Source organism: Ambystoma mexicanum, assembly GCF_040938575.1.
Source record: "Ambystoma mexicanum isolate Mex_15411 chromosome 12 unlocalized genomic scaffold, UKY_AmexF1_1 Mex_chr12_unloc.1, whole genome shotgun sequence".
In the NCBI taxonomy this organism is placed as follows: Eukaryota; Metazoa; Chordata; class Amphibia; order Caudata; family Ambystomatidae; genus Ambystoma; species Ambystoma mexicanum.
This window is the reverse complement of record NW_027182322.1, coordinates 6,111,207-6,255,385: the sequence shown is the minus strand read 5'-3', so window position 1 is coordinate 6,255,385 and position 144,179 is coordinate 6,111,207. Positions and strand designations below refer to the sequence as shown.

The following is a 144,179-nucleotide window of genomic DNA, read 5'->3' as shown; positions in this document are numbered from 1 at the left end:
GACTGTAAAGGCGGGACCTCGCGCTCTCTGTAACACGCTCCATTGGCAACATCAGTTAAATGTCGTTGGTTCAATCCCTCGCGGATGTTGTTTTTATTCCCATTTGTAACTGGGAAATACTGTCGCTGCAATACATATGTCTTAATCAAGCTAGTGGTTATTGACGTAAATGGCAGTGTTATAATGTTTCATGTACTGCAAATGTCACCACATAATGCGCTCTTAATTAGATTTGGTTGAAATACATTACAGTCACCCATGAAAAAGTGTGCAAAGAGCATTAAAGAAACAAAAGGTTCATAACAGTAACAGGACATATCGAATTGTTTCAGTCCTCCACAGAGATTGCCAATGTATTTATGGAAATTCTAAAATATCTGCCCAACTGCCGTGACATTGCCTCACCGCAATGCGGTGACTCGGATTCAAACCGAGGTTGCTGCGGCCACAACACAGAGTACTAACCACTATACGATCACGGCGAGCTACTTGGGCTGCTACAATGTGACGTTCCACCTCTATCATAAGCTGTACTCCATCTGTGATGTCATGACTCATGTTTGAATTAAAGGTTGGTTGTGATGTTATCCATGAGAATAAGTGGACACCTGATCCCCAGTCACTTATTTAAGATCTCAATAATCAAGTCAGAATCCAAATGAAAGTCATCAAAGTGGAGCCAATTAGAAATAATATAGTTACACAAACCTGGCAATGGTGCGGCAGCCAGGGCCGATAATGGCCCGCCAGCCTGAGAGCAGGAAAGTGTGAGAGCAGTGATGGTCTTGTGAGAGTTTACAGCTGTTATTGACCCTGTCCCCTTCCATTGCAGAGTTTTCTCCCTATAAGAAGTGCAGAGGCTCCCTCCGGGGTGCTAATAGTACATTTATTTTTTTGCGCAGGAGAAGTGCTCTTCACCAATTGCACGTGCCAAATCACCCGAAGGCCACCACCATAAAATTCAGGCCTTCATGTTCATGCGTCCTCCATGTTATGTCCTTATAAAGGGATGCATGTTCATGATGACTCCATGTCACACCTGCATACAAGGATGCATGTTCATGCCGCCTCGTTCTCTTGGCTTCATAGAGGGATTTTATCTCCTCCCTGTCTCACCCTCATGCAGGGATGCATGACCAATGCTCCTTCCCTTCTCGCCCGCATACATGGATGCACGTTCATGTCTCCTCGTTCTCTTGGCTTCATACAGGGATTTTATCTCCTCCCTGTCTCACCCTCATGCAGGGATGCATGACCAACGCTCCTTCCCTTCTCGCCCGCATACAATGATGCACGTTCATGTCTTCTCGTTCTCTCGGCTTCATACGGGGATTTTATCTCCTCCCTGTCTCACCCTCAGGAAGGGATGCATGACCAATGCTCCTTCCTGTCTCGCCCGCATACATGGATGCACGTTCACGCCTCCTCCTTCTCTCGGCTTCATACGGGATCATATCTCCTCCCTGTCTCACCCTCATGCAGGGATGCATGACCAATGCTCCTTCCCTTCTCGCCTGCATACATGGATGCACATTCACGCCTCCTCCTTCTCTCGGCTTCATACGGGGATCATATCTCCTCCCTGTCTCACCCTCATGCAGGGATGCATGACCAACGCTCCTTCCTGTCTCGCCCGCATACATGGATGCACGCTCACGCCTCCTCCTTCTCTCGGCTTCATACGGGGATCATATCTCCTCCCTGTCTCACCCTCATGCAGGGATGCATGACCAATGCTCCTTCCCTTCTCGCCTGCAAACATGGATGCACGTTCACGCCTCCTCCTTCTCTCGGCTTCATACGGGGATCATATCTCCTCAATGTCTCACCCTCACTTCCAACATGTGTAACTTCTTGTTCTCTTTGACGTCTGGGGCATGGGTGGCTACTGCACAGCTCTAGATGTCGCCCACCTGCAAGGTGCTATGGAAAGCACTTTTCCACATTGGACGTGCTATATTAACCCCCTCTCCCCAAATACAATAAAAATAAAGAAATATATGTGCTTCCATAATGTCTACCTTCTAATGTTTCATATGTGTAAGCACATTGTCCTCCTCCTGACCACATTCTAAAACTATGTGCAAATTGTTCCTTCCATAAACTGTCACTTCCTTGGCCCTTTATTTATAATGATTGTTATACTCTCTCTCTTTCCGCCAAAGTATAAAAGAGCCTAGCACACCTCATGATTGGACTAAGAAATTCCTGTCATTTAGTTGGAAATGATTTTCCCATTATCCCCAAAAACTCCTCACTGTGTCTAAGAACGCTTTTTTTCACAGGACAATACAGATCAGATTGACTTGAAAGGTCCTTTCACGCGACTACAGAATGCCTCTCATTCCACTAAAAGATACGCCTTTGCCTACAATAGCCTAGGACTAGACTATGAGTCCCAATGTAGAAAGACCACAAGTCCACAGATATGCCTGTTTATTTAAACATCTGTATTATCATCAGCGTGTGACTGTAAAGGCGGGACCTCGCGCTCTCTGTAACGCGCTCCATTGGCAACATCAGTTAAATGTCGTTGGTTCAATCCCTCGCGGATGTTGTTTTTATTCCCATTTGTAACTGGGAAATACTGTCGCTGCAATACATATGTCTTAATCAAGCTAGTGGTTATTGACGTAAATGGCAGTGTTATAATGTTTCATGTACTGCAAATGTCACCACATAATGCGCTCTTAATTAGATTTGGTTGAAATACATTACAGTCACCCGATGAAAAAGTGTGCAAAGAGCATTAAAGAAACAAAAGGTTCATAACAGTAACAGGACATATCGAATTGTTTCAGTCCTCCACAGAGATTGCCAATGTCTTAATGGAAATTCTAAAATATCTGCCCAACTGCCGTGACATTGCCTCACCGCAATGCCGTGACTCGGATTCGAACCGAGGTTGCTGCAGCCACAACGCAGAGTACTAACCACTATATGATGACGGCGAGCTACTTGGGCTGCTACAATGTGACGTTCCACCTCTATCATAAGCTGTACTCCATCTGTGATGTCATGACTCATGTTTGAATTAAAGGTTGGTTGTGATGTTATCCATGAGAATAAGTGGACACCTGATCCCCAGTCACTTATTTAAGATCTCAATAATCAAGTCAGAATCCAAATGAAAGTCATCAAAGTGGAGCCAATTAGAAATAATATAGTTACACAAACCTGGCAATGGTGCGGCAGCCAGGGCCGATAATGACCCGCCAGCCTGAGAGCAGGAAAGTGTGAGAGCAGTGATGGTCTTGTGAGAGTTTACAGCTGTTATTGACCCTGTCCCCTTCCATTGCAGAGTTTTCTCCCTATAAGAAGTGCAGAGGCTCCCTCCGGGGTGCTAATAGTACATTTATTTTTTTGCGCAGGGGAAGTGCTCTTCACCAATTGCACGTGCCAAATCACCCGAAGGCCACCACCATAAAATTCAGGCATTCATGTTCATGCGTCCTCCATGTTATGTCCTTATAAAGGGATGCATGTTCATGATGACTCCATGTCACACCTGCATACAAGGATGCATGTTCATGCCGCCTCGTTCTCTTGGCTTCATACAGGGATTTTATCTCCTCCCTGTCTCACCCTCATGCAGGGATGCATGACCAATGCTCCTTCCCTTCTCGCCCGCATACATGGATGCACGTTCATGTCTCCTCGTTCTCTCGGCTTCATACAGGGATTTTATCTCCTCCCTGTCTCACCCTCAGGAAGGGATGCATGACCAATGCTCCTTCCCGTCTCGCCCGCATACATGGATGCACATTCACGCCTCCTCCTTCTCTCGGCTTCATACGGGGATCATATCTCCTCCCTATCTCACCCTCATGCAGGGATGCATGACCAATGCTCCTTCCTGTCTCGCCCGCATACATGGATGCACGTTCACGCCTCCTCCTTCTCTCGGCTTCATACGGGGATCATATCTCCTCCCTGTCTCACCCTCATGCAGGGATGCATGACCAATGCTCCTTCCCTTCTCGCCTGCATACATGGATGCACGTTCACGCCTCCTCCTTCTCTCGGCTTCATACGGGGATCATATCTCCTCCCTGTCTCACCCTCATGCAGGGATGCATGACCAACGCTCCTTCCTGTCTCGCCCGCATACATGGATGCACGTTCACGCCTCCTCCTTCTCTCGGCTTCATACGGGGATCATATCTCCTCCCTGTCTCACCCTCATGCAGGGATGCATGACCAATGCTCCTTCCCTTCTCACCTGCATACATGGATGCACGTTCACGCCTCCTCCTTTTCTCGGCTTCATACGGGGATCATATCTCCTCAATGTCTCACCCTCACTTCCAACATGTGTAACTTCTTGTTCTCTTTGACGTCTGGGGCATGGGTGGCTACTGCACAGCTCTAGATGTCGCCCACCTGCAAGGTGCTATGGAAAGCACTTTTCCACATTGGACATGCTATATTAACCCCCTCTCCCCAAATACAATAAAAATAAAGAAATATATGTGCTTCCATAATGTCTACCTTCTAATGTTTCATATGTGTAAGCACATTGTCCTTCCTGACCACATTCTAAAACTATGTGCAAATTGTTCCTTCCATAAACTGTCACTTCCTTGGCCCTTTATTTATAATGACTGTTATACTCTCTCTCTTTCCGCCACAGTATAAAAAAGCCTAGCACACCTCATGATTGGACTAAGAAATTCCTGTCATTTAGTTAGAAATGATTTTCCCATTATCCCCAAAAACTCCTCACTGTGTCTAAGAACGCTTTTTTTCACAGGACAATACAGATCAGATTGACTTGAAAGGTCCTTTCACGCGACTACAGAATGCCTCTCATTCCACTAAAAGATACGCCAGTGCCTACAATAGCCTAGGACTAGACTATGAGTCCCAATGTAGAAAGACCACAAGTCCACAGATATGCCTGTTTATTTAAACATCTGTATTATCATCAGCGTGTGACTGTAAAGGCAGGACCTCGCGCTCTCTGTAACGCGCTCCATTGGCAACATCAGTTAAATGTCGTTGGTTCAATCCCTCGCGGATGTTGTTTTTATTCCCATTTGTAACTGGGAAATACTGTCGCTGCAATACATATGTCTTAATCAAGCTAGTGGTTATTGACGTAAATGGCAGTGTTATAATGTTTCATGTACTGCAAATGTCACCACATAATGCGCTCTTAATTAGATTTGGTTGAAATACATTACAGTCACCCGATGAAAAAGTGTGCAAAGAGCATTAAAGAAACAAAAGGTTCAGAACAGTAACAGGACATATCGAATTGTTTCAGTCCTCCACAGAGATTGACAATGTATTAATGGAAATTCTAAAATATCTGCCCAACTGCCGTGACATTGCCTCACCGCAATGCCGTGAATCGGATTCGAACCGAGGTTGCTGCGGCCACAACGCAGAGTACTAACCACTATATGATCACGGCGAGCTACTTGGGCTGCTACAATGTGATGTTCCACCTCTATCATAAGCTGTACTCCATCTGTGATGTCATGACTCATGTTTGAATTAAAGGTTGGTTGTGATGTTATCCATGAGAATAAGTGGACACCTGATCCCCAGTCACTTATTTAAGATCTCAATAATCAAGTCAGAATCCAAATGAAAGTCATCAAAGTGGAGCCAATTAGAAATAATATAGTTACACAAACTTGGCAATGGTGCGGCAGCCAGGGCCGATAATGGCCCGCCAGCCTGAGAGCAGGAAAGTGTGAGAGCAGTGATGGTCTTGTGAGAGTTTACAGCTGTTATTGACCCTTTCCCCTTCCATTGCAGAGTTTTCTCCCTATAAGAAGTGCAGAGGCTCCCTCCGGGGTGCTAATAGTAAATTTATTTTTTTGCACAGGAGAAGTGCTCTTCGCCAATTGCACGTGACAAATCACCCGAAGGCCACCACCATAAAATTCAGGCATTCATGTTCATGCGTCCTCCATGTTATGTCCTTATAAAGGGATGCATGTTCATGATGACTCCATGTCACACCTGCATACAAGGATGCATGTTCATGCCGCCTCGTTCTCTTGGCTTCATACAGGGATTTTATCTCCTCCCTGTCTCACCCTCATGCAGGGATGCATGTCCAATGCTCCTTCCCTTCTCGCCCGCATACATGGATGCACGTACATGTCTTCTCGTTCTCTCGGCTTCATACGGGGATTTTATCTCCTCCCTGTCTCACCCTCAGGAAGGGATGCATGACCAATGCTCCTTCCCGTCTCGCCCGCATACATGGATGCACGTTCACGCCTCCTCCTTCTCTCGGCTTCATACGGGGATCATATCTCCTCCCTGTCTCACCCTCATGCAGGGATGCATGACCAATGCTCCTTCCTGTCTCGCCCGCATACATGGATGCACGTTCACGCCTCCTCCTTCTCTCGGCTTCATACGGGGATCATATCTCCTCCCTGTCTCACCCTCATGCAGGGATGCATGACCAATGCTCCTTCCCTTCTCGCCTGCATACATGGATGCACGTTCACGCCTCCTCCTTCTCTCGGCTTCATACGGGGATCATATCTCCTCCCTGTCTCACCCTCATGCAAGGATGCATGACCAACGCTCCTTCCTGTCTCGCCCGCATACATGGATGCACGTTCACGCCTCCTCCTTCTCTCGGCTTCATACGGGGATCATATCTCCTCCCTGTCTCACCCTCATGCAGGGATGCATGACCAATGCTCCTTCCTTTCTCGCCTGCATACATGGATGCACGTTCACGCCTCCTCCTTCTCTCGGCTTCATACGGGGATCATATCTCCTCAATGTCTCACCCTCACTTCCAACATGTGTAACTTCTTGTTCTCTTTGACGTCTGGGGCATCGGTGGCTACTGCACAGCTCTAGATGTCGCCCACATGCAAGGTGCTATGGAAAGCACTTTTCCACATTGGACGTGCTATATTAACCCCCTCTCCCCAAATACAATAAAAATAAAGAAATATATGTGCTTCCATAATGTCTACCTTCTAATGTTTCATATGTGTAAGCACATTGTCCTCCTCCTGACCACATTCTAAAACTATGTGCAAATTGTTCCTTCCATAAACTGTCACTTCCTTGGCCCTTTATTTATAATGACTGTTATACTCTCTCTCTTTCCGCCACAGTATAAAAAGCCTAGCACACCTCATGATTGGACTAAGAAATTCCTGTCATTTAGTTGGAAATGATTTTCCCATTATCCCCAAAAACTCCTCACTGTGTCTAAGAACGCTTTTTTTCACAGGACAATACAGATCAGATTGACTTGAAAGGTCCTTTCACGCGACTACAGAATGCCTCTCATTCCACTAAAAGATACGCCAGTGCCTACAATAGCCTAGGACTAGACTATGAGTCCCAATGTAGAAAGACCAAAAGTCCACAGATATGCCTGTTTATTTAAACATCTGTATTATCATCAGCGTGTGACTGTAAAGGCGGGACCTCGCGCTCTCTGTAACGCGCTCCATTGGCAACATCAGTTAAATGTCGTTGGTTCAATCCCTCGCGTATGTTGTTTTTATTCCCATTTGTAACTGGGAAATACTGTCGCTGCAATACATATGTCTTAATCAAGCTAGTGGTTATTGACGTAAATGGCAGTGTTACAATGTTTCATGTACTGCAAATGTCACCACATAATGCGCTCTTAATTAGATTTGGTTGAAATACATTACAGTCACCCGATGAAAAAGTGTGCAAAGAGCATTAAAGAAACAAAAGGTTCATAACAGTAACAGGACATATCGAATTGTTTCAGTCCTCCACAGAGATTGCCAATGTATTAATGGAAATTCTAAAATATTTGCCCAACTGCCGTGACATTGCCTCACCACAATGCCGTGCGAACCGAGGTTGCTGCGGCCACAACGCAGAGTACTAACCACTATACGATCACGGCGAGCTACTTGGGCTGCTACAATGTGACGTTCCACCTCTATCATAAGCTGTACTCCATCTGTGATGTCATGACTCATGTTTGAATTAAAGGTTGGTTGTGATGTTATCCATGAGAATAAGTGGACACCTGATCCCCAGTCACTTATTTAAGATCTCAATAATCAAGTCAGAATCCAAATGAAAGTCATCAAAGTGGAGCCAATTAGAAATAATATAGTTACACAAACCTGGCAATGGTGCGGCAGCCATGGCCGATAATGGCCCGCCAGCCTGAGAGCAGGAAAGTGTGAGAGCAGTGATGGTCTTGTGAGAGTTTACAGCTGTTATTGACCCTGTCCCCTTCCATTGCAGAGTTTTCTCCCTATAAGAAGTGCAGAGGCTCCCTCCGGGGTGCTAATAGTACATTTATTTTTTTGCGCAGGAGAAGTGCTCTTCACCAATTGCACGTGCCAAATCACCCGAAGGCCACCACCATAAAATTCAGGCATTCATGTTCATGCGTCCTCCATGTTATGTCCTTATAAAGGGATGCATGTTCATGATGACTCCATGTCACACCTGCATACAAGGATGCATGTTCATGCCGCCTCGTTCTCTTGGCTTCATACAGGGATTTTATCTCCTCCCTGTCTCACCCTCATGCAGGGATGCATGACCAATGCTCCTTCCCTTCTCGCCCGCATACATGGATGCACGTTCATGTCTCCTCGTTCTCTCGGCTTCATACAGGGATTTTATCTCCTCCCTGTCTCACCCTCAGGAAGGGATGCATGACCAATGCTCCTTCCCGTCTCGCCGCATACATGGATGCACATTCACGCCTCCTCCTTCTCTCGGCTTCATACGGGGATCATATCTCCTCCCTGTCTCACCCTCATACAGGGATGCATGACCAATGCTCCTTCCTGTCTCGCCCGCATACATGGATGCACGTTCACGCCTCCTCCTTCTCTCGGCTTCATACGGGGATCATATCTCCTCCCTGTCTCACCCTCATGCAGGGATGCATGACCAATGCTCCTTCCCTTCTCGCCTGCATACATGGATGCACGTTCACCCCTCCTCCTTCTCTCGGCTTCAAACGGGGATCATATCTCCTCCCTGTCTCACCCTCATGCAGGGATGCATGACCAACGCTCCTTCCTGTCTCGCCCGCATACATGGCTGCACGTTCACGCCTCCTCCTTCTCTCGGCTTCATACGGGGATCATATCTCCTCCCTGTCTCACCCTCATGCAGGGATGCATGACCAATGCTCCTTCCCTTCTCGCCTGCATACATGGATGCACGTTCACGCCTCCTCCTTCTCTCGGCTTCATACGGGGATCATATCTCCTCAATGTCTCACCCTCACTTCCAACATGTGTAACTTCTTGTTCTCTTTGACGTCTGGGGCATGGGTGGCTACTGCACAGCTCTAGATGTCGCCCACCTGCAAGGTGCTATTGAAAGCACTTTTCCACATTGGACGTGCTATATTAACCCCCTCTCCCCAAATACAATAAAAATAAAGAAATATATGTGCTTCCATAATGTCTACCTTCTAATGTTTCATATGTGTAAGCACATTGTCCTCCTCCTGACCACATTCTAAAACTATGTGCAAATTGTTCCTTCCATAAACTGTCACTTCCTTGGCCCTTTATTTATAATGACTGTTATACTCTCTCTCTTTCCGCCACAGTATAAAAAAGCCTAGCACACCTCATGATTGGACTAAGAAATTCCTGTCATTTAGTTGGAAATGATTTTCCCATTATCCCCAAAAACTCCTCACTGTGTCTAAGAACGCTTTTTTTCACAGGGCAATACAGATCAGATTGACTTGAAAGGTCCTTTCACGCGACTACAGAATGTCTCTCATTCCACTAAAAGATACGCCAGTGCCTACAATAGCCTAGGACTAGACTATGAGTCCCAATGTAGAAAGACCACAAGTCCACAGATATGCCTGTTTATTTAAACATCTGTATTATCATCATCGTGTGACTGTAAAGGCGGGACCTCGCGCTCTCTGCAACACGCTCCATTGGCAACATCAGTTAAATGTCGTTGGTTCAATCCCTCGCGGATGTTGTTTTTATTCCCATTTGTAACTGGGAAATACTGTCGCTGCAATACATATGTCTTAATCAAGCTAGTGGTTATTGACGTAAATGGCAGTGTTATAATGTTTCATGTACTGCAAATGTCACCACATAATGCGCTCTTAATTAGATTTGGTTGAAATACATTACAGTCACCCATGAAAAAGTGTGCAAAGAGCATTAAAGAAACAAAAGGTTCATAACAGTAACAGGACATATCGAATTGTTTCAGTCCTCCACAGAGATTGCCAATGTATTAATGGAAATTCTAAAATATCTGCCCAACTGCCGTGACATTGCCTCACCGCAATGCGGTGACTCGGATTCGAACCGAGGTTGCTGCGGCCACAACACAGAGTACTAACCACTATACGATCACGGCGAGCTACTTGGGCTGCTACAATGTGACGTTCCACCTCTATCATAAGCTGTACTCCATCTGTGATGTCATGACTCATGTTTGAATTAAAGGTTGGTTGTGATGTTATCCATGAGAATAAGTGGACACCTGATCCCCAGTCACTTATTTAAGATCTCAATAATCAAGTCAGAATCCAAATGAAAGTCATCAAAGTGGAGCCAATTAGAAATAATATAGTTACACAAACCTGGCAATGGTGCGGCAGCCAGGGCCGATAATGGCCCGCCAGCCTGAGAGCAGGAAAGTGTGAGAGCAGTGATGGTCTTGTGAGAGTTTACAGCTGTTATTGACCCTGTCCCCTTCCATTGCAGAGTTTTCTCCCTATAAGAAGTGCAGAGGCTCCCTCCGGGGTGCTAATAGTACATTTATTTTTTTGCGCAGGAGAAGTGCTCTTCACCAATTGCACGTGCCAAATCACCCGAAGGCCACCACCATAAAATTCAGGCATTCATGTTCATGCGTCCTCCATGTTATGTCCTTATAAAGGGATGCATGTTCATGATGACTCCATGTCACACCTGCATACAAGGATGCATGTTCATGCCGCCTCGTTCTCTTGGCTTCATAGAGGGATTTTATCTCCTCCCTGTCTCACCCTCATGCAGGGATGCATGACCAATGCTCCTTCCCTTCTCGCCAGCATACATGGATGCACGTTCATGTCTCCTCGTTCTCTCGGCTTCATACGGGGATTTTATCTCCTCCTTGTCTCACCCTCAGGAAGGGATGCATGACCAATGCTCCTTCCCGTCTCGCCCGCATACATGGATGCACGTTCACGCCTCCTCCTTCTCTCGGCTTCATACGGGGTTCATATCTCCTCCCAGTCTCACCCTCATGCAGGGATGCATGACCAATGCTCCTTCCTGTCTCGCCCGCATACATGGATGCACGTTCACGCCTCCTCCTTCTCTCGGCTTCATACGGGGATCATATCTCCTCAATGTCTCACCCTCACTTCCAACATGTGTAACTTCTTGTTCTCTTTGACGTCTGGGGCATGGGTGGCTACTGCACAGCTCTAGATGTCGCCCAACTGCAAGGTGCTATGGAAAACACTTTTCCACATTGGACGTGCTATATTAACCCCCTCTCCCCAAATACAATAAAAATAAAGAAATATATGTGCTTCCATAATGTCTACCTTCTAATGTTTCATATGTGTAAGCACATTGTCCTCCTCCTGACCACATTCTAAAACTATGTGCAAATTGTTCCTTCCATAAACTGTCACTTCCTTGGCCCTTTATTTATAATGACTGTTATACTCCCTCTCTTTCCGCCACAGTATAAAAAAGCCTAGCACACTTCATGATTGGACTAAGAAATTCCTGTCATTTAGTTGGAAATTATTTTCCCATTATCCCCAAAAACTCCTCACTGTGTCTAAGAACGCTTTTTTTCACAGGACAAAACAGATCAGATTGACTTGAAAGGTCCTTTCACGCGACTACAGAACGCCTCTCATTCCACTCAAAGATACGCCAGTGCCTACAATAGCCTAGGACTAGACTATGAGTCCCAATGTAGAAAGACCACAAGTCCACAGATATGCCTGTTTATTTAAACATCTGTATTATCATCAGCGTGTGACTGTAAAGGCGGGACCTTGCGCTCTCTGTAACGCGCTCCATTGGCAACATCAGTTAAATGTCGTTGGTTCAATCCCTCGCGGATGTTGTTTTTATTCCCATTTGTAACTGGGAAATACTGTAGCTGCAATACATATGTCTTAATCAAGCTAGTGGTTATTGACGTAAATGGCAGTGTTATAATGTTTCATGTACTGCAAATGTCACCACATAATGCGCTCTTAATTAGATTTGGTTGAAATACATTACAGTCACCCATGAAAAAGTGTGCAAAGAGCATTAAAGAAACAAAAGGTTCATAACTGTAACAGGACATATCGAATTGTTTCAGTCCTCCACAGAGATTGCCAATGTATTAATGGAAATTTTAAAATATCTGCCCAACTGCCGTGACATTGCCTCACCGCAGTCCCGTGACTCGGATTCGAATCGAGGTTGCTGTGGCCACAACGCAGAGTACTAACTACTATATGATCACGGCGAGCTACTTGGGCTGCTACAATGTGACGTTCCACCTCTATCATAAGCTGTACTCCATCTGTGATGTCATGACTCATGTTTGAATTAAAGGTTGGTTGTGATGTTATCCATGAGAATAAGTGGACACCTGATCCCCAGTCACTTATTTAAGATCTCAATAATCAAGTCAGAATCCAAATGGAAGTCATCAAAGTGGAGCCAATTAGAAATAATATAGTTACACAAACCTGGCAATGGTGTGGCAGCCAGGGCCGATAATGGCCCGCCAGCCTGAGAGCAGGAAAGTGTGAGAGCAGTGATGGTCTTGTGAGAGTTTACAGCTGTTATTGACCCTGTCCCCTTCCATTGCAGAGTTTTCTCCCTATAAGAAGTGCAGAGGCTCCCTCCGGGGTGCTAATAGTACATTTATTTTTTTGCACAGGAGAAGTGCTCTTCGCCAATTGCACGTGCCAAATCACCCGAAGGCCACCACCATAAAATTCAGGCATTCATGTTCATGCGTCCTCCATGTTATGTCCTCATAAAGGGATGCATGTTCATGATGACTCCGTGTCACACCTGCATACAAGGATGCATGTTCATGCCGCCTCGTTCTCTTGGCTTCATACAGGGATTTTATCTCCTCCCTGTCTCACCCTCATGCAGGGATGCATGACCAATGCTCCTTCCCTTCTCGCCCGCATACAATGATGCACGTTCATGTCTTCTCGTTCTCTCGGCTTCATACGGGGATTTTATCTCCTCCCTGTCTCACCCTCAGGAAGGGATGCATGACCAATGCTCCTTCCCGTCTCGCCCGCATACATGGATGCACGTTCACGCCTCCTCCTTCTCTCGGCTTCATACGGGGATCATATCTCCTCCCTGTCTCACCCTCATGCAGGGATGCATGACCAATGCTCCTTCCTGTCTCGCCCGCATACATGGATGCACGTTCACGCCTCCTCCTTCTCTCGGCTTCATACGGGATCATATCTCCTCCCTGTCTCACCCTCATGCAGGGATGCATGACCAATGCTCCTTCCCTTCTCGCCTGCATACATGGATGCACATTCACGCCTCCTCCTTCTCTCGGCTTCATACGGGGATCATATCTCCTCCCTGTCTCACCCTCATGCAGGGATGCATGACCAACGCTCCTTCCTGTCTCGCCCGCATACATGGATGCACGCTCACGCCTCCTCCTTCTCTCGGCTTCATACGGGGATCATATCTCCTCCCTGTCTCACCCTCATGCAGGGATGCATGACCAATGCTCCTTCCCTTCTCGCCTGCATACATGGATGCACGTTCACGCCTCCTCCTTCTCTCGGCTTCATACGGGGATCATATCTCCTCAATGTCTCACCCTCACTTCCAACATGTGTAACTTCTTGTTCTCTTTGACGTCTGGGGCATGGGTGGCTACTGCACAGCTCTAGATGTCGCCCACCTGCAAGGTGCTATGGAAAGCACTTTTCCACATTGGACGTGCTATATTAACCCCCTCTCCCCAAATACAATAAAAATAAAGAAATATATGTGCTTCCATAATGTCTACCTTCTAATGTTTCATATGTGTAAGCACATTGTCCTCCTCCTGACCACATTCTAAAACTATGTGCAAATTGTTCCTTCCATAAACTGTCACTTCCTTGGCCCTTTATTTATAATGACTGTTATACTCTCTCTCTTTCCGCCAAAGTATAAAAAAGCCTAGCACACCTCATGATTGGACTAAGAAATTCCTGTCATTTAGTTGGAAATGATTTTCCCATTATCCCCAAAAACTCCTCACTGTGTCTAAGAACGCTTTTTTTCACAGGACAATACAGATCAGATTGACTTGAAAGGTCCTTTCACGCGACTACAGAACGCCTCTCATTCCACTCAAAGATACGCCAGTGCCTACAATAGCCTAGGACTAGACTATGAGTCCCAATGTAGAAAGACCACAAGTCCACAGATATGCCTGTTTATTTAAACATCTGTATTATCATCAGCGTGTGACTGTAAAGGAGGGACCTTGCGCTCTCTGTAACGCGCACCATTGGCAACATCAGTTAAATGTCGTTGGTTCAATCCCTCGCGGATGTTGTTTTTATTCCCATTTGTAACTGGGAAATACTGTCGCTGCAATACATATGTCTTAATCAAGCTAGTGGTTATTGACGTAAATGGCAGTGTTATAATGTTTCATGTACTGCAAATGTCACCACATAATGCGCTCTTAATTAGATTTGGTTGAAATACATTACAGTCACCCATGAAAAAGTGTGCAGAGAGCATTAAAGAAACAAAAGGTTCATAACAGTAACAGGACATATCGAATTGTTTCAGTCCTCCACAGAGATTGCCAATGTATTAATGGAAATTCTAAAATATCTGCCCAACTGCCGTGACATTGCCTCACCGCAATGCCGTGACTCGGATTCGAACCGAGGTTGCTGTGGCCACAACGCGCACGGCGAGCTACTTGGGCTGCTACAATGTGACGTTCCACCTCTATCATAAGCTGTACTCCATCTGTGATGTCATGACTCATGTTTGAATTAAAGGTTGGTTGTGATGTTATCCATGAGAATAAGTGGACACCTGATCCCCAGTCACTTATTTAAGATCTCAATAATCAAGTCAGAATCCAAATGAAAGTCATCAAAGTGGAGCCAATTAGAAATAATATAGTTACACAAACCTGGCAATGGTGCGGCAGCCAGGGCCGATAATGGCCCGCCAGCCTGAGAGCAGGAAAGTGTGAGAGCAGTGATGGTCTTGTGAGAGTTTACAGCTGTTATTGACCCTGTCCCCTTCCATTGCAGAGTTTTCTCCCTATAAGAAGTGCAGAGGCTCCCTCCGGGGTGCTAATAGTACATTTATTTTTTTGCGCAGGAGAAGTGCTCTTCACCAATTGCATGTGCCAAATCACCCGAAGGCCACCACCATAAAATTCAGGCATTCATGTTCATGCGTCCTCCATGTTATGTCCTTATAAAGGGATGCATGTTCATGATGACTCCATGTCACACCTGCATAGAAGGATGCATGTTCATGCCGCCTCGTTCTCTTGGCTTCATACAGGGATTTTATCTCCTCCCTGTCTCACCCTCACGCAGGGATGCATGACCAATGCTCCTTCCCTTCTCGCCCGCATACAATGATGCACGTTCATGTCTTCTCGTTCTCTCGGCTTCATACAGGGATTTTATCTCCTCCCTGTCTCACCCTCAGGAAGGGATGCATGACCAATGCTCCTTCCCGTCTCGCCCGCATACATGGATGCACGTTCACGCCTCCTCCTTCTCTCGGCTTCATACGGGGATCATATCTCCTCCCTGTCTCACCCTCATGCAGGGATGCATGACCAATGCTCCTTCCTGTCTCGCCCGCATACATGGATGCACGTTCACGCCTCCTCCTTCTCTCGGCTTCATACGGGGATCATATCTCCTCCCTGTCTCACCCTCATGCAGGGATGCATGACCAATGCTCCTTCCCTTCTCACCTGCATACATGGATGCACATTCACGCCTCCTCCTTCTCTCGGCTTCATACGCGATCATATCTCCTCCCTGTCTCACCCTCATGCAGGGATGCATGACCAACGCTCCTTCCTGTCTCGCCCGCATACATGGATGCACGTTCACGCCTCCTCCTTCTCTCGGCTTCATACGGGGATCATATCTCCTCCCTGTCTCACCCTCATGCAGGGATGCATGACCAATGCTCCTTCCCTTCTCGCCTGCATACATGGATGCACATTCACGCCTCCTCCTTCTCTCGGCTTCATACGGGGATCATATCTCCTCAATGTCTCACCCTCACTTCCAACATGTGTAACTTCTTGTTCTCTTTGATGTCTGGGGCATGGGTGGCTACTGCACAGCTCTAGATGTCGCCCACCTGCAAGGTGCTATGGAAAGCACTTTTCCACATTGGACGTGCTATATTAACCCCCTCTCCCCAAATACAATAAAAATAAAGAAATATATGTGCTTCCATAATGTCTACCTTCTAATGTTTCATATGTGTAAGCACATTGTCCTCCTCCTGACCACATTCTAAAACTATGTGCAAATTGTTCCTTCCATAAACTGTCACTTCCTTGGCCCTTTATTTATAATGACTGTTATACTCTCTCTCTTTCCGCCAAAGTATAAAAAAGCCTAGCACACCTCATGATTGGACTAAGAAATTCCTGTCATTTAGTTGGAAATGATTTTCCCATTATCCCCAAAAACTCCTCACTGTGTCTAAGAACGCTTTTTTTCACAGGACAATACAGATCAGATTGACTTGAAAGGTCCTTTCACGCGACTACAGAATGCCTCTCATTCCACTCAAAGATACGGCGGTGCCTACAATAGCCTAGGACTAGACTATGAGTCCCAATGTAGAAAGACCACAAGTCCACAGATATGCCTGTTTATTTAAACATCTGTATTATCATCAGCGTGTGACTGTAAAGGCGGGACCTTGCGCTCTCTGTAACGCGCTCCATTGGCAACATCAGTTAAATGTCGTTGGTTCAATCCCTCGCGGATGTTGTTTTTATTCCCATTTGTAACTGGGAAATACTGTCGCTGCAATACATATGTTTTAATCAAGCTAGTGGTTATTGACGTAAATGGAAGTGTTATAATGTTTCATGTACTGCAAATGTCACCACATAATGCGCTCTTAATTAGATTTGGTTGAAATACATTACAGTCACCCCATGAAAAAGTGTGCAAAGAGCATTAAAGAAACAAAAGGTTCATAACAGTAACAGGACATATCGAATTGTTTCAGTCCTCCACAGAGATTGCCAATGTATTAATGGAAATTCTAAAATATCTGCCCAACTGCCGTGACATTGCCTCACCGCAATGCCGTGACTCGGATTCCAACCGAGGTTGCTGCAGCCACAACGCAGAGTACTAACCACTATACGATCACGGCGAGCTACTTGGGCTGCTACAATGTGACGTTCCACCTCTATCATAAGCTGTACTCCATCTGTGATGTCATGACTCATGTTTGAATTAAAGGTTGGTTGTGATGTTATCCATGAGAATAAGTGGACACCTGATCCCCAGTCACTTATTTAAGATCTCAATAATCAAGTCAGAATCCAAATGAAAGTCATCAAAGTGGAGCCAATTAGAAATAATATAGTTACACAAACCTGGCAATGGTGCGGCAGCCAGGGCCGATAATGGCCCGCCAGCCTGAGAGCAGGAAAGTGTGAGAGCAGTGATGGTCTTGTGAGAGTTTACAGCTGTTATTGACCCTGTCCCCTTCCATTGCAGAGTTTTCTCCCTATAAGAAGTGCAGAGGCTCCCTCCGGGGTGCTAATAGTACATTTATTTTTTTGCACAGGAGAAGTGCTCTTCGCCAATTGCACGTGCCAAATCACCCGAAGGCCACCACCATAAAATTCAGGCATTCATGTTCATGCGTCCTCCATGTTATGTCCTTATAAAGGGATGCATGTTCATGAGGACTCCATGTCACACCTGCATACAAGGATGCATGTTCATGCCGCCTCGTTCTCTTGGCTTCATACAGGGATTTTATCTCCTCCCTGTCTCACCCTCATACAGGGATGCAAGACCAATGCTCCTTCCCTTCTCGCCCGCATACAATGATGCACGTTCATGTCTTCTCGTTCTCTCGGCTTCATACGGGGATTTTATCTCCTCCCTGTCTCACCCTCAGGAAGGGATGCATGACCAATGCTCCTTCCCGTCTCGCCCGCATACATGGATGCACGTTCACGCCTCCTCCTTCTCTCGGCTTCACACGGGGATCATATCTCCTCCCTGTCTCACCCTCATGCAGGGATGCATGACCAATAATCCTTCCTGTCTCGCCCGCATACATGGATGCACGTTCACGCCTCCTCCTTCTCTCGGCTTCATACGGGGATCATATCTCCTCCCTGTCTCACCCTCATGCAGGGATGCATGACCAATGCTCCTTCCCTTCTCGCCTGCATACATGGATGCACGTTCACGCCTCCTCCTTCTCTCGGCTTCATACGGGGATCATATCTCCTCCCTGTCTCACCCTCATGCAGGGATGCATGACCAACGCTCCTTCCTGTCTCGCCCGCATACATGGATGCACGTTCACGCCTCCTCCTTCTCTCGGCTTCATACAGGGATCATATCTCCTCCCTGTCTCACCCTCATGCAGGGATGCATGACCAATGCTCCTTCCCTTCTCGCCTGCATACATGGATGCACGTTCACGCCTCCTCCTTCTCTCGGCTTCATACGGGGATCATATCTCCTCAATGTCTCACCCTCACTTCCAACATGTGTAACTTCTTGTTCTCTTTGACGTCTGGGGCATGGGTGGCTACTGCACAGCTCTAGATGTCGCCCACCTGCAAGGTGCTATGGAAAGCACTTTTCCACATTGGACGTGCTATATTAACCCCCTCTCCCCAAATACAATAAAAATAAAGAAATATATGTGCTTCCATAATGTCTACCTTCTAATGTTTCATATGTGTAAGCACATTGTCCTCCTCCTGACCACATTCTAAAACTATGTGCAAATTGTTCCTTCCATAAACTGTCACTTCCTTGGCCCTTTATTTATAATGACTGTTATACTCTCTCTCTTTCCGCCAAAGTATAAAAAAGCCTAGCACACCTCATGATTGGACTAAGAAATTCCTGTCATTTAGTTGGAAATGATTTTCCCATTATCCCCAAAAACTCCTCACTGTGTCTAAGAACGCTTTTTTTCACAGGACAATACAGATCAGATTGACTTGAAAGGTCCTTTCACGCGACTACAGAATGCCTCTCATTCCACTCAAAGATACGGCGGTGCCTACAATAGCCTAGGACTAGACTATGAGTCCCAATGTAGAAAGACCACAAGTCCACAGATATGCCTGTTTATTTAAACATCTGTATTATCATCAGCGTGTGACTGTAAAGGCGGGACCTTGCGCTCTCTGTAACGCGCTCCATTGGCAACATCAGTTAAATGTCGTTGGTTCAATCCCTCGCGGATGTTGTTTTTATTCCCATTTGTAACTGGGAAATACTGTCGCTGCAATACATATGTTTTAATCAAGCTAGTGGTTATTGACGTAAATTGAAGTGTTATAATGTTTCATGTACTGCAAATGTCACCACATAATGCGCTCTTAATTAGATTTGGTTGAAATACATTACAGTCACCCATGAAAAAGTGTGCAGAGAGCATTAAAGAAACAAAAGGTTCATAACTGTAACAGGACATATCGAATTGTTTCAGTCCTCCACAGAGATTGCCAATGTATTAATGGAAATTCTAAAATATCTGCCCAACTGCCGTGACATTGCCTCACCGCAATCCTGTGACTCGGATTCGAACCGAGGTTGCTGTGGCCACAACGCAGAGTACTAACCACTATACGATCACGGCGAGCTACTTGGGCTGCTACAATGTGACGTTCCACCTCTATCATAAGCTGTACTCCATCTGTGATGTCATGACTCATGTTTGAATTAAAGGTTGGTTGTGATGTTATCCATGAGAATAAGTGGACACCTGATCCCCAGTCACTTATTTAAGATCTCAATAATCAAGTCAGAATCCAAATGAAAGTCATCAAAGTGGAGCCAATTAGAAATAATATAGTTACACAAACCTGGCAATGGTGCGGCAGCCAGGGCCGATAATGGCCCGCCAGCCTGAGAGCAGGAAAGTGTGAGAGCAGTGATGGTCTTGTGAGAGTTTACAGCTGTTATTGACCCTGTCCCCTTCCATTGCAGAGTTTTCTCCCTATAAGAAGTGCAGAGGCTCCCTCCGGGGTGCTAATAGTACATTTATTTTTTTGCGCAGGAGAAGTGCTCTTCACCAATTGCATGTGCCAAATCACCCGAAGGCCACCACCATAAAATTCAGGCATTCATGTTCATGCGTCCTCCATGTTATGTCCTTATAAAGGGATGCATGTTCATGATGACTCCATGTCACACCTGCATAGAAGGATGCATGTTCATGCCGCCTCGTTCTCTTGGCTTCATACAGGGATTTTATCTCCTCCCTGTCTCACCCTCACGCAGGGATGCATGACCAATGCTCCTTCCCTTCTCGCCCGCATACAATGATGCACGTTCATGTCTTCTCGTTCTCTCGGCTTCATACAGGGATTTTATCTCCTCCCTGTCTCACCCTCAGGAAGGGATGCATGACCAATGCTCCTTCCCGTCTCGCCCGCATACATGGATGCACGTTCACGCCTCCTCCTTCTCTCGGCTTCATACGGGGATCATATCTCCTCCCTGTCTCACCCTCATGCAGGGATGCATGACCAATGCTCCTTCCTGTCTCGCCCGCATACATGGATGCACGTTCACGCCTCCTCCTTCTCTCGGCTTCATACGGGGATCATATCTCCTCCCTGTCTCACCCTCATGCAGGGATGCATGACCAATGCTCCTTCCCTTCTCACCTGCGTACATGGATGCACATTCACGCCTCCTCCTTCTCTCGGCTTCATACGCGATCATATCTCCTCCCTGTCTCACCTTCATGCAGGGATGCATGACCAACGCTCCTTCCTGTCTCGCCCGCATACATGGATGCACGTTCACGCCTCCTCCTTCTCTCGGCTTCATACGGGGATCATATCTCCTCCCTGTCTCACCCTCATGCAGGGATGCATGACCAATGCTCCTTCCCTTCTCGCCTGCATACATGGATGCACATTCACGCCTCCTCCTTCTCTCGGCTTCATACGGGGATCATATCTCCGCAATGTCTCACCCTCACTTCCAACATGTGTAACTTCTTGTTCTCTTTGACGTCTGGGGCATGGGTGGCTACTGCACAGCTCTAGATGTCGCCCACCTGCAAGGTGCTATGGAAAGCACTTTTCCACATTGGACGTGCTATATTAACCCCCTCTCCCCAAATACAATAAAAATAAAGAAATATATGTGCTTCCATAATGTCTACCTTCTAATGTTTCATATGTGTAAGCACATTGTCCTCCTCCTGACCACATTCTAAAACTATGTGCAAATTGTTCCTTCCATAAACTGTCACTTCCTTGGCCCTTTATTTATAATGACTGTTATACTCTCTCTCTTTCCGCCAAAGTATAAAAAAGCCTAGCACACCTCATGATTGGACTAAGAAATTCCTGTCATTTAGTTGGAAATGATTTTCCCATTATCCCCAAAAACTCCTCACTGTGTCTAAGAACGCTTTTTTTCACAGGACAATACAGATCAGATTGACTTGAAAGGTCCTTTCACGCGACTACAGAATGCCTCTCATTCCACTCAAAGATACGGCGGTGCCTACAATAGCCTAGGACTAGACTATGAGTCCCAATGTAGAAAGACCACAAGTCCACAGATATGCCTGTTTATTTAAACATCTGTATTATCATCAGCGTGTGACTGTAAAGGCGGGACCTTGCGCTCTCTGTAACGCGCTCCATTGGCAACATCAGTTAAATGTCGTTGGTTCAATCCCTCGCGGATGTTGTTTTTATTCCCATTTGTAACTGGGAAATACTGTCGCTGCAATACATATGTTTTAATCAAGCTAGTGGTTATTGACGTAAATGGAAGTGTTATAATGTTTCATGTACTGCAAATGTCACCACATAATGCGCTCTTAATTAGATTTGTTTGAAATACATTACAGTCACCCCATGAAAAAGTGTGCAAAGAGCATTAAAGAAACAAAAGGTTCATAACAGTAACAGGACATATCGAATTGTTTCAGTCCTCCACAGAGATTGCCAATGTATTAATGGAAATTCTAAAATATCTGCCCAACTGCCGTGACATTGCCTCACCGCAATCCTGTGACTCGGATTCGAACCGAGGTTGCTGTGGCCACAACGCAGAGTACTAACCACTATACGATCACGGCGAGCTACTTGGGCTGCTACAATGTGACGTTCCACCTCTATCATAAGCTGTACTCCATCTGTGATGTCATGACTCATGTTTGAATTAAAGGTTGGTTGTGATGTTATCCATGAGAATAAGTGGACACCTGATCCCCAGTCACTTATTTAAGATCTCAATAATCAAGTCAGAATCCAAATGAAAGTCATCAAAGTGGAGCCAATTAGAAATAATATAGTTACACAAACCTGGCAATGGTGCGGCAGCCAGGGCCGATAATGGCCCGCCAGCCTGAGAGCAGGAAAGTGTGAGAGCAGTGATGGTCTTGTGAGAGTTTACAGCTGTTATTGACCCTGTCCCCTTCCATTGCAGAGTTTTCTCCCTATAAGAAGTGCAGAGGCTCCCTCCGGGGTGCTAATAGTACATTTATTTTTTTGCACAGGAGAAGTGCTCTTCGCCAATTGCACGTGCCAAATCACCCGAAGGCCACCACCATAAAATTCAGGCATTCATGTTCATGCGTCCTCCATGTTATGTCCTTATAAAGGGATGCATGTTCATGATGACTCCATGTCACACCTGCATACAAGGATGCATGTTCATGCCGCCTCGTTCTCTTGGCTTCATACAGGGATTTTATCTCCTCCCTGTCTCACCCTCATGCAGGGATGCAAGACCAATGCTCCTTCCCTTCTCGCCCGCATACAATGATGCACGTTCATGTCTTCTCGTTCTCTCGGCTTCATACGGGGATTTTATCTCCTCCCTGTCTCACCCTCAGGAAGGGATGCATGACCAATGCTCCTTCCCGTCTCGCCCGCATACATGGATGCACGTTCACGCCTCCTCCTTCTCTCGGCTTCACACGGGGATCATATCTCCTCCCTGTCTCACCCTCATGCAGGGATGCATGACCAATAATCCTTCCTGTCTCGCCCGCATACATGGATGCACGTTCACGCCTCCTCCTTCTCTCGGCTTCATACGGGGATCATATCTCCTCCCTGTCTCACCCTCATGCAGGGATGCATGACCAATGCTCCTTCCCTTCTCGCCTGCATACATGGATGCACGTTCACGCCTCCTCCTTCTCTCGGCTTCATACGGGGATCATATCTCCTCCCTGTCTCACCCTCATGCAGGGATGCATGACCAACGCTCCTTCCTGTCTCGCCCGCATACATGGATGCACGTTCACGCCTCCTCCTTCTCTCGGCTTCATACAGGGATCATATCTCCTCCCTGTCTCACCCTCATGCAGGGATGCATGACCAATGCTCCTTCCCTTCTCGCCTGCATACATGGATGCACGTTCACGCCTCCTCCTTCTCTCGGCTTCATACGGGGATCATATCTCCTCAATGTCTCACCCTCACTTCCAACATGTGTAACTTCTTGTTCTCTTTGACGTCTGGGGCATGGGTGGCTACTGCACAGCTCTAGATGTCGCCCACCTGCAAGGTGCTATGGAAAGCACTTTTCCACATTGGACGTGCTATATTAACCCCCTCTCCCCAAATACAATAAAAATAAAGAAATATATGTGCTTCCATAATGTCTACCTTCTAATGTTTCATATGTGTAAGCACATTGTCCTCCTCCTGACCACATTCTAAAACTATGTGCAAATTGTTCCTTCCATAAACTGTCACTTCCTTGGCCCTTTATTTATAATGACTGTTATACTCTCTCTCTTTCCGCCAAAGTATAAAAAAGCCTAGCACACCTCATGATTGGACTAAGAAATTCCTGTCATTTAGTTGGAAATGATTTTCCCATTATCCCCAAAAACTCCTCACTGTGTCTAAGAACGCTTTTTTTCACAGGACAATACAGATCAGATTGACTTGAAAGGTCCTTTCACGCGACTACAGAATGCCTCTCATTCCACTCAAAGATACGGCGGTGCCTACAATAGCCTAGGACTAGACTATGAGTCCCAATGTAGAAAGACCACAAGTCCACAGATATGCCTGTTTATTTAAACATCTGTATTATCATCAGCGTGTGACTGTAAAGGCGGGACCTTGCGCTCTCTGTAACGCGCTCCATTGGCAACATCAGTTAAATGTCGTTGGTTCAATCCCTCGCGGATGTTGTTTTTATTCCCATTTGTAACTGGGAAATACTGTCGCTGCAATACATATGTTTTAATCAAGCTAGTGGTTATTGACGTAAATGGAAGTGTTATAATGTTTCATGTACTGCAAATGTCACCACATAATGCGCTCTTAATTAGATTTGGTTGAAATACATTACAGTCACCCATGAAAAAGTGTGCAGAGAGCATTAAAGAAACAAAAGGTTCATAACTGTAACAGGACATATCGAATTGTTTCAGTCCTCCACAGAGATTGCCAATGTATTAATGGAAATTCTAAAATATCTGCCCAACTGCCGTGACATTGCCTCACCGCAATCCTGTGACTCGGATTCGAACCGAGGTTGCTGTGGCCACAACGCAGAGTACTAACCACTATACGATCACGGCGAGCTACTTGGGCTGCTACAATGTGACGTTCCACCTCTATCATAAGCTGTACTCCATCTGTGATGTCATGACTCATGTTTGAATTAAAGGTTGGTTGTGATGTTATCCATGAGAATAAGTGGACACCTGATCCCCAGTCACTTATTTAAGATCTCAATAATCAAGTCAGAATCCAAATGAAAGTCATCAAAGTGGAGCCAATTAGAAATAATATAGTTACACAAACCTGGCAATGGTGCGGCAGCCAGGGCCGATAATGGCCCGCCAGCCTGAGAGCAGGAAAGTGTGAGAGCAGTGATGGTCTGGTGAGAGTTTACAGCTGTTATTGACCCTGTCCCCTTCCATTGCAGAGTTTTCTCCCTATAAGAAGTGCAGAGGCTCCCTCCGGGGTGCTAATAGTACATTTATTTTTTTGCACAGGAGAAGTGCTCTTCGCCAATTGCACGTGCCAAATCACCCGAAGGCCACCACCATAAAATTCAGGCATTCATGTTCATGCGTCCTCCATGTTATGTCCTTATAAAGGGATGCATGTTCATGATGACTCCATGTCACACCTGCATACAAGGATGCATGTTCATGCCGCCTCGTTCTCTTGGCTTCATACAGGGATTTTATCTCCTCCCTGTCTCACCCTCATGCAGGGATGCAAGACCAATGCTCCTTCCCTTCTCGCCCGCATACAATGATGCACGTTCATGTCTTCTCGTTCTCTCGGCTTCATACGGGGATTTTATCTCCTCCCTGTCTCACCCTCAGGAAGGGATGCATGACCAATGCTCCTTCCCGTCTCGCCCGCATACATGGATGCACGTTCACGCCTCCTCCTTCTCTCGGCTTCACACGGGGATCATATCTCCTCCCTGTCTCACCCTCATGCAGGGATGCATGACCAATAATCCTTCCTGTCTCGCCCGCATACATGGATGCACGTTCACGCCTCCTCCTTCTCTCGGCTTCATACGGGGATCATATCTCCTCCCTGTCTCACCCTCATGCAGGGATGCATGACCAATGCTCCTTCCCTTCTTGCCTGCATACATGGATGCACGTTCACGCCTCCTCCTTCTCTCGGCTTCATACGGGGATCATATCTCCTCCCTGTCTCACCCTCATGCAGGGATGCATGACCAACGCTCCTTCCTGTCTCGCCCGCATACATGGATGCACGTTCACGCCTCCTCCTTCTCTCGGCTTCATACAGGGATCATATCTCCTCCCTGTCTCACCCTCATGCAGGGATGCATGACCAATGCTCCTTCCCTTCTCGCCTGCATACATGGATGCACGTTCACGCCTCCTCCTTCTCTCGGCTTCATACGGGGATCATATCTCCTCAATGTCTCACCCTCACTTCCAACATGTGTAACTTCTTGTTCTCTTTGACGTCTGGGGCATGGGTGGCTACTGCACAGCTCTAGATGTCGCCCACCTGCAAGGTGCTATGGAAAGCACTTTTCCACATTGGACGTGCTATATTAACCCCCTCTCCCCAAATACAATAAAAATAAAGAAATATATGTGCTTCCATAATGCCTACCTTCTAACGTTTCATATGTGTAAGCACATTGTCCTCCTCCTGACCACATTCTAAAACTATGTGCAAATTGTTCCTTTCATAAACTGTCACTTCCTTGGCCCTTTATTTATAATGACTGTTATACTCTCTCTCTTTCCGCCACAGTATAAAAAAGCCTAGCACACCTCATGATTGGACTAAGAAATTCCTGTCATTTAGTTGGAAATGATTTTCCCATTATCCCCAAAAACTCCTCACTGTGTCTAAGAACGCTTTTTTTCACAGGACAATACAGATCAGATTGACTTGAAAGGTCCTTTCACGCGACTACAGAATGCCTCTCATTCCACTAAAAGATACACCAGTGCCTACAATAGCCTAGGACTAGACTATGAGTCCCAATGTAGAAAGACCACAAGTCCACAGATATGCCTGTTTATTTAAACATCTGTATTATCATCAGCGTGTGACTGTAAAGGCGGGACCTTGCGCTCTCTGTAACGCGCTCCATTGGCAACATCAGTTAAATGTCGTTGGTTCAATCCCTCGCGGATGTTGTTTTTATTCCCATTTGTAACTGGGAAATACTGTCGCTGCAATACATATGTCTTAATCAAACTAGTGGTTATTGACGTAAATGGCAGTGTTATAATGTTTCATGTACTGCAAATGTCACCACATAATGCGCTCTTAATTAGATTTGGTTGAAATACATTACAGTCACCCATGAAAAAGTGTGCAGAGAGCATTAAAGAAACAAAAGGTTCATAACTGTAACAGGACATATCGAATTGTTTCAGTCCTCCACAGAGATTGCCAATGTATTAATGGAAATTCTAAAATATCTGCCCAACTGCCGTGACATTGCCTCACCGCAATGCCGTGTCTCGGATTCAAACCGAGATTGCTGTGGCCACAACGCAGAGTACTAACCACTATACGATCACGGCGAGCTACTTGGGCTGCTACAATGTGACGTTCCACCTCTATCATAAGCTGTACTCCATCTGTGATGTCATGACTCATGTTTGAATTAAAGGTTGGTTGTGATGTTATCCATGAGAATAAGTGGACACCTGATCCCCAGTCACTTATTTAAGATCTCAATAATCAAGTCAGAATCCAAATGCAAGTCATCAAAGTGGAGCCAATTACAAATAATATAGTTACACAAACCTGGCAATGGTGCGGCAGCCAGGGCCGATAATGGCCCGCCAGCCTGAGAGCAGGAAAGTGTGAGAGCAGTGATGGTCTTGTGAGAGTTTACAGCTGTTATTGACCCTGTCCCCTTCCATTGCAGAGTTTTCTCCCTATAAGAAGTGCAGAGGCTCCCTCCGGGGTGCTAATAGTAAATTTATTTTTTTGCACAGGAGAAGTGCTCTTCGCCAATTGCACGTGCCAAATCATCCGAAGGCCACCACCATAAAATTCAGGCATTCATGTTCATGCGTCCTCCATGTTATGTCCTTATAAAGGGATGCATGTTCATGATGACTCCATGTCACACCTGCATACAAGGATGCATGTTCATGCCGCCTCGTTCTCTTGGCTTCATACAGGGATTTTATCTCCTCCCTGTCTCACCCTCATGCAGGGATGCAAGACCAATGCTCCTTCCCTTCTCGCCCGCATACAATGATGCACGTTCATGTCTTCTCGTTCTCTCGGCTTCATACGGGGATTTTATCTCCTCCCTGTCTCACCCTCAGGAAGGGATGCATGACCAATGCTCCTTCCCGTATCGCCCGCATACATGGATGCACGTTCACGCCTCCTCCTTCTCTCGGCTTCATACGGGGATCATATCTCCTCCCTGTCTCACCCTCATGCAGGGATGCATGACCAATAATCCTTCCTGTCTCGCCCGCATACATGGATGCACGTTTACGCCTCCTCCTTCTCTCGGCTTCATACGGGGATCATATCTCCTCCCTGTCTCACCCTCATGCAGGGATGCATGACCAATGCTCCTTCCCTTCTCGCCTGCATACATGGATGCACGTTCACGCCTCCTCCTTCTCTCGGCTTCATACGGGGATCATATCTCCTCCCTGTCTCACCCTCACTTGCAACATGTGTAACTTCTTGTTCTCTTTGACGTCTGGGGCATGGGTGGCTACTGCACAGCTCTAGATGTCGCCCACCTGCAAGGTGCTATGGAAAGCACTTTTCCACATTGAACGTGCTATATTAACCCCCTCTCCCCAAATACAATAAAAATAAAGAAATATATGTGCTTCCATAATGTCTACCTTCTAATGTTTCATATGTGTAAGCACATTGTCCTCCTCCTGACCACATTCTAAAACTATGTGCAAATTGTTCCTTTCATAAACTGTCACTTCCTTGGCCCTTTATTTATAATGACTGTTATACTCTCTCTCTTTCCGCCACAGTATAAAAAAGCCTAGCACACCTCATGATTGGACTAAGAAATTCCTGTCATTTAGTTGGAAATGATTTTCCCATTATCCCCAAAAACTCCTCACTGTGTCTAAGAACGCTTTTTTTCACAGGACAATACAGATCAGATTTACTTGAAAGGTCCTTTTACGCGACTACAGAATGCCTCTCATTCCACTAAAAGATACACCAGTGCCTACAATAGCCTAGGACTAGACTATGAGTCCCAATGTAGAAAGACCACAAGTCCACAGATATGCCTGTTTATTTAAACATCTGTATTATCATCTGCGTGTGACTGTAAAGGCGGGACCTCGCGCTCTCTGTAAAGCGCTCCATTGGCAACATCAGTTAAATGTCGTTGGTTCAATCCCTCGCGGATGTTGTTTTTATTCCCATTTGTAACTGGGAAATACTGTCGCTGCAATACATATGTCTTAATCAAGCTAGTGGTTATTGACGTAAATGGCAGTGTTATAATGTTTCATGTACGGCAAATGGCACCACATAATGCCCTCTTAATTAGATTTGGTTGAAATACATTACAGTCACCCGATGAAAAAGTGTGCAAAGAGCATTAAAGAAACAAAAGATTCATAACAGTAACAGGACATATCGAATTGTTTCAGTCCTCCACAGAGATTGCCAATGTATTAATGGAAATTCTAAAATATCTGCCCAACTGCCGTGACATTGCTTCACCGCAATGCCGAGACTCGGATTCGAACCGAGGTTGCTGCGGCCACAATGCAGAGTACTAACCACTATACGATCACAGCGAGCTACTTGGACTGCTACAATGTGACGTTCCACCTCTATCATAAGCTGTACTCCATCTGTGATGTCATGACTCATGTTTGAATTAAAGGTTGGTTGTGATGTTATCCATGAGAATAAGTGGACACCTGATCCCCAGTCACTTATTTAAGATCTCAATAATCAAGTCAGAATCCAAATGAAAGTCATCAAAGTGGAGCCAATTAGAAATAATATAGTTACACAAACCTGGCAATGGTGCGGCAGCCAGGGCCGATAATGGCCCGCCAGCCTGAGAGCAGGAAAGTGTGAGAGCAGTGATGGTCTTGTGAGAGTTTACAGCTGTTATTGACCCTGTCCCCTTCCATTGCAGAGTTTTCTCCCTATAAGAAGTGCAGAGGCTCCCTCCGGGGTGCTAATAGTAAATTTATTTTTTTGCGCAGGAGAAGTGCTCTTCACCAATTGCACGTGCCAAATCACCCGAAGGCCACCACCATAAAATTCAGGCATTCATGTTCATGCGTCCTCCATGTTATGTCCTTATAAAGGGATGCATGTTCATGATGACTCCATGTCACAACTGCATACAAGGATGCATGTTCATGCCGCCTCGTTCTCTCGGCTTCATACGGGGATCATATCTCCTCCCTGTCTCACCCTCATGCAGGGATGCATGACCAATGCTCCTTGCCTTCTCGCCTGCATACATGGATGCACGTTCACGCCTCCTCCTTCTCTCGGCTTCATACGGGGATCATATCTCCTCAATGTCTCACCCTCACTTCCAACATGTGTAACTTCTTGTTCTCTTTGACGTCTGGGGCATGGGTGGCTACTGCACGCTCTAGATGTCGCCCACCTGCAAGGTGCTATGGAAAGCACTTTTCCACATTGGACGTGCTATATTAACCCCCTCTCCCCAAATACAATAAAAATAAAGAAATATATGTGCTTCCATAATGTCTACCTTCTAATGTTTCATATGTGTAAGCAAATTGTCCTCCTCCTGACCACATTCTAAAACTATGTGCAAATTGTTCCTTCCATAAACTGTCACTTCCTTGGCCCTTTATTTATAATGACTGTTATACTCTCTCTCTTTCCGCCACAGTATAAAAAAGCCTAGCACACCTCATGATTGGACTAAGAAATTCCTGTCATTTAGTTGGAAATGATTTTCCCATTATCCCCAAAAACTCCTCACTGTGTCTAAGAACGCTTTTTTTCACAGGACAATACAGATCAGATTGACTTGAAAGGTCCTTTCACGCGACTACAGAATGCCTCTCATTCCACTAAAAGATACGCCAGTGCCTACAATAGCCTAGGACTAGACTATGAGTCCCAATGTAGAAAGACCACAAGTCCACAGATATGCCTGTTTATTTAAACATCTGTATTATCATCAGCGTGTGACTGTAAAGGCGGGACCTCACGCTCTCTGTAACGCGCTCCATTGGCAACATCAGTTAAATGTCATTGGTTCAATCCCTCGCGGATGTTGTTTTTATTCCCATTTGTAACTGGGAAATACTGTCGCTGCAATACATATGTCTTAATCAAGCTAGTGGTTATTGACGTAAATGGCAGTGTTATAATGTTTCATGTACTGCAAATGTCACCACATAATGCGCTCTTAGTTAGATTTGGTTGAAATACATTACAGTCACCCGATGAAAAAGTGTGCAAAGAGCATTAAAGAAACAAAAGGTTCATAATAGTAACAGGACATATCGAATTGTTTCAGTCCTCCACAGAGATTGCCAATGTATTAATGGAAATTCTAAAATATCTGCCCAACTGCCGTGGCATTGCCTCACCACAATGCCGTGACTCGAACCAAGGTTGCTGCGGCCACAACGCAGAGTACTAACCACTATACGATCACGGCGAGCTACTTGGGCTGCTACAATGTGACGTTCCACCTCTATCATAAGCTGTACTCCATCTGTGATGTCATGACTCATGTTTGAATTAAAGGTTGGTTGTGATGTTATCCATGAGAATAAGTGGACACCTGATCCCCAGTCACTTATTTAAGATCTCAATAATCAAGTCAGAATCCAAATGAAACTCATCAAAGTGGAGCCAATTAGAAATAATATAGTTACACAAACCTGGCAATGGTGCGGCAGCCAGGGCCGATAATGGCCCGCCAGCCTGAGAGCAGGAAAGTGTGAGAGCAGTGATGGTCTTGTGTGAGTTTACAGCTGTTATTGACCCTGTCCCCTTCCATTGCAGAGTTTTCTCCCTATAAGAAGTGCAGAGGCTCCCTCCGGGGTGCTAATAGTACATTTATTTTTTTGCGCAGGAGAAGTGCTCTTCACCAATTGCACGTGCCAAATCACCCGAAGGCCACCACCATAAAATTCAGGCATTCATGTTCATGCGTCCTCCATGTTATGTCCTTATAAAGGGATGCATGTTCATGATGACTCCATGTCACACCTGCATACAAGGATGCATGTTCATGTCGCCTCGTTCTCTTGGCTTCATACAGGGATTTTATCTCCTCCCTGTCTCACCCTCATGCAGGGATGCATGACCAATGCTCCTTCCCTTCTCGCCCGCATACATGGATGCACGTTCATGTCTCCTCGTTCTCTCGGCTTCATACAGGGTTTTATCTCCTCCCTGTCTCACCCTCAGGAAGGGATGCATGACCAATGCTCCTTCCCGTCTCGCCCGCATACATGGATGCACGTTCACGCCTCCTCCTTCTGTCGGCTTCATACGGGGATCATATCTCCTCCCTGTCTCACCCTCATGCAGGGATGCATGACCAATGCTCCTTCCTGTCTCGCCCGCATACATGGATGCACGTTCACGCCTCCTCCTTCTCTCGGCTTCATACGGGGATCATATCTCCTCCCTGTCTCACCCTCATGCAGGGATGCATGACCAATGCTCCTTCCCTTCTCGCCTGCATACATGGATGCACGTTCACGCCGCCTCCTTCTCTCGGCTTCATACGGGGATCATATCTCCTCCCTGTCTCACCCTCATGCAGGGATGCATGACCAATGCTCCTTCCTGTCTCGCCCGCATACATGGATGCACGTTCACGCCTCCTCCTTCTCTCGGCTTCATACGGGGATCATATCTCCTCCATGTCTCACCCTCATGCAGGGATGCATGACCAATGCTCCTTCCCTTCTCGCCTGCATACATGGATGCACGTTCACGCCTCCTCCTTCTCTCGGCTTCATACGGGGATCATATCTCCTCAATGTCTCACCCTCACTTCCAACATGTGTAACTTCTTGTTCTCTTTGACGTCTGGGGCATGGGTGGCTACTGCACAGCTCTAGATGTCGCCCACCTGCAAGGTGCTATGGAAAGCACTTTTCCACATTGGACGTGCTATATTAACCCCCTCTCCCCAAATACAATAAAAATAAAGAAATATATGTGCTTCCATAATGTCTACCTTCTAATGTTTCATATGTGTAAGCACATTGTCCTCCTCCTGACCACATTCTAAAACTATGTGCAAATTGTTCCTTCCATAAACTTTCACTTCCTTGGCCCTTTATTTATAATGACTGTTATACTCTCTCTCTTTCCGCCACAGTATAAAAAAGCCTAGCACACCTCATGATTGGACTAAGAAATTCCTGTCATTTAGTTGGAAATGATTTTCCCATTATCCCCAAAAACTCCTCACTGTGTCTAAGAACGTTTTTTTTCACAGGACAATACAGATCAGATTGACTTGAAAGGTCCTTTAACGCGACTACAGAATGCCTCTCATTCCACTAAAAGATACGCCAGTGCCTACAATAGCCTAGGACTAGACTATGAGTCCCAATGTAGAAAGACCACAAGTCCACAGATATGCCTGTTTATTTAAACATCTGTATTATCATCAGCGTGTGACTGTAAAGGCGGGACCTCGCGCTCTCTGTAACGCGCTCCATTGGCAACATCAGTTAAATGTTGTTGGTTCAATCCCTCGCAGATGTTGTTTTTATTCCCATTTGTAACTGGGAAATACTGTCACTGCAATACATATGTCTTAATCAAGCTAGTGGTTATTGACGTAAATGGCAGTGTTATAATGTTTCATGTACTGCAAATGTCACCACATAATGCGCTCTTAATTAGATTTGGTTGAAATACATTACAGTCACCCATGAAAAAGTGTGCAGAGAGCATTAAAGAAACAAAAGGTTCATAACTGTAACAGGACATATCGAATTGTTTCAGTCCTCCACAGAGATTGCCAATGTATTAATGGAAATTCTAAAATATCTGCCCAACTGCCGTGACATTGCCTCACCGCAATGCCATGACTCGGATTCGAACCGAGGTTGCTGCGGCCACAACGCAGAGTACTAACCACTATACGATCACAGCGAGCTACTTGGGCTGCTACAATGTGACGTTCCACCTCTATCATAAGCTGTACTCCATCTGTGATGTCATGGCTCATGTTTGAATTAAAGGTTGGTTGTGATGTTATCCATGAGAATAAGTGGACACCTGATCCCCAGTCACTTATTTAAGATCTCAATAATCAAGTCAGAATCCAAATGAAAGTCATCAAAGTGGAGCCAATTAGAAATAATATAGTTACACAAACCTGGCAATGGTGCGGCAGCCAGGGCCGATAATGGCCCGCCAGCCTGAGAGCAGGAAAGTGTGAGAGCAGTGATGGTCTTGTGAGAGTTTACAGCTGTTATTGACCCTGTCCCCTTCCATTGCAGAGTTTTCTCCCTATAAGAAGTGCAGAGGCTCCCTCCGGGGTGCTAATAGTAAATTTATTTTTTTGCACAGGAGAAGTGCTCTTCGCCAATTGCACGTGCCAAATCATCCGAAGGCTACCACCATAAAATTCAGGCATTCATGTTCATGCGTCCTCCATGTTATGTCCTTATAAAGGGATGCATGTTCATGATGACTCCATGTCACACCTGCATACAAGGATGCATGTTCATGCCGCCTCGTTCTCTTGGCTTCATACAGGGATTTTATCTCCTCCCTGTCTCACCCTCATGCAGGGATGCAAGACCAATGCTCCTTCCCTTCTCGCCCGCATACAATGATGCACGTTCATGTCTTCTCGTTCTCTCGGCTTCATACGGGGATTTTATCTCCTCCCTGTCTCACCCTCAGGAAGGGATGCATGACCAATGCTCCTTCCCGTCCCGCCCGCATACATGGATGCACGTTCACGCCTCCTCCTTCTCTCGGCTTCATACGGGGATCATATCTCCTCCCTGTCTCACCCTCATGCAGGGATGCATGACCAATAATCCTTCCTGTCTCGCCCGCATACATGGATGCACGTTCACGCCTCCTCCTTCTCTCGGCTTCATACGGGGATCATATCTCCTCCCTGTCTCACCCTCATGCAGGGATGCATGACCAATGCTCCTTCCCTTCTCGCCTGCATACATGGATGCACGTTCACGCCTCCTCCTTCTCTCGGCTTCATACGGGGATCATATCTCCTCCCTGTCTCACCCTCACTTCCAACATGTGTAACTTCTTGTTCTCTTTGACGTCTGGGGCATGGGTGGCTACTGCACAGCTCTAGATGTCGCCCACCTGCAAGGTGCTATGGAAAGCACTTTTCCACATTGAACGTGCTATATTAACCCCCTCTCCCCAAATACAATAAAAATAAAGAAATATATGTGCTTCCATAATGTCTACCTTCTAATGTTTCATATGTGTAAGCACATTGTCCTCCTCCTGACCACATTCTAAAACTATGTGCAAATTGTTCCTTTCATAAACTGTCACTTCCTTGGCCCTTTATTTATAATGACTGTTATACTCTCTCTCTTTCCGCCACAGTATAAAAAAGCCTAGCACACCTCATGATTGGACTAAGAAATTCCTGTCATTTAGTTGGAAATGATTTTCCCATTATCCCCAAAAACTCCTCACTGTGTCTAAGAACGCTTTTTTTCACTGGACAATACAGATCAGATTTACTTGAAAGGTCCTTTCACGCGACTACAGAATGCCTCTCATTCCACTAAAAGATACACCAGTGCCTACAATAGCCTAGAACTAGACTATGAGTCCCAATGTAGAAAGACCACAAGTCCACAGATATGCCTGTTTATTTAAACATCTGTATTATCATCAGCGTGTGACTGTAAAGGCGGGACCTCGCGCTCTCTGTAAAGCGCTCCATTGGCAACATCAGTTAAATGTCGTTGATTCAATCCCTCGCGGATGTTGTTTTTATTCCCATTTGTAACTGGGAAATACTGTCGCTGCAATACATATGTCTTAATCAAGCTAGTGGTTATTGACGTAAATGGCAGTGTTATAATGTTTCATGTACGGCAAATGGCACCACATAATGCCCTCTTAATTAGATTTGGTTGAAATACATTACAGTCACCTGATGAAAAAGTGTGCAAAGAGCATTAAAGAAACAAAAGATTCATAACAGTAACAGGACATATCGAATTGTTTCAGTCCTCCACAGAGATTGCCAATGTATTAATGGAAATTCTAAAATATCTGCCCAATGCCGTGACTCGGATTCGAACCGAGGTTGCTGCGGCCACAACGCAGAGTACTAACCACTATACGATCACAGCGAGCTACTTGGACTGCTACAATGTGACGTTCCACCTCTATCATAAGCTGTACTCCATCTGTGATGTCATGACTCATGTTTGAATTAAAGGTTGGTTGTGATGTTATCCATGAGAATAAGTGGACACCTGATCCCCAGTCACTTATTTAAGATCTCAATAATCAAGTCAGAATCCAAATGAAAGTCATCAAAGTGGAGCCAATTAGAAATAATATAGTTACACAAACCTGGCAATGTTGCGGCAGCCAGGGCCGATAATGGCCCGCCAGCCTGAGAGCAGGAAAGTGTGAGAGCAGTGATGGTCTTGTGAGAGTTTACAGCTGTTATTGACCCTGTCCCCTTCCATTGCAGAGTTTTCTCCCTATAAGAAGTGCAGAGGCTCCCTCCGGGGTGCTAATAGTAAATTTATTTTTTTGCGCAGGAGAAGTGCTCTTCACCAATTGCACGTGCCAAATCACCCGAAGGCCACCACCATAAAATTCAGGCATTCATGTTCATGCGTCCTCCATGTTATGTCCTTATAAAGGGATGCATGTTCATGATGACTCCATGTCACAACTGCATACAAGGATGCATGTTCATGCCGCCTCGTTCTCTCGGCTTCATACGGGGATCATATCTCCTCCCTGTCTCACCCTCATGCAGGGATGCATGACCAATGCTCCTTGCCTTCTCGCCTGCATACATGGATGCACGTTCACGCCTCCTCCTTCTCTCGGCTTCATACGGGGATCATATCTCCTCAATGTCTCACCCTCACTTCCAACATGTGTAACTTCTTGTTCTCTTTGACGTCTGGGGCATGGGTGGCTACTGCACGCTCTAGATGTCGCCCACCTGCAAGGTGCTATGGAAAGCACTTTTCCACATTGGACGTGCTATATTAACCCCCTCTCCCCAAATACAATAAAAATAAAGAAATATATGTGCTTCCATAATGTCTACCTTCTAATGTTTCATATGTGTAAGCACATTGTCCTCCTCCTGACCACATTCTAAAACTATGTGCAAATTGTTCCTTCCATAAACTGTCACTTCCTTGGCCCTTTATTTATAATGACTGTTATACTCTCTCTCTTTCCGCCACAGTATAAAAAAGCCTAGCACACCTCATGATTGGACTAAGAAATTCCTGTCATTTAGTTGGAAATGATTTTCCCATTATCCCCAAAAACTCCTCACTGTGTCTAAGAACGCTTTTTTTCACAGGACAATACAGATCAGATTGACTTGAAAGGTCCTTTCACGCGACTACAGAATGCCTCTCATTCCACTAAAAGATACGCCAGTGCCTACAATAGCCTAGGACTAGACTATGAGTCCCAATGTAGAAAGACCACAAGTCCACAGATATGCCTGTTTATTTAAACATCTGTATTATCATCAGCGTGTGACTGTAAAGGCGGGACCTCACGCTCTCTGTAACGCGCTCCATTGGCAACATCAGTTAAATGTCATTGGTTCAATCCCTCGCGGATGTTGTTTTTATTCCCATTTGTAACTGGGAAATACTGTCGCTGCAATACATATGTCTTAATCAAGCTAGTGGTTATTGACGTAAATGGCAGTGTTATAATGTTTCATGTACTGCAAATGTCACCACATAATGCGCTCTTAGTTAGATTTGGTTGAAATACATTACAGTCACCCGATGAAAAAGTGTGCAAAGAACATTAAAGAAACAAAAGGTTCATAATAGTAACAGGACATATCGAATTGTTTCAGTCCTCCACAGAGATTGCCAATGTATTAATGGAAATTCTAAAAAATCTGCCCAACTGCCGTGGCATTGCCTCACCACAATGCCGTGACTCGAACCAAGGTTGCTGCGGCCACAACGCAGAGTACTAACCACTATACGATCACGGCGAGCTACTTGGGCTGCTACAATGTGACGTTCCACCTCTATCATAAGCTGTACTCCATCTGTGATGTCATGACTCATGTTTGAATTAAAGGTTGGTTGTGATGTTATCCATGAGAATAAGTGGACACCTGATCCCCAGTCACTTATTTAAGATCTCAATAATCAAGTCAGAATCCAAATGAAACTCATCAAAGTGGAGCCAATTAGAAATAATATAGTTACACAAACCTGGCAATGGTGCGGCAGCCAGGGCCGATAATGGCCCGCCAGCCTGAGAGCAGGAAAGTGTGAGAGCAGTGATGGTCTTGTGAGAGTTTACAGCTGTTATTGACCCTGTCCCCTTCCATTGCAGAGTTTTCTCCCTATAAGAAGTGCAGAGGCTCCCTCCGGGGTGCTAATAGTAAATTTATTTTTTTGCGCAGGAGAAGTGCTCTTCACCAATTGCACGTGCCAAATCACCCGAAGGCCACCACCATAAAATTCAGGCATTCATGTTCATGCGTCCTCCATGTTATGTCCTTATAAAGGGATGCATGTTCATGATGACTCCATGTCACACCTGCATACAAGGATGCATGTTCATGTCGCCTCGTTCTCTTGGCTTCATACAGGGATTTTATCTCCTCCCTGTCTCACCCTCATGCAGGGATGCATGACCAATGCTCCTTCCCTTCTCGCCCGCATACATGGATGCACGTTCATGTCTCCTCGTTCTCTCGGCTTCATACAGGGATTTTATCTCCTCCCTGTCTCACCCTCAGGAAGGGATGCATGACCAATGCTCCTTCCCGTCTCGCCCGCATACATGGATGCACGTTCACGCCTCCTCCTTCTGTCGGCTTCATACGGGGATCATATCTCCTCCCTGTCTCACCCTCATGCAGGGATGCATGACCAATGCTCCTTCCTGTCTCGCCCGCATACATGGATGCACGTTCACGCCTCCTCCTTCTCTCGGCTTCATACGGGGATCATATCTCCTCCCTGTCTCACCCTCATGCAGGGATGCATGACCAATGCTCCTTCCCTTCTCGCCTGCATACATGGATGCACGTTCACGCCTCCTCCTTCTCTCGGCTTCATACGGGGATCATATCTCCTCCCTGTCTCACCCTCATGCAGGGATGCATGACCAATGCTCCTTCCTGTCTCGCCCGCATACATGGATGCACGTTCACGCCTCCTCCTTCTCTCGGCTTCATACGGGGATCATATCTCCTCCATGTCTCACCCTCATGCAGGGATGCATGACCAATGCTCCTTCCCTTCTCGCCTGCATACATGGATGCACGTTCACGCCTCCTCCTTCTCTCGGCTTCATACGGGGATCATATCTCCTCAATGTCTCACCCTCACTTCCAACATGTGTAACTTCTTGTTCTCTTTGACGTCTGGGGCATGGGTGGCTACTGCACAGCTCTAGATGTCGCCCACCTGCAAGGTGCTATGGAAAGCACTTTTCCACATTGGACGTGCTATATTAACCCCCTCTCCCCAAATACAATAAAAATAAAGAAATATATGTGCTTCCATAATGTCTACCTTCTAATGTTTCATATGTGTAAGCACATTGTCCTCCTCCTGACCACATTCTAAAACTATGTGCAAATTGTTCCTTCCATAAACTTTCACTTCCTTGGCCCTTTATTTATAATGACTGTTATACTCTCTCTCTTTCCGCCACAGTATAAAAAAGCCTAGCACACCTCATGATTGGACTAAGAAATTCCTGTCATTTAGTTGGAAATGATTTTCCCATTATCCCCAAAAACTCCTCACTGTGTCTAAGAACGCTTTTTTTCACAGGACAATACAGATCAGATTGACTTGAAAGGTCCTTTTACGCGACTACAGAATGCCTCTCATTCCACTAAAAGATACGCCAGTGCCTACAATAGCCTAGGACTAGACTATGAGTCCCAATGTAGAAAGACCACAAGTCCACAGATATGCCTGTTTATTTAAACATCTGTATTATCATCAGCGTGTGACTGTAAAGGCGGGACCTCGCGCTCTCTGTAACGCGCTCCATTGGCAACATCAGTTAAATGTTGTTGGTTCAATCCCTCGCAGATGTTGTTTTTATTCCCATTTGTAACTGGGAAATACTGTCACTGCAATACATATGTCTTAATCAAGCTAGTGGTTATTGACGTAAATGGCAGTGTTATAATGTTTCATGTACTGCAAATGTCACCACATAATGCGCTCTTAATTAGATTTGGTTGAAATACATTACAGTCACCCGATGAAAAAGTGTGCAAAGAGCATTAAAGAAACAAAAGGTTCATAACAGTAACAGGACATATCGAATTGTTTCAGTCCTCCACAGAGATTGCCAATGTATTAATGGAAATTCTAAAATATCTGGCCAACTGCCGTGACATTGCCTCACCGCAATGCCGTGACTCGGATTGTTGCTGCGGCCACAACGCAGAGTACTAACCACTATACAATCACGGCAAGCTACTTGGGCTGCTACAATGTGACGTTCCACCTCTATCATAAGCTGTACTCCATCTGTGATGTCATGATTCATGTTTGAATTAAAGGTTGGTTGTGATGTTATCCATGAGAATAAGTGGACACCTGATCCCCAGTCACTTATTTAAGATCTCAATAATCAAGTCAGAATCCAAATGAAAGTCATCAAAGTGGAGCCAATTAGAAATAATATAGTTACACAAACCTGGCAATGGTGCGGCAGCCTGGGCCGATAATGGCCCGCCAGCCTGAGAGCAGGAAAGTGTGAGAGCAGTGATGGTCTTGTGAGAGTTTACAGCTGTTATTGACCCTGTCCCCTTCCATTGCAGAGTTTTCTACCTATAAGAAGTGCAGAGGCTCCCTCCGGGGTGCTAATAGTACATTTATTTTTTTGCACAGGAGAAGTGCTCTTCGCCAATTGCACGTGCCAAATCACCCGAAGGCCACCACCATATAATTCAGGCATTCATGTTCATGCGTCCTCCATGTTATGTCCTTATAAAGGGATGCATGTTCATGATGACTCCATGTCATACCTGCATACAAGGATGCATGTTCATGCCGCCTCGTTCTCTTGGCTTCATACAGGGATTTTATCTCCTCCCTGTCTCACCCTCATGCAGGGATGCATGACCAATGCTCCTTCCCTTCTCGACCGCATACATGGATGCACGTTCATATCTTCTCGTTCTCTCGGCTTCATACGGGGATTTTATCTCCTCCCTGTCTCACCCTCAGGAAGGGATGCATGACCAATGCTCCTTCCCGTCTCGCCCGCATACATGGATGCACGTTCACGCCTCCTCCTTCTCTCGGCTTCATACGGGGATCATATCTCCTCCCTGTCTCACCCTCATGCAGGGATGAATGACCAATGCTCCTTCCCTTCTCGCCCGCATACATGGATGCACGTTCATGTCTCCTCGTTTTCTCGGCTTCATACGGGGATTTTATCTCCTCCCTGTCTCACCCTCAGGAAGGGATGCATGACCAATGCTCCTTCCCGTCTCGCCCGCATACATGGATGCACGTTCACGCCTCCTCCTTCTCTCGGCTTCATACGGGGATCATATCTCCTCCCTGTCTCACCCTCATGCAGGGATGCATGACCAATGCTCCTTCCTGTCTCGCCCACATACATGGATGCACGTTCACGCCTCCTCCTTCTCTCGGCTTCATACGGGGATCATATCTCCTCCCTGTCTCACCCTCATGCAGGGATGCATGACCAATGCTCCTTCCCTTCTCGCCTGCATACATGGATACACGTTCACGCCTCCTCCTTCTCTCGGCTTCATACGGGGATCATATCTCCTCCCTGTCTCACCCTCATGCAGGGATGCATGACCAATGCTCCTTCCTGTCTCGCCCGCATACATGGATGCACGTTCACGCCTCCTCCTTCTCTCGGCTTCATACGGGGATCATATCTCCTCCCTGTCACACCCTCATGCAGGGATGCATGACCAATGCTCCTTCCCTTCTCGCCTGCATACATGGATGCACGTTCACGCCTCCTCCTTCTCTCGGCTTCATACGGGGATCATATCTCCTCAATGTCTCACCCTCACTTCCAACATGTGTAACTTCTTGTTCTCTTTGACGTCTGGGGCATGGGTGGCAACTGCACAGCTCTAGATGTCTCCCACCTGCAAGGTGCTATGGAAAGCACTTTTCCACATTGGACGTGCTATATTAACCCCCTCTCCCCAAATACAATAAAAATAAAGAAATATATGTGCTTCCATAATGTCTACCTTCTAATGTTTCATATGTGTAAGCACATTGTCCTCCTCCTGACCACACTCTAAAACTATGTGAAAATTGTTCCTTCCATAAACTGTCACTTCCTTGGCCCTTTATTTATAATGACTGTTATACTCTCTCTCTTTCCGCCACAGTATAAAAAAGCCTAGCACACCTCATGATTGGACTAAGAAATTCCTGTCATTTAGTTGGAAATGATTTTCCCATTATCCCCAAAAACTCCTCACTGTGTCTAAGAACGCTTTTTTTCACAGGACAATACAGATCAGATTGACTTGAAAGGTCCTTTCACGCGACTACAGAATGCCTCTCATTCCACTAAAAGATACGCCAGTGCCTACAATAGCCTAGGACTAGACTACGAGTCCCAATGTAGAAAGACCACAAGTCCACAGATATGCCTGTTTATTTAAACATCTGTATTATCATCAGCGTGTGACTGTAAAGGCGGGACCTCGCGCTCTCTGTAACGCGCTCCATTGGTAACATCAGTTAAATGTCGTTGGTTCAATCCCTCGCGGATGTTGTTTTTATTCCCATTTGTAACTGGGAAATACTGTCGCTGCAATACATATGTCTTAATCAAGCTAGTGGTTATTGACGTAAATGGCAGTGTTATAATGTTTCATGTACTGCAAATGTCACCACATAATGCGCTCTTAATTAGATTTGGTTGAAATACATTACAGTCACCCGATGAAAAAGTGTGCAAAGAGCATTAAAGAAACAAAAGGTTCATAACAGTAACAGGACATATCGAATTGTTTCAGTCCTCCACAGAGATTGCCAATGTATTAATGGAAATTCTAAAATATCTGCCCAACTGCCGTGACATTGCCTCACCGCAATGCTGTGACTCGGATTCGAACCGAGGTTGCTGCGACTCGGATTCGAACCGAGGTTGCTGCGGCCACAACGCAGAGTACTAACCACTATACGATCACGGCGAGCTACTTGGGCTGCTACAATGTGTCGTTCCACCTCTATCATAAGCTGTACTCCATCTGTGATGTCATGACTCATGTTTGAATTAAAGGTTGGTTGTGATGTTATCCATGAGAATAAGTGGACACCTGATCCCCAGTCACTTATTTAAGATCTCAATAATCAAGTCAGAATCCAAATGAAACTCATCAAAGTGGAGCCAATTAGAAATAATATAGTTACACAAACCTGGCAATGGTGCGGCAGCCAGGGCCGATAATGGCCCGCCAGCCTGAGAGCAGGAAAGTGTGAGAGCAGTGATGGTCTTGTGTGAGTTTACAGCTGTTATTGACCCTGTCCCCTTCCATTGCAGAGTTTTCTCCCTATAAGAAGTGCAGAGGCTCCCTCCGGGGTGCTAATAGTACATTTATTTTTTTGCGCAGGAGAAGTGCTCTTCACCAATTGCACGTGCCAAATCACCCGAAGGCCACCACCATAAAATTCAGGCATTCATGTTCATGCGTCCTCCATGTTATGTCCTTATAAAGGGATGCATGTTCATGATGACTCCATGTCACACCTGCATACAAGGATGCATGTTCATGTCGCCTCGTTCTCTTGGCTTCATACAGGGATTTTATCTCCTCCCTGTCTCACCCTCATGCAGGGATGCATGACCAATGCTCCTTCCCTTCTCGCCCGCATACATGGATGCACGTTCATGTCTCCTCGTTCTCTCGGCTTCATACAGGGATTTTATCTCCTCCCTGTCTCACCCTCAGGAAGGGATGCATGACCAATGCTCCTTCCCGTCTCGCCCGCATACATGGATGCACGTTCACGCCTCCTCCTTCTGTCGGCTTCATACGGGGATCATATCTCCTCCCTGTCTCACCCTCATGCAGGGATGCATGACCAATGCTCCTTCCTGTCTCGCCCGCATACATGGATGCACGTTCACGCCTCCTCCTTCTCTCGGCTTCATACGGGGATCATATCTCCTCCCTGTCTCACCCTCATGCAGGGATGCATGACCAATGCTCCTTCCCTTCTCGCCTGCATACATGGATGCACGTTCACGCCTCCTCCTTCTCTCGGCTTCATACGGGGATCATATCTCCTCCCTGTCTCACCCTCATGCAGGGATGCATGACCAATGCTCCTTCCTGTCTCGCCCGCATACATGGATGCACGTTCACGCCTCCTCCTTCTCTCGGCTTCATACGGGGATCATATCTCCTCCATGTCTCACCCTCATGCAGGGATGCATGACCAATGCTCCTTCCCTTCTCGCCTGCATACATGGATGCACGTTCACGCCTCCTCCTTCTCTCGGCTTCATACGGGGATCATATCTCCTCAATGTCTCACCCTCACTTCCAACATGTGTAACTTCTTGTTCTCTTTGACGTCTGGGGCATGGGTGGCTACTGCACAGCTCTAGATGTCGCCCACCTGCAAGGTGCTATGGAAAGCACTTTTCCACATTGGACGTGCTATATTAACCCCCTCTCCCCAAATACAATAAAAATAAAGAAATATATGTGCTTCCATAATGTCTACCTTCTAATGTTTCATATGTGTAAGCACATTGTCCTCCTCCTGACCACATTCTAAAACTATGTGCAAATTGTTCCTTCCATAAACTTTCACTTCCTTGGCCCTTTATTTATAATGACTGTTATACTCTCTCTCTTTCCGCCACAGTATAAAAAAGCCTAGCACACCTCATGATTGGACTAAGAAATTCCTGTCATTTAGTTGGAAATGATTTTCCCATTATCCCCAAAAACTCCTCACTGTGTCTAAGAACGCTTTTTTTCACAGGACAATACAGATCAGATTGACTTGAAAGGTCCTTTCACGCGACTACAGAATGCCTCTCATTCCACTAAAAGATACCCCAGTGTCTACAATAGCCTAGGACTAGACTATGAGTCCCAATGTAGAAAGACCACAAGTCCACAGATATGCCTGTTTATTTAAACATCTGTATTATCATCAGCGTGTGACTGTAAATGCGGGACCTCGCGCTCTCTGTAACGCGCTCCATTGGCAACATCAGTTAAATGTCGTTGGTTCAATCCCTCGCGGATGTTGTTTTTATTCCCATTTGTAACTGGGAAATACTGTCGCTGCAATACATATGTCTTAATCAAGCTAGTGGTTATTGACGTAAATGGCAGTGTTATAATGTTTCATGTACTGCAAAGGTCACCACATAATGCGCTCTTAATTAGATTTGGTTGAAATACATTACAGTCACCCGATGAAAAAGTGTGCAAAGAGCATTAAAGAAACAAAAGGTTCATAACAGTAACAGGACATATCGAATTGTTTCAGTCCTCCACAGAGATTGCCAATGTATTAATGGAAATTCTAAAATATCTGCCCAACTGCCGTGACATTGCCTCACCGCAATGCCGTGACTCGGATTCGAACCGAGGTTGCTGCGGCCACAACGCAGAATACCTACCACTATACGATCACAGCGAGCTACTTGGGCTGCTACAATGTGACGTTCCACCTCTATCATAAGCTGTACTCCATCTGTGATGTCATGACTCATGTTTGAATTAAAGGTTGGTTGTGATGTTATCCATGAGAATAAGTGGACACCTGATCCCCAGTCACTTATTTAAGATCTCAATAATCAAGTCAGAATCCAAATGAAAGTCATCAAAGTGGAGCCAATTAGAAATAATATAGTTACACAAACCTGGCAATGGTGCGGCAGCCAGGGCCGATAATGGCCCGCCAGCCTGAGAGCAGGAAAGTGTGAGAGCAGTGATGGTCTTGTGAGAGTTTACAGCTGTTATTGACCCTGTCCCCTTCCATTGCAGAGTTTTCTCCCTATAAGAAGTGCAGAGGCTCCCTCCGGGGTGCTAATAGTACATTTATTTTTTTGCGCAGGAGAAATGCTCTTCACCAATTGCACGTGCCAAATCACCCGAAGGCCACCACCATAAAATTCAGGCATTCATGTTCATGCGTCCTCCATGTTATGTCCTTATAAAGGGATGCATGTTCATGATGACTCCATGTCACACCTGCATACAAGGATGCATGTTCATGCCGCCTCGTTCTCTTGGCTTCATACAGGTATTTTATCTCCTCCCTGTCTCACCCTCATGCAGGGATGCATGACCAATGCTCCTTCCCTTCTCGCCCGCATACATGGATGCACGTTCATGTCTCCTCGTTCTCTCGGCTTCATACAGGGATTTTATCTCCTCCCTGTCTCACCCTCAGGAAGGGATGCATGACCAATGCTCCTTCCCGTCTCGCCCGCATACATGGATGCACGTTCACGCCTCCTCCTTCTCTCGGCTTCATACGAGGATCATATCTCCTCCCTGTCTCACCCTCATGCAGGGATGCATGACCAATGCTCCTTCCTGTCTCGCCCGCATACATGGATGCACGTTCACGCCTCCTCCTTCTCTCGGCTTCATACGGGGATCATATCTCCTCCCTGTCTCACCCTCATGCAGGGATGCATGACCAATGCTCCTTCCCTTCTCGCCTGCATACATGGATGCACGTTCACGCCTCCTCCTTCTCTCGGCTTCATACGGGGATCATATCTCCTCCCTGTCTCACCCTCATGCAGGGATGCATGACCAATGCTCCTTCCTGTCTCGCCCGCATACATGGATGCACGTTCACGCCTCCTCCTTCTCTCGGCTTCATACGAGGATCATATCTCCTCCCTGTCTCACCCTCATGCAGGGATGCATGACCAATGCTCCTTCCTGTCTCGCCCGCATACATGGATGCACGTTCACGCCTCCTCCTTCTCTCGGCTTCATACGGGGATCATACATCCTCCCTGTCTCACCCTCATGCAGGGATGCATGACCAATGCTCCTTCCTGTCTCGCCCGCATACATGGATGCACGTTCACGCCTCCTCCTTCTCTCGGCTTCATACGGGGATCATATCTCCTCCCTGTCTCACCCATATGCAGGGATGCATGACCAATGCTCCTTCCCTTCTCGCCTGCATACATGGATGCACGTTCACGCCTCCTCCTTCTCTCGGCTTCATACGGGGATCATATCTCCTCCCTGTCTCACCCTCATGCAGGGATGCATGACCAATGCTCCTTCCTGTCTCGCCCGCATACATGGATGCACGTTCACGCCTCCTCCTTCTCTCGGCTTCATACGGGGATCATATCTCCTCCCTGTCTCACCCTCATGCAGGGATGCATGACCAATGCTCCTTCCCTTCTCGCCTGCATACATGGCTGCACGTTCACGCCTCCTCCTTCTCTCGGCTTCATACGGGGATCATATCTCCTCAATGTCTCACCCTCACTTCCAACTTGTGTAACTTCTTGTTCTCTTTGACGTCTGGGGCATGGGTGGCTACTGCACAGCTCTAGATGTCGCCCACCTGCAAGGTGCTATTGAAAGCACTTTTCCACATTGGACGAGCTATATTAACCCCCTCTCCCCAAATACAATAAAAATAAAGAAATATATGTGCTTCCATAATGTCTACCTTCTAATGTTTCATATGTGTAAGCACATTGTCCTCCTCCTGACCACATTCTAAAACTATGTGCAAATTGTTCCTTCCATAAACTGTAACTTCCTTGGCCCTTTATTTATAATGACTGTTATACTCTCTCTCTTTCCGCCACAGTATAAAAAAGCCTAGCACAACTCATGATTGGACTAAGAAATTCCTGTCATTTAGTTGGAAATGATTTTCCCATTATCCCCAAAAACTCCTCACTGTGTCTAAGAACGCTTTTTTTTACAGGACAATACAGATCAGATTGACTTGAAAGGTCCTTTCACGCGACTACAGAATGTCTCTCATTCCACTAAAAGATACACCAGTGCCTACAATAGCCTAGGACTAGACTATGAGTCCCAATGTAGAAAGACCACAAGTCCACAGATATGCCTGTTTATTTAAACATCTGTATTATCATCATCGTGTGACTGTAAAGGCGGGACCTCGCGCTCTCTGTAACGCGCTCCATTGGCAACATCAGTTAAATGTCGTTGGTTCAATCCCTCGCGGATGTTGTTTTTATTCCCATTTGTAACTGGGAAATACTGTCGCTGCAATACATATGTCTTAATCAAGCTAGTGGTTATTGACGTAAATGGCAGTGTTATAATGTTTCATGTACTGCAAATGTCACCACATAATGCGCTCTTAATTAGATTTGGTTGAAATACATTACAGTCACCCGATGAAAAAGTGTGCAAAGAGCATTAAAGAAACAAAAGGTTCATAACAGTAACAGGACATATCGAATTGTTTCAGTCCTCCACAGAGATTGCCAATGTATTAATGGAAATTCTAAAATATCTGCCCAACTGCCGTGACATTGCCTCACCGCAATGCCGTGACTCGGATTCGAACCGAGGTTGCTGCGGCCACAACGCAGAGTACTAACCACTATACGATCACGGCGAGCTACTTGGGCTACTACAATGTGACGTTCCACCTCTATCATAAGCTGTAATCCATCTGTGATGTCATGACTCATGTTTGAATTAAAGGTTGGTTGTGATGTTATCCATGAGAATAAGTGGACACCTGATCCCCAGTCACTTATTTAAGATCTCAATAATCAAGTCAGAATCCAAATGAAAGTCATCAAAGTGGAGCCAATTAGAAATAATATAGTTACACAAACCTGGCAATGGTGCGGCAGCCAGGGCCGATAATGGCCCGCCAGCCTGAGAGCAGGAAAGTGTGAGAGCAGTGATGGTCTTGTGAGAGTTTACAGCTGTTATTGACCCTGTCCCCTTCCATTGCAGAGTTTTCTCCCTATAAGAAGTGCAGAGGCTCCCTCCGGGGTGCTAATAGTACATTTCTTTTTTTGCGCAGGAGAAGTGCTCTTCACCAATTGCACGTGCCAAATCACCCGAAGGCCACCACCATAAAATTCAGGCATTCATGTTCATGCGTCCTCCATGTTATGTCCTTATAAAGGGATGCATGTTCATGATGACTCCATGTCACACCTGCATACAAGGATGCATGTTCATGCCGCCTCGTTCTCTTGGCTTCATACAGGGATTTTATCTCCTCCCTGTCTCACCCTCATGCAGGGATGCATGACCAATGCTCCTTCCCTTCTCGCCCGCATACATGGATGCACGTTCATGTCTCCTCGTTCTCTCGGCTTCATACAGGGATTTTATCTCCTCCCTGTCTCACCCTCAGGAAGGGATGCATGACCAATGCTCCTTCCCGTCTCGCCCGCATACATGGATGCACGTTCACGCCTCCTCCTTCTCTCGGCTTCATACGGGGATCATATCTCCTCCCTGTCTCACCCTCATGCAGGGATGCATGACCAATGCTCCTTCCTGTCTCGCCCGCATACATGGATGCACGTTCACGCCTCCTCCTTCTCTCGGCTTCATACAGGGATCATATCTCCTCCCTGTCTCACCCTCATGCAGGCATGCATGACCAATGCTCCTTCGCTTCTCGCCTGCATACATGGATGCACGTTCACGCCTCCTCCTTCTCTCGGCTTCATACGGGGATCATATCTCCTCCCTGTCTCACCCTCATGCAGGGATGCATGACCAATGCTCCTTCCTGTCTCGCCCGCATACATGGCTGCACGTTCACGCCTCCTCCTTCTCTCGGCTTCATACGGGGATCATATCTCCTCCCTGTCTCACCCTCATGCAGGGATGCATGACCAATGCTCCTTCCTGTCTCGCCCGCATACATGGATGCACGTTCACGCCTCCTCCTTCTCTCGGCTTCATACGGGGATCATATCTCCTCAATGTCTCACCCTCACTTCCAACATGTGTAACTTCTTGTTCTCTTTGACGTCTGGGGCATGGGTGGCTACTGCACAGCTCTAGATGTCGCCCACCTGCAAGGTGCTATGGAAAGCACTTTTCCACATTGGACGTGCTATATTAACCCCCTCTCCCCAAATACAATAAAAATAAAGAAATATATGTGCTTCCATAATGTCTACCTTCTAATGTTTCATATGTGTAAGCACATTGTCCTCCTCCTGACCACATTCTAAAACTATGTGCAAATTGTTCCTTCCATAAACTGTCACTTCCTTGGCCCTTTATTTATAATGACTGTTATACTCTCTCTCTTTCCGCCACAGTATAAAAAAGCCTAGCACACCTCATGATTGGACTAAGAAATTCCTGCCATTTAGTTGGAAATTATTTTCCCATTATCCCCAAAAACTCCTCACTGTGTCTAAGAACGCTTTTTTTCACAGGACAATACAGATCAGATTGACTTGAAAGGTCCTTTCACGCGACTACAGAACGCCTCTCATTCCACTCAAAGATACGCCAGTGCCTACAATAGCCTAGGACTAGACTATGAGTCCCAATGTAGAAAGACCACAAGTCCACAGATATGCCTGTTTATTTAAACATCTGTATTATTATCAGCGTGTGACTGTAAAGGCGGGACCTTGCGCTCTCTGTAACGCGCTCCATTGGCAACATCAGTTAAATGTCGTTGGTTCAATCCCTCGCGGATGTTGTTTTTATTCCCATTTTTTATTCCCATTTGTAACTGGGAAATACTGTCGCTGCAATACATATGTCTTAATCAAGCTAGTGGTTATTGACGTAAATGGCAGTGTTATAATGTTTCATGTACTGCAAATGTCACCACATAATGCGCTCTTAATTAGATTTGGTTGAAATACATTTCAGTCACCCATGAAAAAGTGTGCAAAGAGCATTAAAGAAACAAAAGGTTCATAACTGTAACAGGACAAATCGAATTGTTTCAGTCCTCCACAGAGATTGCCAATGTATTAATGGAAATTCTAAAATATCTGCCCAACTGCCGTGACATTGCCTCACCGCAATGCCGTGACTCGGATTCGAACCGAGATTGCTGTGGCCACAACGCAGAGTACTAACCACTATACAATCACGGCGAGCTACTTGGGCTGCTACAATGTGACGTTCCACCTCTATCATAAGCTGTACTCCATCTGTGATGTCATGACTCATGTTTGAATTAAAGGTTGGTTGTGATGTTATCCATGAGAATAAATGGACACCTGATCCCCAGTCACTTATTTAAGATCTCAATAATCAAGTCAGAATCCAAATGAAAGTCATCAAAGTGGAGCCAATTAGAAATAATATAGTTACACAAACCTGGCAATGGTGCGGCAGCCAGGGCCGATAATGGCCCGCCAGCCTGAGAGCAGGAAAGTGTGAGAGCAGTGATGGTCTTGTGAGAGTTTACAGCTGTTATTGACCCTGTCCCCTTCCATTGCAGAGTTTTCTCCCTATAAGAAGTGCAGAGGCTCCCTCCGGGGTGCTAATAGTACATTTATTTTTTTGCGCAGGAGAAGTGCTCTTCACCAATTGCACGTGCCAAATCACCCGAAGGCCACCACCATAAAATTCAGGCATTCATGTTCATGCGTCCTCCATGTTATGTCCTTATAAAGGGATGCATGTTCATGATGACTCCATGTCACACCTGCATACAAGGATGCATGTTCATGCCACCTCGTTCTCTTGGCTTCATACAGGGATTTTATCTCCTCCCTGTCTCACCCTCATGCAGGGATGCATGACCAATGCTCCTTCCCTTCTCGCCCGCATACATGGATGCACGTTCATGTCTCCTCGTTCTCTCGGCTTCATACTGGGATTTTATCTCCTCCCTGTCTCACCCTTAGGAAGGGATGCATGACCAATGCTCCTTCCCGTCTCGCCCGCATACATGGATGCACGTTCACGCCTCCTCCTTCTCTTGGCTTCATACGGGGATCATATCTCCTCCCTGTCTCACCCTCATGCAGGGATGCATGACCAATGCTCCTTCCTGTCTCGCCCGCATACATGGATGCACGTTCACGCCTCCTCCTTCTCTCGGCTTCATACGGGGATCATATCTCCTCCCTGTCTCACCCTCATGCAGGGATGCATGACCAATGCTCCTTCCCTTCTCGCCTGCATACATGGATGCACGTTCACGCCTCCTCCTTCTCTCGGCTTCATACGGGGATCATATCTCCTCCCTGTCTCACCCTCATGCAGGGATGCATGACCAATGCTCCTTCCTGTCTCGCCCGCATACATGGATGCACGTTCACGCCTCCTCCTTCTCTCGGCTTCATACGGGGATCATATCTCCTCCCTGTCTCACCCTCATGCAGGGATGCATGACCAATGCTCCTTCCCTTCTCGCCTGCATACATGGATGCACGTTCACGCCTCCTCCTTCTCTCGGCTTCATACGGGGATCATATCTCCTCAATGTCTCACCCTCACTTCCAACATGTGTAACTTCTTGTTCTCTTTGACGTCTGGGGCATGGGTGGCTACTGCACAGCTCTAGATGTCGCCCACCTGCAAGGTGCTATGGAAAGCACTTTTCCACATTGGACGTGCTATATTAACCCCCTCTCCCAAATACAATAAAAATAAAGAAATATATGTGCTTCCATAATGTCTACCTTCTAATGTTTCATATGTGTAAGCACATTGTCCTCCTCCTGACCACATTCTAAAACTATGTGCAAATTGTTCCTTCCATAAACTGTCACTTCCTTGGCCCTTTATTTATAATGACTGTTATACTCTCTCTCTTTCCGCCACAGTATAAAAAAGCCTAGCACACCTCATGATTGGACTAAGAAATTCCTGTCATTTAGTTGGAAATGATTTTCCCATTATCCCCAAAAACTCCTCACTGTGTCTAAGAACGCTTTTTTTCACAGGACAATACAGATCAGATTGACTTGAAAGGTCCTTTCACGCGACTACAGAATGCCTCTCATTCCACTAAAAGATACGCCAGTGCCTACAATAGCCTAGGACTAGACTATGAGTCCCAATGTAGAAAGACCACAAGTCCACAGATATGCCTGTTTATTTAAACATCTGTATTATCATCAGCGTGTGACTGTAAAGGCGGGACTTCGCGCTCTCTGTAACGCGCTCCATTGGCAACATCAGTTAAATGTTGTTGGCTCAATCCCTCGCGGATGTTGTTTTTATTCCCATTTGTAACTGGGAAATACTGTCGCTGCAATACATATGTCTTAATCAAGCTAGTGGTTATTGACGTAAATGGCAGTGTTATAATGTTTCATGTACTGCAAATGTCACCACATAATGCGCTCTTAATTAGATTTGGTTGAAATACATTACAGTCACCCGATGAAAAAGTGTGCAAAGAGCATTAAAGAGACAAAAGGTTCATAACAGTAACAGGACATATCGAATTGTTTCAGTCCTCCACAGAGATTGCCAATGTATTAATGGAAATTCTAAAATATCTGCCCAACTGCCGTGACATTGCCTCACCGCAATGCCGTGACTCAGATTCGAACCGAGGTTGCTGCGGCCACAATGCAAAGTACTAACCACTATACGATCACGGCGAGCTACTTGGGCTGCTACAATGTGATGTTCCACCTCTATCATAAGCTGTACTCCATCTGTGATGTCATGACTCATGTTTGAATTAAAGGTTGGTTGTGATGTTATCCATGAGAATAAGTGGACACCTGATCCCCAGTCACTTATTTAAGATCTCAATAATCAAGTCAGAATCCAAATGAAAGTCATCAAAGTGGAGCCAATTAGAAATAATATAGTTACACAAACCTGGCAATGGTGCGGCAGCCAGGGCCGATAATGGCCCGCCAGCCTGAGAGCAGGAAAGTGTGAGAGCAGTGATGGTCTTGTGAGAGTTTACAGCTGTTATTGACCCTGTCCCCTTCCATTGCAGAGTTTTCTCCCTATAAGAAGTGCAGAGGCTCCCTCCGGGGTGCTAATAGTACATTTATTTTTTTGCACAGGAGAAGTGCTCTTCGCCAATTGCACGTGCCAAATCACCCGAAGGCCACCACCATATAATTCAGGCATTCATGTTCATGCGTCCTCCATGTTATGTCCTTATAAAGGGATGCATGTTCATGATGACTCCATGTCATACCTGCATACAAGGATGCATGTTCATGCCGCCTCGTTCTCTTGGCTTCATACAGGGATTTTATCTCCTCCCTGTTTCACCCTCATGCAGGGATGCATGACCAATGCTCCTTCCCTTCTCGACCGCATACATGGATGCACGTTCATGTCTTCTCGTTCTCTCGGCTTCATACGGGGATTTTATCTCCTCCCTGTCTCACCCTCAGGAAGGGATGCATGACCAATGCTCCTTCCCGTCTCGCCCGCATACATGGATGCACGTTCACGCCTCCTCCTTCTCTCGGCTTCATACGGGGATCATATCTCCTCCCTGTCTCACCCTCATGCAGGGATGCATGACCAATGCTCCTTCCCTTCTCGCCCGCATACATGGATGCACGTTCATGTCTCCTCGTTTTCTCGGCTTCATACGGGGATTTTATCTCCTCCCTGTCTCACCCTCAGGAAGGGATGCATGACCAATGCTCCTTCCTGTCTCGCCCGCATACATGGATGCACGTTCACGCCTCCTCCTTCTCTCGGCTTCATACGGGGATCATATCTCCTCCCTGTCTCACCCTCATGCAGGGATGCATGACCAATGCTCCTTCCTGTCTCGCCCGCATACATGGATGCACGTTCACGCCTCCTCCTTCTCTCGGCTTCATACGGGGATCATATCTCCTCCCTGTCTCACCCTCATGCAGGGATGCATGACCAATGCTCCTTCCCTTCTCGCCTGCATACATGGATGCACGTTCACGCCTCCTCCTTCTCTCGGCTTCATACGGGGATCATATCTCCTCCCTGTCTCACCCTCATGCAGGGATGCATGACCAATGCTCCTTCCTGTCTCGCCCGCATACATGGATGCACGTTCACGCCTCCTCCTTCTCTCGGCTTCATACGGGGATCATATCTCCTCCCTGTCTCACCCTCATGCAGGGATGCATGACCAATGCTCCTTCCCTTCTCGCCTGCATACATGGATGCACGTTCACGCCTCCTCCTTCTCTTGGCTTCATACGGGGATCATATCTCCTCAATGTCTCACCCTCGCTTCCAACATGTGTAACTTCTTGTTCTCTTTGACGTCTGGGGCATGGGTGGCTACTGCACAGCTCTAGATGTCGCCCACCTGCAAGGTGCTATGGAAAGCACTTTTCCACATTGGACGTGCTATATTAACCCCCTCTCCCCAAATACAATAAAAATAAAGAAATATATGTGCTTCCATAATGTCTACCTTCTAATGTTTCATATGTGTAAGCACATTGTCCTCCTCCTGACCACACTCTAAAACTATGTGAAAATTGTTCCTTCCATAAACTGTCACTTCCTTGGCCCTTTATTTATAATGACTGTTATACTCTCTCTCTTTCCGCCACAGTATAAAAAAGCCTAGCACACCTCATGATTGGACTAAGAAATTCCTGTCATTTAGTTGGAAATGATTTTCCCATTATCCCCAAAAACTCCTCACTGTGTCTAAGAACGCTTTTTTTCACAGGACAATACAGATCAGATTGACTTGAAAGGTCCTTTCACGCGACTACAGAATGCCTCTCATTCCACTAAAAGATACGCCAGTGCCTACAATAGCCTAGGACTAGACTATGAGTCCCAATGTAGAAAGACCACAAGTCCACAGATATGCCTGTTTATTTAAACATCTGTATTATCATCAGCGTGTGACTGTAAATGCGGGACCTCGCGCTCTCTGTAACGCGCTCCATTGGCAACATCAGTTAAATGTCGTTGGTTCAATCCCTCGCGGATGTTGTTTTTATTCCCATTTGTAACTGGGAAATACTGTCGCTGCAATACATATGTCTTAATCAAGCTAGTGGTTATTGACGTAAATGGCAGTGTTATAATGTTTCATGTACTGCAAATGTCACCACATAATGCGCTCTTAATTAGATTTGGTTGAAATACATTACAGTCACCCGATGAAAAAGTGTGCAAAGAGCATTAAAGAAACAAAAGGTTCATAACAGTAACAGGACATATCGAATTGTTTCAGTCCTCCACAGAGATTGCCAATGTATTAATGGAAATTCTAAAATATCTGCCCAACTGCCGTGACATTGCCTCACCGCAATGCCGTGACTCGGATTCGAACCGAGGTTGCTGAGGCCACAATGCAGAGTACTAACCACTATACGATCACGGGGAGCTACTTGGGCTGCTACAATGTGACGTTCCACCTCTATCATAAGCTGTACTCCATCTGTGATGTCATGACTCATGTTTGAATTAAAGGTTGGTTGTGATGTTATCCATGAGAATAAGTGGACAACTGATCCCCAGTCACTTATTTAAGATCTCAATAATCAAGTCAGAATCCAAATGAAAGTCATCAAAGTGGAGCCAATTAGAAATAATATAGTTACACAAACCTGGCAATGGTGCGGCAGCCAGGGCCGATAATGGCCCGCCAGCCTGAGAGCAGGAAAGTGTGAGAGCAGTGATGGTCTTGTGAGAGTTTACAGCTGTTATTGACCCTGTCCCCTTCCATTGCAGAGTTTTCTCCCTATAAGAAGTGCAGAGGCTCCCTCCGGGGTGCTAATAGTACATTTATTTTTTTGCGCAGGAGAAATGCTCTTCACCAATTGCACGTGCCAAATCACCCGAAGGCCACCACCATAAAATTCAGGCATTCATGTTCATGCGTCCTCCATGTTATGTCCTTATAAAGGGATGCGTGTTCATGATGACTCCATGTCACACCTGCATACAAGGATGCATGTTCATGCCGCCTCGTTCTCTTGGCTTCATACAGGGATTTTATCTCCTCCCTGTCTCACCCTCATGCAGGGATGCATGACCAATGCTCCTTCCCTTCTCGCCCGCATACATGGATGCACGTTCATGTCTCCTCGTTCTCTCGGCTTCATACAGGGATTTTATCTCCTCCCTGTCTCACCCTCAGGAAGGGATGCATGACCAATGCTCCTTCCCGTCTCGCCCGCATACATGGATGCACGTTCACGCCTCCTCCTTCTCTCGGCTTCATACGGGGATCATATCTCCTCCCTGTCTCACCCTCATGCAGGGATGCATGATCAATGCTCCTTCCTGTCTCGCCCGCATACATGGATGCACGTTCACGCCTCCTCCTTCTCTCGGCTTCATACGGGGATCATATCTCCTCCCTGTCTCACCCTCATGCAGGGATGCATGACCAATGCTCCTTCCCTTCTCGCCTGCATACATGGATGCACGTTCACGCCTCCTCCTTTTCTCGGCTTCATACGGGGATCATATGTCCTCCCTGTCTCACCCTCATGCAGGGATGCATGACCAATGCTCCTTCCCTTCTCGCCTGCATACATGGATGCACGTTCACGCCTCCTCCTTCTCTCGGCTTCATACGGGGATCATATGTCCTCCCTGTCTCACCCTCATGCAGGGATGCATGACCAATGCTCCTTCCCTTCTCGCCTGCATACATGGATGCACGTTCACGCCTCCTCCTTCTCTCGGCTTCATACGGGGATCATATCTCCTCAATGTCTCACCCTCACTTCCAACATGTGTAACTTCTTGTTCTCTTTGACGTCTGGGGCATGGGTGGCTACTGCACAGCTCTAGATGTCGCCCACCTGCAAGGTGCTATTGAAAGCACTTTTCCACATTGGACGAGCTATATTAACCCCCTCTCCCCAAATACAATAAAAATAAAGAAATATATGTGCTTCCATAATGTCTACCTTCTAATGTTTCATATGTGTAAGCACATTGTCCTCCTCCTGACCACATTCTAAAACTATGTGCAAATTGTTCCTTCCATAAACTGTAACTTCCTTGGCCCTTTATTTATAATGACTGTTATACTCTCTCTCTTTCCGCCACAGTATAAAAAAGCCTAGCACACCTCATGATTGGACTAAGAAATTCCTGTCATTTAGTTGGAAATGATTTTCCCATTATCCCCAAAAACTCCTCACTGTGTCTAAGAACGCTTTTTTTCACAGGACAATACAGATCAGATTGACTTGAAAGGTCCTTTCACGCGACTACAGAATGTCTCTCATTCCACTAAAAGATACGCCAGTGCCTACAATAGCCTAGGACTAGACTATGAGTCCCAATGTAGAAAGACCACAAGTCCACAGATATGCCTGTTTATTTAAACATCTGTATTATCATCATCGTGTGACTGTAAAGGCGGGACCTCGCGCTCTCTGTAACGCGCTCCATTGGCAACATCAGTTAAATGTCGTTGGTTCAATCCCTCGCGGATGTTGTTTTTATTCCCATTTGTAACTGCGAAATACTGTCGCTGCAATACATATATCTTAATCAAGCTAGTGGTTATTGACGTAAATGGCAGTGTTATAATGTTTCATGTACTGCAAATGTCACCACATAATGCGCTCTTAATTAGATTTGGTTGAAATACATTACAGTCACCCGATGAAAAAGTGTGCAAAGAGCATTAAAGAAACAAAAGGTTCATAACAGTAACAGGACATATCGAATTGTTTCAGTCCTCCACAGAGATTGCCAATGTATTAATGGAAATTCTAAAATATCTGCCCAACTGCCGTGACATTGCCTCACCGCAATGCCGTGACTCGGATTCGAACCGAGGTTGCTGCGGCCACAACGCAGAGTACTAACCACTATACGATCACGGCGAGCTACTTGGGCTACTACAATGTGACGTTCCACCTCTATCATAAGCTGTAACCCATCTGTGATGTCATGACTCATGTTTGAATTAAAGGTTGGTTGTGATGTTATCCATGAGAATAAGTGGACACCTGATCCCCAGTCACTTATTTAAGATCTCAATAATCAAGTCAGAATCCAAATGAAAGTTATCAAAGTGGAGCCAATTAGAAATAATATAGTTACACAAACCTGGCAATGGTGCAGCAGCCAGGGCCGATAATGGCCCGCCAGCCTGAGAGCAGGAAAGTGTGAGAGCAGTGATGGTCTTGTGAGAGTTTACAGCTGTTATTGACCCTGTCCCCTTCCATTGCAGAGTTTTCTCCCTATAAGAAGTGCAGAGGCTCCCTCCGGGGTGCTAATAGTACATTTCTTTTTTTGCGCAGGAGAAGTGCTCTTCACCAATTGCACGTGCCAAATCACCCGAAGGCCACCACCATAAAATTCAGGCATTCATGTTCATGCGTCCTCCATGTTATGTCCTTATAAAGGGATGCATGTTCATGATGACTCCATGTCACACCTGCATACAAGGATGCATGTTCATGCCGCCTCGTTCTCTTGGCTTCATACAGGGATTTTATCTCCTCCCTGTCTCACCCTCATGCAGGGATGCATGACCAATGCTCCTTCCCTTCTCGCCCGCATACATGGATGCACGTTCATGTCTCCTCTTTCTCTCGGCTTCATACAGGGATTTTATCTCCTCCCTGTCTCACCCTCAGGAAGGGATGCATGACCAATGCTCCTTCCCGTCTCGCCCGCATACATGGATGCACGTTCACGCCTCCTCCTTCTCTCGGCTTCATACGGGGATCATATCTCCTCCCTGTCTCACCCTCATGCAGGGATGCATGACCAATGCTCCTTCCTGTCTCGCCCGCATACATGGATGCACGTTCACGCCTCCTCCTTCTCTCGGCTTCATACAGGGATCATATCTCCTCCCTGTCTCACCCTCATGCAGGCATGCATGACCAATGCTCCTTCCCTTCTCGCCTGCATACATGGATGCACGTTCACGCCTCCTCCTTCTCTCGGCTTCATACGGGGATCATATCTCCTCCCTGTCTCACCCTCATGCAGGGATGCATGACCAATGCTCCTTCCTGTCTCGCCCGCATACATGGCTGCACGTTCACGCCTCCTCCTTCTCTCGGCTTCATACGGGGATCATATCTCCTCCCTGTCTCACCCTCATGCAGGGATGCATGACCAATGCTCCTTCCTGTCTCGCCCGCATACATGGATGCACGTTCACGCCTCCTCCTTCTCTCGGCTTCATACGGGGATCATATCTCCTCAATGTCTCACCCTCACTTCCAACATGTGTAACTTCTTGTTCTCTTTGACGTCTGGGGCATGGGTGGCTACTGCACAGCTCTAGATGTCGCCCACCTGCAAGGTGCTATGGAAAGCACTTTTCCACATTGGACGTGCTATATTAACCCCCTCTCCCCAAATACAATAAAAATAAAGAAATATATGTGCTTCCATAATGTCTACCTTCTAATGTTTCATATGTGTAAGCACATTGTCCTCCTCCTGACCACATTCTAAAACTATGTGCAAATTGTTCCTTCCATAAACTGTCACTTCCTTGGCCCTTTATTTATAATGACTGTTATACTCTCTCTCTTTCCGCCACAGTATAAAAAAGCCTAGCACACTTCATGATTGGACTAAGAAATTCCTGTCATTTAGTTGGAAATTATTTTCCCATTATCCACAAAAACTCCTCACTGTGTCTAAGAACGCTTTTTTTCACAGGACAATACAGATCAGATTGACTTGAAAGGTCCTTTCACGCGACTACAGAACGCCTCTCATTCCACTCAAAGATACGCCAGTGCCTACAATAGCCTAGGACTAGACTATGAGTCCCAATGTAGAAAGACCACAAGTCCACAGATATGCCTGTTTATTTAAACATCTGTATTATCATCAGCGTGTGACTGTAAAGGCGGGACCTTGCGCTCTCTGTAACGCGCTCCATTGGCAACATCAGTTAAATGTCGTTGGTTCAATCCCTCGCGGATGTTGTTTTTATTCCCATTTGTAACTGGGAAATACTGTCGCTGCAATACATATGTCTTAATCAAGCTAGTGGTTATTGACGTAAATGGCAGTGTTATAATGTTTCATGTACTGCAAATGTCACCACATAATGCGCTCTTAATTAGATTTGCACCCGATGAAAAAGTGTGCAAAGAGCATTAAAGAAACAAAAGGTTCATAACAGTAACAGGACATATCGAATTGTTTCAGTCCTCCACAGAGATTGCCAATGTATTAATGGAAATTCTAAAATATCTGCCCAACTGCTGTGACATTGCCTCACCGCAATGCCGTGACTCGGATTCAAACCGAGGTTGCTGCGGCCACAACGCAGAGTACTAACCACTATACGATCACGGCGAGCTACTTGGGCTGCTACAATGTGACGTTCCACCTCTATCATAAGCTGTACTCCATCTGTGATGTCATGACTCATGTTTGAATTAAAGGTTGGTTGTGATGTTATCCATGAGAATAAGTGGACACCTGATCCCCAGTCACTTATTTAAGATCTCAATAATCAAGTCAGAATCCAAATGAAAGTCATCAAAGTGGAGCCAATTAGAAATAATATAGTTACACAAACCTGGCAATGGTGCGGCAGCCAGGGCCGATAATGGCCCGCCAGCCTGAGAGCAGGAAAGTGTGAGAGCAGTGATGGTCTTGTGAGAGTTTACAGCTGTTATTGACCCTGTCCCCTTCCATTGCAGAGTTTTCTCCCTATAAGAAGTGCAGAGGCTCCCTCCGGCGTGCTAATAGTACATTTATTTTTTTGCGCAGGAGAAGTGCTCTTCACCAATTGCACGTGCCAAATCACCCGAAGGCCACCACCATAAAATTCAGGCATTCATGTTCATGCGTCCTCCATGTTATGTCCTTATAAAGGGATGCATGTTCATGATGACTCCATGTCACACCTGCATACAAGGATGCATGTTCATGCCGCCTCGTTCTCTTGGCTTCATACAGGGATTTTATCTCCTCCCTGTCTCACCCTCATGCAGGGATGCATGACCAATGCTCCTTCCCTTCTCGCCCGCATACATGGATGCACGTTCATGTCTCCTCGTTCTCTCGGCTTCATACAGGGATTTTATCTCCTCCCTGTCTCACCCTCAGGAAGGGATGCATGACCAATGCTCCTTCCCGTCTCGCCCGCATACATGGATGCACGTTCACGCCTCCTCCTTCTCTCGGCTTCATACGGGGATCATATCTCCTCCCTGTCTCACCCTCATGCAGGGATGCATGACCAATGCTCCTTCCTGTCTCGCCCGCATACATGGATGCACGTTCACGCCTCCTCCTTCTCTCTGCTTCATACGGGGATCATATCTCCTCCCTGTCTCACCCTCATGCAGGGATGCATGACCAATGCTCCTTCCCTTCTCGCCTGCATACATGGATGCACGTTCACGCCTCCTCCTTCTCTCGGCTTCATACGGGGATCATATCTCCTCCCTGTCTCACCCTCATGCAGGGATGCATGACCAATGCTCCTTCCTGTCTCGCCCGCATACATGGATGCACGTTCACGCCTCCTCCTTCTCTCGGCTTCATACGGGGATCATATCTCCTCCCTGTCTCACCCTCATGCAGGGATGCATGACCAATGCTCCTTCCCTTCTCGCCTGCATACATGGATGCACGTTCACGCCTCCTCCTTCTCTCGGCTTCATACGGGGATCATATCTCCTCAATGTCTCACCCTCACTTCCAACATGTGTAACTTCTTGTTCTCTTTGACGTCTGGGGCATGGGTGGCTACTGCACAGCTCTAGATGTCGCCCACCTGCAAGGTGCTATTGAAAGCACTTTTCCACATTGGACGTGCTATATTAACCCCCTCTCCCCAAATACAATAAAAATAAAGAAATATATGTGCTTCCATAATGTCTACCTTCTAATGTTTCATATGTGTAAGCACATTGTCCTCCTCCTGACCACATTCTAAAACTATGTGCAAATTGTTCCTTCCATAAACTGTCACTTCCTTGGCCCTTTATTTATAATGACTGTTATACTCTCTCTCTTTCCGCCACAGTATAAAAAAGCCTAGCACACCTCATGATTGGACTAAGAAATTCCTGTCATTTAGTTGGAAATGATTTTCCCATTATCCCCAAAAACTCCTCACTGTGTCTAAGAACGCTTTTTTTCACAGGACAATACAGATCAGATTGACTTGAAAGGTCCTTTCACGCGACTACAGAATGCCTCTCATTCCACTAAAAGATACTCCAGTGCCTACAATAGCCTAGGACTAGACTATGAGTCCCAATGTAGAAAGACCACAAGTCCACAGATATGCCTGTTTATTTAAACATCTGTATTATCATCAGCGTGTGACTGTAAAGGCGGGACCTCGCGCTCTCTGTAACGCGCTCCATTGGCAACATCAGTTAAATGTCGTTGGTTCAATCCCTCGCGGATGTTGTTTTTATTCCCATTTGTAACTGGGAAATACTGTCGCTGCAATACATATGTCTTAATCAAGCTAGTGGTTATTGACGTAAATGGCAGTGTTATAATGTTTCATGTACTGCAAATGTCACCACATAATGCGCTCTTAATTAGATTTGGTTGAAATACATTACAGTCACCCGATGAAAAAGTGTGCAAAGAGCATTAAAGAAACAAAAGGTTCATAACAGTAACAGGACATATCGAATTGTTTCAGTCCTCCACAGAGATTGCCAATGTATTAATGGAAATTCTAAAATATCTGCCCAACTGCCGTGACATTGCCTCACCGCAATGCCGTGACTCGGAGTCGAACCGAGGTTGCTGCGGCCACAACGCAGAGTACTAACCACTATACGATCACAGCGAGCTACTTGGGCTACTACAATGTGACGTTCCACCTCTATCATAAGCTGTAATCCATCTGTGATGTCATGACTCATGTTTGAATTAAAGGTTGGTTGTGATGTTATCCATGAGAATAAGTGGACACCTGATCCCCAGTCACTTATTTAAGATCTCAATAATCAAGTCAGAATCCAAATGAAAGTCATCAAAGTGGAGCCAATTAGAAATAATATAGTTACACAAACCTGGCAATGGTGCGGCAGCCAGGGCCGATAATGGCCCGCCAGCCTGAGAGCAGGAAAGTGTGAGAGCAGTGATGGTCTTGTGAGAGTTTACAGCTGTTATTGACCCTGTCCCCTTCCATTGCAGAGTTTTCTCCCTATAAGAAGTGCAGAGGCTCCCTCCGGGGTGCTAATAGTACATTTCTTTTTTTGCGCAGGAGAAGTGCTCTTCACCAATTGCACGTGCCAAATCACCCGAAGGCCACCACCATAAAATTCAGGCATTCATGTTCATGCGTCCTCCATGTTATGTCCTTATAAAGGGATGCATGTTCATGATGACTCCATGTCACACCTGCATACAAGGATGTATGTTCATGCCGCCTCGTTCTCTTGGCTTCATACAGGGATTTTATCTCCTCCCTGTCTCACCCTCATGCAGGGATGCATGACCAATGCTCCTTCCCTTCTCGCCCGCATACATGGATGCACGTTCATGTCTCCTCGTTCTCTCGGCTTCATACAGGGATTTTATCTCCTCCCTGTCTCACCCTCAGGAAGGGATGCATGACCAATGCTCCTTCCCGTCTCGCCCGCATACAAGGATGCACGTTCACGCCTCCTCCTTCTCTCGGCTTCATACGGGGATCATATCTCCTCCCTGTCTCACCCTCATGCAGGGATGCATGACCAATGCTCCTTCCTGTCTCGCCCGCATACATGGATGCACGTTCACGCCTCCTCCTTCTCTCGGCTTCATACAGGGATCATATCTCCTCCCTGTCTCACCCTCATGCAGGCATGCATGACCAATGCTCCTTCCCTTCTTGCCTGCATACATGGATGCACGTTCACGCCTCCTCCTTCTCTCGGCTTCATACGGGGATCATATCTCCTCCCTGTCTCACCCTCATGCAGGGATGCATGACCAATGCTCCTTCCTGTCCCGCCCGCATACATGGATGCACGTTCACGCCTCCTCCTTCTCTCGGCTTCATACGGGGATCATATCTCCTCCCTGTCTCACCCTCATGCAGGGATGCATGACCAATGCTCCTTCCCTTCTCGCCTGCATACATGGATGCACGTTCACGCCTCCTCCTTCTCTCGGCTTCATACGGGGATCATATCTCCTCAATGTCTCACCCTCACTTCCAACATGTGTAACTTCTTGTTCTCTTTGACGTCTGGGGCATGGGTGGCTACTGCACAGCTCTAGATGTCGCCCACCTGCAAGGTGCTATTGAAAGCACTTTTCCACATTGGACGTGCTATATTAACCCCCTCTCCCCAAATACAATAAAAATAAAGAAATATATGTGCTTCCATAATGTCTACCTTCTAATGTTTCATATGTGTAAGCACATTGTCCTCCTCCTGACCACATTCTAAAACTATGTGCAAATTGTTCCTTCCATAAACTGTAACTTCCTTGGCCCTTTATTTATAATGACTGTTATACTCTCTCTCTTTCCGCCACAGTATAAAAAAGCCTAGCACACCTCATGATTGGACTAAGAAATTCCTGTCATTTAGTTGGAAATTATTTTCCCATTATCCCCAAAAACTCCTCACTGTGTCTAAGAACGCTTTTTTTCACAGGACAATACAGATCAGATTGACTTGAAAGGTCCTTTCACGCGACTACAGAATGCCTCTCATTCCACTAAAAGATACGCCAGTGCCTACAATAGCCTAGGACTAGACTATGAGTCCCAATGTAGAAAGACCACAAGTCCACAGATATGCCTGTTTATTTAAACATCTGTATTATCATCAGCGTGTGACTGTAAAGGCGGGACCTCGCGCTCTCTGTAACGCGCTCCATTGGCAACATCAGTTAAATGTCGTTGGTTCAATCCCTCGCGGATGTTGTTTTTATTCCCATTTGTAACTGGGAAATACTGTCGCTGCAATACATATGTCTTAATCAAGCTAGTGGTTATTGACGTAAATGGCAGTGTTATAATGTTTCATGTACTGCAAATGTCACCACATAATGCGCTCTTAATTAGATTTGGTTGAAATACATTACAGTCACCCGATGAAAAAGTGTGCAAAGAGCATTAAAGAAACAAAAGGTTCATAACAGTAACAGGACATATCGAATTGTTTCAGTCCTCCACAGAGATTGCCAATGTATTAATGGAAATTCTAAAATATCTGCCCAACTGCCGTGACATTGCCTCACCGCAATGCCGTGACTCGGATTCGAACCGAGGTTGCTGCGGCCACAACGCAGAGTACTAACCACTATACGATCACGGCGAGCTACTTGGGCTACTACAATGTGACGTTCCACCTCTATCATAAGCTGTAATCCATCTGTGATGTCATGACTCATGTTTGAATTAAAGGTTGGTTGTGATGTTATCCATGATAATAAGTGGACACCTGATCCCCAGTCACTTATTTAAGATCTCAATAATCAAGTCTGAATCCAAATGAAAGTCATCAAAGTGGAGCCAATTAGAAATAATATAGTTACACAAACCTGGCAATGGTGCGGCAGCCAGGGCCGATAATGGCCCGCCAGCCTGAGAGCAGGAAAGTGTGAGAGCAGTGATGGTCTTGTGAGAGTTTACAGCTGTTATTGACCCTGTCCCCTTCCATTGCAGAGTTTTCTCCCTATAAGAAGTGCAGAGGCTCCCTCCGGGGTGCTAATAGTACATTTCTTTTTTTGCGCAGGAGAAGTGCTCTTCACCAATTGCACGTGCCAAATCACCCGAAGGCCACCACCATAAAATTCAGGCATTCATGTTCATGCGTCCTCCATGTTATGTCCTTATAAAGGGATGCATGTTCATGATGACTCCATGTCACACCTGCATACAAGGATGTATGTTCATGCCGCCTCGTTCTCTTGGCTTCATACAGGGATTTTATCTCCTCCCTGTCTCACCCTCATGCAGGGATGCATGACCAATGCTCCTTCCCTTCTCGCCCGCATACATGGATGCACGTTCATGTCTCCTCGTTCTCTCGGCTTCATACAGGGATTTTATCTCCTCCCTGTCTCACCCTCAGGAAGGGATGCATGACCAATGCTCCTTCCCATCTCGCCCGCATACATGGATGCACGTTCACGCCTCCTCCTTCTCTCGGCTTCATACGGGGATCATATCTCCTCCCTGTCTCACCCTCATGCAGGGATGCATGACCAATGCTCCTTCCTGTCTCGCCCGCATACATGGATGCACGTTCACGCCTCCTCCTTCTCTCGGCTTCATACAGGGATCATATCTCCTCCCTGTCTCACCCTCATGCAGGCATGCATGACCAATGCTCCTTCCCTTCTCGCCTGCATACATGGATGCACGTTCACGCCTCCTCCTTCTCTCGGCTTCATACGGGGATCATATCTCCTTAATGTCTCACCCTCACTTCCAACATGTGTAACTTCTTGTTCTCTTTGACGTCTGGGGCATGGGTGGCTACTGCACAGCTCTAGATGTCGCCCACCTGCAAGGTGCTATTGAAAGCACTTTTCCACATTGGACGTGCTATATTAACCCCCTCTCCCCAAATACAATAAAAATAAAGAAATATATGTGCTTCCATAATGTCTACCTTCTAATGTTTCATATGTGTAAGCACATTGTCCTCCTCCTGACCACATTCTAAAACTATGTGCAAATTGTTCCTTCCATAAACTGTAACTTCCTTGGCCCTTTATTTATAATGACTGTTATACTCTCTCTCTTTCCGCCACAGTATAAAAAAGCCTAGCACACCTCATGATTGGACTAAGAAATTCCTGTCATTTAGTTGGAAATGATTTTCCCATTATCCCCAAAAACTCCTCACTGTGTCTAAGAACGCTTTTTTTCACAGGACAATACAGATCAGATTGACTTGAAAGGTCCTTTCACGCGACTACAGAATGCCTCTCATTCCACTAAAAGATACTCCAGTGCCTACAATAGCCTAGGACTAGACTATGAGTCCCAATGTAGAAAGACCACAAGTCCACAGATATGCCTGTTTATTTAAACATCTGTATTATCATCAGCGTGTGACTGTAAAGGCGGGACCTCGCGCTCTCTGTAACGCGCTCCATTGGCAACATCAGTTAAATGTCGTTGGTTCAATCCCTCGCGGATGTTGTTTTTATTCCCATTTGTAACTGGGAAATACTGTCGCTGCAATACATATGTCTTAATCAAGCTAGTGGTTATTGACGTAAATGGCAGTGTTATAATGTTTCATGTACTGCAAATGTCACCACATAATGCGCTCTTAATTAGATTTGGTTGAAATACATTACAGTCACCCGATGAAAAAGTGTGCAAAGAGCATTAAAGAAACAAAAGGTTCATAACAGTAACAGGACATATCGAATTGTTTCAGTCCTCCACAGAGATTGCCAATGTATTAATGGAAATTCTAAAATATCTGCCCAACTGCCGTGACATTGCCTCACCGCAATGCCGTGACTCGGATTCGAACCGAGGTTGCTGCGGCCACAACGCAGAGTACTAACCACTATACGATCACGGCGAGCTACTTGGGCTACTACAATGTGACGTTCCACCTCTATCATAAGCTGTAATCCATCTGTGATGTCATGACTCATGTTTGAATTAAAGGTTGGTTGTGATGTTATCCATGAGAATAAGTGGACACCTGATCCCCAGTCACTTATTTAAGATCTCAATAATCAAGTCAGAATCCAAATGAAAGTCATCAAAGTGGAGCCAATTAGAAATAATATAGTTACACAAACCTGGCAATGGTGCGGCAGCCAGGGCCGATAATGGCCCGCCAGCCTGAGAGCAGGAAAGTGTGAGAGCAGTGATGGTCTTGTGAGAGTTTACAGCTGTTATTGACCCTGTCCCCTTCCATTGCAGAGTTTTCTCCCTATAAGAAGTGCAGAGGCTCCCTCCGGGGTGCTAATAGTACATTTCTTTTTTTGCGCAGGAGAAGTGCTCTTCACCAATTGCACGTGCCAAATCACCCGAAGGCCACCACCATAAAATTCAGGCATTCATGTTCATGCGTCCTCCATGTTATGTCCTTATAAAGGGATGCATGTTCATGATGACTCCATGTCACACCTGCATACAAGGATGTATGTTCATGCCGCCTCGTTCTCTTGGCTTCATACAGGGATTTTATCTCCTCCCTGTCTCACCCTCATGCAGGGATGCATGACCAATGCTCCTTCCCTTCTCGCCCGCATACATGGATGCACGTTCATGTCTCCTCGTTCTCTCGGCTTCATACAGGGATTTTATCTCCTCCCTGACTCACCCTCAGGAAGGGATGCATGACCAATGCTCCTTCCCGTCTCGCCCGCATACATGGATGCACGTTCACGCCTCCTCCTTCTCTCGGCTTCATACGGGGATCATATCTCCTCCCTGTCTCACCCTCATGCAGGGATGCATGACCAATGCTCCTTCCTGTCTCGCCCGCATACATGGATGCACGTTCACGCCTCCTCCTTCTCTCGGCTTCATACAGGGATCATATCTCCTCCCTGTCTCACCCTCATGCAGGCATGCATGACCAATGCTCCTTCCCTTCTCGCCTGCATACATGGATGCACGTTCACGCCTCCTCCTTCTCTCGGCTTCATACGGGGATCATATCTCCTCCCTGTCTCACCCTCATGCAGGGATGCATGATGCATGACCAATGCTCCTTCCTGTCTCGCCCGCATACATGGCTGCACGTTCACGCCTCCTCCTTCTCTCGGCTTCATACGGGGATCATATCTCCTCCCTGTCTCACCCTCATGCAGGGATGCATGACCAATGCTCCTTCCCTTCTCGCCTGCATACATGGATGCACGTTCACGCCTCCTCCTTCTCTCGGCTTCATACGGGGATCATATCTCCTCAATGTCTCACCCTCACTTCCAACATGTGTAACTTCTTGTTCTCTTTGACGTCTGGGGCATGGGTGGCTACTGCACAGCTCTAGATGTCGCCCACCTGCAAGGTGCTATTGAAAGCACTTTTCCACATTGGACGTGCTATATTAACCCCCTCTCCCCAAATACAATAAAAATAAAGAAATATATGTACTTCCATAATGTCTACCTTCTAATGTTTCATATGTGTAAGCACATTGTCCTCCTCCTGACCACATTCTAAAACTATGTGCAAATTGTTCCTTCCATAAACTGTAACTTCCTTGGCCCTTTATTTATAATGACTGTTATACTCTCTCTCTTTCCGCCACAGTATAAAAAAGCCTAGCACACCTCATGATTGGACGAAGAAATTCCTGTCATTTAGTTGGAAATGATTTTCCCATTATCCCCAAAAACTCCTCACTGTGTCTAAGAACGCTTTTTTTCACAGGACAATACAGATCAGATTGACTTGAAAGGTCCTTTCACGCGACTACAGAATGCCTCTCATTCCACTAAAAGATACTCCAGTGCCTACAATAGCCTAGGACTAGACTATGAGTCCCAATGTAGAAAGACCACAAGTCCACAGATATGCCTGTTTATTTAAACATCTGTATTATCATCAGCGTGTGACTGTAAAGGCGGGACCTCGCGCTCTCTGTAACGCGCTCCATTGGCAACATCAGTTAAATGTCGTTGGTTCAATCCCTCGCGGATGTTGTTTTTATTCCCATTTGTAACTGGGAAATACTGTCGCTGCAATACATATGTCTTAATCAAGCTAGTGGTTATTGACGTAAATGGCAGTGTTATAATGTTTCATGTACTGCAAATGTCACCACATAATGCGCTCTTAATTAGATTTGGTTGAAATACATTACAGTCACCCGATGAAAAAGTGTGCAAAGAGCATTAAAGAAACAAAAGGTTCATAACAGTAACAGGACATATCGAATTGTTTCAGTCCTCCACAGAGATTGCCAATGTATTAATGGAAATTCTAAAATATCTGCCCAACTGCCGTGACATTGCCACACCGCAATGCCGTGACTCGGATTCGAACCGAGGTTGCTGCGGCCACAACGCAGAGTACTAACCACTATACGATCACGGCGAGCTACTTGGGCTACTACAATGTGACGTTCCACCTCTATCATAAGCTGTAATCCATCTGTGATGTCATGACTCATGTTTGAATTAAAGGTTGGTTGTGATGTTATCCATGAGAATAAGTGGACACCTGATCCCCAGTCACTTATTTAAGATCTCAATAATCAAGTCAGAATCCAAATGAAAGTCATCAAAGTGGAGCCAATTAGAAATAATATAGTTACACAAACCTGGCAATGGTGCGGCAGCCAGGGCCGATAATGGCCCGCCAGCCTGAGAGCAGGAAAGTGTGAGAGCAGTGATGGTCTTGTGAGAGTTTACAGCTGTTATTGACCCTGTCCCCTTCCATTGCAGAGTTTTCTCCCTATAAGAAGTGCAGAGGCTCCCTCCGGGGTGCTAATAGTACATTTCTTTTTTTGCGCAGGAGAAGTGCTCTTCACCAATTGCACGTGCCAAATCACCCGAAGGCCACCACCATAAAATTCAGGCATTCATGTTCATGCGTCCTCCATGTTATGTCCTTATAAAGGGATGCATGTTCATGATGACTCCATGTCACACCTGCATACAAGGATGTATGTTCATGCCGCCTCGTTCTCTTGGCTTCATACAGGGATTTTATCTCCTCCCTGTCTCACCCTCATGCAGGGATGCATGACCAATGCTCCTTCCCTTCTCGCCCGCATACATGGATGCACGTTCATGTCTCCTCGTTCTCTCGGCTTCATACAGGGATTTTATCTCCTCCCTGTCTCACCCTCAGGAAGGGATGCATGACCAATGCTCCTTCCCGTCTCGCCCGCATACATGGATGCACGTTCACGCCTCCTCCTTCTCTCGGCTTCATACGGGGATCATATCTCCTCCCTGTCTCACCCTCATGCAGGGATGCATGACCAATGCTCCTTCCTGTCTCGCCCGCATACATGGATGCACGTTCACGCCTCCTCCTTCTCTCGGCTTCATACAGGGATCATATCTCCTCCCTGTCTCACCCTCATGCAGGCATGCATGACCAATGCTCCTTCCCTTCTCGCCTGCATACATGGATGCACGTTCACGCCTCCTCCTTCTCTCGGCTTCATACGGGGATCATATCTCCTCCCTGTCTCACCCTCATGCAGGGATGCATGACCAATGCTCCTTCCTGTCTCGCCCGCATACATGGCTGCACGTTCACGCCTCCTCCTTCTCTCGGCTTCATACGGGGATCATATCTCCTCCCTGTCTCACCCTCATGCAGGGATGCATGACCAATGCTCCTTCTCTTCTCGCCTGCATACATGGATGCACGTTCACGCCTCCTCCTTCTCTCGGCTTCATACGGGGATCATATCTCCTCAATGTCTCACCCTCACTTCCAACATGTGTAACTTCTTGTTCTCTTTGACGTCTGGGGCATGGGTGGCTACTGCACAGCTCTAGATGTCGCCCACCTGCAAGGTGCTATTGAAAGCACTTTTCCACATTGGACGTGCTATATTAACCCCCTCTCCCCAAATACAATAAAAATAAAGAAATATATGTGCTTCCATAATGTCTACCTTCTAATGTTTCATATGTGTAAGCACATTGTCCTCCTCCTGACCACATTCTAAAACTATGTGCAAATTGTTCCTTCCATAAACTGTAACTTCCTTGGCCCTTTATTTATAATGACTGTTATACTTTCTCTCTTTCCGCCACAGTATAAAAAAGCCTAGCACACCTCATGATTGGACTAAGAAATTCCTGTCATTTAGTTGGAAATGATTTTCCCATTATCCCCAAAAACTCCTCACTGTGTCTAAGAACGCTTTTTTTCACAGGACAATACAGATCAGATTGACTTGAAAGGTCCTTTCACGCGACTACAGAATGCCTCTCATTCCACTAAAAGATACTCCAGTGCCTACAATAGCCTAGGACTAGACTATGAGTCCCAATGTAGAAAGACCACAAGTCCACAGATATGCCTGTTTATTTAAACATCTGTATTATCATCAGCGTGTGACTGTAAAGGCGGGACCTCGCGCTCTCTGTAACGCGCTCCATTGGCAACATCAGTTAAATGTCGTTGGTTCAATCCCTCGCGGATGTTGTTTTTATTCCCATTTGTAACTGGGAAATACTGTCGCTGCAATACATATGTCTTAATCAAGCTAGTGGTTATTGACGTAAATGGCAGTGTTATAATGTTTCATGTACTGCAAATGTCACCACATAATGCGCTCTTAATTAGATTTGGTTGAAATACATTACAGTCACCCGATGAAAAAGTGTGCAAAGAGCATTAAAGAAACAAAAGGTTCATAACAGTAACAGGACATATCGAATTGTTTCAGTCCTCCACAGAGATTGCCAATGTATTAATGGAAATTCTAAAATATCTGCCCAACTGCCGTGACATTGCCACACCGCAATGCCGTGACTCGGATTCGAACCGAGGTTGCTGCGGCCACAACGCAGAGTACTAACCACTATACGATCACGGCGAGCTACTTGGGCTACTACAATGTGACGTTCCACCTCTATCATAAGCTGTAATCCATCTGTGATGTCATGACTCATGTTTGAATTAAAGGTTGGTTGTGATGTTATCCATGAGAATAAGTGGACACCTGATCCCCAGTCACTTATTTAAGATCTCAATAATCAAGTCAGAATCCAAATGAAAGTCATCAAAGTGGAGCCAATTAGAAATAATATAGTTACACAAACCTGGCAATGGTGCGGCAGCCAGGGCCGATAATGGCCCGCCAGCCTGAGAGCAGGAAAGTGTGAGAGCAGTGATGGTCTTGTGAGAGTTTACAGCTGTTATTGACCCTGTCCCCTTCCATTGCAGAGTTTTCTCCCTATAAGAAGTGCAGAGGCTCCCTCCGGGGTGCTAATAGTACATTTCTTTTTTTGCGCAGGAGAAGTGCTCTTCACCAATTGCACGTGCCAAATCACCCGAAGGCCACCACCATAAAATTCAGGCATTCATGTTCATGCGTCCTCCATGTTATGTCCTTATAAAGGGATGCATGTTCATGATGACTCCATGTCACACCTGCATACAAGGATGTATGTTCATGCCGCCTCGTTCTCTTGGCTTCATACAGGGATTTTATCTCCTCCCTGTCTCACCCTCATGCAGGGATGCATGACCAATGCTCCTTCCCTTCTCGCCCGCATACATGGATGCACGTTCATGTCTCCTCGTTCTCTCGGCTTCATACAGGGATTTTATCTCCTCCCTGTCTCACCCTCAGGAAGGGATGCATGACCAATGCTCCTTCCCGTCTCGCCCGCATACATGGATGCACGTTCACGCCTCCTCCTTCTCTCGGCTTCATACGGGGATCATATCTCCTCCCTGTCTCACCCTCATGCAGGGATGCATGACCAATGCTCCTTCCTGTCTCGCCCGCATACATGGATGCACGTTCACGCCTCCTCCTTCTCTCGGCTTCATACAGGGATCATATCTCCTCCCTGTCTCACCCTCATGCAGGCATGCATGACCAATGCTCCTTCCCTTCTCACCTGCATACATGGATGCACGTTCACGCCTCCTCCTTCTCTCGGCTTCATACGGGGATCATATCTCCTCCCTGTCTCACCCTCATGCAGGGATGCATGACCAATGCTCCTTCCTGTCTCGCCCGCATACATGGCTGCACGTTCACGCCTCCTCCTTCTCTCGGCTTCATACGGGGATCATATCTCCTCCCTGTCTCACCCTCATGCAGGGATGCATGACCAATGCTCCTTCCCTTCTCGCCTGCATACATGGATGCACGTTCACGCCTCCTCCTTCTCTCGGCTTCATACGGGGATCATATCTCCTCAATGTCTCACCCTCACTTCCAACATGTGTAACTTCTTGTTCTCTTTGACGTCTGGGGCATGGGTGGCTACTGCACAGCTCTAGATGTCGCCCACCTGCAAGGTGCTATTGAAAGCACTTTTCCACATTGGACGTGCTATATTAACCCCCTCTCCCCAAATACAATAAAAATAAAGAAATATATGTGCTTCCATAATGTCTACCTTCTAATGTTTCATATGTGTAAGCACATTGTCCTCCTCCTGACCACATTCTAAAACTATGTGCAAATTGTTCCTTCCATAAACTGTAACTTCCTTGGCCCTTTATTTATAATGACTGTTATACTCTCTCTCTTTCCGCCACAGTATAAAAAAGCCTAGCACACCTCATGATTGGACTAAGAAATTCCTGTCATTTAGTTGGAAATGATTTTCCCATTATCCCCAAAAACTCCTCACTGTGTCTAAGAACGCTTTTTTTCACAGGACAATACAGATCAGATTGACTTGAAAGGTCCTTTCACGCGACTACAGAATGCCTCTCATTCCACTAAAAGATACTCCAGTGCCTACAATAGCCTAGGACTAGACTATGAGTCCCAATGTAGAAAGACCACAAGTCCACAGATATGCCTGTTTATTTAAACATCTGTATTATCATCAGCGTGTGACTGTAAAGGCGGGACCTCGCGCTCTCTGTAACGCGCTCCATTGGCAACATCAGTTAAATGTCGTTGGTTCAATCCCTCGCGGATGTTGTTTTTATTCCCATTTGTAACTGGGAAATACTGTCGCTGCAATACATATGTCTTAATCAAGCTAGTGGTTATTGACGTAAATGGCAGTGTTATAATGTTTCATGTACTGCAAATGTCACCACATAATGCGCTCTTAATTAGATTTGGTTGAAATACATTACAGTCACCCGATGAAAAAGTGTGCAAAGAGCATTAAAGAAACAAAAGGTTCATAACAGTAACAGGACATATCGAATTGTTTCAGTCCTCCACAGAGATTGCCAATGTATTAATGGAAATTCTAAAATATCTGCCCAACTGCCGTGACATTGCCTCACCGCAATGCCATGACTCGGATTCGAACCGAGGTTGCTGCGGCCACAACGCAGAGTACTAACCACTATACGATCACGGCGAGCTACTTGGGCTACTACAATGTGACGTTCCACCTCTATCATAAGCTGTAATCCATCTGTGATGTCATGATTCATGTTTGAATTAAAGGTTGGTTGTGATGTTATCCATGAGAATAAGTGGACACCTGATCCCCAGTCACTTATTTAAGATCTCAATAATCAAGTCAGAATCCAAATGAAAGTCATCAAAGTGGAGCCAATTAGAAATAATATAGTTACACAAACCTGGCAATGGTGCGGCAGCCAGGGCCGATAATGGCCCGCCAGCCTGAGAGCAGGAAAGTGTGAGAGCAGTGATGGTCTTGTGAGAGTTTACAGCTGTTATTGACCCTGTCCCCTTCCATTGCAGAGTTTTCTCCCTATAAGAAGTGCAGAGGCTCCCTCCGGGGTGCTAATAGTACATTTCTTTTTTTGCGCAGGAGAAGTGCTCTTCACCAATTGCACGTGCCAAATCACCCGAAGGCCACCACCATAAAATTCAGGCATTCATGTTCATGCGTCCTCCATGTTATGTCCTTATAAAGGGATGCATGTTCATGATGACTCCATGTCACACCTGCATACAAGGATGTATGTTCATGCCGCCTCGTTCTCTTGGCTTCATACAGGGATTTTATCTCCTCCCTGTCTCACCCTCATGCAGGGATGCATGACCAATGCTCCTTCCCTTCTCGCCCGCATACATGGATGCACGTTCATGTCTCCTCGTTCTCTCGGCTTCATACAGGGATTTTATCTCCTCCCTGTCTCACCCTCAGGAAGGGATGCATGACCAATGCTCCTTCCCGTCTCGCCCGCATACATGGATGCACGTTCACGCCTCCTCCTTCTCTCGGCTTCATACGGGGATCATATCTCCTCCCTGTCTCACCCTCATGCAGGGATGCATGACCAATGCTCCTTCCTGTCTCGCCCGCATACATGGATGCACGTTCACGCCTCCTCCTTCTCTCGGCTTCATACAGGGATCATATCTCCTCCCTGTCTCACCCTCATGCAGGCATGCATGACCAATGCTCCTTCCCTTCTCGCCTGCATACATGGATGCACGTTCACGCCTCCTCCTTCTCTCGGCTTCATACGGGGATCATATCTCCTCCCTGTCTCACCCTCATGCAGGGATGCATGACCAATGCTCCTTCCTGTCTCGCCCGCATACATGGCTGCACGTTCACGCCTCCTCCTTCTCTCGGCTTCATACGGGGATCATATCTCCTCCCTGTCTCACCCTCATGCAGGGATGCATGACCAATGCTCCTTCCCTTCTCGCCTGCATACATGGATGCACGTTCACGCCTCCTCCTTCTCTCGGCTTCATACGGGGATCATATCTCCTCAATGTCTCACCCTCACTTCCAACATGTGTAACTTCTTGTTCTCTTTGACGTCTGGGGCATGGGTGGCTACTGCACAGCTCTAGATGTCGCCCACCTGCAAGGTGCTATTGAAAGCACTTTTCCACATTGGACGTGCTATATTAACCCCCTCTCCCCAAATACAATAAAAATAAAGAAATATATGTGCTTCCATAATGTCTACCTTCTAATGTTTCATATGTGTAAGCACATTGTCCTCCTCCTGACCACATTCTAAAACTATGTGCAAATTGTTCCTTCCATAAACTGTAACTTCCTTGGCCCTTTATTTATAATGACTGTTATACTCTCTCTCTTTCCGCCACAGTATAAAAAAGCCTAGCACACCTCATGATTGGACTAAGAAATTCCTGTCATTTAGTTGGAAATGATTTTCCCATTATCCCCAAAAACTCCTCACTGTGTCTAAGAACGCTTTTTTTCACAGGACAATACAGATCAGATTGACTTGAAAGGTCCTTTCACGCGACTACAGAATGCCTCTCATTCCACTAAAAGATACTCCAGTGCCTACAATAGCCTAGGACTAGACTATGAGTCCCAATGTAGAAAGACCACAAGTCCACAGATATGCCTGTTTATTTAAACATCTGTATTATCATCAGCGTGTGACTGTAAAGGCGGGACCTCGCGCTCTCTGTAACGCGCTCCATTGGCAACATCAGTTAAATGTCGTTGGTTCAATCCCTCGCGGATGTTGTTTTTATTCCCATTTGTAACTGGGAAATACTGTCGCTGCAATACATATGTCTTAATCAAGCTAGTGGTTATTGACGTAAATGGCAGTGTTATAATGTTTCATGTACTGCAAATGTCACCACATAATGCGCTCTTAATTAGATTTGGTTGAAATACATTACAGTCACCCGATGAAAAAGTGTGCAAAGAGCATTAAAGAAACAAAAGGTTCATAACAGTAACAGGACATATCGAATTGTTTCAGTCCTCCACAGAGATTGCCAATGTATTAATGGAAATTCTAAAATATCTGCCCAACTCGGATTCGAACCGAGGTTGCTGCGGCCACAATGCAGAGTACTAACCACTATACGATCACGGCGAGCTACTTGGGCTACTACAATGTGACGTTCCACCTCTATCATAAGCTGTAATCCATCTGTGATGTCATGACTCATGTTTGAATTAAAGGTTGGTTGTGATGTTATCCATGATAATAAGTGGACACCTGATCCCCAGTCACTTATTTAAGATCTCAATAATCAAGTCAGAATCCAAATGAAAGTCATCAAAGTGGAGCCAATTAGAAATAATATAGTTACACAAACCTGGCAATGGTGCGGCAGCCAGGGCCGATAATGGCCCGCCAGCCTGAGAGCAGGAAAGTGTGAGAGCAGTGATGGTCTTGTGAGAGTTTACAGCTGTTATTGACCCTGTCCCCTTCCATTGCAGAGTTTTCTCCCTATAAGAAGTGCAGAGGCTCCCTCCGGGGTGCTAATAGTACATTTCTTTTTTTGCGCAGGAGAAGTGCTCTTCACCAATTGCACGTGCCAAATCACCCGAAGGCCACCACCATAAAATTCAGGCATTCATGTTCATGCGTCCTCCATGTTATGTCCTTATAAAGGGATGCATGTTCATGATGACTCCATGTCACACCTGCATACAAGGATGTATGTTCATGCCGCCTCGTTCTCTTGGCTTCATACAGGGATTTTATCTCCTCCCTGTCTCACCCTCATGCAGGGAGACATGACCAATGCTCCTTCCCTTCTCGCCCGCATACATGGATGCACGTTCATGTCTCCTCGTTCTCTCGGCTTCATACAGGGATTTTATCTCCTCCCTGTCTCACCCTCAGGAAGGGATGCATGACCAATGCTCCTTCCCGTCTCGCCCGCATACATGGATGCACGTTCACGCCTCCTCCTTCTCTCGGCTTCATACGGGGATCATATCTCCTCCCTGTCTCACCCTCATGCAGGGATGCATGACCAATGCTCCTTCCTGTCTCGCCCGCATACATGGATGCACGTTCACGCCTCCTCCTTCTCTCGGCTTCATACAGGGATCATATCTCCTCCCTGTCTCACCCTCATGCAGGCATGCATGACCAATGCTCCTTCCCTTCTCGCCTGCATACATGGATGCACGTTCACGCCTCCTCCTTCTCTCGGCTTCATACGGGGATCATATCTCCTCCCTGTCTCACCCTCATGCAGGGATGCATGACCAATGCTCCTTCCTGTCTCGCCCGCATACATGGCTGCACGTTCACGCCTCCTCCTTCTCTCGGCTTCATACGGGGATCATATCTCCTCCCTGTCTCACCCTCATGCAGGGATGCATGACCAATGCTCCTTCCCTTCTCGCCTGCATACATGGATGCACGTTCACGCCTCCTCCTTCTCTCGGCTTCATACGGGGATCATATCTCCTTAATGTCTCACCCTCACTTCCAACATGTGTAACTTCTTGTTCTCTTTGACGTCTGGGGCATGGGTGGCTACTGCACAGCTCTAGATGTCGCCCACCTGCAAGGTGCTATTGAAAGCACTTTTCCACATTGGACGTGCTATATTAACCCCCTCTCCCCAAATACAATAAAAATAAAGAAATATATGTGCTTCCATAATGTCTACCTTCTAATGTTTCATATGTGTAAGCACATTGTCCTCCTCCTGACCACATTCTAAAACTATGTGCAAATTGTTCCTTCCATAAACTGTAACTTCCTTGGCCCTTTATTTATAATGACTGTTATACTCTCTCTCTTTCCGCCACAGTATAAAAAAGCCTAGCACACCTCATGATTGGACTAAGAAATTCCTGTCATTTAGTTGGAAATGATTTTCCCATTATCCCCAAAAACTCCTCACTGTGTCTAAGAACGCTTTTTTTCACAGGACAGTACAGATCAGATTGACTTGAAAGGTCCTTTCACGCGACTACAGAATGCCTCTCATTCCACTAAAAGATACTCCAGTGCCTACAATAGCCTAGGACTAGACTATGAGTCCCAATGTAGAAAGACCACAAGTCCACAGATATGCCTGTTTATTTAAACATCTGTATTATCATCAGCGTGTGACTGTAAAGGCGGGACCTCGCGCTCTCTGTAACGCGCTCCATTGGCAACATCAGTTAAATGTCGTTGGTTCAATCCCTCGCGGATGTTGTTTTTATTCCCATTTGTAACTGGGAAATACTGTCGCTGCAATACATATGTCTTAATCAAGCTAGTGGTTATTGACGTAAATGGCAGTGTTATAATGTTTCATGTACTGCAAATGTCACCACATAATGCGCTCTTAATTAGATTTGGTTGAAATACATTACAGTCACCCGATGAAAAAGTGTGCAAAGAGCATTAAAGAAACAAAAGGTTCATAACAGTAACAGGACATATCGAATTGTTTCAGTCCTCCACAGAGATTGCCAATGTATTAATGGAAATTCTAAAATATCTGCCCAACTGCCGTGACATTGCCTCACCGCAATGCCGTGACTCGGACCGAGGTTGCTGCGGCCACAACGCAGAGTACTAACCACTATACGATCACGGCGAGCTACTTGGGCTACTACAATGTGACGTTCCACCTCTATCATAAGCTGTAATCCATCTGTGATGTCATGACTCATGTTTGAATTAAAGGTTGGTTGTGATGTTATCCATGAGAATAAGTGGACACCTGATCCCCAGTCACTTATTTAAGATCTCAATAATCAAGTCAGAATCCAAATGAAAGTCATCAAAGTGGAGCCAATTAGAAATAATATAGTTACACAAACCTGGCAATGGTGCGGCAGCCAGGGCCGATAATGGCCCGCCAGCCTGAGAGCAGGAAAGTGTGAGAGCAGTGATGGTCTTGTGAGAGTTTACAGCTGTTATTGACCCTGTCCCCTTCCATTGCAGAGTTTTCTCCCTATAAGAAGTGCAGAGGCTCCCTCCGGGGTGCTAATAGTACATTTCTTTTTTTGCGCAGGAGAAGTGCTCTTCACCAATTGCACGTGCCAAATCACCCGAAGGCCACCACCATAAAATTCAGGCATTCATGTTCATGCGTCCTCCATGTTATGTCCTTATAAAGGGATGCATGTTCATGATGACTCCATGTCACACCTGCATACAAGGATGTATGTTCATGCCGCCTCGTTCTCTTGGCTTCATACAGGGATTTTATCTCCTCCCTGTCTCACCCTCATGCAGGGATGCATGACCAATGCTCCTTCCCTTCTCGCCCGCATACATGGATGCACGTTCATGTCTCCTCGTTCTCTCGGCTTCATACAGGGATTTTATCTCCTCCCTGTCTCACCCTCAGGAAGGGATGCATGACCAATGCTCCTTCCCGTCTCGCCCGCATATATGGATGCACGTTCACGCCTCCTCCTTCTCTCGGCTTCATACGGGGATCATATCTCCTCCCTGTCTCACCCTCATGCAGGGATGCATGACCAATGCTCCTTCCTGTCTCGCCCGCATACATGGATGCACGTTCACGCCTCCTCCTTCTCTCGGCTTCATACAGGGATCATATCTCCTCCCTGTCTCACCCTCATGCAGGCATGCATGACCAATGCTCCTTCCCTTCTCGCCTGCATACATGGATGCACGTTCACGCCTCCTCCTTCTCTCGGCTTCATACGGGGATCATATCTCCTCCCTGTCTCACCCTCATGCAGGGATGCATGACCAATGCTCCTTCCTGTCTCGCCCGCATACATGGCTGCACGTTCACGCCTCCTCCTTCTCTCGGCTTCATACGGGGATCATATCTCCTCCCTGTCTCACCCTCATGCAGGGATGCATGACCAATGCTCCTTCCCTTCTCGCCTGCATACATGGATGCACGTTCACGCCTCCTCCTTCTCTCGGCTTCATACGGGGATCATATCTCCTCAATGTCTCACCCTCACTTCCAACATGTGTAACTTCTTGTTCTCTTTGACGTCTGGGGCATGGGTGGCTACTGCACAGCTCTAGATGTCGCCCACCTGCAAGGTGCTATTGAAAGCACTTTTCCACATTGGACGTGCTATATTAACCCCCTCTCCCCAAATACAATAAAAATAAAGAAATATATGTGCTTCCATAATGTCTACCTTCTAATGTTTCATATGTGTAAGCACATTGTCCTCCTCCTGACCACATTCTAAAACTATGTGCAAATTGTTCCTTCCATAAACTGTAACTTCCTTGGCCCTTTATTTATAATGACTGTTATACTCTCTCTCTTTCCGCCACAGTATAAAAAAGCCTAGCACACCTCATGATTGGACGAAGAAATTCCTGTCATTTAGTTGGAAATGATTTTCCCATTATCCCCAAAAACTCCTCACTGTGTCTAAGAACGCTTTTTTTCACAGGACAATACAGATCAGATTGACTTGAAAGGTCCTTTCACGCGACTACAGAATGCCTCTCATTCCACTAAAAGATACTCCAGTGCCTACAATAGCCTAGGACTAGACTATGAGTCCCAATGTAGAAAGACCACAAGTCCACAGATATGCCTGTTTATTTAAACATCTGTATTATCATCAGCGTGTGACTGTAAAGGCGGGACCTCGCGCTCTCTGTAACGCGCTCCATTGGCAACATCAGTTAAATGTCGTTGGTTCAATCCCTCGCGGATGTTGTTTTTATTCCCATTTGTAACTGGGAAATACTGTCGCTGCAATACATATGTCTTAATCAAGCTAGTGGTTATTGACGTAAATGGCAGTGTTATAATGTTTCATGTACTGCAAATGTCACCACATAATGCGCTCTTAATTAGATTTGGTTGAAATACATTACAGTCACCCGATGAAAAAGTGTGCAAAGAGCATTAAAGAAACAAAAGGTTCATAACAGTAACAGGACATATCGAATTGTTTCAGTCCTCCACAGAGATTGCCAATGTATTAATGGAAATTCTAAAATATCTGCCCAACTGCCGTGACATTGCCACACGGCAATGCCGTGACTCGGATTCGAACCGAGGTTGCTGCGGCCACAACGCAGAGTACTAACCACTATATGATCACGGCGAGCTACTTGGGCTACTACAATGTGACGTTCCACCTCTATCATAAGCTGTAATCCATCTGTGATGTCATGACTCATGTTTGAATTAAAGGTTGGTTGTGATGTTATCCATGAGAATAAGTGGACACCTGATCCCCAGTCACTTATTTAAGATCTCAATAATCAAGTCAGAATCCAAATGAAAGTCATCAAAGTGGAGCCAATTAGAAATAATATAGTTACACAAACCTGGCAATGGTGCGGCAGCCAGGGCCGATAATGGCCCGCCAGCCTGAGAGCAGGAAAGTGTGAGAGCAGTGATGGTCTTGTGAGAGTTTACAGCTGTTATTGACCCTGTCCCCTTCCATTGCAGAGTTTTCTCCCTATAAGAAGTGCAGAGGCTCCCTCCGGGGTGCTAATAGTACATTTCTTTTTTTGCGCAGGAGAAGTGCTCTTCACCAATTGCACGTGCCAAATCACCCGAAGGCCACCACCATAAAATTCAGGCATTCATGTTCATGCGTCCTCCATGTTATGTCCTTATAAAGGGATGCATGTTCATGATGACTCCATGTCACACCTGCATACAAGGATGTATGTTCATGCCGCCTCGTTCTCTTGGCTTCATACAGGGATTTTATCTCCTCCCTGTCTCACCCTCATGCAGGGATGCATGACCAATGCTCCTTCCCTTCTCGCCCGCATACATGGATGCACGTTCATGTCTCCTCGTTCTCTCGGCTTCATACAGGGATTTTATCTCCTCCCTGTCTCACCCTCAGGAAGGGATGCATGACCAATGCTCCTTCCCGTCTCGCCCGCATACATGGATGCACGTTCACGCCTCCTCCTTCTCTCGGCTTCATACGGGGATCATATCTCCTCCCTGTCTCACCCTCATGCAGGGATGCATGACCAATGCTCCTTCCTGTCTCGCCCGCATACATGGATGCACGTTCACGCCTCCTCCTTCTCTCGGCTTCATACAGGGATCATATCTCCTCCCTGTCTCACCCTCATGCAGGGATGCATGACCAATGCTCCTTCCTGTCTCGCCCGCATACATGGATGCACGTTCACGCCTCCTCCTTCTCTCGGCTTCATACAGGGATCATATCTCCTCCCTGTCTCACCCTCATGCAGGCATGCATGACCAATGCTCCTTCCCTTCTCGCCTGCATACATGGATGCACGTTCACGCCTCCTCCTTCTCTCGGCTTCATACGGGGATCATATCTCCTCCCTGTCTCACCCTCATGCAGGGATGCATGACCAATGCTCCTTCCTGTCTCGCCCGCATACATGGCTGCACGTTCACGCCTCCTCCTTCTCTCGGCTTCATACGGGGATCATATCTCCTCCCTGTCTCACCCTCATGCAGGGATGCATGACCAATGCTCCTTCCCTTCTCGCCTGCATACATGGATGCACGTTCACGCCTCCTCCTTCTCTCGGCTTCATACGGGGATCATATCTCCTCAATGTCTCACCCTCACTTCCAACATGTGTAACTTCTTGTTCTCTTTGACGTCTGGGGCATGGGTGGCTACTGCACAGCTCTAGATGTCGCCCACCTGCAAGGTGCTATTGAAAGCACTTTTCCACATTGGACGTGCTATATTAACCCCCTCTCCCCAAATACAATAAAAATAAAGAAATATATGTGCTTCCATAATGTCTACCTTCTAATGTTTCATATGTGTAAGCACATTGTCCTCCTCCTGACCACATTCTAAAACTATGTGCAAATTGTTCCTTCCATAAACTGTAACTTCCTTGGCCCTTTATTTATAATGACTGTTATACTCTCTCTCTTTCCGCCACAGTATAAAAAAGCCTAGCACACCTCATGATTGGACTAAGAAATTCCTGTCATTTAGTTGGAAATGATTTTCCCATTATCCCCAAAAACTCCTCACTGTGTCTAAGAACGCTTTTTTTCGCAGGACAATACAGATCAGATTGACTTGAAAGGTCCTTTCACGCGACTACAGAATGCCTCTCATTCCACTAAAAGATACTCCAGTGCCTACAATAGCCTAGGACTAGACTATGAGTCCCAATGTAGAAAGACCACAAGTCCACAGATATGCCTGTTTATTTAAACATCTGTATTATCATCAGCGTGTGACTGTAAAGGCGGGACCTCGCGCTCTCTGTAACGCGCTCCATTGGCAACATCAGTTAAATGTTGTTGGTTCAATCCCTCGCGGATGTTGTTTTTATTCCCATTTGTAACTGGGAAATACTGTCGCTGCAATACATATGTCTTAATCAAGCTAGTGGTTATTGACGTAAATGGCAGTGTTATAATGTTTCATGTACTGCAAATGTCACCACATAATGCGCTCTTAATTAGATTTGGTTGAAATACATTACAGTCACCCGATGAAAAAGTGTGCAAAGAGCATTAAAGAAACAAAAGGTTCATAACAGTAACAGGACATATCGAATTGTTTCAGTCCTCCACAGAGATTGCCAATGTATTAATGGAAATTCTAAAATATCTGCCCAACTGCCGTGACATTGCCTCACCGCAATGCCGTGACTCGGATTCGAACCGAGGTTGCTGCGGCCACAACGCAGAGTACTAATCACTATACGATCACGGCGAGCTACTTGGGCTACTACAATGTGACGTTCCACCTCTATCATAAGCTGTAATCCATCTGTGATGTCATGACTCATGTTTGAATTAAAGGTTGGTTGTGATGTTATCCATGAGAATAAGTGGACACCTGATCCCCAGTCACTTATTTAAGATCTCAATAATCAAGTCAGAATCCAAATGAAAGTCATCAAAGTGGAGCCAATTAGAAATAATATAGTTACACAAACCTGGCAATGGTGCGGCAGCCAGGGCCGATAATGGCCCGCCAGCCTGAGAGCAGGAAAGTGTGAGAGCAGTGATGGTCTTGTGAGAGTTTACAGCTGTTATTGACCCTGTCCCCTTCCATTGCAGAGTTTTCTCCCTATAAGAAGTGCAGAGGCTCCCTCCGGGGTGCTAATAGTACATTTCTTTTTTTGCGCAGGAGAAGTGCTCTTCACCAAATGCACGTGCCAAATCACCCGAAGGCCACCACCATAAAATTCAGGCATTCATGTTCATGCGTCCTCCATGTTATGTCCTTATAAAGGGATGCATGTTCATGATGACTCCATGTCACACCTGCATACAAGGATGTATGTTCATGCCGCCTCGTTCTCTTGGCTTCATACAGGGATTTTATCTCCTCCCTGTCTCACCCTCATGCAGGGATGCATGACCAATGCTCCTTCCCTTCTCGCCCGCATACATGGATGCACGTTCATGTCTCCTCGTTCTCTCGGCTTCATACAGGGATTTTATCTCCTCCCTGTCTCACCCTCAGGAAGGGATGCATGACCAATGCTCCTTCCCGTCTCGCCCGCATACATGGATGCACGTTCACGCCTCCTCCTTCTCTCGGCTTCATACGGGGATCATATCTCCTCCCTGTCTCACCCTCATGCAGGGATGCATGACCAATGCTCCTTCCTGTCTCGCCCGCATACATGGATGCACGTTCACGCCTCCTCCTTCTCTCGGCTTCATACAGGGATCATATCTCCTCCCTGTCTCACCCTCATGCAGGCATGCATGACCAATGCTCCTTCCCTTCTCGCCTGCATACATGGATGCACGTTCACGCCTCCTCCTTCTCTCGGCTTCATACGGGGATCATATCTCCTCTCTGTCTCACCCTCATGCAGGGATGCATGACCAATGCTCCTTCCTGTCTCGCCCGCATACATGGCTGCACGTTCACGCCTCCTCCTTCTCTCGGCTTCATACGGGGATCATATCTCCTCCCTGTCTCACCCTCATGCAGGGATGCATGACCAATGCTCCTTCCCTTCTCGCCTGCATACATGGATGCACGTTCACGCCTCCTCCTTCTCTCGGCTTCATACGGGGATCATATCTCCTCAATGTCTCACCCTCACTTCCAACATGTGTAACTTCTTGTTCTCTTTGACGTCTGGGGCATGGGTGGCTACTGCACAGCTCTAGATGTCGCCCACCTGCAAGGTGCTATTGAAAGCACTTTTCCACATTGGACGTGCTATATTAACCCCCTCTCCCCAAATACAATAAAAATAAAGAAATATATGTGCTTCCATAATGTCTACCTTCTAATGTTTCATATGTGTAAGCACATTGTCCTCCTCCTGACCACATTCTAAAACTATGTGCAAATTGTTCCTTCCATAAACTGTAACTTCCTTGGCCCTTTATTTATAATGACTGTTATACTCTCTCTCTTTCCGCCACAGTATAAAAAAGCCTAGCACACCTCATGATTGGACTAAGAAATTCCTGTCATTTAGTTGGAAATTATTTTCCCATTATCCCCAAAAACTCCTCACTGTGTCTCAGAACGCTTTTTTTCACAGGACAATACAGATCAGATTGACTTGAAAGGTCCTTTCACGCGACTACAGAATGCCTCTCATTCCACTAAAAGATACTCCAGTGCCTACAATAGCCTAGGACTAGACTATGAGTCCCAATGTAGAAAGACCACAAGTCCACAGATATGCCTGTTTATTTAAACATCTGTATTATCATCAGCCTGTGACTGTAAAGGCGGGACCTCGCGCTCTCTGTAACGCGCTCCATTGGCAACATCAGTTAAATGTCGTTGGTTCAATCCCTCGCGGATGTTGTTTTTATTCCCATTTGTAACTGGGAAATACTGTCGCTGCAATACATATGTCTTAATCAAGCTAGTGGTTATTGACGTAAATGGCAGTGTTATAATGTTTCATGTACTGCAAATGTCACCACATAATGCGCTCTTAATTAGATTTGGTTGAAATACATTACAGTCACCCGATGAAAAAGTGTGCAAAGAGCATTAAAGAAACAAAAGGTTCATAACAGTAACAGGACATATCGAATTGTTTCAGTCCTCCACAGAGATTGCCAATGTATTAATGGAAATTCTAAAATATCTGCCCAACTGCCGTGACATTGCCTCACCGCAATGCCGTGACTCGGATTCGAACCGAGGTTGCTGCGGCCACAACGCAGAGTACTAACCACTATACGATCACGGCGAGCTACTTGGGCTACTACAATGTGACGTTCCACCTCTATCATAAGCTGTAATCCATCTGTGATGTCATGACTCATGTTTGAATTAAAGGTTGGTTGTGATGTTATCCATGAGAATAAGTGGACACCTGATCCCCAGTCACTTATTTAAGATCTCAATAATCAAGTCAGAATCCAAATGAAAGTCATCAAAGTGGAGCCAATTAGAAATAATATAGTTACACAAACCTGGCAATGGTGCGGCAGCCAGGGCCGATAATGGCCCGCCAGCCTGAGAGCAGGAAAGTGTGAGAGCAGTGATGGTCTTGTGAGAGTTTACAGCTGTTATTGACCCTGTCCCCTTCCATTGCAGAGTTTTCTCCCTATAAGAAGTGCAGAGGCTCCCTCCGGGGTGCTAATAGTACATTTCTTTTTTTGCGCAGGAGAAGTGCTCTTCACCAATTGCACGTGCCAAATCACCCGAAGGCCACCACCATAAAATTCAGGCATTCATGTTCATGCGTCCTCCATGTTATGTCCTTATAAAGGGATGCATGTTCATGATGACTCCATGTCACACCTGCATACAAGGATGCATGTTCATGCCGCCTCGTTCTCTTGGCTTCATACAGGGATTTTATCTCCTCCCTGTCTCACCCTCATGCAGGGATGCATGACCAATGCTCCTTCCCTTCTCGCCCGCATACATGGATGCACGTTCATGTCTCCTCGTTCTCTCGGCTTCATACAGGGATTTTATCTCCTCCCTGTCTCACCCTCAGGAAGGGATGCATGACCAATGCTCCTTCCCGTCTCGCCCGCATACATGGATGCACGTTCACGCCTCCTCCTTCTCTCGGCTTCATACGGGGATCATATCTCCTCCCTGTCTCACCCTCATGCAGGGATGCATGACCAATGCTCCTTCCTGTCTCGCCCGCATACATGGATGCACGTTCACGCCTCCTCCTTCTCTCGGCTTCATACAGGGATCATATCTCCTCCCTGTCTCACCCTCATGCAGGCATGCATGACCAATGCTCCTTCCCTTCTCGCCTGCATACATGGATGCACGTTCACGCCTCCTCCTTCTCTCGGCTTCATACGGGGATCATATCTCCTCCCTGTCTCACCCTCATGCAGGGATGCATGACCAATGCTCCTTCCTGTCTCGCCCGCATACATGGCTGCACGTTCACGCCTCCTCCTTCTCTCGGCTTCATACGGGGATCATATCTCCTCCCTGTCTCACCCTCATGCAGGGATGCATGACCAATGCTCCTTCCCTTCTCGCCTGCATACATGGATGCACGTTCACGCCTCCTCCTTCTCTCGGCTTCATACGGGGATCATATCTCCTCAATGTCTCACCCTCACTTCCAACATGTGTAACTTCTTGTTCTCTTTGACGTCTGGGGCATGGGTGGCTACTGCACAGCTCTAGATGTCGCCCACCTGCAAGGTGCTATTGAAAGCACTTTTCCACATTGGACGTGCTATATTAACCCCCTCTCCCCAAATACAATAAAAATAAAGAAATATATGTGCTTCCATAATGTCTACCTTCTAATGTTTCATATGTGTAAGCACATTGTCCTCCTCCTGACCACATTCTAAAACTATGTGCAAATTGTTCCTTCCATAAACTGTAACTTCCTTGGCCCTTTATTTATAATGACTGTTATACTCTCTCTCTTTCCGCCACAGTATAAAAAAGCCTAGCACACCTCATGATTGGACTAAGAAATTCCTGTCATTTAGTTGGAAATGATTTTCCCATTATCCCCAAAAACTCCTCACTGTGTCTAAGAACGCTTTTTTTCACAGGACAATACAGATCAGATTGACTTGAAAGGTCCTTTCACGCGACTACAGAATGCCTCTCATTCCACTAAAAGATACTCCAGTGCCTACAATAGCCTAGGACTAGACTATGAGTCCCAATGTAGAAAGACCACAAGTCCACAGATATGCCTGTTTATTTAAACATCTGTATTATCATCAGCGTGTGACTGTAAAGGCGGGACCTCGCGCTCTCTGTAACGCGCTCCATTGGCAACATCAGTTAAATGTCGTTGGTTCAATCCCTCGCGGATGTTGTTTTTATTCCCATTTGTAACTGGGAAATACTGTCGCTGCAATACATATGTCTTAATCAAGCTAGTGGTTATTGACGTAAATGGCAGTGTTATAATGTTTCATGTACTGCAAATGTCACCACATAATGCGCTCTTAATTAGATTTGGTTGAAATACATTACAGTCACCCGATGAAAAAGTGTGCAAAGAGCATTAAAGAAACAAAAGGTTCATAACAGTAACAGGACATATCGAATTGTTTCAGTCCTCCACAGAGATTGCCAATGTATTAATGGAAATTCTAAAATATCTGCCCAACTGCCGTGACATTGCCTCACCGCAATGCCGTGACTCGGATTCGAACCGAGGTTGCTGCGGCCACAACGCAGAGTACTAACCACTATACGATCACGGCGAGCTACTTGGGCTACTACAATGTGACGTTCCACCTCTATCATAAGCTGTAATCCATCTGTGATGTCATGACTCATGTTTGAATTAAAGGTTGGTTGTGATGTTATCCATGAGAATAAGTGGACACCTGATCCCCAGTCACTTATTTAAGATCTCAATAATCAAGTCAGAATCCAAATGAAAGTCATCAAAGTGGAGCCAATTAGAAATAATATAGTTACACAAACCTGGCAATGGTGCGGCAGCCAGGGCCGATAATGGCCCGCCAGCCTGAGAGCAGGAAAGTGTGAGAGCAGTGATGGTCTTGTGAGAGTTTACAGCTGTTATTGACCCTGTCCCCTTCCATTGCAGAGTTTTCTCCCTATAAGAAGTGCAGAGGCTCCCTCCGGGGTGCTAATAGTACATTTCTTTTTTTGCGCAGGAGAAGTGCTCTTCACCAATTGCACGTGCCAAATCACCCGAAGGCCACCACCATAAAATTCAGGCATTCATGTTCATGCGTCCTCCATGTTATGTCCTTATAAAGGGATGCATGTTCATGATGACTCCATGTCACACCTGCATACAAGGATGTATGTTCATGCCGCCTCGTTCTCTTGGCTTCATACAGGGATTTTATCTCCTCCCTGTCTCACCCTCATGCAGGGATGCATGACCAATGCTCCTTCCCTTCTCGCCCGCATACATGGATGCACGTTCATGTCTCCTCGTTCTCTCGGCTTCATACAGGGATTTTATCTCCTCCCTGTCTCACCCTCAGGAAGGGATGCATGACCAATGCTCCTTCCCGTCTCGCCCGCATACATGGATGCACGTTCACGCCTCCTCCTTCTCTCGGCTTCATACGGGGATCATATCTCCTCCCTGTCTCACCCTCATGCAGGGATGCATGACCAATGCTCCTTCCTGTCTCACCCTCATGCAGGCATGCATGACCAATGCTCCTTCCCTTCTCGCCTGCATACATGGATGCACGTTCACGCCTCCTCCTTCTCTCGGCTTCATACGGGGATCATATCTCCTCCCTGTCTCACCCTCATGCAGGGATGCATGACCAATGCTCCTTCCTGTCTCGCCCGCATACATGGCTGCACGTTCACGCCTCCTCCTTCTCTCGGCTTCATACGGGGATCATATCTCCTCCCTGTCTCACCCTCATGCAGGGATGCATGACCAATGCTCCTTCCTGTCTCGCCCGCATACATGGATGCACGTTCACGCCTCCTCCTTCTCTCGGCTTCATACGGGGATCATATCTCCTCAATGTCTCACCCTCACTTCCAACATGTGTAACTTCTTGTTCTCTTTGACGTCTGGGGCATGGGTGGCTACTGCACAGCTCTAGATGTCGCCCACCTGCAAGGTGCTATGGAAAGCACTTTTCCACATTGGACGTGCTATATTAACCCCCTCTCCCCAAATACACTAAAAATAAAGAAATATATGTGCTTCCATAATGTCTACCTTCTAATGTTTCATATGTGTAAGCACATTGTCCTCCTCCTGACCACATTCTAAAACTATGTGCAAATTGTTCCTTCCATAAACTGTCACTTCCTTGGCCCTTTATTTATAATGACTGTTATACTCTCTCTCTTTCCGCCACAGTATAAAAAAGCCTAGCACACTTCATGATTGGACTAAGAAATTCCTGTCATTTAGTTGGAAATGATTTTCCCATTATCCCCAAAAACTCCTCACTGTGTCTAAGAACGCTTTTTTTCACAGGACAATACAGATCAGATTGACTTGAAAGGTCCTTTCACGCGACTACAGAATGCCTCTCATTCCACTAAAAGATACTCCAGTGCCTACAATAGCCTAGGACTAGACTATGAGTCCCAATGTAGAAAGACCACAAGTCCACAGATATGCCTGTTTATTTAAACATCTGTATTATCATCAGCGTGTGACTGTAAAGGCGGGACCTCGCGCTCTCTGTAACGCGCTCCATTGGCAACATCAGTTAAATGTCGCTGGTTCAATCCCTCGCGGATGTTGTTTTTATTCCCATTTGTAACTGGGAAATACTGTCGCTGCAATACATATGTCTTAATCAAGCTAGTGGTTATTGACGTAAATGGCAGTGTTATAATGTTTCATGTACTGCAAATGTCACCACATAATGCGCTCTTAATTAGATTTGGTTGAAATACATTACAGTCACCCGATGAAAAAGTGTGCAAAGAGCATTAAAGAAACAAAAGGTTCATAACAGTAACAGGACATATCGAATTGTTTCAGTCCTCCACAGAGATTGCCAATGTATTAATGGAAATTCTAAAATATCTGCCCAACTGCCGTGACATTGCCTCACCGCAATGCCGTGACTCGGATTCGAACCGAGGTTGCTGCGGCCACAACGCAGAGTACTAACCACTATACGATCACGGCGAGCTACTTGGGCTACTACAATGTGACGTTCCACCTCTATCATAAGCTGTAATCCATCTGTGATGTCATGACTCATGTTTGAATTAAAGGTTGGTTGTGATGTTATCCATGAGAATAAGTGGACACCTGATCCCCAGTCACTTATTTAAGATCTCAATAATCAAGTCAGAATCCAAATGAAAGTCATCAAAGTGGAGCCAATTAGAAATAATATAGTTACACAAACCTGGCAATGGTGCGGCAGCCAGGGCCGATAATGGCCCGCCAGCCTGAGAGCAGGAAAGTGTGAGAGCAGTGATGGTCTTGTGAGAGTTTACAGCTGTTATTGACCCTGTCCCCTTCCATTGCAGAGTTTTCTCCCTATAAGAAGTGCAGAGGCTCCCTCCGGGGTGCTAATAGTACATTTCTTTTTTTGCGCAGGAGAAGTGCTCTTCACCAATTGCACGTGCCAAATCACCCGAAGGCCACCACCATAAAATTCAGGCATTCATGTTCATGCGTCCTCCATGTTATGTCCTTATAAAGGGATGCATGTTCATGATGACTCCATGTCACACCTGCATACAAGGATGTATGTTCATGCCGCCTCGTTCTCTTGGCTTCATACAGGGATTTTATCTCCTCCCTGTCTCACCCTCATGCAGGGATGCATGACCAATGCTCCTTCCCTTCTCGCCCGCATACATGGATGCACGTTCATGTCTCCTCGTTCTCTCGGCTTCATACAGGGATTTTATCTCCTCCCTGTCTCACCCCCAGGAAGGGATGCATGACCAATGCTCCTTCCCGTCTCGCCCGCATACATGGATGCACGTTCACGCCTCCTCCTTCTCTCGGCTTCATACGGGGATCATATCTCCTCCCTGTCTCACCCTCATGCAGGGATGCATGACCAATGCTCCTTCCTGTCTCGCCCGCATACATGGCTGCACGTTCACGCCTCCTCCTTCTCTCGGCTTCATACGGGGATCATATCTCCTCCCTGTCTCACCCTCATGCAGGGATGCATGACCAATGCTCCTTCCTGTCTCGCCCGCATACATGGATGCACGTTCACGCCTCCTCCTTCTCTCGGCTTCATACGGGGATCATATCTCCTCAATGTCTCACCCTCACTTCCAACATGTGTAACTTCTTGTTCTCTTTGACGTCTGGGGCATGGGTGGCTACTGCACAGCTCTAGATGTCGCCCACCTGCAAGGTGCTATGGAAAGCACTTTTCCACATTGGACGTGCTATATTAACCCCCTCTCCCCAAATACACTAAAAATAAAGAAATATATGTGCTTCCATAATGTCTACCTTCTAATGTTTCATATGTGTAAGCACATTGTCCTCCTCCTGACCACATTCTAAAACTATGTGCAAATTGTTCCTTCCATAAACTGTCACTTCCTTGGCCCTTTATTTATAATGACTGTTATACTCTCTCTCTTTCCGCCACAGTATAAAAAAGCCTAGCACACCTCATGATTGGACTAAGAAATTCCTGTCATTTAGTTGGAAATTATTTTCCCATTATCCCCAAAAACTCCTCACTGTGTCTAAGAACGCTTTTTTTCACAGGACAATACAGATCAGATTGACTTGAAAGGTCCTTTCACGCGACTACAGAACGCCTCTCATTCCACTCAAAGATACGCCAGTGCCTACAATAGCCTAGGACTAGACTATGAGTCCCAATGTAGAAAGACCACAAGTCCACAGATATGCCTGTTTATTTAAACATCTGTATTATCATCAGCGTGTGACTGTAAAGGCGGGACCTTGCGCTCTCTGTAACGCGCTCCATTGGCAACATCAGTTAAATGTCGTTGGTTCAATCCCTCGCGGATGTTGTTTTTATTCCCATTTGTAACTGGGAAATACTGTCGCTGCAATACATATGTCTTAATCAAGCTAGTGGTTATTGACGTAAATGGCAGTGTTATAATGTTTCATGTACTGCAAATGTCGCCACATAATGCGCTCTTAATTAGATTTGGTTGAAATACATTACAGTCACCCGATGAAAAAGTGTGCAAAGAGCATTAAAGAAACAAAAGGTTCATAATAGTAACAGGACATATCGAATTGTTTCAGTCCTCCACAGAGATTGCCAATGTATTAATGGAAATTCTAAAATATCCGGCCAACTGCAGTGACATTGCCTCACCGCAGTCCCGTGACTCGGATTCCAACCAAGGTTGCTGTGGCCACAACGCAGAGTACTAACCACTATACGATCACAGCGAGCTACTTGGGCTGCTACAATGTGACGTTCCACCTCTATCATAATCTGTACTCCATCTGTGATGTCATGACTCATGTTTGAATTAAAGGTTGGTTGTGATGTTATCCATGAGAATAAGTGGACACCTGATCCCCAGTCACTTATTTAAGATCTCAATAATCAAGTCAGAATCCAAATGAAAGTCATCAAAGTGGAGCCAATTAGAAATAATATAGTTACACAAACCTGGCAATGGTGCGGCAGCCAGGGCCGATAATGGCCCGCCAGCCTGAGAGCAGGAAAGTGTGAGAGCAGTGATGGTCTTGTGAGAGTTTACAGCTGTTATTGACCCTGTCCCCTTCCATTGCAGAGTTTTCTCCCTATAAGAAGTGCAGAGGCTCCCTCCGGGGTGCTAATAGTACATTTCTTTTTTTGCTCAGGAGAAGTGCTCTTCGCCAATTGCACGTGCCAAATCACCCGAAGGCCACCACCATAAAATTCAGGCATTCATGTTCATGCGTCCTCCATGTTATGTCCTTATAAAGGGATGCATGTTCATGATGACTCCATGTCACACCTGCATACAAGGATGCATGTTCATGCCGCCTCGTTCTCTTGGCTTCATACAGGGATTTTATCTCCTCCCTGTCTCACCCTCATGCAGGGATGCATGACCAATGCTCCTTCCCTTCTCGCCCGCATACAATGATGCACGTTCATGTCTTCTCGTTCTCTTGGCTTCATAAGGGGATTTTATCTCCTCCCTGTCTCACCCTCAGGAAGGGATGCATGACCAATGCTCCTTCCCGTCTCGCCCGCATACATGGATGCACGTTCACGCCTCCTCCTTCTCTCGGCTTCATACGGGGATCATATCTCCTCCCTGTCTCACCCTCATGCAGGGATGCATGACCAATGCTCCTTCCTGTCTCGCCCGCATACATGGATGCACGTTCACGCCTCCTCCTTCTCTCGGCTTCATACGGGATCATATCTCCTCCCTGTCTCACCCTCATGCAGGGATGCATGACCAACGCTCCTTCCTGTCTCGCCCGCATACATGGATGCACGTTCACGCCTCCTCCTTCTCTCGGCTTCATACGGGGATCATATCTCTTCCCTGTCTCACCCTCATGCAGGGATGCATGACCAATGCTCCTTCCCTTCTCGCCTGCATACATGGATGCACATTCACGCCTCCTCCTTCTCTCGGCTTCATACGGGGATCATATCTCCTCCCTGTCTCACCCTCATGCAGGGATGCATGACCAACGCTCCTTCCTGTCTCGCCCGCATACATGGATGCACGTTCACGCCTCCTCCTTCTCTCGGCTTCATACGGGGATCATATCTCCTCCCTGTCTCACCCTCATGCAGGGATGCATGACCAATGCTCCTTCCCTTCTCGCCTGCATACATGGATGCACGTTCACGCCTCCTCCTTCTCTCGGCTTCATACGGGGATCATATCTCCTCCCTGTCTCACCCTCATGCAGGGATGCATGACCAATGCTCCTTCCTGTCTCGCCCGCATACATGGATGCACGTTCACGCCTCCTCCTTCTCTCGGCTTCATACAGGGATCATATCTCCTCCCTGTCTCACCCTCATGCAGGCATGCATGACCAATGCTCCTTCCCTTCTCGCCTGCATACATGGATGCACGTTCACGCCTCCTCCTTCTCTCGGCTTCATACGGGGATCATATCTCCTCCCTGTCTCACCCTCATGCAGGGATGCATGACCAATGCTCCTTCCTGTCTCGCCCGCATACATGGCTGCACGTTCACGCCTCCTCCTTCTCTCGGCTTCATACGGGGATCATATCTCCTCCCTGTCTCACCCTCATGCAGGGATGCATGACCAATGCTCCTTCCCTTCTCGCCTGCATACATGGATGCACGTTCACGCCTCCTCCTTCTCTCGGCTTCATACGGGGATCATATCTCCTCAATGTCTCACCCTCACTTCCAACATGTGTAACTTCTTGTTCTCTTTGACGTCTGGGGCATGGGTGGCTACTGCACAGCTCTAGATGTCGCCCACCTGCAAGGTGCTATTGAAAGCACTTTTCCACATTGGACGTGCTATATTAACCCCCTCTCCCCAAATACAATAAAAATAAAGAAATATATGTGCTTCCATAATGTCTACCTTCTAATGTTTCATATGTGTAAGCACATTGTCCTCCTCCTGACCACATTCTAAAACTATGTGCAAATTGTTCCTTCCATAAACTGTAACTTCCTTGGCCCTTTATTTATAATGACTGTTATACTCTCTCTCTTTCCGCCACAGTATAAAAAAGCCTAGCACACCTCATGATTGGACTAAGAAATTCCTGTCATTTAGTTGGAAATGATTTTCCCATTATCCCCAAAAACTCCTCACTGTGTCTAAGAACGCTTTTTTTCACAGGACAATACAGATCAGATTGACTTGAAAGGTCCTTTCACGCGACTACAGAATGCCTCTCATTCCACTAAAAGATACTCCAGTGCCTACAATAGCCTAGGACTAGACTATGAGTCCCAATGTAGAAAGACCACAAGTCCACAGATATGCCTGTTTATTTAAACATCTGTATTATCATCAGCGTGTGACTGTAAAGGCGGGACCTCGCGCTCTTTGTAACGCGCTCCATTGGCAACATCAGTTAAATGTCGTTGGTTCAATCCCTCGCGGATGTTGTTTTTATTCCCATTTGTAACTGGGAAATACTGTCGCTGCAATACATATGTCTTAATCAAGCTAGTGGTTATTGACGTAAATGGCAGTGTTATAATGTTTCATGTACTGCAAATGTCACCACATAATGCGCTCTTAATTAGATTTGGTTGAAATACATTACAGTCACCCGATGAAAAAGTGTGCAAAGAGCATTAAAGAAACAAAAGGTTCATAACAGTAACAGGACATATCGAATTGTTTCAGTCCTCCACAGAGATTGCCAATGTATTAATGGAAATTCTAAAATATCTGCCCAACTGCCGTGACATTGCCTCACCGCAATGCCGTGACTCGGATTCGAACCGAGGTTGCTGCGGCCACAACGCAGAGTACTAACCACTATACGATCACGGCGAGCTACTTGGGCTACTACAATGTGACGTTCCACCTCTATCATAAGCTGTAATCCATCTGTGATGTCATGACTCATGTTTAAATTAAAGGTTGGTTGTGATGTTATCCATGAGAATAAGTGGACACCTGATCCCCAGTCACTTATTTAAGATCTCAATAATCAAGTCAGAATCCAAATGAAAGTCATCAAAGTGGAGCCAATTAGAAATAATATAGTTACACAAACCTGGCAATGGTGCGGCAGCCAGGGCCGATAATGGCCCGACAGCCTGAGAGCAGGAAAGTGTGAGAGCAGTGATGGTCTTGTGAGAGTTTACAGCTGTTATTGACCCTGTCCCCTTCCATTGCAGAGTTTTCTCCCTATAAGAAGTGCAGAGGCTCCCTCCGGGGTGCTAATAGTACATTTCTTTTTTTGCGCAGGAGAAGTGCTCTTCACCAATTGCACGTGCCAAATCACCCGAAGGCCACCACCATAAAATTCAGGCATTCATGTTCATGCATCCTCCATGTTATGTCCTTATAAAGGGATGCATGTTCATGATGACTCCATGTCACACCTGCATACAAGGATGTATGTTCATGCCGCCTCGTTCTCTTGGCTTCATACAGGGATTTTATCTCCTCCCTGTCTCACCCTCATGCAGGGATGCATGACCAATGCTCCTTCCCTTCTCGCCCGCATACATGGATGCACGTTCATGTCTCCTCGTTCTCTCGGCTTCATACAGGGATTTTATCTCCTCCCTGTCTCACCCTCAGGAAGGGATGCATGACCAATGCTCCTTCCCGTCTCGCCCGCATACATGGATGCACGTTCACGCCTCCTCCTTCTCTCGGCTTCATACGGGGATCATATCTCCTCCCTGTCTCACCCTCATGCAGGGATGCATGACCAATGCTCCTTCCTGTCTCACCCTCATGCAGGCATGCATGACCAATGCTCCTTCCCTTCTCGCCTGCATACATGGATGCACGTTCACGCCTCCTCCTTCTCTCGGCTTCATACGGGGATCATATCTCCTCCCTGTCTCACCCTCATGCAGGGATGCATGACCAATGCTCCTTCCTGTCTCGCCCGCATACATGGCTGCACGTTCACGCCTCCTCCTTCTCTCGGCTTCATACGGGGATCATATCTCCTCCCTGTCTCACCCTCATGCAGGGATGCATGACCAATGCTCCTTCCTGTCTCGCCCGCATACATGGATGCACGTTCACGCCTCCTCCTTCTCTCGGCTTCATACGGGGATCATATCTCCTCAATGTCTCACCCTCACTTCCAACATGTGTAACTTCTTGTTCTCTTTGACGTCTGGGGCATGGGTGGCTACTGCACAGCTCTAGATGTCGCCCACCTGCAAGGTGCTATGGAAAGCACTTTTCCACATTGGACGTGCTATATTAACCCCCTCTCCCCAAATACACTAAAAATAAAGAAATATATGTGCTTCCATAATGTCTACCTTCTAATGTTTCATATGTGTAAGCACATTGTCCTCCTCCTGACCACATTCTAAAACTATGTGCAAATTGTTCCTTCCATAAACTGTCACTTCCTTGGCCCTTTATTTATAATGACTGTTATACTCTCTCTCTTTCCGCCACAGTATAAAAAAGCCTAGCACACTTCATGATTGGACTAAGAAATTCCTGTCATTTAGTTGGAAATGATTTTCCCATTATCCCCAAAAACTCCTCACAGTGTCTAAGAACGCTTTTTTTCACAGGAAAATACAGATCAGATTGACTTGAAAGGTCCTTTCACGCGACTACAGAATGCCTCTCATTCCACTAAAAGATACTCCAGTGCCTACAATAGCCTAGGACTAGACTATGAGTCCCAATGTAGAAAGACCACAAGTCCACAGATATGCCTGTTTATTTAAACATCTGTATTATCATCAGCGTGTGACTGTAAAGGCGGGACCTCGCGCTCTCTGTAACGCGCTCCATTGGCAACATCAGTTAAATGTCGCTGGTTCAATCCCTCGCGGATGTTGTTTTTATTCCCATTTGTAACTGGGAAATACTGTCGCTGCAATACATATGTCTTAATCAAGCTAGTGGTTATTGACGTAAATGGCAGTGTTATAATGTTTCATGTACTGCAAATGTCACCACATAATGCGCTCTTAATTAGATTTGGTTGAAATACATTACAGTCACCCGATGAAAAAGTGTGCAAAGAGCATTAAAGAAACAAAAGGTTCATAACAGTAACAGGACATATCGAATTGTTTCAGTCCTCCACAGAGATTGCCAATGTATTAATGGAAATTCTAAAATATCTGCCCAACTGCCGTGACATTGTCTCACCACAATGCCGTGACTCGGATTCGAACCGAGGTTGCTGCGGCCACAACGCAGAGTACTAACCACTATACGATCACGGCGAGCTACTTGGGCTACTACAATGTGACGTTCCACCTCTATCATAAGCTGTAATCCATCTGTGATGTCATGACTCATGTTTGAATTAAAGGTTGGTTGTGATGTTATCCATGAGAATAAGTGGACACCTGATCCCCAGTCACTTATTTAAGATCTCAATAATCAAGTCAGAATCCAAATGAAAGTCATCAAAGTGGAGCCAATTAGAAATAATATAGTTACACAAACCTGGCAATGGTGCGGCAGCCAGGGCCGATAATGGCCCGCCAGCCTGAGAGCAGGAAAGTGTGAGAGCAGTGATGGTCTTGTGAGAGTTTACAGCTGTTATTGACCCTGTCCCCTTCCATTGCAGAGTTTTCTCCCTATAAGAAGTGCAGAGGCTCCCTCCGGGGTGCTAATAGTACATTTCTTTTTTTGCGCAGGAGAAGTGCTCTTCACCAATTGCACGTGCCAAATCACCCGAAGGCCACCACCATAAAATTCAGGCATTCATGTTCATGCGTCCTCCATGTTATGTCCTTATAAAGGGATGCATGTTCATGATGACTCCATGTCACACCTGCATACAAGGATGTATGTTCATGCCGCCTCGTTCTCTTGGCTTCATACAGGGATTTTATCTCCTCCCTGTCTCACCCTCATGCAGGGATGCATGACCAATGCTCCTTCCCTTCTCGCCCGCATACATGGATGCACGTTCATGTCTCCTCGTTCTCTCGGCTTCATACAGGGATTTTATCTCCTCCCTGTCTCACCCTCAGGAAGGGATGCATGACCAATGCTCCTTCCCGTCTCGCCCGCATACATGGATGCACGTTCACGCCTCCTCCTTCTCTCGGCTTCATACGGGGATCATATCTCCTCCCTGTCTCACCCTCATGCAGGGATGCATGACCAATGCTCCTTCCTGTCTCGCCCGCATACATGGCTGCACGTTCACGCCTCCTCCTTCTCTCGGCTTCATACGGGGATCATATCTCCTCCCTGTCTCACCCTCATGCAGGGATGCATGACCAATGCTCCTTCCTGTCTCGCCCGCATACATGGATGCACGTTCACGCCTCCTCCTTCTCTCGGCTTCATACGGGGATCATATCTCCTCAATGTCTCACCCTCACTTCCAACATGTGTAACTTCTTGTTCTCTTTGACGTCTGGGGCATGGGTGGCTACTGCACAGCTCTAGATGTCGCCCACCTGCAAGGTGCTATGGAAAGCACTTTTCCACATTGGACGTGCTATATTAACCCCCTCTCCCCAAATACACTAAAAATAAAGAAATATATGTGCTTCCATAATGTCTACCTTCTAATGTTTCATATGTGTAAGCACATTGTCCTCCTCCTGACCACATTCTAAAACTATGTGCAAATTGTTCCTTCCATAAACTGTCACTTCCTTTACCCTTTATTTATAATGACTGTTATACTCTCTCTCTTTCCGCCACAGTATAAAAAAGCCTAGCACACTTCATGATTGGACTAAGAAATTCCTGTCATTTAGTTGGAAATTATTTTCCCATTATCCCCAAAAACTCCTCACTGTGTCTAAGAACGCTTTTTTTCACAGGACAATACAGATCAGATTGACTTGAAAGGTCCTTTCACGCGACTACAGAACGCCTCTCATTCCACTCAAAGATACGCCAGTGCCTACAATAGCCTAGGACTAGACTATGAGTCCCAATGTAGAAAGACCACAAGTCCACAGATATGCCTGTTTATTTAAACATCTGTATTATCATCAGCGTGTGACTGTAAAGGCGGGACCTCGCGCTCTCTGTAACGCGCTCCATTGGCAACATCAGTTAAATGTCGTTGGTTCAATCCCTCGCGGATGTTGTTTTTATTCCCATTTGTAACTGGGAAATACTGTCGCTGCAATACATATGTCTTAATCAAGCTAGTGGTTATTGACGTAAATGGCAGTGTTATAATGTTTCATGTACTGCAAATGTCACCACATAATGCGCTCTTAATTAGATTTGGTTGAAATACATTACAGTCACCCGATGAAAAAGTGTGCAAAGAGCATTAAAGAAACAAAAGGTTCATAACAGTAACAGGACATATCGAATTGTTTCAGTCCTCCACAGAGATTGCCAATGTATTAATGGAAATTCTAAAATATCTGCCCAACTGCCGTGACATTGCCTCACCGCAATGCCGTGACTCGGATTCGAACCGAGGTTGCTGCGGCCACAACGCAGAGTACTAACCACTATACGATCACGGCGAGCTACTTGGGCTACTACAATGTGACGTTCCACCTCTATCATAAGCTGTAATCCATCTGTGATGTCATGACTCATGTTTGAATTAAAGGTTGGTTGTGATGTTATCCATGAGAATAAGTGGACACCTGATCCCCAGTCACTTATTTAAGATCTCAATAATCAAGTCAGAATCCAAATGAAAGTCATCAAAGTGGAGCCAATTAGAAATAATATAGTTACACAAACCTGGCAATGGTGCGGCAGCCAGGGCCGATAATGGCCCGCCAGCCTGAGAGCAGGAAAGTGTGAGAGCAGTGATGGTCTTGTGAGAGTTTACAGCTGTTATTGACCCTGTCCCCTTCCATTGCAGAGTTTTCTCCCTATAAGAAGTGCAGAGGCTCCCTCCGGGGTGCTAATAGTACATTTCTTTTTTTGCGCAGGAGAAGTGCTCTTCACCAATTGCACGTGCCAAATCACCCGAAGGCCACCACCATAAAATTCAGGCATTCATGTTCATGCGTCCTCCATGTTATGTCCTTATAAAGGGATGCATGTTCATGATGACTCCATGTCACACCTGCATACAAGGATGTATGTTCATGCCGCCTCGTTCTCTTGGCTTCATACAGGGATTTTATCTCCTCCCTGTCTCACCCTCATGCAGGGATGCATGACCAATGCTCCTTCCCTTCTCGCCCGCATACATGGATGCACGTTCATGTCTCCTCGTTCTCTCGGCTTCATACAGGGATTTTATCTCCTCCCTGTCTCACCCTCAGGAAGGGATGCATGACCAATGCTCCTTCCCGTCTCGCCCGCATACATGGATGCACGTTCACGCCTCCTCCTTCTCTCGGCTTCATACGGGGATCATATCTCCTCCCTGTCTCACCCTCATGCAGGGATGCATGACCAATGCTCCTTCCTGTCTCGCCCGCATACATGGCTGCACGTTCACGCCTCCTCCTTCTCTCGGCTTCATACGGGGATCATATCTCCTCCCTGTCTCACCCTCATGCAGGGATGCATGACCAATGCTCCTTCCTGTCTCGCCCGCATACATGGATGCACGTTCACGCCTCCTCCTTCTCTCGGCTTCATACGGGGATCATATCTCCTCAATGTCTCACCCTCACTTCCAACATGTGTAACTTCTTGTTCTCTTTGACGTCTGGGGCATGGGTGGCTACTGCACAGCTCTAGATGTCGCCCACCTGCAAGGTGCTATGGAAAGCACTTTTCCACATTGGACGTGCTATATTAACCCCCTCTCCCCAAATACACTAAAAATAAAGAAATATATGTGCTTCCATAATGTCTACCTTCTAATGTTTCATATGTGTAAGCACATTGTCCTCCTCCTGACCACATTCTAAAACTATGTGCAAATTGTTCCTTCCATAAACTGTCACTTCCTTGGCCCTTTATTTATAATGACTGTTATACTCTCTCTCTTTCCGCCACAGTATAAAAAAGCCTAGCACACCTCATGATTGGACTAAGAAATTCCTGTCATTTAGTTGGAAATTATTTTCCCATTATCCCCAAAAACTCCTCACTGTGTCTAAGAACGCTTTTTTTCACAGGACAATACAGATCAGATTGACTTGAAAGGTCCTTTCACGCGACTACAGAACGCCTCTCATTCCACTCAAAGATACGCCAGTGCCTACAATAGCCTAGGACTAGACTATGAGTCCCAATGTAGAAAGACCACAAGTCCACAGATATGCCTGTTTATTTAAACATCTGTATTATCATCAGCGTGTGACTGTAAAGGCGGGACCTTGCGCTCTCTGTAACGCGCTCCATTGGCAACATCAGTTAAATGTCGTTGGTTCAATCCCTCGCGGATGTTGTTTTTATTCCCATTTGTAACTGGGAAATACTGTCGCTGCAATACATATGTCTTAATCAAGCTAGTGGTTATTGACGTAAATGGCAGTGTTATAATGTTTCATGTACTGCAAATGTCGCCACATAATGCGCTCTTAATTAGATTTGGTTGAAATACATTACAGTCACCCGATGAAAAAGTGTGCAAAGAGCATTAAAGAAACAAAAGGTTCATAATAGTAACAGGACATATCGAATTGTTTCAGTCCTCCACAGAGATTGCCAATGTATTAATGGAAATTCTAAAATATCCGGCCAACTGCAGTGACATTGCCTCACCGCAGTCCCGTGACTCGGATTCCAACCAAGGTTGCTGTGGCCACAACGCAGAGTACTAACCACTATACGATCACAGCGAGCTACTTGGGCTGCTACAATGTGACGTTCCACCTCTATCATAATCTGTACTCCATCTGTGATGTCATGACTCATGTTTGAATTAAAGGTTGGTTGTGATGTTATCCATGAGAATAAGTGGACACCTGATCCCCAGTCACTTATTTAAGATCTCAATAATCAAGTCAGAATCCAAATGAAAGTCATCAAAGTGGAGCCAATTAGAAATAATATAGTTACACAAACCTGGCAATGGTGCGGCAGCCAGGGCCGATAATGGCCCGCCAGCCTGAGAGCAGGAAAGTGTGAGAGCAGTGATGGTCTTGTGAGAGTTTACAGCTGTTATTGACCCTGTCCCCTTCCATTGCAGAGTTTTCTCCCTATAAGAAGTGCAGAGGCTCCCTCCGGGGTGCTAATAGTACATTTCTTTTTTTGCTCAGGAGAAGTGCTCTTCGCCAATTGCACGTGCCAAATCACCCGAAGGCCACCACCATAAAATTCAGGCATTCATGTTCATGCGTCCTCCATGTTATGTCCTTATAAAGGGATGCATGTTCATGATGACTCCATGTCACACCTGCATACAAGGATGCATGTTCATGCCGCCTCGTTCTCTTGGCTTCATACAGGGATTTTATCTCCTCCCTGTCTCACCCTCATGCAGGGATGCATGACCAATGCTCCTTCCCTTCTCGCCCGCATACAATGATGCACGTTCATGTCTTCTCGTTCTCTTGGCTTCATAAGGGGATTTTATCTCCTCCCTGTCTCACCCTCAGGAAGGGATGCATGACCAATGATCCTTCCCGTCTCGCCCGCATACATGGATGCACGTTCACGCCTCCTCCTTCTCTCGGCTTCATACGGGGATCATATCTCCTCCCTGTCTCACCCTCATGCAGGGATGCATGACCAATGCTCCTTCCTGTCTCGCCCGCATACATGGATGCACGTTCACGCCTCCTCCTTCTCTCGGCTTCATACGGGATCATATCTCCTCCCTGTCTCACCCTCATGCAGGGATGCATGACCAACGCTCCTTCCTGTCTCGCCCGCATACATGGATGCACGTTCACGCCTCCTCCTTCTCTCGGCTTCATACGGGGATCATATCTCTTCCCTGTCTCACCCTCATGCAGGGATGCATGACCAATGCTCCTTCCCTTCTCGCCTGCATACATGGATGCACATTCACGCCTCCTCCTTCTCTCGGCTTCATACGGGGATCATATCTCCTCCCTGTCTCACCCTCATGCAGGGATGCATGACCAACGCTCCTTCCTGTCTCGCCCGCATACATGGATGCACGTTCACGCCTCCTCCTTCTCTCGGCTTCATACGGGGATCATATCTCCTCCCTGTCTCACCCTCATGCAGGGATGCATGACCAATGCTCCTTCCCTTCTCGCCTGCATACATGGATGCACGTTCACGCCTCCTCCTTCTCTCGGCTTCATACGGGGATCATATCTCCTCCCTGTCTCACCCTCATGCAGGGATGCATGACCAATGCTCCTTCCTGTCTCGCCCGCATACATGGATGCACGTTCACGCCTCCTCCTTCTCTCGGCTTCATACAGGGATCATATCTCCTCCCTGTCTCACCCTCATGCAGGCATGCATGACCAATGCTCCTTCCCTTCTCGCCTGCATACATGGATGCACGTTCACGCCTCCTCCTTCTCTCGGCTTCATACGGGGATCATATCTCCTCCCTGTCTCACCCTCATGCAGGGATGCATGACCAATGCTCCTTCCTGTCTCGCCCGCATACATGGCTGCACGTTCACGCCTCCTCCTTCTCTCGGCTTCATACGGGGATCATATCTCCTCCCTGTCTCACCCTCATGCAGGGATGCATGACCAATGCTCCTTCCCTTCTCGCCTGCATACATGGATGCACGTTCACGCCTCCTCCTTCTCTCGGCTTCATACGGGGATCATATCTCCTCAATGTCTCACCCTCACTTCCAACATGTGTAACTTCTTGTTCTCTTTGACGTCTGGGGCATGGGTGGCTACTGCACAGCTCTAGATGTCGCCCACCTGCAAGGTGCTATTGAAAGCACTTTTCCACATTGGACGTGCTATATTAACCCCCTCTCCCCAAATACAATAAAAATAAAGAAATATATGTGCTTCCATAATGTCTACCTTCTAATGTTTCATATGTGTAAGCACATTGTCCTCCTCCTGACCACATTCTAAAACTATGTGCAAATTGTTCCTTCCATAAACTGTAACTTCCTTGGCCCTTTATTTATAATGACTGTTATACTCTCTCTCTTTCCGCCACAGTATAAAAAAGCCTAGCACACCTCATGATTGGACTAAGAAATTCCTGTCATTTAGTTGGAAATGATTTTCCCATTATCCCCAAAAACTCCTCACTGTGTCTAAGAACGCTTTTTTTCACAGGACAATACAGATCAGATTGACTTGAAAGGTCCTTTCACGCGACTACAGAATGCCTCTCATTCCACTAAAAGATACTCCAGTGCCTACAATAGCCTAGGACTAGACTATGAGTCCCAATGTAGAAAGACCACAAGTCCACAGATATGCCTGTTTATTTAAACATCTGTATTATCATCAGCGTGTGACTGTAAAGGCGGGACCTCGCGCTCTTTGTAACGCGCTCCATTGGCAACATCAGTTAAATGTCGTTGGTTCAATCCCTCGCGGATGTTGTTTTTATTCCCATTTGTAACTGGGAAATACTGTCGCTGCAATACATATGTCTTAATCAAGCTAGTGGTTATTGACGTAAATGGCAGTGTTATAATGTTTCATGTACTGCAAATGTCACCACATAATGCGCTCTTAATTAGATTTGGTTGAAATACATTACAGTCACCCGATGAAAAAGTGTGCAAAGAGCATTAAAGAAACAAAAGGTTCATAACAGTAACAGGACATATCGAATTGTTTCAGTCCTCCACAGAGATTGCCAATGTATTAATGGAAATTCTAAAATATCTGCCCAACTGCCGTGACATTGCCTCACCGCAATGCCGTGACTCGGATTCGAACCGAGGTTGCTGCGGCCACAACGCAGAGTACTAACCACTATACGATCACGGCGAGCTACTTGGGCTACTACAATGTGACGTTCCACCTCTATCATAAGCTGTAATCCATCTGTGATGTCATGACTCATGTTTGAATTAAAGGTTGGTTGTGATGTTATCCATGAGAATAAGTGGACACCTGATCCCCAGTCACTTATTTAAGATCTCAATAATCAAGTCAGAATCCAAATGAAAGTCATCAAAGTGGAGCCAATTAGAAATAATATAGTTACACAAACCTGGCAATGGTGCGGCAGCCAGGGCCGATAATGGCCCGACAGCCTGAGAGCAGGAAAGTGTGAGAGCAGTGATGGTCTTGTGAGAGTTTACAGCTGTTATTGACCCTGTCCCCTTCCATTGCAGAGTTTTCTCCCTATAAGAAGTGCAGAGGCTCCCTCCGGGGTGCTAATAGTACATTTCTTTTTTTGCGCAGGAGAAGTGCTCTTCACCAATTGCACGTGCCAAATCACCCGAAGGCCACCACCATAAAATTCAGGCATTCATGTTCATGCATCCTCCATGTTATGTCCTTATAAAGGGATGCATGTTCATGATGACTCCATGTCACACCTGCATACAAGGATGTATGTTCATGCCGCCTCGTTCTCTTGGCTTCATACAGGGATTTTATCTCCTCCCTGTCTCACCCTCATGCAGGGATGCATGACCAATGCTCCTTCCCTTCTCGCCCGCATACATGGATGCACGTTCATGTCTCCTCGTTCTCTCGGCTTCATACAGGGATTTTATCTCCTCCCTGTCTCACCCTCAGGAAGGGATGCATGACCAATGCTCCTTCCCGTCTCGCCCGCATACATGGATGCACGTTCACGCCTCCTCCTTCTCTCGGCTTCATACGGGGATCATATCTCCTCCCTGTCTCACCCTCATGCAGGGATGCATGACCAATGCTCCTTCCTGTCTCACCCTCATGCAGGCATGCATGACCAATGCTCCTTCCCTTCTCGCCTGCATACATGGATGCACGTTCACGCCTCCTCCTTCTCTCGGCTTCATACGGGGATCATATCTCCTCCCTGTCTCACCCTCATGCAGGGATGCATGACCAATGCTCCTTCCTGTCTCGCCCGCATACATGGCTGCACGTTCACGCCTCCTCCTTCTCTCGGCTTCATACGGGGATCATATCTCCTCCCTGTCTCACCCTCATGCAGGGATGCATGACCAATGCTCCTTCCTGTCTCGCCCGCATACATGGATGCACGTTCACGCCTCCTCCTTCTCTCGGCTTCATACGGGGATCATATCTCCTCAATGTCTCACCCTCACTTCCAACATGTGTAACTTCTTGTTCTCTTTGACGTCTGGGGCATGGGTGGCTACTGCACAGCTCTAGATGTCGCCCACCTGCAAGGTGCTATGGAAAGCACTTTTCCACATTGGACGTGCTATATTAACCCCCTCTCCCCAAATACACTAAAAATAAAGAAATATATGTGCTTCCATAATGTCTACCTTCTAATGTTTCATATGTGTAAGCACATTGTCCTCCTCCTGACCACATTCTAAAACTATGTGCAAATTGTTCCTTCCATAAACTGTCACTTCCTTGGCCCTTTATTTATAATGACTGTTATACTCTCTCTCTTTCCGCCACAGTATAAAAAAGCCTAGCACACTTCATGATTGGACTAAGAAATTCCTGTCATTTAGTTGGAAATGATTTTCCCATTATCCCCAAAAACTCCTCACTGTGTCTAAGAACGCTTTTTTTCACAGGAAAATACAGATCAGATTGACTTGAAAGGTCCTTTCACGCGACTACAGAATGCCTCTCATTCCACTAAAAGATACTCCAGTGCCTACAATAGCCTAGGACTAGACTATGAGTCCCAATGTAGAAAGACCACAAGTCCACAGATATGCCTGTTTATTTAAACATCTGTATTATCATCAGCGTGTGACTGTAAAGGCGGGACCTCGCGCTCTCTGTAACGCGCTCCATTGGCAACATCAGTTAAATGTCGCTGGTTCAATCCCTCGCGGATGTTGTTTTTATTCCCATTTGTAACTGGGAAATACTGTCGCTGCAATACATATGTCTTAATCAAGCTAGTGGTTATTGACGTAAATGGCAGTGTTATAATGTTTCATGTACTGCAAATGTCACCACATAATGCGCTCTTAATTAGATTTGGTTGAAATACATTACAGTCACCCGATGAAAAAGTGTGCAAAGAGCATTAAAGAAACAAAAGGTTCATAACAGTAACAGGACATATCGAATTGTTTCAGTCCTCCACAGAGATTGCCAATGTATTAATGGAAATTCTAAAATATCTGCCCAACTGCCGTGACATTGCCTCACCGCAATGCCGTGACTCGGATTCGAACCGAGGTTGCTGCGGCCACAACGCAGAGTACTAACCACTATACGATCACGGCGAGCTACTTGGGCTACTACAATGTGAAGTTCCACCTCTATCATAAGCTGTAATCCATCTGTGATGTCATGACTCATGTTTGAATTAAAGGTTGGTTGTGATGTTATCCATGAGAATAAGTGGACACCTGATCCCCAGTCACTTATTTAAGATCTCAATAATCAAGTCAGAATCCAAATGAAAGTCATCAAAGTGGAGCCAATTAGAAATAATATAGTTACACAAACCTGGCAATGGTGCGGCAGCCAGGGCCGATAATGGCCCGCCAGCCTGAGAGCAGGAAAGCGTGAGAGCAGTGATGGTCTTGTGAGAGTTTACAGCTGTTATTGACCCTGTCCCCTTCCATTGCAGAGTTTTCTCCCTATAAGAAGTGCAGAGGCTCCCTCCGGGGTGCTAATAGTACATTTCTTTTTTTGCGCAGGAGAAGTGCTCTTCACCAATTGCACGTGCCAAATCACCCGAAGGCCACCACCATAAAATTCAGGCATTCATGTTCATGCGTCCTCCATGTTATGTCCTTATAAAGGGATGCATGTTCATGATGACTCCATGTCACACCTGCATACAAGGATGTATGTTCATGCCGCCTCGTTCTCTTGGCTTCATACAGGGATTTTATCTCCTCCCTGTCTCACCCTCATGCAGGGATGCATGACCAATGCTCCTTCCCTTCTCGTCCGCATACATGGATGCACGTTCATGTCTCCTCGTTCTCTCGGCTTCATACAGGGATTTTATCTCCTCCCTGTCTCACCCTCAGGAAGGGATGCATGACCAATGCTCCTTCCCGTCTCGCCCGCATACATGGATGCACGTTCACGCCTCCTCCTTCTCTCGGCTTCATACGGGGATCATATCTCCTCCCTGTCTCACCCTCATGCAGGGATGCATGACCAATGCTCCTTCCTGTCTCGCCCGCATACATGGATGCACGTTCACGCCTCCTCCTTCTCTCGGCTTCATACGGGGATCATATCTCCTCGCTGTCTCACCCTCATGCAGGGATGCATGACCAATGCTCCTTCCCTTCTCGCCTGCATACATGGATGCACGTTCACGCCTCCTCCTTCTCTCGGCTCCATACGGGATCATATCTCCTCCCTGTCTCACCCTCATGCAGGGATGCATGAACAACGCTCCTTCCTGTCTCGCCCGCATACATGGATGCACGTTCACGCCTCCTCCTTCTCTCGGCTTCATACGGGGATCATATCTCCTCCCTGTCTCACCCTCATGCAGGGATGCATGACCAATGCTCCTTCCCTTCTCGCCTGCATACATGGATGCACGTTCACGCCTCCTCCTTCTCTCGGCTTCATACGGGGATCATATCTCCTCAATGTCTCACCCTCACTTCCAACATGTGTAACTTCTTGTTCTCTTTGACGTCTGGGGCATGGGTGGCTACTGCACAGCTCTAGATGTCGCCCACCTGCAAGGTGCTATGGAAAGCACTTTTCCACATTGGACGTGCTATATTAACCCCCTCTCCCCAAATACAATAGAAATAAAGAAATATATGTGCTTCCATAATGTCTACCTTCTAATGTTTCATATGTGTAAGCACATTGTCCTCCTCCTGACCACATTCTAAAACTATGTGCAAATTGTTCCTTCCATAAACTGTCACTTCCTTGGCCCTTTATTTATAATGACTGTTATACTCTCTCTCTTTCCGCCACAGTATAAAAAAGCCTAGCACACCTCATGATTGGACTAAGAAATTCCTGTCATTTAGTTGGAAATGATTTTCACATTATCCCCAAAAACTCCTCACTGTGTCTAAGAACGCTTTTTTTCACAGGACAATACAGATCAGATTGACTTGAAAGGTCCTTTCATGCGACTACAGAATGCCTCTCATTCCACTAAAAGATACGCCAGTGCCTACAATAGCCTAGGACTAGACTATGAGTCCCAATGTAGAAAGACCACAAGTCCACAGATATGCCTGTGTATTTAAACATCTGTATTATCATCAGCGTGTGACTGTAAAGGTGGGACTTCGCGCTCTCTGTAACGCGCTCCATTGGCAACATCAGTTAAATGTCGTTGGTTCAATCCCTCGCGGATGTTGTTTTTATTCCCATTTGTAACTGGGAAATACTGTCGCTGCAATACATATGTCTTAATCAAGCTAGTGGTTATTGACGTAAATGGCAGTGTTATAATGTTTCATGTACTGCAAATGTCACCACATAATGTGCTCTTAATTAGATTTGGTTGAAATACATTACAGTCACCCGATGAAAAAGTGTGCAAAGAGCATTAAAGAAACAAAAGGTTCATAACAGTAACAGGACATATCGAATTGTTTCAGTCCTCCACAGAGATTGCCAATGTATTAATGGAAATTGTAAAATATCTGCCCAACTGCCGTGACATTGCCTCACCGCAATGCCGTGACTCGGATTCGAACTGAGGTTGCTGCGGCCACAACGCAGAGTACTAACCACTATGCGATCACGGCGAGCTACTTGGGCTGCTACAGTGTGACGTTCCACCTCTATCATAAGCTGTACTCCATCTGTGATGTCATGACTCATGTTTGAATTAAAGGTTGGCTGTGATGTTATCCATGAGAATAAGTGGACACCTGATCCCCAGTCACTTATTTAAGATCTCAATAATCAAGTCAGAATCCAAATGAAAGTCATCAAAGTGGAGCCAATTAGAAATAATATAGTTACACAAACCTGGCAATAGTGCGGCAGCCAGGGCCGATAATGGCCCGCCAGCCTGAGAGCAGGAAAGTGTGAGAGCAGTGATGGTCTTGTGAGAGTTTACAGCTGTTATTGACCCTGTCCCCTTCCATTGCAGAGTTTTCTCCCTATAAGAAGTGCAGAGGCTCCCTCCGGGGTGCTAATAGTACATTTATTTTTTTGCGCAGGAGAAGTGCTCTTCACCAATTGCACGTGCCAAATCACCCGAAGGCCACCACCATAAAATTCAGGCATTCATGTTCATGCGTCCTCCATGTTATGTCCTTATAAAGGGATGCATGTTCATGATGACTCCATGTCACACCTGCATACAAGGATGCATGTTCATGCCGCCTCGTTCTCTTGGCTTCATACAGGGATTTTATCTCCTCCCTGTCTCACCCTCATGCAGGGATGCATGACCAATGCTCAATCCCTTCTCGCCCGCATACAATGATGCACGTTCATGTCTTCTCGTTCTCTCGGCTTCATACGGGGATTTTATCTCCTCCCTGTCTCACCCTCAGGAAGGGATGCATGACCAATGCTCCTTCCCGTCTCGCCCGCATACATGGATGCACGTTCACGCCTCCTCCTTCTCTCGGCTTCATACGGGGATCATATCTCCTCCCTGTCTCACCCTCATGCAGGGATGCATGACCAATGCTCCTTCCCTTCTCGCCTGCATACATGGATGCACATTCACGCCTCCTCCTTCTCTCGGCTTCATACGCGATCATATCTCCTCCCTGTCTCACCCTCATGCAGGGATGCATGACCAACGCTCCTTCCTGTCTCGCCCGCATACATGGATGCACGTTCACGCCTCCTCCTTCTCTCGGCTTCATACGGGGATCATATCTCCTCCCTGTCTCACCCTCATGCAGGGATGCATGTCCAATGCTCCTTCCCTTCTCGCCTGCATACATGGATTCACGTTCACGCCTCCTCCTTCTCTCGGCTTCATACGGGGATCATATCTCCTCAATGTCTTACCCTCACTTCCAACATGTGTAACTTCTTGTTCTCTTTGACGTCTGGGGCATGGGTGGCTACTGCACAGCTCTAGATGTCGCCCACCTGCAAGGTGCTATGGAAAGCACTTTTCCACATTGGACGTGCTATATTAACCCCCTCTCCCCAAATACAATAAAAATAAAGAAATATATGTGCTTCCATAATGTCTACCTTCTAATGTTTCATATGTGTAAGCACATTGTCCTCCTCCTGACCACATTCTAAAACTATGTGCAAATTGTTCCTTCCATAAACTGTCACTTCCTTGGCCCTTTATTTATAATGACTGTTATACTCTCTCTCTTTCCGCCAAAGTATAAAAAAGCCTAGCACACCTCATGATTGGACTAAGAAATTCCTGTCATTTAGTTGGAAATGATTTTCCCATTATCCCCAAAAACTCCTCACTGTGTCTAAGAACGCTTTTTTTCACAGGACAATACAGATCAGATTGACTTGAAAGGTCCTTTCACGCGACTACAGAACGCCTCTCATTCCACTCAAAGATACGCCAGTGCCTACAATAGCCTAGGACTAGACTATGAGTCCCAATGTAGAAAGACCACAAGTCCACAGATATGCCTGTTTATTTAAACATCTGTATTATCATCAGCGTGTGACTGTAAAGGCGGGACCTTGCGCTCTCTGTAACGCGCTCCATTGGCAACATCAGTTAAATGTCGTTGGTTCAATCCCTCGCGGATGTTGTTTTTATTCCCATTTGTAACTGGGAAATACTGTCGCTGCAATACATATGTCTTAATCAAGCTAGTGGTTATTGACGTAAATGGCAGTGTTATAATGTTTCATGTACTGCAAATGTCACCACATAATGCACTCTTAATTAGATTTGGTTGAAATACATTACAGTCACCCATGAAAAAGTGTGCAGAGAGCATTAAAGAAACAAAAGGTTCATAACTGTAACAGGACATATCGAATTGTTTCAGTCCTCCACAGAGATTGCCAATGTATTAATGGAAATTCTAAAATATCTGCCCAACTGCCGTGACATTGCCTCACCGCAATCCTGTGACTCGGATTCGAACCGAGGTTGCTGTGGCCACAACGCAGAGTACTAACCACTATACGATCACGGCGAGCTACTTGGGCTGCTACAATGTGACGTTCCACCTCTATCATAAGCTGTACTCCATCTGTGATGTCATGACTCATGTTTGAATTAAAGGTTGGTTGTGATGTTATCCATGAGAATAAGTGGACACCTGATCCCCAGTCACTTATTTAAGATCTCAATAATCAAGTCAGAATCCAAATGAAAGTCATCAAAGTGGAGCCAATTAGAAATAATATAGTTACACAAACCTGGCAATGGTGCGGCAGCCAGGGCCGATAATGGCCCGCCAGCCTGAGAGCAGGAAAGTGTGAGAGCAGTGATGGTCTTGTGAGAGTTTACAGCTGTTATTGACCCTGTCCCCTTCCATTGCAGAGTTTTCTCCCTATAAGAAGTGCAGAGGCTCCCTCCGGGGTGCTAATAGTAAATTTATTTTTTTGCACAGGAGAAGTGCTCTTCGCCAATTGCACGTGCCAAATCACCCGAAGGCCACCACCATAAAATTCAGGCAATCATGTTCATGCGTCCTCCATGTTATGTCCTTATAAAGGGATGCATGTTCATGATGACTCCATGTCACACCTGCATACAAGGATGCATGTTCATGCCGCCTCGTTCTCTTGGCTTCATACAGGGATTTTATCTCCTCCCTGTCTCACCCTCATGCAGGGATGCAAGACCAATGCTCCTTCCCTTCTCGCCCGCATACAATGATGCACGTTCATGTCTTCTCGTTCTCTCGGCTTCATACAGGGATTTTATCTCCTCCCTGTCTCACCCTCAGGAAGGGATGCATGACCAATGCTCCTTCCCGTCTCGCCCGCATACATGGATGCACGTTCACGCCTCCTCCTTCTCTCGGCTTCATACGGGGATCATATCTCCTCCCTGTCTCACCCTCATGCAGGGATGCATGACCAATAATCCTTCCTGTCTCGCCCGCATACATGGATGCACGTTCACGCCTCCTCCTTCTCTCGGCTTCATACGGGGATCATATCTCCTCCCTGTCTCACCCTCATGCAGGGATGCATGACCAATGCTCCTTCCCTTCTCGCCTGCATACATGGATGCACGTTCACGCCTCCTCCTTCTCTCGGCTTCATACGGGGATCATATCTCCTCCCTGTCTCACCCTCATGCAGGGATGCATGACCAACGCTCCTTCCTGTCTCGCCCGCATACATGGATGCACGTTCACGCCTCCTCCTTCTCTCGGCTTCATACGGGGATCATATCTCCTCCCTGTCTCACCCTCATGCAGGGATGCATGACCAATGCTCCTTCCCTTCTCGCCTGCATACATGGATGCACGTTCACGCCTCCTCCTTCTCTCGGCTTCATACGGGGATCATATCTCCTCAATGTCTCACCCTCACTTCCAACATGTGTAACTTCTTGTTCTCTTTGACGTCTGGGGCATGGGTGGCTACTGCACAGCTCTAGATGTCGCCCACCTGCAAGGTGCTATGGAAAGCACTTTTCCACATTGGACGTGCTATATTAACCCCCTCTCCCCAAATACAATAAAAATAAAGAAATATATGTGCTTCCATAATGTCTACCTTCTAATGTTTCATATGTGTAAGCACATTGTCCTCCTCCTGACCACATTCTAAAACTATGTGCAAATTGTTCCTTCCATAAACTGTCACTTCCTTGGCCCTTTATTTATAATGACTGTTATACTCTCTCTCTTTCCGCCACAGTATAAAAAAGCCTAGCACACCTCATGATTGGACTAAGAAATTCCTGTCATTTAGTTGGAAATGATTTTCCCATTATCCCCAAAAACTCCTCACTGTGTCTAAGAACGCTTTTTTTCACAGGACAATACAGATCAGATTTACTTGAAAGGTCCTTTCACGCGACTACAGAATGCCTCTCATTCCACTAAAAGATACACCAGTGCCTACAATAGCCTAGGACTAGACTATGAGTCCCAATGTAGAAAGACCACAAGTCCACAGATATGCCTGTTTATTTAAACATCTGTATTATCATCAGCGTGTGACTGTAAAGGCGGGACCTCGCGCTCTCTGTAAAGCGCTCCATTGGCAACATCAGTTAAATGTTGTTGGTTCAATCCCTCGCGGATGTTGTTTTTATTCCCATTTGTAACTGGGAAATACTGTCGCTGCAATACATATGTCTTAATCAAGCTAGTGGTTATTGACGTAAATGGCAGTGTTATAATGTTTCATGTACTGCAAATGTCACCACATAATGCGCTCTTAATTAGATTTGGTTGAAATACATTACAGTCACCCGATGAAAAAGTGTGCAAAGAGCATTAAAGAAACAAAAGATTCATAACAGTAACAGGACATATCGAATTGTTTCAGTCCTCCACAGAGATTGCCAATGTATTAATGGAAATTCTAAAATATCTGCCCAACTGCCGTGACATTGCCTCACCGCAATGCCGTGACTCGGATTCAAACCGAGGTTGCTGCGGCCACAACGCAGAGTACTAACCACTATACGATCACAGCGAGCTACTTGGACCGCTACAATGTGACGTTCCACCTCTATCATAAGCTGTACTCCATCTGTGATGTCATGACTCATGTTTGAATTAAAGGTTGGTTGTGATGTTATCCATGAGAATAAGTGGACACCTGATCCCCAGTCACTTATTTAAGATCTCAATAATCAAGTCAGAATCCAAATGAAAGTCATCAACGTGGAGCCAATTAGAAATAATATAGTTACACAAACCTGGCAATGGTGCGGCAGCCAGGGCCGATAATGGCCCGCCAGCCTGAGAGCAGGAAAGTGTGAGAGCAGTGATGGTCTTGTGAGAGTTTACAGCTGTTATTGACCCTGTCCCCTTCCATTGCAGAGTTTTCTCCCTATAAGAAGTGCAGAGGCTCCCTCCGGGGTGCTAATAGTAAATTTATTTTTTTGCGCAGGAGAAGTGCTCTTCACCAATTGCACGTGCCAAATCACCCGAAGGCCACCACCATAAAATTCAGGCATTCATGTTCATGCGTCCTCCATGTTATGTCCTTATAAAGGGATGCATGTTCATGATGACTCCATGTCACAACTGCATACAAGGATGCATGTTCATGCCGCCTCGTTCTCTTGGCTTCATACAGGGATTTTATCTCCTCCCTGTCTCACCCTCATGCAGGGATGCATGACCAATGCTCCTTCCCTTCTCGCCTGCATACAAGGATGCACGTTCATGTCTCCTCGTTCTCTCGGCTTCATACGGGGATTTTATCTCCTCCCTGTCTCACCCTCAGGAAGGGATGCATGACCAATGCTCCTTCCCGTCTCGCCCGCATACATGGATGCACGTTCACGCCTCCTCCTTCTCTCGGCTTCATACAGGGATCATATCTCCTCCCTGTCTCACCCTCATGCAGGGATGCATGACCAATGCTCCTTTCCTTCTCGCCTGCATACATGGATGCACGTTCACGCCTCCTCCTTCTCTCGGCTTCATACGGGGATCATATCTCCTCCCTGTCTCACCCTCATGCAGGGATGCATGACCAATGCTCCTTCCTGTCTCGCCCGCATACATGGATGCACGTTCACGCCTCCTCCTTCTCTCGGCTTCATACGGGGATCATATCTCCTCCCTGTCTCACCCTCATGCAGGGATGCATGACCAATGCTCCTTCCTGTCTCGCCCGCATACATGGATGCACGTTCACGCCTCCTCCTTCTCTCGGCTTCATACGGGGATCAAATCTCCTCCCTGTCTCACCCTCATGCAGGGATGCATGACCAATGCTCCTTCCCTTCTCGCCCGCATACATGGATGCACGTTCATGCCTCCTCCTTCTCTCGGCTTCATACGGGGATCATATCTCCTCCCTGTCTCACCCTCATGCAGGGATGCATGACCAATGCTCCTTCCCTTCTCGCCTGCATACATGGATGCACGTTCACGCCTCCTCCTTCTCTCGGCTTCATACGGGGATCATATCTCCTCAATGTCTCACCCTCACTTCCAACATGTGTAACTTCTTGTTCTCTTTGACGTCTGGGGCATGGGTGGCTACTGCACAGCTCTAGATGTCGCCCACCTGCAAGGTGCTATGGAAAGCACTTTTCCACATTGGACGTGCTATATTAACCCCCTCTCCCCAAATACAATAAAAATAAAGAAATATATGTGCTTCCATAATGTCTACCTTCTAATGTTTCATATGTGTAAGCACATTGTCCTCCTCCTGACCACATTCTAAAACTATGTGCAAATTGTTCCTTCCATAAACTGTCACTTCCTTGGCCCTTTATTTATAATGACTGTTATACTCTCTCTCTTTCCGCCACAGTATAAAAAAGCCTAGCACACCTCATGATTGGACTAAGAAATTCCTGTCATTTAGTTGGAAATGATTTTCCCATTATCCCCAAAAACTCCTCACTGTGTCTAAGAACGCTTTTTTTCACAGGACAATACAGATCAGATTGACTTGAAAGGTCCTTTCACGCGACTACAGAATGCCTCTCATTCCACTAAAAGATACGCCAGTGCCTACAATAGCCTAGGACTAGACTATGAGTCCCAATGTAGAAAGACCACAAGTCCACAGATATGCCTGTTTATTTAAACATCTGTATTATCATCAGCGTGTGACTGTAAAGGCGGGACCTCGCGCTCTCTGTAACGCGCTCCATTGGCAACATCAGTTAAATGTCGTTGGTTCAATCCCTCGCGGATGTTGTTTTTATTCCCATTTGTAACTGGGAAATACTGTCGCTGCAATACATATGTCTTAATAAAGCTAGTGGTTATTGACGTAAATGGCAGTGTTATAATGTTTCATGTACTGCAAATGTCACCATATAATGCGCTCTTAATTAGATTTGGTTGAAATACATTACAGTCACCCGATGAAAAAGTGTGCAAAGAGCATTAAAGAAACAAAAGGTTCATAACAGTAACAGGACATATCGAATTGTTTCAGTCCTCCACAGAGATTGCCAATGTATTAATGGAAATTCTAAAATATCTGCCCAACTGCCGTGACATTGCCTCACCGCAATGCCGTGACTCGGATTCGAACCGAGGTTGCTGCGGCCACAACGCAGAGTACTAACCACTATACGATCACGGTGAGCTACTTGGGCTGCTACAATGTGAAGTTCCACCTCTATCATAAGCTGTACTCCATCTGTGATGTCATGACTCATGTTTGAATTAAAGGTTGGTTGTGATGTTATCCATGAGAATAAGAGGACACCTGATCCCCAGTCACTTATTTAAGATCTCAATAATCAAGTCAGAATCCAAATGAAAGTCATCAAAGTGGAGCCAATTAGAAATAATATAGTTACACAAACCTGGCAATGGTGCGGCAGCCAGGGCCGATAATGGCCCGCCAGCCTGAGAGCAGGAAAGTGTGAGAGCAGTGATGGTCTTGTGAGAGTTTACAGCTGTTATTGACCCTGTCCCCTTCCATTGCAGAGTTTTCTCCCTATAAGAAGTGCAGAGGCTCCCTCCGGTGTGCTAATAGTAAATTTATTTTTTTGCGCAGGAGAAGTGCTCTTCACCAATTGCACGTGCCAAATCACCCGAAGGCCACCACCATAAAATTCAGGCATTCATGTTCATGCGTCCTCCATGTTATGTCCTTATAAAGGGATGCATGTTCATGATGACTCCATGTCACACCTGCATACAAGGATGCATGTTCATGCCGCCTCGTTCTCTTGGCTTCATACAGGGATTTTATCTCCTCCCTGTCTCACCCTCATGCAGGTATGCATGACCAATGCTCCTTCCCTTCTCGCCCGCATACATGGATGCACGTTCATGTCTCCTCGTTCTCTCGGCTTCATACGGGGATTTTATCTCCTCCCTGTCTCACCCTCAGGAAGGGATGCATGACCAATGCTCCTTCCCGTCTCGCCCGCATACATGGATGCACGTTCACGCCTCCTCCTTCTCTCGGCTTCATACGGGGATCATATCTCCTCCCTGTCTCACCCTCATGCAGGGATGCATGACCAATGCTCCTTCCTGTCTCGCCGGCATACATGGATGCACGTTCACGCCTCCTCCTTCTCTCGGCTTCATACGGGGATCATATCTCCTCGCTGTCTCACCCTCATGCAGGGATGCATGACCAATGCTCCTTCCCTTCTCGCCTAAATACATGGATGCACGTTCACGCCTCCTCCTTCTCTCGGCTCCATACGGGGATCATATCTCCTCCCTGTCTCACCCTCATGCAGGGATGCATGAACAACGCTCCTTCCTGTCTCGCCCGCATACATGGATGCACGTTCACGCCTCCTCCTTCTCTCGGCTTCATACGGGGATCATATCTCCTCCCTGTCTCACCCTCATGCAGGGATGCATGACCAATGCTCCTTCCCTTCTCGCCTGCATACATGGATGCACGTTCACGCCTCCTCCTTCTCTCGGCTTCATATGGGGATCATATCTCCTCAATGTCTCACCCTCACTTCCAACATGTGTAACTTCTTGTTCTCTTTGACGTCTGGGGCATGGGTGGCTACTGCACAGCTCTAGATGTCGCCCACCTGCAAGGTGCTATGGAAAGCACTTTTCCACATTGGACGTGCTATATTAACCCCCTCTCCCCAAATACAATAAAAATAAAGAAATATATGTGCTTCCATAATGTCTACCTTCTAATGTTTCATATGTGTAAGCACATTGTCCTCCTCCTGACCACATTCTAAAACTATGTGCAAATTGTTCCTTCCATAAACTGTCACTTCCTTGGCCCTTTATTTATAATGACTGTTATACTCTCTCTCTTTCCGCCACAGTATAAAAAAGCCTAGCACACCTCATGATTGGACTAAGAAATTCCTGTCATTTAGTTGGAAATGATTTTCCCATTATCCCCAAAAACTCCTCACTGTGTCTAAGAACGCTTTTTTTCACAGGACAATACAGATCAGATTGACTTGAAAGGTCCTTTCATGCGACTACAGAATGCCTCTCATTCCACTAAAAGATACGCCAGTGCCTACAATAGCCTAGGACTAGACTATGAGTCCCAATGTAGAAAGACCACAAGTCCACAGATATGCCTGTGTATTTAAACATCTGTATTATCATCAGCGTGTGACTGTAAAGGTGGGACTTCGCGCTCTCTGTAACGCGCTCCATTGGCAACATCAGTTAAATGTCGTTGGTTCAATCCCTCGCGGATGTTGTTTTTATTCCCATTTGTAACTGGGAAATACTGTCGCTGCAATACATATGTCTTAATCAAGCTAGTGGTTATTGACGTAAATGGCAGTGTTATAATGTTTCATGTACTGCAAATGTCACCACATAATGTGCTCTTAATTAGATTTGGTTGAAATACATTACAGTCACCCGATGAAAAAGTGTGCAAAGAGCATTAAAGAAACAAAAGGTTCATAACAGTAACAGGACATATCGAATTGTTTCAGTCCTCCACAGAGATTGCCAATGTATTAATGGAAATTCTAAAATATCTGCCCAACTGCCGTGACATTGCCTCACCGCAATGCCGTGACTCGGATCCGAACCGAGGTTGCTGCGGCCACAACGCAGAGTACTAACCACTATACAATCACGGCAAGCTACTTGGGCTGCTACAATGTGTCGTTCCACCTCTATCATAAGCTGTACTCCATCTGTGATGTCATGACTCATGTTTGAATTAACGGTTGGCTGTGATGTTATCCATGAGAATAAGTGGACACCTGATCCCCAGTCACTTATTTAAGATCTCAATAATCAAGTCAGAATCCAAATGAAAGTCATCAAAGTGGAGCCAATTAGAAATAATATAGTTACACAAACCTGGCAATGGTGCGGCAGCCAGGGCCGATAATGGCCCGCCAGCCTGAGAGCAGGAAAGTGTGAGAGCAGTGATGGTCTTGTGAGAGTTTACAGCTGTTATTGACTCTGTCCCCTTCCATTGCAGAGTTTTCTCCCTATAAGAAGTGCAGAGGCTCCCTCCGGGGTGCTAATAGTACATTTATTTTTTTGCGCAGGAGAAGTGCTCTTCACCAATTGCACGTGCCAAATCACCCGAAGGCCACCACCATAAAATTCAGGCATTCATGTTCATGCGTCCTCCATGTTATGTCCTTATAAAGGGATGCATGTTCATGATGACTCCATGTCACACCTGCATACAAGGATGCATGTTCATGCCGCCTCGTTCTCTTGGCTTCATACAGGGATTTTATCTCCTCCCTGTCTCACCCTCATGCAGGGATGCATGACCAATGCTCCTTCCCTTCTCGCCCGCATACATGGATGCACGTTCATGTCTCCTCGATCTCTCGGCTTCATACGGGGATTTTATCTCCTCCCTGTCTCTCCCTCGGGAAGGGATGCATGACCAATGCTCCTTCCCGTCTCGCCCGCATACATGGATGCACGTTCACGCCTCCTCCTTCTCTCGGCTTCATACGGGGATCATATCTCCTCCCTGTCTCACCCTCATGCAGGGATGCATGACCAATGCTCCTTCCTGTCTCGCCCGCATACATGGATGCACGTTCACGCCTCCTCCTTCTCTCGGCTTCATACGGGGATCATATCTCCTCCCTGTCTCACCCTCATGCAGGAATGAATGACCAGTGCTCCTTCCTGTCTCGCCCGCATACATGGATGCACGTTCACGCCTCCTCCTTCTCTCGGCTTCATACGGGGATCATATCTCCTCCCTGTCTCACCCTCATGCAGGGATGCATGACCAATGCTCCTTCCCTTCTCGCCTGCATACATGGATGCACGTTCACGCCTCCTCCTTTTCTCGGCTTCATACGGGGATCATATCTCCTCAATGTCTCACCCTCACTTCCAACATGTGTAACTTTTTGTTCTCTTTGACGTCTGGGGCATGGGTGGCTACTGCACAGCTCTAGATGTCCCCCACCTGCAAGGTGCTATGGAAAGCACTTTTCCACATTGTACGTGCTATATTAACCCCCTCTCCCCAAATACAATAAAAATAAAGAAATATATGTGCTTCCATAATGTCTACCTTCTAATGTTTCATATGTGTAAGCACATTGTCCTTCTTCTGACCACATTCTAAAACTATGTGCAAATTGTTCCTTCCATAAACTGTCACTTCCTTGGCCCTTTATTTATAATGACTGTTATACTCTCTCTCTTTCCGCCACAGTATAAAAATGCCTAGCACACCTCATGATTGGACTAAGAAATTCCTGTCATTTAGTTGGAAATGATTTTCCCATTATCCCCAAAAACTCCTCACTGTGTCTAAGAACGCTTTTTTTCACAGGACAATACAGATCAGATTGACTTGAAAGGTCCTTTCACGCGACTACAGAATGCCTCTCATTCCACTAAAAGATACGCCAGTGCCTACAATAGCCTAGGACTAGACTATGAGTCCCAATGTAGAAAGACCACAAGTCCACAGATATGCCTGTTTATTTAAACATCTGTATTATCATCAGCGTGTGACTGTAAAGGCGGGACCTCGCTCTCTCTGTAACGCGCTCCATTGGCAACATCAGTTAAATGTCGTTGGTTCAATCCCTCGCGGATGTTGTTTTTATTCCCATTTGTAACTGGGAAATACTGTCGCTGCAATACATATGTCTTAATCAAGCTAGTGGTTATTGACGTAAATGGCAGTGTTATAATGTTTCATGTACTGCAAATGTCACCACATAATGCGCTCTTAATTAGATTTGGTTGAAATACATTACAGTCACCCGATGAAAAAGTGTGCAAAGAGCATTAAAGAAACAAAAGGTTCATAACAGTAACAGGACATATCGAATTGTTTCAGTCCTCCACAGAGATTGCCAATGTATTAATGGAAATTCTAAAATATCTGCCCAACTGCCGTGACATTGCCTCACCGCAATGTCGTGACTCGGATTCGAACCGAGGTTGCTGCGGCCACAACGCAGAGTACTAACCACTATACGATCACGGCGAGCTACTTGGGCTGCTACAATGTGACGTTCCACCTCTATCATAAGCTGTACTCCATCTGTGATGTCATGACTCATGTTTGAATTAAAGGTTGGTTGTGATGTTATCCATGAGAATAAGTGGACACCTGATCCCCAGTCACTTATTTAAGATCTCAATAATCAAGTCAGAATCCAAATGAAAGTCATCAAAGTGGAGCCAATTAGAAATAATATAGTTACACAAACCTGGCAATGGTGCGGCAGCCAGGGCTGATAATGGCCCGCCAGCCTGAGAGCAGGAAAGTGTGAGAGCAGTGATGGTCTTGTGAGAGTTTACAGCTGTTATTGACCCTGTCCCCTTCCATTGCAGAGTTTTCTCCCTATAAGAAGTGCAGAGGCTCCCTCCGGGGTGCTAATAGTAAATTTATTTTTTTGCGCAGGAGAAGTGCTCTTCACCAATTGCACGTGCCAAATCACCCGAAGGCCACCACCATAAAATTCAGGCATTCATGTTCATGCGTCCTCAATGTTATGTCCTTATAAAGGGATGCATGTTCATGCCGCCTCGTTCTCTTGGCTTCATACAGGGATTTTATCTCCTCCCTGTCTCACCCTCATGCAGGGATGCATGACCAATGCTCCTTCCCTTCTCGCCCGCATACATGGATGCACGTTCATGTCTCCTCGATCTCTCGGCTTCATATGGGGATTTTATCTCCTCCCTGTCTCTCCCTCGGGAAGGGATGCATGACCAATGCTCCTTCCCGTCTCGCCCGCATACATGGATGCACGTTCACGCCTCCTCCTTCTCTCGGCTTCATACGGGGATCATATCTCCTCCCTGTCTCACCCTCATGCAGGGATGCATGACCAATGCTCCTTCCTGTCTCGCCCGCATACATGGATGCACGTTCACGCCTCCTCCTTCTCTCGGCTTCATACGGGGATCATATCTCCTCCCTGTCTCACCCTCATGCAGGGATGAATGACCAATGCTCCTTCCTGTCTCGCCCGCATACATGGATGCACGTTCACGCCTCCTCCTTCTCTCGGCTTCATACGGGGATCATATCTCCTCCCTGTCTCACCCTCATGCAGGGATGAATGACCAATGCTCCTTCCTGTCTCGCCCGCATACATGGATGCACGTTCACGCCTCCTCCTTCTCTCGGCTTCATACGGGGATCATATCTCCTCCCTGTCTCACCCTCATGCAGGGATGCATGACCAATGCTCCTTCCCTTCTCGCCTGCATACATGGATGCACGTTCACGCCTCCTCCTTCTCTCGGCTTCATACGGGGATCATATCTCCTCCCTGTCTCACCCTCATGCAGGGATGCATGACCAATGCTCCTTCCCTTCTCGCCTGCATACATGGATGCACGTTCACGCCTCCTCCTTTTCTCGGCTTCATACGGGGATCATATCTCCTCAATGTCTCACCCTCACTTCCAACATGTGTAACTTTTTGTTCTCTTTGACGTCTGGGGCATGGGTGGCTACTGCACAGCTCTAGATGTCGCCCACCTGCAAGGTGCTATGGAAAGCACTTTTCCACATTGTACGTGCTATATTAACCCCCTCTCCCCAAATACAATAAAAATAAAGAAATATATGTGCTTCCATAATGTCTACCTTCTAATGTTTCATATGTGTAAGCACATTGTCCTTCTTCTGACCACATTCTAAAACTATGTGCAAATTGTTCCTTCCATAAACTGTCACTTCCTTGGCCCTTTATTTATAATGACTGTTATACTCTCTCTCTTTCCGCCACAGTATAAAAAAGCCTAGCACACCTCATGATTGGACTAAGAAATTCCTGTCATTTAGTTGGAAATGATTTTCCCATTATCCCCAAAAACTCCTCACTGTGTCTAAGAACGCTTTTTTTCACAGGACAATACAGATCAGATTGACTTGAAAGGTCCTTTCACGCGACTACAGAACGCCTCTCATTCCACTCAAAGATACGCCAGTGCCTACAATAGCCTAGGACTAGACTATGAGTCCCAATGTAGAAAGACCACAAGTCCACAGATATGCCTGTTTATTTAAACATCTGTATTATCATCAGCGTGTGACTGTAAAGGCGGGACCTTGCGCTCTCTGTAACGCGCTCCATTGGCAACATCAGTTAAATGTCGTTGGTTCAATCCCTCGCGGATGTTGTTTTTATTCCCATTTGTAACTGGGAAATACTGTCGCTGCAATACATATGTCTTAATCAAGCTAGTGGTTATTGACGTAAATGGCAGTGTTATAATGTTTCATGTACTGCAAATGTCACCACATAATGCACTCTTAATTAGATTTGGTTGAAATACATTACAGTCACCCATGAAAAAGTGTGCAGAGAGCATTAAAGAAACAAAAGGTTCATAACTGTAACAGGACATCGAATTGTTTCAGTCCTCCACAGAGATTGCCAATGTATTAATGGAAATTCTAAAATATCTGCCCAACTGCCGTGACGTGACATTGCCTCACCGCAATGCTGTGACTCGGATTCGAACCGAGGTTGCTGCGGCCACAACACAGAGTACTAACCACTATACGATCACGGCGAGCTACTTGGGCTGCTACAATGTGACGTTCCACCTCTATCATAAGCTGTACTCCATCTGTGATGTCATGACTCATGTTTGAATTAAAGGTTGGTTGTGATGTTATCCATGAGAATAAGTGGACACCTGATCCCCAGTCACTTATTTAAGATCTCAATAATCAAGTCAGAATCCAAATGAAAGTCATCAAAGTGGAGCCAATTAGAAATAATATAGTTACACAAACCTGGCAATGGTGCGGCAGCCAGGGCCGATAATGGCCCGCCAGCCTGAGAGCAGGAAAGTGTGAGAGCAGTGATGGTCTTGTGAGAGTTTACAGCTGTTATTGACCCTGTCCCCTTCCATTGCAGAGTTTTCTCCCTATAAGAAGTGCAGAGGCTCCCTCCGGGGTGCTAATAGTAAATTTATTTTTTTGCGCAGGAGAAGTGCTCTTCACCAATTGCAAGTGCCAAATCACCCGAAGGCCACCACCATAAAATTCAGGCATTCATGTTCATGCGTCCTCCATGTTATGTCCTTATAAAGGTATGCATGTTCATGATGACTCCATGTCACACCTGCATACAAGGATGCATGTTCATGCCGCCTCGTTCTCTTGGCTTCATACGGGGATCATATCTCCTCCCTGTCTCACCCTCATGCAGGGATGCATGACCGATGCTCCTTCCCTTCTCGCCCGCATACATGGATGCACGTTCATGTCTCCTCGTTCTATCGGCTTCATACGGGGATCATATCTCCTCCCTGTCTCACCCTCATGCAGGGATGCATGACCAATGCTCCTTCCTGTCTCGCCCGCATACATGGATGCACGTTCACGCCTCCTCCTTCTCTGGGCTTCATACGGGGATCATATCTCCTCCCTGTCTCACCCTCATGCAGGGACGCATGACCAATGCTCCTTCCCTTCTCGCCTGCATACATGGATGCACGTTCACGCCTCCTCCTTTTCTCGGCTTCATACGGGGATCATATCTCCTCAATGTCTCACCCTCACTTCCAACATGTGTAACTTCTTGTTCTCTTTGACGTCTGGGGCATGGGTGGCTACTGCACAGCTCTAGATGTCGCCCACCTGCAAGGTGCTATGGAAAGCACTTTTCCACATTGGACGTGCTATATTAACCCCCTCTCCCCAAATACAATAAAAATAAAGAAATATATGTGCTTCCATAATTTCTACCTTCTAATGTTTCATATGTGTAAGCACATTGTCCTCCTCCTGACCACATTCTAAAACTATGTGCAAATTGTTCCTTCCATAAACTGTCACTTCCTTGGCCTTTTATTTATAATGACTGTTATACTCTCTCTCTTTCCGCCACAGTATAAAAAAGCCTAGCACACCTCATGATTGGACTAAGAAATTCCTGTCATTTAGTTGGAAATGATTTTCCCATTATCCCCAAAAACTCCTCACTGTGTCTAAGAACGCTTTTTTTCACAGGACAATACAGATCAGATTGACTTGAAAGGTCCTTTCACGCGACTACAGAATGCCTCTCATTCCACTAAAAGATACGCCAGTGCCTACAATAGCCTAGGACTAGACTATGAGTCCCAATGTAGAAAGACCACAAGTCCACAGATATGCCTGTTTATTTAAACATCTGTATTATCATCAGCGTGTGACTGTAAAGGCGGGACCTCGCGCTCTCTGTAACGCGCTCCATTGGCAACATCAGTTAAATGTCGTTGGTTCAATCCCTCGCGGATGTTGTTTTTATTCCCATTTGTAACTGGGAAATACTGTCGCTGCAATACATATATCTTAATCAAGCTAGTGGTTATTGACGTAAATGGCAGTGTTATAATGTTTCATGTACTGCAAATGTCACCACATAATGTGCTCTTAATTACATTTGGTTGAAATACATTACAGTCACCCGATGAAAAAGTGTGCAAAGAGCATTAAAGAAACAAAAGGTTCATAACAGTAACAGGACATATCGAATTGTTTCAGTCCTCCACAGAGATTGCCAATGTATTAATGGAAATTCTAAAATATCTGCCCAACTGCCGGATTCGAACCGAGGTTGCTGCGGCCACAACACAGAGTACTAACCACTATATGATCACGGCGAGCTACTTGGGCTGCTACAATGTGACGTTCCACCTCTATCATAAGCTGTACTCCATCTGTGATGTCATGACTCATGTTTGAATTAAAGGTTGGTTGTGATGTTATCCATGAGAATAAGTGGACACCTGATCCCCAGTCACTTATTTAAGATCTCAATAATCAAGTCAGAATCCAAATGAAAGTCATCAAAGTGGAGCCAATTAGAAATAATATAGTTACACAAAACTGGCAATGGTGCGGCAGCCAGGGCTGATAATGGCCCGCCAGCCTGAGAGCAGGAAAGTGTGAGAGCAGTGATGGTCTTGTGAGAGTTTACAGCTGTTATTGAACCTGTCCCCTTCCATTGCAGAGTTTTCTCCCTATAAGAAGTGCAGAGGCTCCCTCCGGGGTGCTAATAGTACATTTATTTTTTTGCGCAGGAGAAGTGCTCTTCACCAATTGCACGTGCCAAATCACCCAAAGGCCACCACCATAAAATTCAGGCATTCATGTTCATGCGTCCTCCATGTTATGTCCTTATAAAGGGATGCATGTTCATGATGACTCCATGTCACATCTGCATACAAGGATGCATGTTCATGCCGCCTCGTTCTCTTGGCTTCATAAAGGGATTTTATCTCCTCCCTGTCTCACCCTCATGCAGGGATGCATGACCAATGCTCCTTCCCTTCTCGCCCGCATACATGGATGCACGTTCATGTCTTCTCGTTCTCTCGGCTTCATACGGGGATTTTATCTCCTCCCTGTCTCACCCTCAGGAAGGGATGCATGACCAATGCTCCTTCCCGTCTCGCCCGCATACATGGATGCACGTTCACGCATCCTCCTTCTCTCGGCTTCATACGGGGATCATATCTCCTCCCTGTCTCACCCTCATGCAGGGATGCATGACCAATGCTCCTTCCTGTCTCGCCCGCATACATGGATGCACGTTCACGCCTCCTCCTTCTCTCGGCTTCATACGGGGATCATATCTCCTCCCTGTCTCACCCTCATGCAGGGATGCATGACCAATGCTCCTTCCCTTCTCGCCTGCATACATGGATGCACGTTCACGCCTCCTCCTTCTCTCGGCTTTATACGGGGATCATATCTCCTCCCTGTCTCACCCTCATGCAGGGATGCATGACTAACGCTCCTTCCTGTCTCGCCCGCATACATGGATGCACGTTCAAGCCTCCTCCTTCTCTCGGCTTCATACGGGGATCATATCTCCTCCCTGTCTCATCCTCATGCAGGGATGCATGACCAATGCTCCTTCCCTTCTCGCCTGCATACATGGATGCACGTTCACGCCTCCTCCTTCTCTCGGCTTCATACGGGGATCATATCTCCTCAATGTCTCACCCTCACTTCCAACATGTGTAACTTCTTGTTCTCTTTGACATCTGGGGCATGGGTGGCTACTGCACAGATCTAGATGTCGCCCACCTGCAAGTTGCTATGGAAAGCACTTTTCCACATTGGGCGTGCTATATTAACCCCCTCACCCCAAATACAATAAAAATAAAGAAATATATGTGCTTCCATAATGTCTACCTTCTAATGTTTCATATGTGTAAGCACATTGTCCTCCTCCTGACCACATTCTAAAACTATGTGCAAATTGTTCCTTCCATAAACTGTCACTTCCTTGGCCCTTTATTTATAATGACTGTTATACTCTCTCTCTTTCCGCCACAGTATAAAAAAGCCTAGCACACCTCATGATTGGACTAAGAAATTCCTGTCATTTAGTTGGAAATGATTTTCCCATTATCCCCAAAAACTCCTCACTGTGTCTAAGAACGCTTTTTTTCACAGGACAATACAGATCAGATTGACTTGAAAGGTCCTTTCACGCGACTACAGAATGCCTCTCATTCCACTAAAAGATACGCCAGTGCCTACAATAGCCTAGGACTAGACTATGAGTCCCAATGTAGAAAGACCACAAGTCCACAGATATGCCTGTTTATTTAAACATCTGTATTATCATCAGCGTGTGACTGTAAAGGCGGGACCTCGCGCTCTCTGTAACGCGCTCCATTGGCAACATCAGTTAAATGTCGTTGGTTCAATCCCTCGCGGATGTTGTTTTTATTCCCATTTGTAACTGGGAAATACTGTCGCTGCAATACATATGTCTTAATAAAGCTAGTGGTTATTGACGTAAATGGCAGTGTTATAATGTTTCATGTACTGCAAATGTCACCATATAATGCGCTCTTAATTAGATTTGGTTGAAATACATTACAGTCACCCGATGAAAAAGTGTGCAAAGAGCATTAAAGAAACAAAAGGTTCATAACAGTAACAGGACATATCGAATTGTTTCAGTCCTCCACAGAGATTGCCAATGTATTAATGGAAATTCTAAAATATCTGCCCAACTGCCGGATTCGAACCGAGGTTGCTGCGGCCACAACACAGAGTACTAACCACTATATGATCACGGCGAGCTACTTGGGCTGCTACAATGTGACGTTCCACCTCTATCATAAGCTGTACTCCATCTGTGATGTCATGACTCATGTTTGAATTAAAGGTTGGTTGTGATGTTATCCATGAGAATAAGTGGACACCTGATCCCCAGTCACTTATTTAAGATCTCAATAATCAAGTCAGAATCCAAATGAAAGTCATCAAAGTGGAGCCAATTAGAAATAATATAGTTACACAAAACTGGCAATGGTGCGGCAGCCAGGGCTGATAATGGCCCGCCAGCCTGAGAGCAGGAAAGTGTGAGAGCAGTGATGGTCTTGTGAGAGTTTACAGCTGTTATTGAACCTGTCCCCTTCCATTGCAGAGTTTTCTCCCTATAAGAAGTGCAGAGGCTCCCTCCGGGGTGCTAATAGTACATTTATTTTTTTGCGCAGGAGAAGTGCTCTTCACCAATTGCACGTGCCAAATCACCCAAAGGCCACCACCATAAAATTCAGGCATTCATGTTCATGCGTCCTCCATGTTATGTCCTTATAAAGGGATGCATGTTCATGATGACTCCATGTCACATCTGCATACAAGGATGCATGTTCATGCCGCCTCGTTCTCTTGGCTTCATAAAGGGATTTTATCTCCTCCCTGTCTCACCCTCATGCAGGGATGCATGACCAATGCTCCTTCCCTTCTCGCCCGCATACATGGATGCACGTTCATGTCTTCTCGTTCTCTCGGCTTCATACGGGGATTTTATCTCCTCCCTGTCTCACCCTCAGGAAGGGATGCATGACCAATGCTCCTTCCCGTCTCGCCCGCATACATGGATGCACGTTCACGCATCCTCCTTCTCTCGGCTTCATACGGGGATCATATCTCCTCCCTGTCTCACCCTCATGCAGGGATGCATGACCAATGCTCCTTCCTGTCTCGCCCGCATACATGGATGCACGTTCACGCCTCCTCCTTCTCTCGGCTTCATACGGGGATCATATCTCCTCCCTGTCTCACCCTCATGCAGGGATGCATGACCAATGCTCCTTCCCTTCTCGCCTGCATACATGGATGCACGTTCACGCCTCCTCCTTCTCTCGGCTTTATACGGGGATCATATCTCCTCCCTGTCTCACCCTCATGCAGGGATGCATGACTAACGCTCCTTCCTGTCTCGCCCGCATACATGGATGCACGTTCAAGCCTCCTCCTTCTCTCGGCTTCATACGGGGATCATATCTCCTCCCTGTCTCATCCTCATGCAGGGATGCATGACCAATGCTCCTTCCCTTCTCGCCTGCATACATGGATGCACGTTCACGCCTCCTCCTTCTCTCGGCTTCATACGGGGATCATATCTCCTCAATGTCTCACCCTCACTTCCAACATGTGTAACTTCTTGTTCTCTTTGACATCTGGGGCATGGGTGGCTACTGCACAGATCTAGATGTCGCCCACCTGCAAGTTGCTATGGAAAGCACTTTTCCACATTGGGCGTGCTATATTAACCCCCTCACCCCAAATACAATAAAAATAAAGAAATATATGTGCTTCCATAATGTCTACCTTCTAATGTTTCATATGTGTAAGCACATTGTCCTCCTCCTGACCACATTCTAAAACTATGTGCAAATTGTTCCTTCCATAAACTGTCACTTCCTTGGCCCTTTATTTATAATGACTGTTATACTCTCTCTCTTTCCGCCACAGTATAAAAAAGCCTAGCACACCTCATGATTGGACTAAGAAATTCCTGTCATTTAGTTGGAAATGATTTTCCCATTATCCCCAAAAACTCCTCACTGTGTCTAAGAACGCTTTTTTTCACAGGACAATACAGATCAGATTGACTTGAAAGGTCCTTTCACGCGACTACAGAATGCCTCTCATTCCACTAAAAGATACGCCAGTGCCTACAATAGCCTAGGACTAGACTATGAGTCCCAATGTAGAAAGACCACAAGTCCACAGATATGCCTGTTTATTTAAACATCTGTATTATCATCAGCGTGTGACTGTAAAGGCGGGACCTCGCGCTCTCTGTAACGCGCTCCATTGGCAACATCAGTTAAATGTCGTTGGTTCAATCCCTCGCGGATGTTGTTTTTATTCCCATTTGTAACTGGGAAATACTGTCGCTGCAATACATATGTCTTAATAAAGCTAGTGGTTATTGACGTAAATGGCAGTGTTATAATGTTTCATGTACTGCAAATGTCACCATATAATGCGCTCTTAATTAGATTTGGTTGAAATACATTACAGTCACCCGATGAAAAAGTGTGCAAAGAGCATTAAAGAAACAAAAGGTTCATAACAGTAACAGGACATATCGAATTGTTTCAGTCCTCCACAGAGATTGCCAATGTATTAATGGAAATTCTAAAATATCTGCCCAACTGCCGTGACATTGCTTCACCGCAATGCCGTGACTCTGATTCGAACAGAGGTTGCTGCAGCCACAACGCAGAGTACTAACCACTATACGATCACAGCGAGCTACTTGGGCTGCTACAATGTGACGTTCCACTTCTATCATAAGCTGTACTCCATCTGTGATGTCATGACTCATGTTTGAATTAAAGGTTGGTTGTGATGTTATCCATGAGAATAAGAGGACACCTGATCCCCAGTCACTTATTTAAGATCTCAATAATCAAGTCAGAATCCAAATGAAAGTCATCAAAGTGGAGCCAATTAGAAATAATATAGTTACACAAACCTGGCAATGGTGCGGCAGCCAGGGCCGATAATGGCCCGCCAGCCTGAGAGCAGGAAAGTGTGAGAGCAGTGATGGTCTTGTGAGAGTTTACAGCTGTTATTGACCCTGTCCCCTTCCATTGCAGAGTTTTCTCCCTATAAGAAGTGCAGAGGCTCCCTCCGGGGTGCTAATAGTAAATTTATTTTTTTGCGCAGGAGAAGTGCTCTTCACCAATTGCACGTGCCAAATCACCCGAAGGCCACCACCATAAAATTCAGGCATTCATGTTCATGCGTCCTCCATGTTATGTCCTTATAAAGGGATGCATGTTCATGATGACTCCATGTCACACCTGCATACAAGGATGCATGTTCATGCCGCCTCGTTCTCTTGGCTTCATACAGGGATTTTATCTCCTCCCTGTCTCACCCTCATGCAGGTATGCATGACCAATGCTCCTTCCCTTCTCGCCCGCATACATGGATGCACGTTCATGTCTCCTCGTTCTCTCGGCTTCATACGGGGATTTTATCTCCTCCCTGTCTCACCCTCAGGAAGGGATGCATGACCAATGCTCCTTCCCGTCTCGCCCGCATACATGGATGCACGTTCACGCCTCCTCCTTCTCTCGGCTTCATACGGGGATCATATCTCCTCCCTGTCTCACCCTCATGCAGGGATGCATGACCAATGCTCCTTCCTGTCTCGCCCGCATACATGGATGCACGTTCACGCCTCCTCCTTCTCTCGGCTTCATACGGGGATCATATCTCCTCGCTGTCTCACCCTCATGCAGGGATGCATGACCAATGCTCCTTCCCTTCTCGCCTAAATACATGGATGCACGTTCACGCCTCCTCCTTCTCTCGGCTCCATACGGGGATCATATCTCCTCCCTGTCTCACCCTCATGCAGGGATGCATGAACAACGCTCCTTCCTGTCTCGCCCGCATACATGGATGCACGTTCACGCCTCCTCCTTCTCTCGGCTTCATACGGGGATCATATCTCCTCCCTGTCTCACCCTCATGCAGGGATGCATGACCAATGCTCCTTCCCTTCTCGCCTGCATACATGGATGCACGTTCACGCCTCCTCCTTCTCTCGGCTTCATACGGGGATCATATCTCCTCAATGTCTCACCCTCACTTCCAACATGTGTAACTTCTTGTTCTCTTTGACGTCTGGGGCATGGGTGGCTACTGCACAGCTCTAGATGTCGCCCACCTGCAAGGTGCTATGGAAAGCACTTTTCCACATTGGACGTGCTATATTAACCCCCTCTCCCCAAATACAATAAAAATAAAGAAATATATGTGCTTCCATAATGTCTACCTTCTAATGTTTCATATGTGTAAGCACATTGTCCTCCTCCTGACCACATTCTAAAACTATGTGCAAATTGTTCCTTCCATAAACTGTCACTTCCTTGGCCCTTTATTTATAATGACTGTTATACTCTCTCTCTTTCCGCCACAGTATAAAAAAGCCTAGCACACCTCATGATTGGACTAAGAAATTCCTGTCATTTAGTTGGAAATGATTTTCCCATTATCCCCAAAAACTCCTCACTGTGTCTAAGAACGCTTTTTTTCACAGGACAATACAGATCAGATTGACTTGAAAGGTCCTTTCATGCGACTACAGAATGCCTCTCATTCCACTAAAAGATACGCCAGTGCCTACAATAGCCTAGGACTAGACTATGAGTCCCAATGTAGAAAGACCACAAGTCCACAGATATGCCTGTGTATTTAAACATCTGTATTATCATCAGCGTGTGACTGTAAAGGTGGGACTTCGCGCTCTCTGTAACGCGCTCCATTGGCAACATCAGTTAAATGTCGTTGGTTCAATCCCTCGCGGATGTTGTTTTTATTCCCATTTGTAACTGGGAAATACTGTCGCTGCAATACATATGTCTTAATCAAGCTAGTGGTTATTGACGTAAATGGCAGTGTTATAATGTTTCATGTACTGCAAATGTCACCACATAATGTGCTCTTAATTAGATTTGGTTGAAATACATTACAGTCACCCGATGAAAAAGTGTGCAAAGAGCATTAAAGAAACAAAAGGTTCATAACAGTAACAGGACATATCGAATTGTTTCAGTCCTCCACAGAGATTGCCAATGTATTAATGGAAATTCTAAAATATCTGCCCAACTGCCGTGACATTGCCTCACCGCAATGCCGTGACTCGGATTCGAACCGAGGTTGCTGCGGCCACAACGCAGAGTACTAACCACTATGAGATCACGGCGAGCTACTTGGGCTGCTACAATGTGACGTTCCACCTCTATCATAAGCTGCACTCCATCTGTGATGTCATGACTCATGTTTGAATTAGAGGTTGGCTGTGATGTTATCCATGAGAATAAGTGGACACCTGATCCCCAGTCACTTATTTAAGATCTCAATAATCAAGTCAGAATCCAAATGAAAGTCATCAAAGTGGAGCCAATTAGAAATAATATAGTTACACAAACCTGGCAATGGTGCGGCAGCCAGGGCCGATAATGGCCCGCCAGCCTGAGAGCAGGAAAGTGTGAGAGCAGTGATGGTCTTGTGAGAGTTTACAGCTGTTATTGACCCTGTCCCCTTCCATTGCAGAGTTTTCTCCCTATAAGAAGTGCAGAGGCTCCCTCCGGGGTGATAATAGTACATTTATTTTTTTGCGCAGGAGAAGTGCTCTTCACCAATTGCACGTGCCAAATCACCCGAAGGCCACCACCATAAAATTCAGGCATTCATGTTCATGCGTCCTCCATGTTATGTCCTTATAAAGGGATGCATGTTCATGATGACTCCATGTCACACCTGCATACAAGGATGCATGTTCATGCCGCCTCGTTCTCTTGGCTTCATACAGGGATTTTATCTCCTCCCTGTCTCACCCTCATGCAGGGATGCATGACCAATGCTCCTTCCCTTCTCGCCCGCATACATGGATGCACGTTCATGTCTCCTCGATCTCTCGGCTTCATACGGGGATTTTATCTCCTCCCTGTCTCTCCCTCGGGAAGGGATGCATGACCAATGCTCCTTCCCGTCTCGCCCGCATACATGGATGCACGTTCACGCCTCCTCCTTCTCTCGGCTTCATACGGGGATCATATCTCCTCCCTGTCTCACCCTCATGCAGGGATGCATGACCAATGCTCCTTCCTGTCTCGCCCGCATACATGGATGCACGTTCACGCCTCCTCCTTCTCTCGGCTTCATACGGGGATCATATCTCCTCCCTGTCTCACCCTCATGCAGGAATGAATGACCAGTGCTCCTTCCTGTCTCGCCCGCATACATGGATGCACGTTCACGCCTCCTCCTTCTCTCGGCTTCATACGGGGATCATATCTCCTCCCTGTCTCACCCTCATGCAGGGATGCATGACCAATGCTCCTTCCCTTCTCGCCTGCATACATGGATGCACGTTCACTCCTCCTCCTTTTCTCGGCTTCATACGGGGATCATATCTCCTCAATGTCTCACCCTCACTTCCAACATGTGTAACTTTTTGTTCTCTTTGACGTCTGGGGCATGGGTGGCTACTGCACAGCTCTAGATGTCCCCCACCTGCAAGGTGCTATGGAAAGCACTTTTCCACATTGTACGTGCTATATTAACCCCCTCTCCCCAAATACAATAAAAATAAAGAAATATATGTGCTTCCATAATGTCTACCTTCTAATGTTTCATATGTGTAAGCACATTGTCCTTCTTCTGACCACATTCTAAAACTATGTGCAAATTGTTCCTTCCATAAACTGTCACTTCCTTGGCCCTTTATTTATAATGACTGTTATACTCTCTCTCTTTCCGCCACAGTATAAAAATGCCTAGCACACCTCATGATTGGACTAAGAAATTCCTGTCATTTAGTTGGAAATGATTTTCCCATTATCCCCAAAAACTCCTCACTGTGTCTAAGAACGCTTTTTTTCACAGGACAATACAGATCAGATTGACTTGAAAGGTCCTTTCACGCGACTACAGAATGCCTCTCATTCCACTAAAAGATACGCCAGTGCCTACAATAGCCTAGGACTAGACTATGAGTCCCAATGTAGAAAGACCACAAGTCCACAGATATGCCTGTTTATTTAAACATCTGTATTATCATCAGCGTGTGACTGTAAAGGCGGGACCTCGCTCTCTCTGTAACGCGCTCCATTGGCAACATCAGTTAAATGTCGTTGGTTCAATCCCTCGCGGATGTTGTTTTTATTCCCATTTGTAACTGGGAAATACTGTCGCTGCAATACATATGTCTTAATCAAGCTAGTGGTTATTGACGTAAATGGCAGTGTTATAATGTTTCATGTACTGCAAATGTCACCACATAATGCGCTCTTAATTAGATTTGGTTGAAATACATTACAGTCACCCGATGAAAAAGTGTGCAAAGAGCATTAAAGAAACAAAAGGTTCATAACAGTAACAGGACATATCGAATTGTTTCAGTCCTCCACAGAGATTGCCAATGTATTAATGGAAATTCTAAAATATCTGCCCAACTGCCGTGACATTGCCTCACCGCAATGTCGTGACTCGGATTCGAACCGAGGTTGCTGCGGCCACAACGCAGAGTACTAACCACTATACGATCACGGCGAGCTACTTGGGCTGCTACAATGTGACGTTCCACCTCTATCATAAGCTGTACTCCATCTGTGATGTCATGACTCATGTTTGAATTAAAGGTTGGTTGTGATGTTATCCATGAGAATAAGTGGACACCTGATCCCCAGTCACTTATTTAAGATCTCAATAATCAAGTCAGAATCCAAATGAAAGTCATCAAAGTGGAGCCAATTAGAAATAATATAGTTACACAAACCTGGCAATGGTGCGGCAGCCAGGGCTGATAATGGCCCGCCAGCCTGAGAGCAGGAAAGTGTGAGAGCAGTGATGGTCTTGTGAGAGTTTACAGCTGTTATTGACCCTGTCCCCTTCCATTGCAGAGTTTTCTCCCTATAAGAAGTGCAGAGGCTCCCTCCGGGGTGCTAATAGTAAATTTATTTTTTTGCGCAGGAGAAGTGCTCTTCACCAATTGCACGTGCCAAATCACCCGAAGGCCACCACCATAAAATTCAGGCATTCATGTTCATGCGTCCTCCATGTTATGTCCTTATAAAGGGATGCATGTTCATGATGACTCCATGTCACACCTGCATACAAGGATGCATGTTCATGCCGCCTCGTTCTCTTGGCTTCATACAGGGATTTTATCTCCTCCCTGTCTCACCCTCATGCAGGGATGCATGACCAATGCTCCTTCCCTTCTCGCCCGCATACATGGATGCACGTTCATGTCTCCTCGTTCTCTCGGCTTCATACGGGGATTTTATCTCCTCCCTGTCTCACCCTCAGGAAGGGATGCATGACCAATGCTCCTTCCCGTCTCGCCCGCATACATGGATGCACGTTCACGCCTCCTCCTTCTCTCGGCTTCATACGGGGATCATATCTCCTCCCTGTCTCACCCTCATGCAGGGATGCATGACCAATGCTCCTTCCTGTCTCGCCCGCATACATGGATGCACGTTCACGCCTCCTCCTTCTCTCCGCTTCATACGGGGATCATATCTCCTCCCTGTCTCACCCTCATGCAGGGATGCATGACCAATGCTCCTTCCCTTCTCGCCTGCATACATGAATGCACGTTCACGCCTCCTCCTTCTCTCGGCTTCATACGGGGATCATATCTCCTCCCTGTCTCACCCTCATGCAGGGACGCATGACCAATGCTCCTTCCCTTCTCGCCTGCATACATGGATGCACGTTCACGCCTCCTCCTTTTCTCGGATTCATACGGGGATCATATCTCCTCAATGTCTCACCCTCACTTCCAACATGTGTAACTTCTTGTTCTCTTTGACGTCTGGGGCATGGGTGGCTACTGCACAGCTCTAGATGTCGCCCACCTGCAAGGTGCTATGGAAAGCACTTTTCCACATTGGACGTGCTATATTAACCCCCTCTCCCCAAATACAATAAAAATAAAGAAATATATGTGCTTCCATAATTTCTACCTTCTAATGTTTCATATGTGTAAGCACATTGTCCTCCTCCTGACCACATTCTAAAACTATGTGCAAATTGTTCCTTCCATAAACTGTCACTTCCTTGGCCTTTTATTTATAATGACTGTTATACTCTCTCTCTTTCCGCCACAGTATAAAAAAGCCTAGCACACCTCATGATTGGACTAAGAAATTCCTGTCATTTAGTTGGAAATGATTTTCCCATTATCCCCAAAAACTCCTCACTGTGTCTAAGAACGCTTTTTTTCACAGGACAATACAGATCAGATTGACTTGAAAGGTCCTTTCACGCGACTACAGAATGCCTCTCATTCCACTAAAAGATACGCCAGTGCCTACAATAGCCTAGGACTAGACTATGAGTCCCAATGTAGAAAGACCACAAGTCCACAGATATGCCTGTTTATTTAAACATCTGTATTATCATCAGCGTGTGACTGTAAAGGCGGGACCTCGCGCTCTCTGTAACGCGCTCCATTGGCAACATCAGTTAAATGTCGTTGGTTCAATCCCTCGCGGATGTTGTTTTTATTCCCATTTGTAACTGGGAAATACTGTCGCTGCAATACATATATCTTAATCAAGCTAGTGGTTATTGACGTAAATGGCAGTGTTATAATGTTTCATGTACTGCAAATGTCACCACATAATGTGCTCTTAATTACATTTGGTTGAAATACATTACAGTCACCCGATGAAAAAGTGTGCAAAGAGCATTAAAGAAACAAAAGGTTCATAACAGTAACAGGACATATCGAATTGTTTCAGTCCTCCACAGAGATTGCCAATGTATTAATGGAAATTCTAAAATATCTGCCCAACTGCCGGATTCGAACCGAGGTTGCTGCGGCCACAACACAGAGTACTAACCACTATATGATCACGGCGAGCTACTTGGGCTGCTACAATGTGACGTTCCACCTCTATCATAAGCTGTACTCCATCTGTGATGTCATGACTCATGTTTGAATTAAAGGTTGGTTGTGATGTTATCCATGAGAATAAGTGGACACCTGATCCCCAGTCACTTATTTAAGATCTCAATAATCAAGTCAGAATCCAAATGAAAGTCATCAAAGTGGAGCCAATTAGAAATAATATAGTTACACAAAACTGGCAATGGTGCGGCAGCCAGGGCTGATAATGGCCCGCCAGCCTGAGAGCAGGAAAGTGTGAGAGCAGTGATGGTCTTGTGAGAGTTTAAAGCTGTTATTGAACCTGTCCCCTTCCATTGCAGAGTTTTCTCCCTATAAGAAGTGCAGAGGCTCCCTCCGGGGTGCTAATAGTACATTTATTTTTTTGCGCAGGAGAAGTGCTCTTCACCAATTGCACGTGCCAAATCACCCGAAGGCCACCACCATAAAATTCAGGCATTCATGTTCATGCGTCCTCCATGTTATGTCCTTATAAAGGGATGCATGTTCATGATGACTCCATGTCACATCTGCATACAAGGATGCATGTTCATGCCGCCTCGTTCTCTTGGCTTCATAAAGGGATTTTATCTCCTCCCTGTCTCACCCTCATGCAGGGATGCATGACCAATGCTCCTTCCCTTCTCGCCCGCATACATGGATGCACGTTCATGTCTTCTCGTTCTCTCGGCTTCATACGGGGATTTTATCTCCTCCCTGTCTCACCGTCAGGAAGGGATGCATGACCAATGCTCCTTCCCGTCTCGCCCGCATACATGGATGCACGTTCACGCATCCTCCTTCTCTCGGCTTCATACGGGGATCATATCTCCTCCCTGTCTCACCCTCATGCAGGGATGCATGACCAATGCTCCTTCCTGTCTCGCCCGCATACATGGATGCACGTTCACGCCTCCTCCTTCTCTCGGCTTCATACGGGGATCATATCTCCTCCCTGTCTCACCCTCATGCAGGGATGCATGACCAATGCTCCTTCCCTTCTCGCCTGCATACATGGATGCACGTTCACGCCTCCTCCTTCTCTCGGCTTTATACGGGGATCATATCTCCTCCCTGTCTCACCCTCATGCAGGGATGCATGACTAACGCTCCTTCCTGTCTCGCCCGCATACATGGATGCACGTTCAAGCCTCCTCCTTCTCTCGGCTTCATACGGGGATCATATCTCCTCCCTGTCTCATCCTCATGCAGGGATGCATGACCAATGCTCCTTCCCTTCTCGCCTGCATACATGGATGCACGTTCACGCCTCCTCCTTCTCTCGGCTTCATACGGGGATCATATCTCCTCAATGTCTCACCCTCACTTCCAACATGTGTAACTTCTTGTTCTCTTTGACATCTGGGGCATGGGTGGCTACTGCACAGATCTAGATGTCGCCCACCTGCAAGTTGCTATGGAAAGCACTTTTCCACATTGGACGTGCTATATTAACCCCCTCACCCCAAATACAATAAAAATAAAGAAATATATGTGCTTCCATAATGTCTACCTTCTAATGTTTCATATGTGTAAGCACATTGTCCTCCTCCTGACCACATTCTAAAACTATGTGCAAATTGTTCCTTCCATAAACTGTCACTTCCTTGGCCCTTTATTTATAATGACTGTTATACTCTCTCTCTTTCCGCCACAGTATAAAAAAGCCTAGCACACCTCATGATTGGACTAAGAAATTCCTGTCATTTAGTTGGAAATGATTTTCCCATTATCCCCAAAAACTCCTCACTGTGTCTAAGAACGCTTTTTTTCACAGGACAATACAGATCAGATTGACTTGAAAGGTCCTTTCACGCGACTACAGAATGCCTCTCATTCCACTAAAAGATACGCCAGTGCCTACAATAGCCTAGGACTAGACTATGAGTCCCAATGTAGAAAGACCACAAGTCCACAGATATGCCTGTTTATTTAAACATCTGTATTATCATCAGCGTGTGACTGTAAAGGCGGGACCTCGCGCTCTCTGTAACGCGCTCCATTGGCAACATCAGTTAAATGTCGTTGGTTCAATCCCTCGCGGATGTTGTTTTTATTCCCATTTGTAACTGGGAAATACTGTCGCTGCAATACATATGTCTTAATAAAGCTAGTGGTTATTGACGTAAATGGCAGTGTTATAATGTTTCATGTACTGCAAATGTCACCATATAATGCGCTCTTAATTAGATTT

General features: G+C 46.2%; 18 non-coding genes across 18 annotated transcripts; all 18 read right to left on the bottom strand.

Annotated features, from left to right (window-relative positions):
• Positions 1–35,954: 35,954 nt before the first annotated feature.
• Positions 35,955–36,026, bottom strand: TRNAH-GUG (transfer RNA histidin (anticodon GUG)). Its single transcript has one exon. It is a non-coding gene; the product is annotated as a tRNA-His (tRNA).
• A 12,408-nt stretch (positions 36,027–48,434) lies between these two features.
• Positions 48,435–48,506, bottom strand: TRNAH-GUG (transfer RNA histidin (anticodon GUG)). Its single transcript has one exon. It is a non-coding gene; the product is annotated as a tRNA-His (tRNA).
• A 10,057-nt stretch (positions 48,507–58,563) lies between these two features.
• Positions 58,564–58,635, bottom strand: TRNAH-GUG (transfer RNA histidin (anticodon GUG)). Its single transcript has one exon. It is a non-coding gene; the product is annotated as a tRNA-His (tRNA).
• A 7,320-nt stretch (positions 58,636–65,955) lies between these two features.
• On the bottom strand, positions 65,956–66,027 carry TRNAH-GUG (transfer RNA histidin (anticodon GUG)). Its single transcript has one exon. It is a non-coding gene; the product is annotated as a tRNA-His (tRNA).
• A 2,160-nt stretch (positions 66,028–68,187) lies between these two features.
• Positions 68,188–68,259, bottom strand: TRNAH-GUG (transfer RNA histidin (anticodon GUG)). Its single transcript has one exon. It is a non-coding gene; the product is annotated as a tRNA-His (tRNA).
• A 2,405-nt stretch (positions 68,260–70,664) lies between these two features.
• On the bottom strand, positions 70,665–70,736 carry TRNAH-GUG (transfer RNA histidin (anticodon GUG)). The gene has a single exon. It is a non-coding gene; the product is annotated as a tRNA-His (tRNA).
• Positions 70,737–73,134: 2,398 nt separating this feature from the next.
• Positions 73,135–73,206, bottom strand: TRNAH-GUG (transfer RNA histidin (anticodon GUG)). The gene has a single exon. It is a non-coding gene; the product is annotated as a tRNA-His (tRNA).
• A 2,398-nt stretch (positions 73,207–75,604) lies between these two features.
• On the bottom strand, positions 75,605–75,676 carry TRNAH-GUG (transfer RNA histidin (anticodon GUG)). The gene has a single exon. It is a non-coding gene; the product is annotated as a tRNA-His (tRNA).
• A 12,358-nt stretch (positions 75,677–88,034) lies between these two features.
• On the bottom strand, positions 88,035–88,106 carry TRNAH-GUG (transfer RNA histidin (anticodon GUG)). Its single transcript has one exon. It is a non-coding gene; the product is annotated as a tRNA-His (tRNA).
• A 2,398-nt stretch (positions 88,107–90,504) lies between these two features.
• Positions 90,505–90,576, bottom strand: TRNAH-GUG (transfer RNA histidin (anticodon GUG)). Its single transcript has one exon. It is a non-coding gene; the product is annotated as a tRNA-His (tRNA).
• A 2,321-nt stretch (positions 90,577–92,897) lies between these two features.
• On the bottom strand, positions 92,898–92,969 carry TRNAH-GUG (transfer RNA histidin (anticodon GUG)). The gene has a single exon. It is a non-coding gene; the product is annotated as a tRNA-His (tRNA).
• Positions 92,970–98,193: 5,224 nt separating this feature from the next.
• Positions 98,194–98,265, bottom strand: TRNAH-GUG (transfer RNA histidin (anticodon GUG)). Its single transcript has one exon. It is a non-coding gene; the product is annotated as a tRNA-His (tRNA).
• A 2,321-nt stretch (positions 98,266–100,586) lies between these two features.
• On the bottom strand, positions 100,587–100,658 carry TRNAH-GUG (transfer RNA histidin (anticodon GUG)). Its single transcript has one exon. It is a non-coding gene; the product is annotated as a tRNA-His (tRNA).
• A 2,160-nt stretch (positions 100,659–102,818) lies between these two features.
• TRNAH-GUG (transfer RNA histidin (anticodon GUG)) lies at positions 102,819–102,890 on the bottom strand. Its single transcript has one exon. It is a non-coding gene; the product is annotated as a tRNA-His (tRNA).
• Positions 102,891–108,114: 5,224 nt separating this feature from the next.
• Positions 108,115–108,186, bottom strand: TRNAH-GUG (transfer RNA histidin (anticodon GUG)). The gene has a single exon. It is a non-coding gene; the product is annotated as a tRNA-His (tRNA).
• Positions 108,187–110,507: 2,321 nt separating this feature from the next.
• Positions 110,508–110,579, bottom strand: TRNAH-GUG (transfer RNA histidin (anticodon GUG)). Its single transcript has one exon. It is a non-coding gene; the product is annotated as a tRNA-His (tRNA).
• A 14,626-nt stretch (positions 110,580–125,205) lies between these two features.
• On the bottom strand, positions 125,206–125,277 carry TRNAH-GUG (transfer RNA histidin (anticodon GUG)). The gene has a single exon. It is a non-coding gene; the product is annotated as a tRNA-His (tRNA).
• Positions 125,278–139,566: 14,289 nt separating this feature from the next.
• TRNAH-GUG (transfer RNA histidin (anticodon GUG)) lies at positions 139,567–139,638 on the bottom strand. The gene has a single exon. It is a non-coding gene; the product is annotated as a tRNA-His (tRNA).
• Between the last annotated feature and the right edge of the window lie 4,541 nt (positions 139,639–144,179).